Raw genomic sequence first — 121,791 nt, 5'->3', positions numbered from 1 at the left:
CCTTTAATCACAGCAGAGGTCCAGCAGTGTCACAGTAGGTCAGGGTAACACAATGTTGAGCCATATGGAATAAATTCAATGGCACAGGCTTCTGCTGCTCTGTTCAATTAGCAAACATTTTTTTTTTGGTCAAAGGAAGCTTCCTGCTGATGAAAAGATTATGGCCTTCAGAGCCATGTCAATAAAGTTTAGCTGTGCTGCACATTCTTTGCTTCGTGACTGTACCTCCAGCTCTTTTGTAGCATTTCGTGCCCATGCCAATGGAACTTGCCTTTTGTAGAAGTAACATGATGACAAGCAGGTGTCAATCAATGATGAGACAAACCCAACCAAAGGTACCACGAATAGGAGTTGAAGCTTCAAAAGGAAGCCCATTAACTTGAACTCTCGTCCTATGTGGCGCAGCACAGCCCAAAGTTGTCCTTTATGTCTACCACAGACTCAAGAGTTTGATTTGTGACAAGCAAAAAAGTCCAAAAAAGTTACAAAAGGTACTTATGGTAAAAATCCCCTTTGGCCAGTGGATGCAAGAAAGTGTACAGCTCGAAGTAAATTGGTGTTCAGTTTATTATGAGATTGAACATCCCGTTCAGACAATTGCATATCCTTGCAGTGCTGGCAATTGGCCAGTGAAGGACAAATGTTCACGGCTGCCATAACAACGCTGGCCATATTCAAGCTCTTTGTAAACCATGATAAACCATTCAAGACACTCTTTAGTTACTGTATGGTGCAAATCTATTGTTGGCTAATGAATGAATGTAATTAAGAAACAAAAATTTGGGCAATGTTGTATGTTCATCACAGCACTCATTTTTAAGATAAGAATGAAATTATTGTGTGTGTTGTATCTTTGCCTTGTTATTATTAATTTTATTAATATCAGTATTTTCTTTCTTATAAGTGCTGTCATTAAAGAGACACTCCAGGTTTATTATATCCGTCTTCGTTTTGCACAGTAGATCCTCCTGTTGTTCTCCAAATCTTCTTCATTCTGGATAATGAACACAATATAGCAATGATTGAAAGCTAACAAGACGTATTTAAAATGCACAATTGCTCATTTCTGAAAGAAAGACTCACACTGTTATTCTTTTTTAACTGGACGTGGTATTAAGTTGCGTGCATGTGCATGTATTTTCCACACGGTTTTGTGTCTTTTATGAAACGAGAGGTTACTTTGGTGGCTTCTGCATTGCAATGTAATGTCTGCCATTTGAGCTGCCATGAGGGCTATCTTTCAAATGACATGTCTGTCCTCTAGAGGGCACTGAAGCCTCTAAACTAACTGTGGGCTTGTACACAGGCAATTACATAGTTATGTTATGACGGGCTATGTGACATAGAAAACTGCGCAAAAATGACTTTGAAGAGTACAATCATAATCACTCTCACCATCCAAATTGGGGTTAAAAAAACTGATTTTTAGAAATATTTCAGTAAAGTACAGTGAGTAACATATACTGTACAACACATCTGTAAAAGCAGCTTTAATTCGAGTTGTATGTACGTGCGTTTGTGTGCGAGGGGGATGAGTCACGCAAAATGCTCGTGTCCTTACAGCCGGGGTTGGGGGGGAATACATCTGAATCCAAGGAGCCCACACACCCACCCGCTAGACTGATCGTCCATCGATTGTCTGAGGAGGAGAGCGCCCCGCCGCCCCCTCCCACCACAAACATTACATAGTGACACGCGCGGGCGCGCACACGAACCGCGCCCCCTTGGCAGGAGAGGATCGCGAGCCCCGCTGTGGTCAGGGGGAAAGTGCGTGCGTGGGCGGATGAGGAAGTTGAGCGCTTAGATTAATGGCCATACACCCATCGGAGTGACTACTTTTTTCCCCCTCCCTTTGGAGTGGCGCACCGGCGGGGATCTCCATTTAGCAGGAAACGAACAAAATAAAACTGGACTTGTTTTCGTGAAAATGACAATCAAGTTGGGGGTCATCCTTGTGTTACTTCTGTTGATCCACGGTGCCGGGTGAGTCAGATTCTTGATGTCATTTTAATACCTGCGCGACGCGTATGCCAACCTTAAAAAAAGTTGATTCATGTAAATTGGGATGAATGCACGCATTCACATTCACACTCACACACACACACACACACACACACACACACACACACACACACACAACACACACACACACACACACACACACCACACACACACACACACACAAATACACAACCCCCAAACAAACCCCAAATAAGACAGAAACTATGCACAGACGAGCATGGGGGCAATTGCATAGCGGTGAATAGAGAAGAGACAGAAGCAGAAAGCACTACTTGGCAATTGTGTTTACAGTCCTCCGGTGCTGTGTTGCAGTTCAAATCAGCTTCCACACGTTGAGGATGATGAAGATCTGCAAGATGCCACTGTCAATCAAATGCTAGTTCCCAGGTCGCACCAGGAGGACGCCACGCTGATCCTCAACAATCTACTCAAAGAATATGACAGGACCCTTCGGCCGGACATTGGGGGTAAGACACCGATTACAGTATTAGGAGTTACTATGTGTTGATGGTGCATAGCACTCCTCTGGGGTCTACATTCGTTCGCGTTTAATGTGTGGATCCAGGTCTTGCATGGAGCACTGCTGTCAATTAAGTTGGCAACAGTGTGCATGACCATTTCTGTAAAGAGGTTTTCATTCCACCTTAAATTGGATTTAATTAACAGACATGTATTATACAGGCGGGACTCTGGATCAGTTGGTAAAGCGTTGGCCACACAGTTCTGAGGTCCTGGGTTCAATCCCAGACCCACCTGTGTGGTGTTTGCATGTTCTCCCCATGCATGCCTGGGTTTTTTCCGGGCACTCTAGTTTCCTCCCAAATCCCAAAAACCTGCAATGTTAATTGGACACTCTAAATTGCCCCTAGGTGTGATTGTGAGAGCGGCTGTTTGTCCCTATGTGCCCTGCGATTGGCTGGCAATCAGTTCAGAGTGTACCCGGCCTCCTGCCCGTTGACAGCAGGGATAGGCTCCAGCAATCCCCGTGACCCTCGTGTGGATAAGCGGTCAACAAAATAGATGGATCGATGGATGGATTATATATTGGCTGTATCTTATGCCAGATATACTGAATTAGTGAAATTTTCCACACATTGTACAGTTAGCAGCACTCATAAAGGAGCTTCACATTGATGACTTGCATTCCTCATTACACATTTTGTTTTTAAATTTAAGGTACAAAAAAAGAAGAAGTGAGATTTTGGTATGTTGCGCTTTGAAAGAGTTGCAGACAGTGTTTGGTGTGTTGAATGCATTTTTTAAAAAAATACGGTATCATTAAAGAAGGATTGCTCATGCACTGTTTAACCTTGTCATGTTTTTAAAAATAGATTTTTATGGTTTTGGTCTTGTCCCTTCTTGTCATGGTCTTAGTTTTGAGGCAGCCTCGACTCCAAAAAGTCTTGGTCTCGGGTACTGTGGGTTTGGGCACAGCACTGTCGTCTGCTTTAAGGTCTTTGAGGTTGATGCCACTGTTACTGTGTTTATGATTTTTTTTGTCATCGTTATAGTTGTCTTATGTATGTATACCTGTATGTGGAACACTTACGTGCACAGACATTTTTGGTACCAGATCCTCAAGCCCCAAGAAAGGCACTCATCGCCAAAATTGTTAGCATTAACAAGAAAAAGCCCTAGTATATGTTCAACATATATGTATTTGTGTTAACAATGACCACAGTCAATAGAACAGTTATTAACAAAGGACTTGAAGGGAAGTTATAGCGGACATTAAAAGTCCACACACAACACAGTCCAAATGGCCTTTTTTTGTATATATGAAATGAGTCCAAGATAAATTATTTTAATACTTTTTTTTCTCTCCGATTAGTTAACCTATGGGGGTACTGTGGCGCAACTGGTTGGAGGGCTGCCCTCACAGTTCTGTGTGGAGTTTGCATGTTCTCCCTGTGGCTGTGTGGGGTTTCTCACAGCACTCAGTTTCCTCCCACATTCTAAAAATATGCATTCATTGGAGACTCTAAATTGCCCCAAGGTGTGATTGAGAGTGCAGCTGTTTGTCTCTATGAGCCCTGCAATTAGCTGGCAACCAGTTCAGCTTGTGCTCTACCTTCTACCTAATGACAGCTAGGATAGGATCCAGCACTCCCGTGACCCTTGTGAGGATAAGCAGCTCATAAAATGGATGGATGGATCGTTAACCTATAAGATGTACAAATTAAGTGAAAACATGAGGGGAGGTGTAAATAAACAACTCCAATAATGTGTTTGCACAAGTGTGTCTGTCTGTCTGTTCAAGATGAAGCAATCATATTCTGACTCATGTTAAATGAGAGTCACCACACAACTGCCACCATTTAAAGGGCTTCTGATTAACTCTAGATAGATTAAGGTGTGTGCATATGCACATTCCACTCAGGACTGAACAAAATGCCCCACAAATGTCATATCACTTTGGGCGGAATTAATGACTTGGAGGGATTTAAAAAAAATACATGAACGATAATGAAAAGGGCTGCAGCAGAGTGGGCGCTTTATTATGCAAGGCAAAAGGACAGGTGCTTGGGCACCATTTGGGAGCCTTATGTGCATGTGCCTGATGTCGAGTGATGTGGAGTGACACAAATATACCTGATATGACTTGTTACACTTGCCGACTTGGCCAAAATCAGCAGGGATCAGCTCCTGCTCACCCGTGACCCTTGTAAGTGCAATCGGTAAGAAAATGGAGAGAAGGCAGGGCTAAGGGGAGAAAATGTGTCACTGGAGGAAACCAATCCTCTCTTTTTTAAAAAGAGAATCTTGAGTGCATCAACTCGACTGGAATTGGAAGAAAACATCATATGTGATTTTAAATAAAAGATTGAATTACACCAGTGACAGATTCAAATTAATTTGTTCTCTGTTCACAGAATGTCAACACGCATAACTACCGTGTCACTTCCCTCTGTTGAATTTATCAACATGCGACACTCATTCATGGTGCGACGATGTCCCGCTATTCTATTTATGTACTTGACACAACTGGCACAGTTCTACATGCCATACATACCGTGGAAGCACAACTAGATAAGAATAAATTGTTCCAAACTGCTTCATGGTTGATAGAAATGTGAATTTTCACAACGTTGTGGAATTGGTGATAATACTGTAGTACCTTTCCGACGCCTCCATCTGCTTGTGCATTGTGATGACCAGCAAGAGTAAAACATTTTCTTTGATTGATTGCACCCACATGAAGAACTCCTTGGAGGGAAATGTTCCTCATTCGAGCGGTGGTAAAGATGATCGCTAATCACATAACTCCTTCCCTGGTGTCTTTTCTGAGGCGTGAAGGTGTGATTGTGAAGGGTGACATCACTGAATTCAGTCTCTCGGGTTAAGTGTGGGGGCGCAATCCTGCATGTGACATGGCGCTTAAAATGGGACACCTTTGTGCTGTATCCAAGTTATCATTGTGCTGTCTTATGTTCTTATTGTTGACTTTAGCGATTGAAGCAGACATACAATGGAGTACATGAGCAGCCAGGAGGCAGCATTTTGGAAGTGGAACATTATATACCTAGATGTAAATTGCTTCTAGGTTAGGATGAGCTTAAAACACTGATGGTACAAAGTGAGCGCAGGGATGTCATGTGACTGTGTTGTCGCTTCTATGCCTCTTAGTTTGGGGCCGGAGGACATCATAATGGACAACTTCAGAGCTTGTGATTATATATTTTAATATAACGTGTGACCAACCCAGTGGCTAATTTATTAGCCCTACAATTCTGTGGTGAGGGGTTCGAAACCGGGCTACCGCCTTCATCTGTGGAGTTTGCTTGTTCTGCAGTGCAACTCTATGTTGTATATTTATGTACTGACCCAGTAGGATATGTTTATTTCTATTTGGGCCAGCATTTCTTTTCTTACCAGTCCCAACTTGAATAATACGCAAATGTGTGGACATGGCTGGGGAATTGCTCCACTACGCATTTTTGGGGTAAACACGATGGTGGTTTTCGATGCTGTTTTGTTTACTACAATCCGTGGGAGCTCTGTTTTTCACCTAAATCCTGACACACATCTACACTTGTGCATGCTGATGAAGACCTTGGTTTAGCAGGCAAGACATTTAAGCAAAGGCCTAAAAATAATTAAAAAAAAATACACTCTCACTTTGATTAGCAATGAAGGAAATTTTGTTCAAAACAGCCATCAGAGACCACTGACAAAAATGTTTTGTACTTGGACTATATATGTAGCGTCACCATTATACCGACAGGAAGTGAAAATGGAAAGTCAAATGTAGAAGGGATCCAGCTTGGCAGCTGCAACACCTTTCACTCTTATGAGAAGGGTTTCTACATTCATGTAAACATGAGTGAACCTACCCCACAATATAGTGTTGACAAACGTGTGATGCCTCAGAGGTATGTGTGGTGAGGTTGTGGCCATATCACAAATATATGCCAGAAGTGAAAATGGAGGAAAAGTGTTGTCTGTGGGAATTTTTGACCAGTCATCTAAAACTCTGAGATTTGTGACTGTTGTTTCTGACAATATATATATAATTTTTGTTACAATCAAAAGACATCCTTAATTTTAATGGTATCATTTTGTCTACATATTAACATTTTAACAAAATGATTTCCTCTCAAGCATAAGACGTTAATGGTTCTAACGTGAATGTGCTACAAAAGCAATAAAACACAATTCAAACACTCTCTTAACTTAGATGACAAAGGCAGGTGGGTAATAAATGTTATGCTGTTGATGTATTTCACTTGCATCTCTCATTCTTCAACAGTAACTGGAACAAAATTAAATCAAGTACTGATGTATAGCAAACCAATAAAACAACATTTTTGATGTTAGTTGTGTATTGCAGATAGTATAAGAAGCTAACTACTTATGCCAGTTCAAGTTCCCAAGTGTGGACAAGATTTAAGGGATAAACTTTCAAGTTTGGTATCGAGTTGAGACTATCAGACATATTATAAACATGCAGCAAGTTTAAAATACTTAGTTGAAATACAGAAGTAGCATACTAGATAGATAGAAGTGTTGCCTAGGTTAAACCTGCAAGCCAAGATTTCAGAGGACGGAAATCTCCCTAAAGCTCTGCCTGCTTAATGAGGGATGAATGTTTGATAAGATCCAGTTGACAAACCCCTGTGTCGCCCATGAATTGTTAATTCCGAGGCTCCAAATTCCGTGCTGCAAGCGTCCAGTGACACATCTAGGCCAATTACTAAAAACCTACTGATTTTTAAAAGACCTTGTTTGTGATGAACCTCAAACAAGTCTTTCTCCTTGACATAGAGAAGCAATTGAGGCTTTTGTAAAGGTCAGGGTGTGCCCTTTTGTTAGATATGTTTGTGTTTTTGTGAAGGATTGCAACTGTATGCGTTCTGGCTGATTACCAAGATTTTCTACTACTGTTTTGTGTTTGTTTGGAGCGCATACTGTATGACACTCAATTTTATCTCGTTTTTCACCTAACTGTAACACCTGTCTTTCTGTAATGGGGTATTTGAGTTACATGCCTTTGACATATGACTGATTTTATGGCTCGTGAAATGAAAGACTCAACTTGACTTAGAATTGGCATTCATCCAGCTGGACTTAACTCACTTGAACTACATCACTTAACGAGTCATCCCATCAATACTGTGTGCCTTTTGTGTTTTTTGGAAAAAAACAAAAAACAAAAAAAACTTGTTTTTTTTGTGTCATATGGGCCAGCAGTCTGGCAACCCTGGCCACAGACTAGTGCTTTGGCTGGTTTGTTGAGGAAGGATAATTCCCTTTCCTTGAGCCGACACCTTATTGTGTTGGAGCGATTTGTGTGTCCAGATGATCCTTGGAGTTATGTTGTCTGGGGAGTCACACCACCTGCAGGCTCACCCATAATAAAGAGATCCTAGGTGAGAGACCAGACAAACCACGGCTTTAAGACCCCTATGACGAATCAAATAATTGGATATAAACTTACCTGGACGTTTGTCACCAGGGCTCCCTTCTGGAGTGAGGCATGGAGGTGAGTGCCTGGTGGCCGGGCCTATACCCATGTAGCCTGGCCCGGCACAGTCTGAAAGGGTAACGTGGGTCCTCCTTCACATGAGCTTGCCACCTGTGAGAGTGGCCATAGGCATCGGGTGCGCTGTGAGCTAGGCGGGGGCCGACGACAGGGATTTTGGTGATCTGATCTTTGGCTACAGAAACTGGCTCTCGGGATGTGGAATGTCACCTATCTGACAGGGAAAGAACCCAAGCTGATGTGTGAAGTTAAGAAGTTCTGACTAGATATTGTCGGTCTGACCTCTACACACAGCTTGGGCTTTGGTACCAGTCCTATTGTGAGGGGTTGGACTCTAGTCCACTCTGGATTTGCCCATGGTGAGAGGCACTGAGCAAGTGTTGCCTCCCAGCTTGGCGGCTGTACGATGACGAATGTTTTTTAACTTCTGTTGTCTCCATGGTTATCCACAGCAAAAACCATGTTTAAACATAAGATTGTCCACAAGTGTTTTAGGTGATGACAAGGGCAGGCACCTTGCTTGGCGACATGGATGCAAAGACAGAGGGAACACTTTGGGACAAGGAGAGAGATGGAGGTCAGAAAAGGACACAAAGAATTAAGTAAGCTTACACAGAGACTGAAGAGCCATGATACCACTCTGGTTGCAATACTCTGGCAAGAGTTTCTGGTTCTTGCAGTCTTTTATGCAAGTGGTAATGAGGGCTGATTGGTGACAGGTGCACAGGTGAGGAATTTGCTGGAAAGATATTGAGGAAAGGGAGAGAGCTGTCATGATCCTGCCGCTCCAGCCCATGCTGTGCGGGTGCCCGCACGGTCGTGCTAATTGGGAGGCACATACCTGCGCCTCATGCGGGCTGATTATTCCGTGTATATATAGGACCCCGATGACGACTGGTCCTCCTCCAGATCGTTGAGGTTCATGTCCTGTTCCAGCACTCTAGTATCCCTGATCGTCAACCCATGTGTACCGACCTTTGCCTGTTCTCTAACCGACCCCGTAAGCCTGACTCCCTTGATACTCCTGCCTGCTTTGCTCGTTCTCCCGTGTGCCGACTCCTGCCTGCCCTCTGACTTGCTCTCTACACCCGACGTCCCAACTACCGCTGGTGCACCAGACTGCCTGTCCCCGACCATTTAATAATAAACGTTTTTCCCCGAACTACCTTGCATCTCCCGAATCCTGCATTTGGATTCTACCTCTGTTCCGATGGGTCGTGACAGAATGATCTGGCCAAAACCGGACCCAGCGCCAGGACTGACGCAAGGTAGACCGACTGCCGGAGGACCAAGCCTGTCCTAGCCGGGTAGGCTCCATGACGTCCTCCGCTTCCGTGTCATACGCTCCGCCGGCAAGCTATGAATACGTCCCGATCATGACCCGTCCAGCACCGCATATTCTTTTGGACTCGGAGTGGGAACTGATCCGCCACCTCGCCATGCCCACGTTGCAGTTTCGACGGACTCGCTACTGTCTTGTGCTCATGCGGCAGTGGCAACGGATCTGGTACCAAGCAAGGATCATGTCGGTGTCGCAACGGATTTGCTGCCAAGACACGCCCACGTTGCAGTTTCGACGGACTCGTTACAGACTTTTGCTCACACGGCAGTGGCAACTGATCCGCTACCAAGCCAAGCGCACATTGCAGTGGGAATGGATCCGCCTCCTCGCCATTCCCACGTCGCAGTTTTGGCTGTTCCGAGCAGAGCTCAAGTGGCAGTGGAGACCGATCCGCCGCCACCTCACGTTGCTGTCCAGGAGGTGGCTGCGTCTCCGCAGCCGCTTCTCATCCGTACCCAGGAGTACCGGAGGCGACCGGTCCGCGGCCGCTCCACGCTCCTGCTTCGTCGGGGACCGGTCCGCGGTCGCCCCCCTTTCCTGCTCCGACGGCGACTGACGTGCCCATACATTCCTGTCCAGGAGGAGGTGGTGAGGACGCCGCCGCCGCCTTCTCACATTCCCATCCAAGAGGAGGTGGCGATGGTTGCGCCGCCGCCTTCTCACCTTGCTGTTCAGGAGGAGGTGGTGGTGCCACTGCCGCCGCCTTCTCATGTTGCTGTCTCGGAGGAGGTGGTGATGCCACTGCCGCCGCCTTCTCACGTTGCCGTCCAGGAGGAGGTGGCGATGGTTCCGCTGGCACCACCTTCTCACATTCCCGACCAGGAGGAGGTGGCGATGGCGATGCCGCCGCCTTCTCACGTTCCCGTCCAGGAGGAGGTGGTGAGGACGACGCCGCCGCCACCTTCTCACGTTCCCGTCCAGGAGGAGGTGGTGAGGACGACGCCACCGCCTTCTTACATTCCCGTCCAGGAGGAGGTGGTGGAGGTGGCGAGGACGCCGCCGCCGCCTTCTCACGTTGCTGTCCAGGAGGAGGTGGCGATGGTTGCGCCGCCGCCTTCTCACGTTGCTGTCCAGGAGGAGGTGGCGATGGTTGCGCCGCCGCCTTCTCACGTTGCTGTCCAGGAGGAGGTGGCGAGGACGCCGCTGCCTTCTCACGTTGCTGTCCAGGAGGTGGCGACGGTTCCCCAGCCGCCTCATGTTCCCGTCCAGGAGTACCAGCGGCGACTGATCCGCGGCCATCCCACGCCCCTGTCTCCACGGCGACAGGAGCTGGGGAGTTCTGATGAGCCACCCCGGAGCTGGAGGCTTCGGGATGGCTGTGATGGTGGCGGTCACGGCTTTGGCGCTTCTCTCCGTCATCCTCTTCGCTCCTGTTGGCTCCCAGCCGCTTCATGACCTGGCCTCGTTGGAGACCAGTCCACAGCTGCATTCTGGCCAAGCCTCGGAGGCGACCAATCCATGGTCGTCTCACAACCACAGCGTGGCAGACCCTCGTCCGGAGCAGTTGCCTGCCTTGGTCTGGTTCCTGCTTCGCCGTTTGGTTCCTCACCGAGGTCGTCCACCCGAATCGCCCCGTGGGGATCCTGGTGCTTGGCGTCCGGGTCGTCCTGCTGACCTGTCCACCCGGACGCCTCGCGTTCGGTGGCCTGGATGGCTCTGTTTCTTTCGTTTAGGCACGTCTGGGAGCCGTGCCTTAGAGGGTGGGTACTGTCATAATCCTGCCGCTCTAGCCCAGGCTGTGCGGGTGCCCGCGCGGTCGCAGTAATTGGGAGGCGCACACGTGCGCCTCATGCGGGCTGATTATCCCGTGTGTATATATAGGACCCCGATGACGACTGGTCCTCCTCCAGATCGTTGAGGTTCATGTCCCGTTCCAGCACTCTCAGACAAGAGCGAGAGCGAGCGAAGTACCACCCAGGCTTCACCACCAGAAATTCTGGAAGGGACCATTACAGTATCTGCCTTTTAATGAACCCTCCTCTGTGTCTTGCCAGGGTTCCCTGGGTGAGCCCCATAAAAGTCAAATAGCAGGTAGTCATTGAGGATAACATTCCGGGAAATCCAGGAACGCTCATTCGGACCATAACCCTCCCAGTCCGCCAGGTACTGTTACCTCTTCCCCCTGGACCAGACATTAAGGATACGTGACACCGTAAAGAGCAGCAGGAGGCTGAGAGGTTGTGATAAAACGTTTGTTTAAAAAAGGTGAATTGTAGATGGTACTTGAGGTGTATTGTCGTGTTGTTGAGGCAGGGAATGGGTGGCTGGCAGCCTAGATGCAAGGAAGATGGAGGGAACACCGATGACAAGTAGAGTCACAGAGGTCAGAAAACAACGTGAGGAATTGTGTAGGCTTACATGGAGACTCAGGAAGCGTACTGTGGCTCTGAAGGTTGCAATATTCGGGCAAGAGTTTCTTGGATCTGGGAGAATCTTATGGAGGTGGTAACGAGAGCTGGTAGGTGACAGGTGTACAAAGCGCAACCTAGGGTCCAACATGCGCGCATCACCGCGACTGCTGTAGAGAAAGTAAGAGAGAGACTGTAAATAGGAGGCCAGCTTGCTGGAACGTGCCTATATGTGCTTGGGATTGACGTATTGGCCACACTTGAATGAAGCGACGAGATGGATGATAGGCTGACGCTTTTTTTTTTTGGCACGTGATTGACTAAAACTGCCTCGACACATTGAGCACCCCTGCCCTTGAAACACTTAACTATTCCTAAAACTTGAAACAAAACATGTGGTGACAAAGAAGAGGCAAATATAGGTGATGGCGCTGACAGAGACCAACAATGACACAAACAATGAACTGACAAGAACTGAAAGACACCAGGGAGTTAAATACACACAGATTGGCATGACAACGAGGAACACTTAGACAAGACATGAGTGGCTGGAGGGAGCTGATTGTTCAAAAAAACTGGACACAATAGACTGAGCACAGAAGACATGAAAAACATGGAACATAGGAAAACATGAAACAAAATCAAACAAACCAAAACAGACCAGACGTTCCACAAAAAAAGTCACCATATTACCTGACAACCTGGCAACCTGAACTGGTTGCCAGCCAATTGCAGGGCAAATGGAGACAGACAACAGTCACACTCACAATCACACCTAGGGGCAATTTAGAGTCTCCAATGAATCCATGTTTTTGGGATGTGGGAGAAAACCAGAGTGCCCAGAGAAAATCCATGCAGCCATAGGGAGAACTTGCAATCTCCACACAAGTGGGGCCTGGATTTGAACCACAGTCCTCAGAACTGTGAGGCCAACGCTCTACAGCTGGGCCACCATGCCGTCTGATATGAAGCAATATCGACATATATCGTTTTTACGAGTGTAGTGTTGCATTTGAGGCTGAATATCAGTTGCAGTATGACACTGAGGCTATTATAGTCTTCTACATAAGTGTGCCCTTACGATTAACTCCTAATGTTTGACAGGAGGTTGGAGGTTACTTTCGGCTTGTCCCTTTCGGGGTCGCCACAGTGTGTCATCTCAGATGAACGCATATATATGTTTGGCACAATTTTTACGCCGGATGCCCTTCCTGACACAACCCTTCTCAGGGAGTGGAGGCCCCAGTAGGATAAGAACCCACAACCCCTGGTTTACCAAACCAGTGCTCTAACCACTGAGCTATGGGGGCCGGGGTTTGACAAATGTGTGGAAAAGCTGTCCAAAGTGCACACAGATGTGGTTATGTTCCATCTCTAAATTCAATCAAAATACATTTTTCCTATATCGAAGAGGATTTTGAGCTCTGGAAGTCTAAAGCTGTTCAGTGGTCATGGATGTGGCTAGTTTTTAAGAATGATTCCTCATATCCTTAAAAATAGTGCCTTGGAATTGGACCAAAGAGACGATAGCTCCATCTCTCCACACTGGCTTTCTCTCCGCACTCTCCCTGCTTGACTGTAGTCAAAGTCGCTAAGCCTTCTATCTCAATTGAGCAGCCCTGTGTGTGGAAAAAAAAGGAAGTGTCATGCAAAGCACAAGCGAAGTGTCTGAGCTTCAGTGTATGACCAGATGGGAAACAAGAGTGCGCTGTAAAAACTTCTAAGCTCAATTTAGAGGTCATGTTTGATCCAATCACTCCAGGGTGGATGTTAGAGCATCCGTCATAGCTCTTACTGAATTACTGCTATAATCCACATTACATAGTACTGCGTACCTTATGTTCACCTCATTTTGATTCGATTTCTCTTGCTTTGAAACTCAACCCTTGTGAGGATAAGCAGGTGAGAGAAAGGATGGATGGATATACTATTGGTCCGTCCCCACGTTGTCTGTTATTTTCACTCATTCTTAACCCTTTGAAAGTGTTGAAAATAGCTGAAGAGCAAATCTATGAATGTTCTTGAATACCCCACTGTTTGTAAATATTGTATAACTCTTCTTCCGATCTCACTCTACGAAGTCATGCAGTACAATTGTCGCCACAAGATTGAGAATTCCATTATATTTAGATAATGAGTGAATATAATTAAATTATATACATTTAAATCAGCTTCTTTTTGTTATGTTATGTATTGATGATCTGAACTGTGCCAGTCACAAAGGTAAATAAGTGTGCTCAGCTCCCAACTGGAATGTCACGAGTACATTATCTTACATTAACTAATTCCTGAAGTAATTAAATCATGATAATTACTGATAAATGAAATATAACAAAAAAATCAAGGCACACTGATATTTCCAATAATCCCCAAACATCTTGTGAAAACCTATTAAGAAAGTTTACTTCAATTTAAAATAATTATTATTGTTTTCATCTTAATTTACATGCTTACAAACATATTTAAATCCTTAATCTATCATGATCATTTCGTTGCGAACGGGGTTTCCCTTTTTATTACAATGGCCTGCTTATATTGCTGCATATGTCCAGACTTGATTCAGGCAGAAAGTAGCAGAATCAATTTGTAGGCGCGTTTGTGAGTATGAAGCAGTATTAAGTGGAGCAGAAAAGAGAAAGTGAAAGGAAGGTTAACAGTTTTTTTTTCTTTTTTTACATCAAAACTAGATTAGGTTTCAACCTTTTTCACTTTGACGAATGTGGGTGACTGACAGTGACAACGTTAAGAGCCAGATGTTATTATATACAGTAGAGCACTGGTGTTTGTCAGTCTCCGGGGTGAGGATGATCCAGTTGAGAAGAAGTGGAGAATGATAAAAGTGAGCCTTTTCGTCACAAAGATGTGAATAATGCTGTTGAAATTCTAAAATAACAGTAAATGTTGATTAACGTTCATCAGTTACAGTAAAAGAATTAAGATTATTCACTTGTTAGTTCATAGTCCTTAAAATGGATTTTGAAGACATTCAATGTTTGAACCTCAGGAAAAGAGAGAATTTTCTCAAATTCACATTTTTTATTAAGGTTTTGGTGATGAATATTTATTAGACGGGAGAGGGGAATATAAAAACTTTTACTGTAACAAGTAATAGAAGCTGTTAGATAAATTGTAACAAGTTCCAGTAGGTCTTGTGTTGGAGGTGAAAATAAAAGTAAAAGTCAGTGGAGTGCAGGAATGTGGAGGGCCAATAACTGCGTTTAACTTGGGCACCTAAATGACGAGCTCTGCCCCTGATGACAAGAGCTGTTTAGGTTGTAATAAGAGTCTCAGAAAGCCATCCAAGGATTAAGGCCCTGAGTTCTGTGCTTGGAGTAGTACAAGTACAGTACAGGACAGTAGTACTTGATGGTACAAACCCCAATTCAATTGAATGCACAACAAAAAAATATTCATTTTCAAACTAACTGATAAACTTCTTTTTTCAAAAGGTTCGCTCATTTTATATTTAATGTCTGCAACAGGTGTCAAAAAAGCGGGAACTGGGGCATGTTTACCACTATGTTACATCACCTTTCCTTTAACAACACTCAATAAGCTTTTGGGAACTGAGGACACTAGTCAAAGCTTTGCAGGTGGAGTTCATTCCCATTCTTGTTTGATTACTTCAGTTGTGAAACTGTCTTTCTCCATTGTCCAGGCCTGGACTGCTGTCAGCATCTCATGCAACCACACTCTTTTACGACAAAATCATGCTGTTGTAACGTGTACAGAATATGACCTGTCATTGTCTTCCCCAGATAAGCAGGAACATCCCTGAAAAAAACATTGCTTGGATGGCAGTATATGTTGCCCCAAAATTGTATGTAGTTTTCATCATTAATCGAGCTTTCCCAGATGTGCTACTTATTCATGCCATCGGCACTACCACCTTTCTGGGATCTCTGTTGCTTTAAAAGGAAGAGTTTTAACTTGTATTTGTAGATCTAGTGATGAACTGTGTTAACTGACGATGGTTTTTTTAAGTGTTTCTGATCCAAGTGGCAAAATCATTTACACAACGATTCAGTTTTTTTTAATGCCATACCGCCTGAGAGATTGAACATTACGGGCATTCGATGTTGTTTTTTGGCATTGCCGATTACATGCAGAGATTTCTCAAAATTCTTGAATATTTTGATAATAATATGAACCATAAATGATGAAATTCATAAATTCTTTGCATTTCTACATTGATAAACATTGTTCAACTGTTGGACCATTTGAAGTTCATAAAGTGAAAGGGAAAGTTTCGAGGATGGTCCTTTTATACACAATCATGATACTCACATGTTTCCAGTTAACCTGTTAACTCGTGGAATGTTGCAAACTGGTGTTTATTTTTAGCTTTCTCTAGGTTTCCCCATTCCTTTGCAGCGCCTGTCCAACCTTTTTGGGAATGTCCTGCAGGCATCAAAATAAAGAAGAAAGAATATTTACAAAAATAAAAATAAAAACATTTCAAGCATCAGTTTGAACATTAAATATCTTGTCCTTACAGTTTAATCAATTGACTATAAATTGAAAAAGATTTAGAAATGGTTGTATCCTGTTTTGATTTCTATTTTACACAATGTCCTAAATTTATTGGACTTGAATAATGAAGAAATACAGTTTTTACAGGGTGAAATAATATTCTGTACCTATGTGCATGTTCTAAAGACTGCCTAGACATAAAAAACAAACAAAATGTACACGTGTAATATCCAGTGATAACTATTAAAATTTGTTTTGTATGTTAAATTTACTTTCCTAATTAAAATAATTATATTTCAGAATTTTAAGTTTAAAAGTTTCATCATATTCACTTATGGAAATATGCAAGGAATAGTATGTTTATCTGAATAAAATATATCTAATGTTTGTGCAGTTGTGTATTTTTTTAACTTTCATCGATACATCACAGCTGATTTCTTAAATGGTATGTCATGACATAATTGTCGCCAAAATAGGGTGATGCCAAATTGCAAGCTATTCTGTGATTTTCATCTTAATTTTCCACGATTGTTGTGGTGTTGATAGTGTATTAAAATACCTTTAATTCTCCTGAGTATCAAAACGTCTGCTCAAACCAAATGTCCATTTTTGGATATACAATTTGATTTTAAATTTTGCAATGCATTTTCATCTTGTGCCATATTCTGTCATCTGATCATATTTGGGAAAATTATGTTACCATGGTGATGGCTTCCTCTCTCGAGCATCCATCTGAATGCTTTTTTTGACTCCAGTATTTTTGTTAAACCTATTTTTAGTGCTTCTTGAAAACCCGGCTTTAGTTTCATTATTTTATTTAGAATCAAAGGTTTGCATTCTGCACAATTCCTTAAAGGCTTATTCTCAATCAGTGAAACTAGACATACAGTTACAATTGCAAATAAATATATTTTGTATATACCAATCTGAGAAAGCAAGCTGTATCCTTCTTTTTAGCCTTTGGAGTTTGTTCAGTTTACTTCAGTCAAGAAGGTCATGAAGGTTCAGAAAATCTTTTCGGCTTTTAGCTCCTTTTGAATTCCTGCACTAATAAAAAAAAAAAAAAAAAAAAAAAGACTGACCCCATAACCATTTAGCGCCACGATGCTGAGGCTCCTACCAATCTGGAGTGCATAAAGTGTTGCTCAACCAGGAGGAGAGAATGGGGCTGAAAATTTTCTCCCAACCCTTTGTGAGGTATAACCACTTCCTTGATTTCAATCTGAACCCCCCCCCCCCACACACACACACAATCACACTCCTCCCCATGTGTCCGCTTTTACCAGAACAGTGGTAGTTCACTCACCTTACCCATTTTCACATACAACAGGCATACTGTGCTGCTTCTTCAGTCTCTCTCAAAGGTTTTATGGACTGTATCCACTAAAAGTAGGGGTAAACCTATTGAAAATAAAGTAAAATATTGATCCTCCCCCCTCCTTTTTTCCCAACTACCAGTCTTAAAATTGAAATAAGGGTAAATATACGAAACATCCTCTTCCTTGTGCATACTAGACACCAGCCCATATTTGGTTCTGAGATTGCGCCGTGCCGGCAGCACGTTTTTCAGCCAGTGATTAATAAGCAGCGAGACCTTTCTGCTGCCCTGTTCTCATTACACCTTCCCTTCTAAGATTTATTATATTTGTTTGAAAGGTGGGAGCTGAATACAGTACACTCTGGCATTGGTAAAACCCATTCATTCACCCACACAGCAAGCACTCAAGCATTACAAACACGGTCAATATAGAGTGTGTAATTTGTTTGAAAAAATGTTCAAATCTGAATATATGTTTTCATCACATCTATAACACACTATTATTCAGCCTTGAACAGTGCTAAACCCTGCCCTATTAGAGATGCTTCGGTTCAAATTGTTTTTTACATGATCAGGATTTTTGAGGCTTATCACCGAGTTTAAAAAAAATTATAAACAGTCACCGATCCGATCACAAGATGAAGCAATGAATCTATTTAAATGACTTTGTGATTTACTGTACATAATTGAGTACTGTATACTGAATATCTTCAAATGTATTATCTAGCCCAGTGATTCCCAACCAGTGTGCCGTTTCACATGATTGATCTTCATGTATGATTTGGGTAATTATCAAATTTGACTTAACTACAGTGGTACCTTGAAATACGAGTAACTTTACAGATGAGTTTTCAGAGATTTGACCTGGGGCTGAGACACACAGCTTCCACTCAGTTTTTCGTTCTTCACTTGGGCTTTCCACGTGTGCACCTCAGCTTGGTCGTATATCTGTGCTACTGTACTGTGCTCGTGTTTTGTACTTGTTTTGGATTTATTTAAGTGAGTTTCAAATTTGAACTCTGAACCCAAAGAAAGCAAATGCTAAAGAAAGCAGTGAGAAGAAAAGGATAATGTAGATGGAATTAATCTGCGAAATAATGGAAAAAAATTAAACAAGGTGTACGAGTGAGAGACTCGGCAAAGAAGTATGACCGTTCTACATCAACAATATCTACAGTTCAAGTAGAAGGAATCCATCAAGTCGATAACATCACCCAATGAAGTGAAAATTATTTCTAAGCTACAGACCTCCATCCATGAGAAGATGGAGATTCTGCTGCTGATGTGGCTGGGGGAAAAACAGCCTATCATTTGTGAGAAGGCCCACACCATCTACTCGGATTTGCAGTCCCAAAGCACAGCAGCAGACGAGGAATCCAGGGAACCTTTTAAAGCCAGCCGAGGCTTTTTTATATTATTTTATTTTATTATATTTAGGTTATGAGAAAAGGACCATGATGCACTCTGTCTCAAGACATAGTGAGGCTGCGAGTTCTAATGTGAAAACAGCTGAAGAATATGTGACAACTGTCACAGTCAGGGCTACTGAAGGGCAAGGAAGGCACGGCAAGGCATGGTGGACCCAAATGGATGGAACCAGGGAGCCAAGGGAAGAGTAGAGGAATATAAAAAAAAATGAACTCTAACAACAACTTAACAAAGTAAGAACAAAAACTTGTCAAATTAACTATGGCTTACACCTACAATAAACACATGACATGATTTTCAAAAACCCAATGATCAATGAAGCAACAAGCAATTTGTGAGGATAATGGACCAACAAAAACTGAAGGAAAACAAGGAGTTAAATCCACAAAGAAAAACGAGACGAGAAATACTTGGACACTGGCTGGAAGGAGCTGATTGGGCAACACAAGAGAGGAGGGAAAACAAAAAAAAAAGGTGGGCACAACCGACAAAAATCAGCACACAAGACATGGAACACAGGAAAAACCAACCCAACCCAATCAAAACTGAGAACATGACAATAACCCAATAATGACAATACACACCTCAAGGAACGAATTCCAGCCATTCCAAAACAAAAAGTCAACAACCCAGGGTGGCCGGAAAGGGGTCCAGAGGAGGGAACAGAGTCATCAGAGTGGCCTCCCCAGCCACCAAACGTGAGGTGCTTGGCTGCACAGATCAGGAGGTCGGTCAGGACGCCAAGCACCAGGGTCTCTTTGGGGCCATTCCGGTAAATGTCCATGGTGACGGAGCCCATGGCAAAGCAGGAGTCAGGCAACAGGGCCAGGTGTTAGTCAATGGTCGAGAACTGCTTCAGGAGGCGAAGGTATCAGCTGCTGGTTGAGCGCTGCTGGAGCTGAAGGTGGCAGCCGCTGGTCGATCGCCACCAGAACAGGAGCTGAAGGCTGCCAGGTTGAAACGACTGGGAGGCAGACTAGCGGTGTGAAAGGCAATCCTGTGTTCTTTCTGCTGGGTCTTGTCTTGGTAGGTCCATTCTGTTATGGTCAGGCTAGTGAGGGGCGAGGAAGGCACATCAGGGTGTGGAGGACCCAAATGCAGGAAGCAGGAAGGTAAGGCAGGAGTAGAGGAATCTCAGAATTCTTTACTTCTAAAAACAACTTAACACAATCTTATTTTCCTTTCGGCTTGTCCATCCAACTTTGGCTGTCCCTCTAATGAGCTCGTTTCTAATCCTTTCCAACCTGTTCCCTCCAAGCGGGATCCTCAGTATCTTAATTTCTGCTACCTCCAGTTCTGCTTCCTGTTGTTTCTTCAGTGCCACCGTTTCTAATCGGTACATCATGGGTGGCCTCACCACTGTTTTATAAACTTTGCCCTTTATCCTAGCAGGGACTGCCAACTGTTCCATCCCGCTTGGACCCGTTTCTTCTCTTCTTTATCTCACTCTCTATTGCTCTGTATTGTTGACCCCAAGTATTTCAAGTCAGCCACCCTTGCTATCTCTTCTCCCTGGAGCTTCACTCCTCCTCCTCTGCCCCTCACATTCATGCAAATATATTGTTTTTGGCTCATCTTCATTCCTCTCCTTCCCAGTGCGTGCCTCCATCTTTCTAATTGTTCCTCCGCATACTCCCTGCTTTCACTGCAGATCACAATATCATCTGCAAACATCATAGTCCAAGGGGATTCCAGTCTAACCTCATCTGTCAGTCTATCCATTAATACTGCAAAAGGAAGGGGCTCAGTGTGGATCCCTGATGTACAATAACAACCAAAAATACTTAAAGTAACAAAATTATATAACTTAAACCTAAACTAGAAACATGACTTTCAAAAATCGAATGAGCAACGAAGCAATAAGCAAACCTTGACAAGGACAATGCACGAGCAAATTCTTCTTTTCCTTTTGGCTTGTCCCGAGTAGGGGTCGCCACAGCGTGTCATCTTTTTCGATCTAAATCTATCTCCTGCATCTTCCTCTATAACACCCACTGCCCTCATCTCTTCCCTTACAACATCCATCAACCTTCTCTTTGGTCTTCCTCTCGCTCTTTTGCCTGGAAGCTCCATCCCCAGCACCCTTTTACCAATATACTCACTCTTTCGCCTCTGGACATGTCCAAACCATCGAAGTCTGCTCTCTCAAACCTTGTCTCTAAATATCTAACTTTGGCTGTCCCTCTAATGAGCTCATTTCTATTCCTATCCAACCTGCTCACTCCAAGCGAGAACCTCAACATCTTAATTTCTGCCATCTCCAGTTCTGCTTCCTGCTGTCTCTTCAGTGCCACCATCTCTAACCCGTACATCATGGCTGGCCTCACCACTGTTATAAACTTTGGTCTTCATCCTAGCAGAGACTCTTTTGTCATATAACACACCAGACACCTTCCGCAAGCTGTTCCAGTTCCTGTTTGGACCCGTTTCTTCACTTCCTTACCACACTCTCCATTGCTCTGTATTGCTGACCCCAAGTATTTGAATTCATCCACCCTTGCTATCTCTTCATCCTGGATCTTCACTCTTCCCCCCACAACCCCTCTCATTCATGCACATATACTCTGTTTATGGCTAATCTTCATTTCCAGTGCGTGCCTCGATCTTTCTAATTGTTCCTCCACCTGCTCCATGCTTTCACTGCAAATCACAATATCATCTGTGATCATCATGGTCCAAGGGGAATCCAGTCTCACCTCATTAGTCAGCCTATCTATTACTACCGCCAACAGGAAGGTGCTCAGAGCTGAACCCCAGTGCAGTCTCCCCTCCACCTTAAATTCTTCTGTCACACCTCACCACTTTTCTGCTGCCCACATACATGTCCTGTACTATTCTAACTTATTTCTCTGCCACACCAGACTTACGCATGCAGTACCACAGTTCCTCTCTTGGTACTCTATCATAGACTTTCTCTAGATCTATAAAAACAATGTAGCGCCTTCTGACCTTCTCTGCACTTTTCTATTAAGTTATCTGTGTTATTCTTTCTCGGCATGAAACCATACTGTTGCTCGCAGATACTTCCGTCCTGAGTCTAGCCTCCAATACTACTTCCCATAACTTAATTGTGTGGCTCAACTATATTACTCGATAGTTTCCACAGCTCTGCAAATCACTTTTATTGTTAAAAATGGGAACTAGAACACTTTTCCTCCATTCTTCAGGCATCTTTTCGCCCGCTAGTATTCTGTTGAATAAGTTGGTCAAAAACTCCACAGCCATCTCTCCAAATTGCTTCCATACCTCCACCTGTATGTCATCAAGACCAACTGCCTTTCCATTTTTCACCCTTTTTAGTGCCTTTCAAACTTCCCCCATACTAATCATTGCCAATTCCTGGTCATTCACACTTGCCTCTTCTACTCTTCCTTCTCTCTCATTTTCTTTATTCATCAACTTCTCAAAGTTTCCTTTGCTTCTATTTAGCACACTACTGCCACGAGTCAAGACATTCCCATCTCTATCCTTAATCACCCTTACATGCTGCACATCCTTCCCATCTCTATCCCTCTGTCTGGCCAACCTGGTGTACATGTCATATGCCTCTTGTTTAGACTTTGCCACCTCTAACTTTGCCCCACAGTGCATCTCCATGTATTCCTTTTTCCTCTCCTCAGTCCTCTCAGTGTCCCACTTCTTCTTCGTTAACCACTTTCCTTGTATGACTTCCTGTATTTTTGGGTTCCACCACCAAATCTCCTTCTCCTCTTTTTTATTTATTTATTTTTTTTTACCAGAAGACACACCAAGTACTCTCCTGCCTGTCTCTCTGAACACCTTGCTGTAGTAGTCCAGTCTTCCAGTAGCTCCTCCTGTCCATCAAGAGCCTGTCTCATCTCTTTTCGAAAGGCCACACAACATTCTTCCTTTCTCAGCTTCCACCACATGGTTCTTTGCTCTACCTTTGTCTTCTTAATTTTCCTACCCAACACCAGAGTCATCATACACACCACCTATGATGCTGTTGAGCTACACTCTTCCCTACCACTACCTCACAGTCAGTAACCTCCTTCAGATTACATCGTCAGCACAAAATGTAATCCACCTGCGTGCTTCTACCTCCACTCTTGTAGGTCACCCCATTTTCCTGTCTCTTCTGGAAAAAAGTGTTCACTACTCCCATTTCCACCCTTTTTCAAAGTACACCATCCTCTGTAACCTCAAAGTTCCTTTCCTGGATGGCGTAGTGACCAATCACTTCTTCATCGCCCCTTTTTCCTTCACCAGCATCTCCATTAGAATCTACACCAATCAAAACTCTGTCTGGGATGCTCAGAACTACTTCATCTAGTTTCTTCCAAAATTTCTCTTTCAACTCTAGGTCACATCCTACCTGTGGCGTATAGCCGTTAATCACATTATAACATAACATAACACCCTCAATTTCGAGCTTCAGCCTCATCACTTGATGTGATACTCTTTTCCCCTCCAAGACATTCTTAGCCAGCTTTTCCTTTAAAATTACCCCTACTCCATTGCTCTTCCCATCTACTCCATGATAAAGTAATTTAAACCCTGCCCCTAAACTTCTAGGCTTCTAAGCATCATGTCAACCAACTCCTGAGCATTTCCTGTCATAGTCCCAACATTCAAAGTCCCTACCCTGAGTTGTAGGCTCTGTGCATTCCTCTTCCTCTTTTGCCGATGAATGCCCTTCCTGACACAACCCTCTGCATTTTTCCGGGCTTGTGACCTGCCTACAGATTGCAATGCCTTGTGCCCCCCATAGGAAGGACACGAAACTAAATTGTTGTCAAAATCTCACATAGAACTCCTAGTACTTCTATTGCTCCTAAGTGCGTTGTCTTTTCAGCTTTTTTTTAAGACTCTCACTCAGTTTAGTCATGAATGGGTAGTGATTTGGTTTCTATTTCATTATATTATTCTTCACTCTATATTTACAGCTATGCTATTTTATTATTCAAAGTCTGGTGCAATATGTATGACTTGCAATAAGTGTAACATGTTTGTACTTGCATCTATTCCCTAATGATTTGCTGCATTGGACATGTTGTTGTAAAAATTAAATCCACTGGCAGAGAATAATTATTTGAATTGGAAGGTAACGCACTTTACTGCTGTTTTATTGCATTTAGAGGAATAGCAGAATGATGTAAGATGAATTGTGCCTTGGCATTTAGCTCAAATGTTAAGCAAATAAATCTATTAGCTTATAAATGCATGTGATCAATTTCAATTAAAATGTTGTGTTTTAGTGAGAAACAATCCAGATTAATTTAGATTTTATTGCTTTCTCTAGAGTTTTCCAAACATTTGATACCTACTTTCTACAATCAACTATTTGATTGAAATGGACACTAACATCCTTCAAGTGACACCAAAATGTGCACTGACACACCCAATCTCAAAAAAGCAGAACAAAAGGTGGAAAAAAACACTGTGTGGTTTTATTGTGATTACCAGCATGGGGGTGACATGAATGATTTGTTATGACAAACATGAGTGTGGATGTTGACTTCAAATGATGTTTAGAAAATGTATTCATGAAAGCAAAATCATTTGAAACCATAAATTTCTAAAAGATGCTTACTGGAACTAGATGACAAGAGTATTTTCTTTAGCAGTATCTTTGCACTTGTGATTCATCTGATGTAATCAAGATAACTTGGTCTTTGACTTTTCATGCTTGCTCCTTCACTGTCGACCTTCTAAAAATCAGCATTGCTAATTGACCATGCGAGTGCTCCCATAATGATTTCATTTAATCTCTGAGACCCATCCCAAAAAGGTTCTAACTTTCATAGTCTGAGAAAAGTCGGGTAGAATACTGTGACCAACCAAGTTAGAATAGCATGTGTTTTTTTTTCTTTGGGTTTATTCCTTGGTTTCGTAGGAAAAAAAGCTGTAAAGGATTGGGTCCCAGTGTCAAGGTTTGTTCTGGATGTGGTGAACTCAGCATGAGGCTTAGGGACCTAGCCAAGAATTACATATTCACAAATACAGGTAATCACACCCTTGTTATCTTCACGCTTTAAATTTACATAAAACAGAATGACTTTCTGTTGGCAGACAAGCAGCAGCAGCAGCAGTTTTTTTTTTTTTGTTTTGTTTTTAAATGCCAGGCCATTGCGAACTAATGTGGCTGGGAAGGGCTTCTTCACATACTACAAATGCAGTTGAGCGGTCGCGCACCATTTGAGTGGCTGTGCTTGTGGAAGGCAATGGATTATAGTGTGCACAAACAACTTTCCTACACTGTTAACTTGAACTCTATGAACCCTAAACGTGATCTTAATTGAGAGAGGGATTGAGGTTGAATGGATGTATTGATCCTATAGGATTAATTCAAATGGAAATGTTTACGAGACAAAAAAAAGCATGACTCTGCTGCAAAGACCAGAACATACTCAGATGGACAAAGATCTGGATTTCATGTAGTTCAGTTTAACAAGGTAGGTTACACTATGGCAGTCTTAACACATATAAATTAACTACAAATAAATGGGGAATTAGCAATAAAAAAAAAAAAAAACCACTTGGCAAATATCTATACAGAAATCCACTCTCTGCGGCTCCATTTTGTTCTTCTAATTTGATGTACAGTAAACCACTAATCCAGAGGAACAACAACCAATCTCTGGCAGGAGTGATCTATGAGATGGGATAACTAATTTGTCACACGCTCCCATCAGACTCACCCATGTGACCTTGGAACAATTAAAACTGAAAAAAGTTCATGTCATAGTCACACTCCATTATGAATAACGTGTTTTTCTGGGGTAACAAGATAAGTGAGCGTAAGGTCGACGATAAGGGCGCCCACAAATGTGGGACAAATGATGAAGACCTCGTAAATTACATCATGGCACCATGTTGGATGACTGGTTAGCACATCTGCCTCACAGTTCTGAGAATTGGGGTGATATTTCCCAGCCCCACATTTGTGGTGTTTGCATGTTTTACCCATGCATGAGTGGGTTTCTCTAGGTACTCCAGTTTCCACCTATATCCCAAAATCATGCATTCGTTGGGGATTCTAGATTGCCCATAGGTGCGATTGTGAGTGTGAGTGGTTTGTTAATATGTGCACTGTGATTTACTGGTAACCAGTTCAGGTTTATCCCACCTCCCAGCTATCCCAGCTGGGATAGGTTCCAGCACATTTGTGACCCTGGTGAAGATAGACCAGTAAAGAAAATGTATGGATGGATGGATGGATGGATGGATGGATGGATGGATGGATGGGTGGATGGATGGATGGATGGATGGATGGATGTTACTTCATGCCTTCTGTCTCTGACTTCTTGCTGTGATTTTTTTTTTCGCTATGGCCATCTTTTGTCAATCGGTTCCCAATCATGCAAATTCCTTTTCGTCATATCCCAATTCATTCAGCATTGAACCTGGTCATTTTAGCTAAAAACAAGTTACTCTTGGGCTGGATTTATAGGTGGAACTGCCCAATTTCTAATTTGCACTTTGTAGCATAAATCCAACCAAAGAGTCATCATGCAAAATTTGTCAGTTTGTTCATGAAAGAACATGGTGCTTACTTTTATTTTAATAAATGAGAGGTACCACACTTTACCACCCCAATACCAAATGCTAGGTCTCTGCAATTTGTTTCCTAGACCTCAACCTTGGTGACTTTTAGTTTCTTGCTCACCTCTCTCATCAAGCTCTTCTTAATTTCAGTTTGCCATGATTAAAGAAGAGTCCTTGTTGTCACGCATTTCTGCCATTTAAAAAATCCAGTGTGCTCTTGGCAATATTTAATGCAGCAAAATGTTTGGCTTAGCTTCTGAAAGACAAAGAAGCTTATGTCCTAGTTTCACTCCTTCTACAGAACCATACTGGATTCTGTGGCTCCATAAAACTGTCCAACCCAAAAGAAAACCTGAGCCCAGGTTCACTGAAAGTCCTAGCACTGCGAGACTAGATACCTGTAAAGCCGAATGCCTGTGGAAGAAGAACAAACTGTAGGTTTCCCACTGAATTTGAAAATACTCCTGGCAATACTACCAAACCACTCCTAGAGGTAAAAAAACAAAAAATACTTGTCAGACCTCATTCACTTAAATTGTTAGAACCAACGTTACTCAAAAACATTGACACCTTTCTTTACCCCATCTTAACATCTTTGCATGGAGTCATCCTCTCAAATGTGTAAAATCTTCCTGTACTTTTATTGCTCACAAACCTTTCCTCCACACTCAAACCCAGTCATTGGCAAAAAGATGCTTTGCAAATCACTGTTAACTCCAAAAAGAAGAAAGGCTACCAATGCCATAGTGAGTTGGGAGGTTCTGTAAAACGTAAATAAAATCAGAAGCAAATTCCTTCCAACCTATTGTATCTTCAGTTCAGGTGATCTTATACAGTTTGTGGCTATCTGGCAATCCTGTCTGCTCCATACTGTATGCATTTCAGATTGTAGTCCAATGACATTTAAACTCTGTCTTGAGTTCAGGAGTAAACGTTCATTTGCACTTCAGCCCCAAAGGAACATTTATTCAGTAGCATCCATGTTCAGTTAATGATGTCTAGCAGTGGGTTGATGAGTCCTGGCCTGCTCATCCTCACTCATGTGCGTATGAAAGCAGTCAGTCGTGGGTATGAAACCGTTTTACTAGTGTGAATGAAAGTGCTTCACTCGTGTGTACCGGCATTTACAAGGTACTGTAAATTTGGAAATATGCATTACAGCTACCTTTGAATGTAATGAATTATTTCAAAGGGTTACTAAAGATGTGAGACCAACCTGCAGGGGAGCAGCTTCATTTCTGATGTCAGCAGCTCTCAGTGGAGCTGCGTGGTCAGCCGGGATCCATGCTTACGTTTATGTTTGCCAGGGTGTAATGCATTTATCATAAGATTTCTTCTGAATGGAAGCACACAGGGTAATTCTGTAATACAGAAGAGGCCAGCTATTTTTTGTTCTTCAAAGCAAGATTAGGAGAAAGATGAGAAACATGAAGAGGAGGAGAAAGAATTCACCTGGTCTCTGAGGATCTGTTCCTCCCATTATTGGAGGTTGATCTATCCAGCACAGCTCACATTTCCACTTTTTTCTTCATCTTAAAATGAGCCTTTTTTATTCAGGTGAATGAGATGTCAAAGAAGCACTCCGAAGAGACAAGTTTCAGACCCAGTCTATAATCTCCTTACTGAATTACTATGTAATAGGATCTCACATGCTATTCAGGTGGCCTTGAGCTTCAGATTACTACAATTACTACAACACTGTATCCCATTGCTTAGAGTATTGAATATAATTTGTGTATGAATGTATCATGTAGAAATGTTGATGATGTATTGTCCTGTGCACCTTTGGGGTGCTAGTTTTGCACAAATGAACAATCAAATATTTGATTGTGAGCCTGAATCGAAACTTGATGCCCAGTAGTTGTGTTCAAAAGAAGGTTAAAGAGTGTGGGAGAGGTCAACAGGAGCCCAACTGAAAATTCTACCGTCATTTGAGAATATTCTGTAGTAAATACTCTTAAAGGGAGTGTTAAAATACAGACCTCGGAGTTCACACAACTTAAAGTGAAGTTGTCATTTTAAAACACATTTCTGCATGAAAGCGTCCCCCATTTTTAACAGCAGACTTATTAAATGTTACTCCAGATGAATTCAATGAGGTGAGGGAAACTGAAAGGTGGACATCTAGAAAAGTCCCTTTTGCAAAAACTGTTGTTCCTAATTGTACAGTTGGTGGAATGTGACACATTCCTGGAATCAAACCAAGCCTCCGAGCAGGCATCCACCAACGCAACTGTGCGCATGCTCAGAACAGCAAGTCCTGAGCGATTCAACACACTGATCTACACACATGAACAGTATTTGTCCTTGGATTCAGTCATGTTAAATGATATATGATTTGTGGATTCTTGCATAATTAAGTAAAATACAAAACTTGAATAATAAGGATAGTTGAAATCAATAGAACATGGGTCATGGATTAATTCATTTTTCAGAGGACAGCTCACTATTTGGATTACTGTCTTTGTAGACTGTTTGTTTTTCTTAATGGATTGGGCTGCAGTGTCAAAGTATCCTTGAGGTATTAATTGCTGTCGGCTCTTTTTAGCTTGCTTGCATTTTCATTTGGTCCTGCTCAGCATCACCAAGCTTAATTTCTTCTCTGATGCGAGCAGCAGTCACACCTGGAAGCTATTCTCTCATTGTTGGATGTGGCGTCACTCAAACTTGAATCTACGTGTATAGACATACACACACGCATACACGTGTGGTGGATATACAATAAAAGCCTACCCACTTCTGTTCAAATGCCAAGATTTTGTGATATGAAAAATCTAAGATGAAGATCAATTATTTCATAACATTTTTCACCAATGCAATTGAAAAAAAAACATTTTGTGGAGGGGAAGTAAATATAAGCAGCATCCGCTTACAGTATTATTGAGCACGTGGCTGTGTTTAGAGTTAACCATCCATCTATCCATTTTATGAGCCGCTTATCCTGACAAGGGTCGCGGGAGTGCTGGAGCCTATCCCAGCTATTATCAGGCAGGAGCCAGGGTACACCCCCGAAATGGTTGCCAGCCGATCGCAGGCCAGATGGAGACAGACAACAGTTGCACTCACAATCGCATTTAGGGGCAATTTAGAGTGTCGAATTAATTCAAGTTTTTGGGATCTGGGAGGAAACCAGAATGTCCAGAGAAAACCCACACAGGCACAAGGAGAACATGCAAACTCCTCACATGCGGGTCCAGGATTGAACGCGGTCTTCAGAATGGTGACGCCAATGCTTTACAGCTGTGCCACCGTGCTGTGCATTCAAAGTAATGTTAAATTGGAGTAGGCAGTGGCACACACCTGCCACCATTTAATCCACCTGTTAACCCATATTCATTTGTTCAAGTAGGCTTTTCCTGGCATTTTTCTGCTTTTGAGTGATAGCCTGAAGGTTTTTTGAAAACTCTGCTATTTGGAATTATTTATAATTCTCTCCACCTTGACTAAGGGCCCACAGCTTCCCCGATCAGTTTACGTCATGTCTTTTTTTGGGACACACAAATTTCGGTAATAATCTCGATTCTGCCATATTATCTCAATTTAATGATGACTGTCTTTACGGTGTTCTATACGTCCTGCCCTAATGCCTTGGAATTTTTTTTGCACACTTCTCCTGACCAAGGGCGTGTTATTTCATTTGGGGGCCCTAGGTAAACCTAGCTAGGGGACTGTCCACATTCGTGTGCTGCAAAGATTTTGAATGTTAATGTTTACTGTACCAACTGAAGAATACGACTTTGAGAAAATTACAATTTCTTCCGAAAGATTAAGTCTTTAAAATATTTCTTGACAATTATCTATGGAGTGACTTATCTCATCAATTTAACTTTAATTGATAAAAACGTCAATATTTAAAGTCGTGTACTATTTTGAGTGTATTAATACTTAATTGTAATTTTCAACTTTTTAACGTTCCATGCAACATTAGCTCAGTCATTTTTTTAAACTTATCCTTGTCATGATCCTGCCGCTCCAGCCCGGGCTGTGCGGGTGCCAGTCCGGTTGCGCTGATTGGGAGGCGCACACCTGCGCCTCATGCGGGCTGATTATGCGGTGTATTTATATGTCCCCGATGACGATTGTTCCCCGCTAGTTTGTTGAGCTTCATGTCCTGTTCGAGTACTCTGGTATCCCTGATCGTCAATCCGTGTGTACCGACCTTCGTCTGTTCTCCGACCAACCCCGTAAGCCTGACTCCTTTCACACTTCTGTCTGCTTTGATCGTTCTTCCGTGTACTGACTCCTGCCTGCCCCCTCACCTGCTCTCTTCACCCGACGTCCCAACTACCGCTGCTGCACCTGACTGCCTGCCCGATCCCCGACCACGAAATAATAAACGTTTCTCCCTGAAGTACCTTGCATCGTCCGAGTCCTGCATTTGGGTCCTACTCCCGTTCCGATGGGACGTGACAATCCTCTCTTAAAATATTTAATCAAAACAATTTTATTGTACAGACTAAAGGTCAAGTTCATCATGGAAAAGTGGAACTAAAGGGCCAATATTTACATTTATGGAAGCAGTTTGGGGAGGGACCCTTCCTATTCTAAAGTTGACTGGGCAGCAGTCCATAAAGCAAGGCCTATTAAAAACACAGAGTTAAGTATGGCTTAACTACATTGCCCTGCACAGAGTCCTATCCTCAACCTCTGAAAACATTTGGGATAAATTAGGGGGGTGGTGACAAGTGAGGTGGCACAGTGGTGCAGCTGGAGAGCGTTGATCTCATATATCTGAGGACCGGGGTTCAAATCCCAGGCCCACCTGTGTGGAGTTTACATGCTCTCCCCGTGCCTGCGTAGGTTTTCTCTTGGCACTCTGGTATCCTCCCACATCCCAAAGACATGCATTAATTGAAGCCTCTAAATTGCCCTAAGGTGTGATTTTGAGTGCGACTGTTGTTCGTCTCTATGTGGCCTGCACTTGTCTAGCAACCAGTTCAGGGTGTACCCCACATCCTGCCCGATGACAGCTTGACCACTCCCGACCCTTGTCAGGATAAGCAGCTCAGAAAATGGAAGGATGGCGACACAAGTGAATGTAGTAGGTAACTGTTAATACTCTGTGTGCTGGGAGCAGTGAGTGACAGATGTTCTGACTGTGCTTGCAATTTTACAGTAAGCGTTCCACATAATCACTCGGCTGGTAGTTCTGCAAATGAATAGAGTGCTGCTCATTTTTAAAGTGCTGACCTACCTTCCAGGTTGACTGGTAAATGGCATTGTTCCTTGCCACTTTGGAGACACCAGCACCTAACTGATGTTGAGAAGTCAGAGCATCGAGCGGCCGCCTCCATCACCCGGCTGGAGACATTGCGAACTGCAATGTACCCTGGCCGCGGAGCTCCGGGGGCCTTTGATTACGCACTTATGTCCCGCGCGGTAGCCTCCGAGTCGTCAGACTCCGCGTCATTCCCGTCCAAATATTCAACATTATTGACAGCCACAGGTTCAAATCTGTATGGACGTATTCCTCCGCCTTCTTGATCAACCAGTACTTCTATTTCTTCATCAGATGAGGATAAATCAGAGAAATCAGCGCTAACAATAACTGTGTAGGAACGTAACCGAGCCTCAGGTTGAGCACATGACACATCACATCTGCGCATGTAGGTCATGTGACTCGACAAATTGTTAGTGACCGAGAACATTCAAATTTGCCAGTGTAAACGACCTTAAATGATATCTGATGATAATCGTTATTTTAAAGTTACAGTACCAATGACATGACCTATCTGATACATTGTTATTTTCAATGAGTGGCTTCCCCCTTTAAACAGAACACCGAGACTATCAAAGAGCAAGTGCATTTACGCGGAGACTTGATTACACACAGGTGGATTCTATTCATCATCATCTGTCAACATTGGATCATTCAGATATCCTCACTGAACTTCTAGAGTGAGTTTGCTGAACTGAAAGTAAAGGGGTGTTATGAATATTGCACGCCCCACTTTTCAGTTCTTTTTTTTTTTTTCAAGTATAAAATATCCAATAAATTTCATTGCACTTCACGGTTGTGTCCCACTTGTTGATTCTTAACAAAAGATGAACATTTTATATCTTTATGTTTGAAGCCTGAAATGTGGCAAAAGGTTCTCTGGGAATCCCACATCCCCAAAAACATGCACTAATTTGAGACTCTAAATTGCCCTTAAGTGTGATTGTGAGTACAACTGTTGTCTGTCACCACATGCCCTGCAATTGGGTGGCAACCCGTTCAGGGTGTACCCTGCCTCTGGATTGAGCAACACAATTAATTTTAATTGTGATCATGATTTGGGGTGCCACGTTTAAATGAGCTCGATCATTGGCAATCTTTCAAATTTAAAATTCGGGCACACCTGCACGTGAAGAGTCCTTTATTTGTCGCAGTGCCAGCATCCCAGTCAGCCAGCCACCACGGGTCAAATGTATTGAATAAGGTTTCATACAGGGCTGGCCTCATGCTCCATGGCCAATTTAAAAAGTTAAAATAGCATTGATGCCCAATGCAGTAATAAATGAAGCTTTTATTTTAAAATTGGCCTTCTCAGGATTTATACGAAGAGCCAGTATATCACGGTAAGACACAATTAACAATTCTTGTAGCGGCTAACTTGATTTCAACTTTTTAGTCGGCCAGACCACTATGGTAAACCTCCTGGGAGTAATTAGAGAGGGAAATCACAACTGCAAGTTCTTTGCAGTTTCTGACCATGCAGAACTGACCAAGGGCCAAGCAGAACAATGGGGATGTACCGTCCTAAACATATCACGATACAGATCGAGGATTTTCGAATGAAAAATTGGTGCTCACAGACTAATTTTATTGTTTTGTGCATTAACCGATTTTATTTTTACCATTAAGTTGCAATTTATTCTGCTTTCAATTACTGTACCTTAACCCAATAGAGCAAGCATTTTAACTCCTGAAGAGGAGACTGCAGGGAGAAACCCCAGAAACAAACAAGAACTTAAAGAAGCTTCAGAAAAGGAGTCGAAAAGCATTTCATAGCAAGAACGCAACAGTCCTGTAAAGTTAATTGGTCATAGGCTTGATCTAGTTATTGCAAGTCAGAATTATGCGACCAAATATTAAATGTTTTTCACTTTAAGTTTATTATGTCTGTAACAATACTATTGCTCACTTGGAAAGTGGGTGGCTTCAAACAATTTGTGCTCTGTCCTGAGGTGTTTATCACATCGAAATAAATTCCATAAACTGAAATCTGGAATTCTTAAACTTTGTCTTATATTCATCTTTTGATCTGAGGCCCAAATGTCTACATTATACACCAACAAAAAAGGAGTCGAGATTGAAGTTACAGTGCTTTTTAGAGGAGACTGTTTTTAAGAAAATAACGGAACTTCAATTATGCTTTTCAATTCAAAATTATATTGGGAAGCAGTGGATCCGAAGAAAATTTGTATCTATATTTCCTCTTTATACAATAACACAGTGACTCGGCTATTAAACATAAAAATATTGTCTCAAAGCTGCTTAGCTTTATAACCTCATAAAATATACTGTAAGGCTTTTGTCACAAAGTATAGCCGTGAAAAACAGCACATAATTCTTTTTATTTCCCCTTTCTGACTTGCTGTTTAGAAACTGAATTGTGTCAGTGGAAAAGTTGAAAATGTACTTAGTCAAGCACATAGCTGTACGAGTCAAGTGTGTTGTCTACTTAGTAAAGAACAGGCTAATAGTTCTGCGAGATATGCCGTTTTAATGACGCATACAGTTTTCCTGTATTGAGTTAATTGATTTCTTCCATTACTAATACATTTACACTATTTACAAGGACATTGTTATGTGTGTGTGTATTTTTTTTCGTTATTTTCCTTTCATACTGTCATGTTATTATGATGCGGTTCTTTTGTGATGTGGAATTCTGGAATGTTCCGAGGAGTGGTTATATAAGGATGAGGACCGTCAACCGAGCGTCTTACCACTGCTCTTTGGAAACGTATACAAGTACACGCCATACTGCATTCTGCTTTTCGTCCGTTGACATTTCTGGAACATTTGTTGACTTGGAATATTTGCTGGAAAGAACATTTACCTGGTTGTTCAACGTTGGTGACTATTCGTAGCTTGGCTCGACTACTCAGTCTTTGAACTTCTATTTTGTATTAGCTGTTATATCGTTTTTGTGTTGTATTGTTGTGTGTGAGATCTTAAACTCAATACAACTGGTTTGTCATATTTTGCTGGTTTAAGCAAGGGGATTTTAGTCTAAACTCACACGTAACAACATCTTAATTAAATGTTTAAAGACTTTATTCAGCTCCGTGCTTTGGCCGTTATTCTCTACTTTGCTCAACTATGAACACTACGGACACTAGAGCGGGGGTGTCACCTCATTTTTGTTGCGGGCCACATTGTAATTACGGTTTGCCTCACAGGGCCGTTATGAGTGTGAAGCCATTAAAGTCTTATAAACAGGCTCATCATTTTTACACATGAAATTTAAGAACCAGTTTTGGAATCAGAACTCAAGGGCAACTGGTTTTTCACCTATTGTTAATGTTTGGTAAGAAGAAATGCTTGCAATATCTCAAGATTATCAGTTATGATATGACTGAAATTTTGATAGATTCTAACAAAAATCATGGAAGTTGATACACATGATTTGCCTTCGCAGGCCACATAAAATCTTGCAGCAGACGAGCTCTGGGCCCCGGGCGTTGAATTTTGACACCTGTGCTCGAGACCAAATGCAGCCAGTGGGGAACACATTTACTTGTAAAAAATAATTCACACACCTTTGACTTTAATTTGGAGGTGTCATTTCGATGAAGTATGTAGCCTAACCAGTCGATATTTTAATAAATGAGGATATCTGTCAGTAAGATATTTTCCCATATTGGATGTGTTCCCTTGTCTGCCATTTGTGGCTTTCTAGTGAGCTAAGCAGACGGGCTTTGTAGTATCTATTGGCTTGCTTTATCAGAGGTCGGGGTCATGGGTGTGATGTTAGAGCTTCGAGAGAATAACAAAAATTACCCGGCATGCTCAGTAGCTGGATCTAGAGTATATAGAGGATACGGAACTCGCTTGAAAAGAGTAAAGGAACGGTACATGTTTGACAACTTGTGAGTAAATATTGGAATCCTTGAAATACGTCTCGTCTAATTGTTATACAAGATAAGAAGACAACACATGGTGTCAGGAGAGGCTGTGAGCAGTTTCAGACGGAAAGTTTGCCACTGGGGGAGCCACAAGAAAGAGAGAGACAGCAAAAAGAGTCCAATGAAGTGACACGTATTAGCAAAGGAACATGGAAAATAAAAAGTTTGCTGCGGTGTGTGACGGCTGCAAACGGCTGAAAAGTGAAGCAGAGGATGGCGACTGATTGGTAAAAGGATCCCCTTCCTGAAGTGGAAATTATTCAACCAAAGAAAAAGCTGTGGCGTTCAGGGAACCTACCTCACCTATGAGCATTGATAAACGACCACCTAGCGCCATGCAGCTGACTGGTAATCTTGCTGACAACTGGAAACGTTTTAAGCAAAGATTTAATATAAACTTAGCAGCAAGGGGAGAAGATGAGAAACTGAAAGCTCACATGTCATAGGGAAGATGCCTTGGATATATACAATAGTTTTCATCTTGAGAAACTAATTTGACTCTGGCACAGCTAATGGCAAAGTTTGAGGAATACTTTGTACCAAGACAAAATGTGACCTTTGAGAGGTACAAGTTTTTCACACGTGAGCAAAATGAAGGAGTACGTTTTGACCAGCACTTGGTAGAGCTTCACACAATGAGCAAAACATGCGAATTTGACACTCTTGAGAGACTAGTGAAAGATAGAATTGTTTGTGGCACAAAAGACAATGCACTAAGAGAAAGACTACTGTGAGAAACTGGACTTACATGAGATACACGACGTGTGTCAGTATGTGTAGAGCAGCAGAAACTACCAAGAGCCCAAACAAAAGAGCTACAAAGAGGTGAAACCGCAGTGCATGTCATTAATAAAGAACAAAGGAAAAATAAAACATGGACCAAACAAAAAGAGAAACCAGCAGAGTTCAAATGCAGTAATTGTGGAGGGAGTCACAAGCAAAGATCCTGTCCTGCATTTGGAAAACTGTGTAACAACTATGGAAAAGCAATCACTATGCTAAATCCTGCAGAGCGGCTTCAAGACAAAGTTCACACAGTTGAGGAAGATGAGGATAATGAGTTCATTGTGAACGTGGTACAGGCTTGCACAACCGAAAAAGAGGAATGGATTGTCCCAACTGAATTGAACCAGACGATAATATCGTTCAACCTCGATACTGGTGCTCATGTAAATCTGATATCCATAGCAGATTACAAAGCATTGAAGGTTAAGAGCAAAATTCATCCTGTACAGACAAGAGTGGTTATACTAGAGAACGAGGAGGTTGTATTGCAAGTTTCAAACATGAAAATCGAAAGACAAGAGCACAACTATTGATCATGGATATGGGTGTACAGCCAATCCTGGATCTCAGCGCTTGCATAAAACTCAATCTTGTCAAAAGAGTGTTTGTAGTGACATGATCAAACAATGCAACTGTTCAGGATTCACTCATGGAACAATATAAAGACTGTTTCGAAGGACTTGGATGTCTACCTGGTCTACATAAAATACACAAGGATAAAAGTGTGCCTCCTGTTGTGCATCCTTGCAGAAAAATTCCATTTGCACTGCAAGAAAATATAAAAAAGGAACTGGTGCGCATGGATAAATTAGAAGTCATCAAGAAAGTTGATGAGCCAATGGGTCAGCTCACTTGTTGTTCTGTAGCTTTTGCAAGGACGCCCAGAAAACCCTTTCCCCAGCCACTTTATCAATCTCTTCCAGGGGGATCCCGAGGTCTTCCCAGCCCAGACTAGAGACATAGTCCCTCCAACGTGTCCTGAGTCATTCCCGGGGTCTCCTTCCAGTAAGATGTGCCCAGAACAGCTCAACCGGGGAGGCAACTGACAGGCAGGGGAGTGTGATGCCCCAGCCACCTCATCTGCCACCTCTCAATGCAGAGGTCCATTGGATGACAGAGCTTCTCACCCTATTTCTATTTCCCTGTGGAGGAAAGCCATTTTGGCCGCTTGTATCCAGGATCTTGTTCTTTCGGTCATGACCCACAGTTCATGATCGTAGGTGAGGGTAAGAATAGAGATCGATCATAAAATTGAGAGCTTCATCATTCGGCTTAGCGCTTTCTTTATTTGACTTCCTGATGGACCACCCTCTCCAGCATCCCTGAGGCAGAGGAGTGTGAACCCCTTGTAATTGTAGCACGTTATGGAACATGTGAAATGCCTTCTGCCTTCACCATTCAAAAACAGAAAGTACAACATGTCTTTCAACAATAGAAGACCAATAAATTGGTAGGGACAATGTGTGCCCCACCTACTTGAAAGTCTGCATGGACCACCTCGCTCCAGTTTTCACGCAGATCTTCAAAAGAGCTTTTGAGCTGTGTGAAGTCCTGTCCTGCATTAAATGAGCCACCATAATCCCAGTTCACAAGAAACCAGCAATTTCAGGTTTGAATGAATGACTGTCAGCATGATATCTGTGGTCACGAATTCCTTTGAACGACTTGCACTGGACCACCTCAAGAGCATAACAGGCTCCCTGCTGGATCCTCTGCACTTTACCTATCAAGAAAATAGGTTTACGGATGATGGAGTAAATCCGGAACTGCACTTCCATTCTGGAACACCCCGATGGAGCAGGGACTGATGTGAAGATCTTGGTAGTGGAATTCAGGTCGGCATTCAACACCGTTATCGTCAAATTCCTCTCCTCCAGCTCATCATCTCGCCTTGGCATCTGCCAGTGGATCTACAGCTTCCTGACAGGCAGGAGACATCAGGTGAGAGTAGTGGACACCACATCATCCACACACACAATCAATTCCAGGGAACCCCAATGATTTGTCATCTGCTGCTTTTCTCTCTCTGCTCAAAGGACTTCAACTCATCGCACCCCGGTGTCAGACTCATCAAGGAATGTGATGAGTATTGACTAGATGTGGAGCAGCCGGAACTTTGATGCGACCAAAACAACCTTGGACTGAACATGTGCAAGACTGTAGAGATGATTTGAACTTCATGAAGGATCCTTTGCCACAGCTCCCCCTCATGTCAGTCAGGTTTGGAGCTACCACAAAGAAGGACAAAAAAGGAGTGCAACAGACAGTGAAGGCTGCCAAAAATGTTATCAGTTCCAACCTACCAGGTGCCAGGATAAAGAGAAGCGCATGGAAAATCATTTACACCAGTGATTTCCAAACTTTTTGGGGCAAATGCACATATTTACAATAGAAACATTTCACGGCACCAACAAATAAAAATGTTACAAAAAGTGGCTACATTTTTTACTATATGTACTTCCTCCCATCTAATAGAAACACATTTGTTTGTTCTGTCTGTCATGATGCCTCACTGGCATAAATAAATGAACAAAGTACATTATTTCTTGTAAAGCAATAATTTTTGAGCAATTACGTAACACTTTATAATTTCCCACGGCACAGCTGAAGAGCGCTCATGGCACACTAATATGCCCTGACGCACTGGTTGAGAATCCACTGTCTTATACCATCCACATCCTGGTCACCACCTATTCCAACTCCCTCCCTCAGGTAGGTGCTATTGAACAATGTAAAGTAAAAGCAGCGAACGTTCCAACTTCAAATTTTATTGTAACAATTGCCATTTTGCACAGCTCTGTCAGGATAATTTTTCATTATTTTTACACTCGCTGTTTTATCACGCTGCACTATTTGGACATGTTAATTACTACTACCCTTATGTGTCTGAGAACGACCATTCGCACATTTGTCACTGTACCAGATCATTGCACAATGCAGCCCTATGGGGGCACAAACCAGTGCAATCTGTAGGCCGGTCCCAAGCCCGGATAAATGCAGAGGGTTGCGTCAGGAAGGGCATCCGGCGTAAAAACTGTGCCAAACAAATATGAGCGTTCATCTAAAGAATCCCATACCGGATCAGTCGTGGCCCGGGTTAACAACGCCCGCCCCCGGCACTGCTAACCTGCAGGGTGTCGGTGGAAATTCAGCTACTGTGGGTCGAAGACAAAGAAGAGGAGGAAACCGGATCCAGCGTCAGATGATTCTGGTGGTGGGTAGGAAGATTAAGAAGACAAAGGTAGAGCAGAGAACCATGTGGTGGAAGCTGAAAAAGGAAGAATGTTGTGCAGCCTTCCGGAAAGAGGTGAGACAGGCTCTCGATGGACAACCGAAGCTCCCGGAAGACTGGACGACGACAGCCAAGGTGATCAGAGAGACAGGCAGGAGAGTACTTGGTGTGTCATCTGGTAGGAAGGGGAGAAGGAGACTTGGTGGTGGAACCCCAAAATACAGGGAGTCATACAAGGAAAGAGATTAGCGAAGAAGAAGTGGGATACTGAGAGGACTGAGGAGAGGCCAAAGGAGTACATCGAGATGCGACGTAGGGCAAAGGTAGAGGTGGCAAAGGCTAAACAAGAGGCATATGAAGACATGTACACCAGGTTGGACACGAAAGAAGGAGAAAAGGATCTCTACAGGTTGGCCAGACAGAGGGATAGAGATGGGAAGGATGTGCAGCAAGTAGAGTGATGAAGGATCGAGATGGAAATGTGTTGACTGGTGCCAGTAGTGTGCTGAATAGATGGAAAGAATACTTTGAGAAGTTGATGAATGAAGAAAATGAGAGAGAAGGAAGAGTTGAAGAGGCAAGAGTGAAGGACCAGGAAGTGGAAATGATTACTAAGGGGGAAGTCAGAAAGGCACTACAAAGGATGAAAACTGGAAAGGCAGTTGGTCCTGATGACATACCGGTAGAGGTATGGAAGCAATTTGGAGAGATGGCTGTGGAGTTTTTGACCAACTTATTCAACAGAATACTAGCGGGCGAAAAGATGCCTGAAGAATGGAGGAAAAGTGTTCTAGTTCCCATTTTTAAGAACAAAGGTAATGTTCAGAGCTGTGGGAATTATAGAGGAATAAAGACGATGAGCCACACAATGAAGTTATGGGAAAGAGTAGTGGAGGCTAGACTCAGGACAGAAGTAAGTATCTGCGAGCAACAGTATGGTTTCATGCCTAGAAAGAGTACCACAGCTCAGAAGGAGCTACATTGTGTCTTTGTGGATCTAGAGAAAGCCTATGACAGAGTACCAAGAGAGGAACTGTGGTACTGCATGCGTAAGTCTGGTGTGGCAGAGAAGTATGTTAAAATAGTACAGGACATGTATGATGGCAGCAGAACAATGGTGAGGTGTACCTTAGGTGTGACAGAGGAATTTAAGGTGGACGTGGGACTCCATCAGGGATCAGCTCTGAGCCCCTTCCTGTTTGCAGTGGTAATGGATAGACTGACAGATGAGGTTAGACTGGAATCCCCTTGGACCATGATGTTCGCAGATGATATTGTCATATGCAGTGAAAGCAGGGAGCATGCAGAGGAACAATTGGAAAGATGGAGACATGCACTGGAAAGGAGAGGAATGAAGATTAGCCGAAGTAAAACAGAATATATGTGCGTGAATGAGAAAAGTGGAGGGGGAAGAGTGAGGCTACAGGGAGAAGAGATAGCGAGGGTCGACGACTTCAAATACTTGGGGTCAACAATACAGAGCAATGGAGAGTGTGGTCAGGAAGTGAAGAAACGGGTCCAAGCAGGTTGGAACAGCTGGCGAAAGGTGTCTGGTGTGTTATGTGACAGAAGAGTGTCTGCTAGGATGAAGGGCAAAGTTTACAAAACAGTGGTGAGGCCGGCCATGATGTACGGATTAGAGACAGTGGCACTGAAGAAACAACAGGAATCTGAACTGGAGGTGGCAGAAATGAGGAACCTGAGGTTCTCGCTCGGAGTGAATAGGTTGGATAGGATTAGAAATGAGCTCATTAGAGGGACAGCCAAAGTTGGATATTTTGCAGACAAGATTCGAGAGAGCAGACTTCGATGGTTTGGACATGTTCAGAGGCGAGAGAGTGAGTATATTGGTAGAAGGATGCTGAGGATGGAGCTCCCAGGCAAAAGAGCGAGAGGAAGACCAAAGAGAAGGTTTATGGATGTGGTGAGGGAAAACATGAGGGCAGTTGGGGTTAGAGAGGAAGATGCAGGAGATAGGCTAAGATGGCAAAAGATGACACGCTGTGGCGACCCCTAACGGGACAAGCCGAAAGGAAAAGAAGAAGAAGAAGAAGACCAGATCATTGCACCATTATTCACTTTAAATTCCTCAAACATAAATCATTTTACACTTGAGACTACTTGAGTCCCAGGATGCACATGTTTGGAAAAAATTATTCACAGCGCTGGACCAATGAATCCCTACAATTTAATGTATCATCATGGAGTACAGATATAGTAATCCACACTATATGATCAATGATGTACAATTTGCACAATATTTTTTACATCAATTGCTTGTGCGCTTTTTCAATATACAGCATAAGCCTGCCATGAAAGCAAAGCTTTTAAGAACGATTTACAGTATTTTTCCCAAAAGTGTCACAATGAAACATAGTATCCTTTATATTTTTTATGCTACTGATATCACACTATAGAGCATAATACTTCGAGTAGATCCTTTTTAAGAACAATTAACTATTGATTCTAAAGAACATTGAACATTTGTATTGTAACATAAAACAATAAATAAAATATCTTAAATGAATAAAACTGGAAAAAAATGTAACTCAGGCTCTGCAAAAATCACACTTAAATAAATATTAAAGATTTGGAACATAATTATACCGCCGGAACAAAATTATATTGCCATTGACGCATTAAAGAGGCCTTAAAAATGTCTTAAAGCTTGCCAAATTCAAATCCCGGCCCCGCCTGTGTGTTGTTTGTATGTTCTCACCGTGCTTGCGTGGGGCACTCTGGTTTCCTCCCACATCACCAAAACATGCATTGATTGAAGACTCAACATTTTAGGTGTGATTGTGAGTGCGACTGTTGTCCATCTCCATGTGCCCTGGGATTGGCTGGCAACCAGTTCAGGGTGTACCCTGTCTTCTGGTCAATGACCGCAACCCTCCTGAGGATAAGTGGCTCAGAAAATGGATGGATCAATGGATAAATTATCATCCTTCAGATGATGCCGATATGTGCAAAATGGCTCATATCGGCCCTGATAATCTATCACTAGCGTGTGTGCGCGTTATGTGGGGAACGCGTACACAACTCTGAGTGCTGACATTTTAATTTTATTTTTTAAGGCTGTTGCCTTGGTCAAGTCAGCTTTTTAGTTCCAGCGCTTAGTTTACTAGGTGGCAGGTTAGTAAATGTAACAATTAACTTTCTTTTTGTCTCAGTTGGTTGCATCTATCGAGCAAATGTCATCCTACCAGTGGCTTGCTGTGTATTGAGAAGCACACTGGGTGTAACCATAATCGTGAAAATTTAATGAAAAAAATTCCCATATTATCCATATGAAACTATAACTCTGCCTCTCATTGGCTCACACCAAGACAGGATTCATATTTTTAACTTGCTATGAGTGGAATCTCTTCATCACAACTATACACACACACACCACACACACACACACACACAGACTTACATACAAAGAAATTATGTATCACTGTTAAATGCAACAATAATAAGAGAACATTTTTTTTATTTTTGGTCTAAATGTGCAACTATACGTGAACCCAAGGAAAAATGAAAAAAGACCCTGTCAAGATGCTGGCAAAAGCTGGTCAGAATGTGGCATTATCCAGAGTGAAATAAATACTGTACCGACGTGGGCTGAAAAGCTACTTTACCAAGAAGAAGCAGTATTAATTTATTTTGACAGAAAATTTTGATTTAGTTTTACCCAATCTTTTGATTGAAAACGAGGTTTAGTTTTACTCAGAATTTTTGTCAGCCTAATTGTTATAGTTTTAGCCTGTGGAAAGAAGAGTGTGTAAAGACCAAACATCTATGCTTTACCTTAAATTTGTGAAATTAATTGTATTCACCTAGATCAGTGGTTCTTTAAGTGTGATACAAGTCCATCCATCCATTCATTTTATTCTGCTTATCCAAGGTCGAGTCGCAGGGGCAGTAGCTTTAGCAAGGAAACTCAGACTTTCCTCTCTCCACCCACTTCCTCCAGCTCCTCCGAGGGGAACCCAAGGCATTACCAGGCCAGCTGAGAGACATCGTCTCTCCTGTGTTGGACATGCATGGAAAATCCAGGGAGATGTCTAGGAGATATCCTAACCAGTCAATCATTTCTGAGCCACCTCATCTACCGCTTCTCAATGCAGAGGACCAGCAGTACTATTCTGAGCCCTTCCCGGAAGACTGAGGTACTCACCCTATCACTAAGGGAGAGACCAGACATCCTGGAAAGAAACTCACATTGGCCACTTCAATCATGTTCTTTCGGTCATGACGCACAGCTCGTGACCATAGGTGAGGATAGGAGCGTGGATCAACTGGCAAATAGAGAGATTTGCCTTTTGCCTTAGCCTCTTCTTCACCACAACAGACCAATCTAAAGCACATTACTGGAGATGGTGAGGTGAGCTTTGGTAGGCTGGACCTACAAGGGTCCTTGTCATTGCCCACGTGAGCATTGAACTCCCCTTCCAGAACTATGGAGTGATGAGTGCTCTCCAGCACCCCATCCAAGGACTCCAAAAAGATTGAGTACCTTGAACTACATCTGAATATCTGTTTGTTGCATATGCACAGGCAAGAGTCAGGACTCATCCCCCCAGCTGAACGTGGAGAGTGGCTATCCGCCACTGTGCTTTCCCCAATATACAGGCACTGAGCCAGGCCGCATAAATAAATCCACACCTGCCTGGCGCGTTTCACCATGGGTAACTTAAGAGACTCCAACCGTTCTCAAGAGGACTGGTACCAGAGCTTATGCCTTGTGTGGAGGCGAGCCCAACTATATCTAGTTGAAAATTCTCAACCTCATTCACCAGCTTGTGTTACTTCCATGCCACAGGCCACATTATGAGTCCCTAAAGCCCTCTTCTATAGCCGAGTATTTGGTCCCAAGGTCCCCGCTTTCAGCCAACGCCCATATTACACTGCACCCAACCCCTATGGACGATTTCACATCTTTCAAATCCCACATCCAGATCTCACTCCAGAGAGGTTCTCCGGTTACCAGCATCCAGGCAACGGAAAGTTAAATCCATTTCTATTTTTCACTTTAGGGTTATTTTTGCCATGCTTTATCTGGGTCCTCACCTAGGACCTGTTAGCCATGGGTGACCCTAGCATGATCAGAACACGAGGCTGAACCCAAGATGCTCGACTCACGAGACCAGGTACAGTTCGGGAGGGGTCTTTATTCAGTCCAAACTCGGTACACGGGGAGACAATCCAACGAGGCAGCAGTAACAGAATCCCTGGGCGTAAGGGGAAGGTCAAGCACGAGGCGGGGTTTGGTACACGGAATAGGAAGGACATAGATGAAGGGTTGTGGGAACTTGACATGAAGTCCAACGATCTGGCAAAGACCAGACCGCACGCGTATACACGTGAGCCGTAATCACTAAAATGAGATGCAGGTGCGCGCTGCATCGGGGACAGACGTACCCTTGACAATACTTTTGTTTTAGGGAAAATATAGCATTCTAAGAAGTTAGTATCATGGCAGGCTGAGAGAGAGAGAGTGATAGCAATGGATAACACAAAAATATTGTCCAAATTGTACAAAAAAATAATCTGAAATATAGTGGAACTGCGACACAATTGTTATGGAGTGATGGATTATTAAATTGCAGGGACTTGTTATTCTAGGACTGGGACTCATTGTTTCCAGACCTCAGTCATGCTGTGACTCATCCATAGTCTCAATTGTGATGAGCCATGAAGTTTTCACTCACGCTAAAAATACCTTTTAGGATTTTTACTCAAGCGAGACACCGAATGCCCGCCTAAACTGCCCCAAGCAGCAAATCTTCAATGTGCGGGGTCGCGTCAGCAACACTTACTTTTATGCGGTGGTCCGGTCAAATCGGGTTTGACTGCATCATCCAATGTGCAGGAAGCTTCAGATGACCTCTTTGCAATTTGGATATTCGCATACATTGCAAATGAAGGGAGGCGCTAAAAAAAAATTCACCTAGGGCCTGACATTAGGTTGGCCCGACTCCGGTTTTGTACGTATGTGTCTATGTGTGATCGTGTATGTTTGTGTGTAGACATTTTAAGCAAAGTCACTTATGGGGGTAGCCCGTCTGTCTCCCAGTCCAAAGGTTTCCTGTGCTTCGCTTGGGTCTTCGACAGGCACAGCGGCTTTCTCCCCATTCCAAAGAGATAAGATTGTGTCATATTATATGAGTATATTTATTGTCCTTTTCACTCACTTTTCAATACTTTTGACTCTTTCAGTGAAGCCAACAGTCATTGATGTGGGCATATATGTCAACAGCATCGGGCCTGTGTCATCCATCGATATGGTGAGTTGAATTCTTTTCCGATTCTTTCTTTCTGTTGCTTTCATTGCCACTGGACTTTCTGTTTCTCTCATCACATTGTAACATGTAAACATTGCAAACAATCCTGCAATTTTGCTTTGTATATTTTCCCAGATATTTCTCGTTGATTTGCTTTAATGTTTCGAGGTCTTTAACGTTTTCTCATGAAGTGCATTTAGTCTATATGTAACTTAAATGGCCTTGGTTCGACTCCACAGTCTATAGAAAAAAAAAGAAAACTCACAAGAGGCGCACACTCACATTTTCAAATAGATATTGCAAAGTCTACAATATAATCTGTAGAGAGAGGTCATCGGTTCATTTGCTTGAATGATAAATACTTTGTCTTTTTAAAATAAATGGCCAGTAAATGTAACAAGGTTGCAAAATGAGCATAGTGTTTACATACTGCCCAGAAAGCTGTAATTTGCACAGCACAGCAAAAGAAAAATGGCTAGCCAACGGGTCATTATTCCAAGCGGAACCCTGCAGGGTGGTTTAGCAATTAAACGGACAACTCACTGAGGCCCTTGAAAGCGAAGAGAAACTGAAATCGTAGGCGAGCAGCTTCACATACATATTAGGCTAAACATTTTTTGAAGGTGACATACTTATTAATGACAAGACCTGAGTGACTACTTTTACACAAATATTGACTAGCAACAAAATGAACGACAATGTGATTATTGAAGACTTCTGGAGACTCTGAGACTCGCTTGAAAGCAGTTGTTCATCACACTATGTCCAGAGTGCAAACAAGCGGTGTTTATGAAGTCACCACTGACTAATTTAACCTTTGTCAGACACATTTTCAGTCACAGGTAGATAACACGGGATTTACCCCTCTGATGTTATAGTTCATCTACTGCATCGTGTCTCCACCATATCGCCAATTTCCAACCAATCCTTTTTGACGGGATTTTACGGAATACAAGCAAATCCATATTTAGAACAATTTAATACCACATTGTGCTGCAACATGCTGTGCAGCACTGAGGTCTAATGGAAGAGGTGTGTTGAAGAAAAAGAGGCAGAGAAGGTCCCCAACTGTTTAGAGTGACAAAGCAGCAGCTTGGAACAATCATGTTTTACTTCTAATCGTGGTAAATGGGCGAACAAGAGTGTGAGAACAGTATCTAAGGAATACTTTAAAAAGTGTGATTTGACAAGTTTTTAATGCGTTTAAAGCATGTGGGAGGTTTAAAACTATGACAACTAATAAAGACAAGTATTTGGTCTCTAGACTGTATTTAGGTTTTCGTCTTTAGGTTCCTATATGTCTTGAACATATCTGTGATAAAATGGGGGTTCTCTGTTCTTGGTTGTTTAGTTTTATTTTTTTACTTCTTTTACCTCCATTTTCTTATTGTATACAAACAATGTTAAAAAAGCCAATTTTTCGTAATGCAGTACAGTACATACAACATACAGTAATGATTGGGAAAAGATGGAGTTGTGTTGTTTTTTTTAGGCTGTATCATTTGCTGAGATTATTACAGTGATTTATTGTGTTTATGTATTTTCACTGTACATGCTGTTTTTTTATGTCCAAGAAGACTTGTTTCAAGACAATTTCCCCTCCCAGTTCAGTTAAGTGACCATATTTTTCCTATTGTATGATCAACGCATAATTGCTGTATTCAGATATTATTGTTATCATTAACAAATTATTGTATATATCATCATGAGTTACTTTGCCATTCGCAAGAAGAATCAGTAGGCCAGTGGGTCAGTTTACACTTGGTGAGCCCAAACTTTCTTTCAATCATGCACAGTGTTCACCATTTGACCAATTTTGTTCCTCGATGTTGCACTGATTGGCAGCCACTGTCAGGGTTAGTGGACAGCGGAGACCACAATGCAAATCCTTTGCTGTCCTGGGAATTTGCTGGAGTGGTTTTATCGCCACTGCTCCCACTCTCAATTTGCCTCGCATGTCTTCCAGTATTATCCATCCCAAAGCCTGTGTTTCTTTTTCTCTTTTCTTTTCTTTTCTTTTCCTTTTTTAGCTCTCTTTTCTCACTTGCACATGTCAGCATGATATTCGTCACCCTGATTTGAGTCCAATTTGTCATCCGTCACAAGACCTCAGTTTCTCTGGTCTCTCTGGTTCTTCCTATATATATATGTATATATATATATATATATATATATATATATATATATATATATATATATAATATATATATATATATATATATTATATATATATATATATATAGAGAGAGAGAGAGAGAGAGAGAGAGAGAGAGAGAGAGATCTTATAATTATATATTATAAGTTATATATATCTATATATACTATCATTACCCCTACCTTCATTCTCGCGCTTAATGGCTAACTCTATCAGCATACTGCACAATGAAGCTGGTACAAAGTAGCAGGAATAAATCTAACTCGATCCACTGATTTTTGCTGATGATGAGACACCTAAAAGGTGCTATTGACGCTTCACTTGAGCGCCCATATTTTTGGGTACTTAGTGCAAATAAAAATCAAGTTTTCATCATTGTGTTAAGATTTTTTTGTCGGGGGTGGTAAAAAAAAAAAGAAAAAATGAGGATTTATTTAGTTCACTAAATTATATAGGACTGGAAAAATCTATAAAAATAATAATTGTCTTTTGTTTGTGTTGTAAACCATATATAAAATGTCAAAATATGTATAAAACTATATAGACATCCATTTTCTGACCTGCTTATCCTCACAAGGGTCGCAGGAGTGTTGGAGCCATTCCCAGCTGTCATCAGGCAGGAGGCAGTGTACAACCTAGGATTTATGTGTCCCGATGATCCTAGGAGCTAAGTTGTCTGGGGTTTCATGTCCCTGGTAGGGTAATTCATTGCAAACAGGTCCTAGGTGAGGGACCAGACAAAGTACGACTCCACAACCTCTATGATGAGTACAAAAATTGGATCTTGGTTTCCCTTGCCCTCTGGAGCCAGACCTGGAGGTGGCGCTCGAAGGTGAGCATCTGGTGGCCTGGCCAGCACCCACGGGGCTTCACCGGGCACACCCCGAAAGCGTAACATGGGTCCCCTTTCCAATGGGCTCACCATCTGTGAGAGGGGCCATAGGGGTCAGGTGTGAAGTGAGTTGGGCGGTGGCCAAAGTCGGGGACTTTGGCGAGACGATCCCCGGCTACAGAAACTAACTCTAGGGACATGGAATGTCACCTCTTTGCCAGGGAAGGAGCCCAAGTTGGTGCGTGAGGTCGAGAAGTTCCGACTAGATATTGTCGGAGTCGCTTCTACGCACCGCTTGGGCTCTGGCACCACTCCTGTTGGTGTTTGTGCTCATGCACCAAAGACCAGTTCAGACTACCCACCCTTTTTGGAGTCCTTAGAGGGAGTGCTGAAGTACCCACGTGGGCAATGACAGTGAGACCTGGAAGGGCATGATAGGGAAGAATGCCCCCCCCCCCCCCCCCCCCGTTGAGAACCCGAGTGGTGTTCTGTTACTAAACTTCTGTGCTCATCACAGATTGTCCATAACGAACACAATGTTCAGGCATAAAAGTGTTCACATGTCCACCTCGCACCAGGACACTCAGGTGGCAGTTCGATGATCGACTTTCTGGTCATGCCATCGGATGTGCGACCTCATGTCTTGGACACTCGGACACTGCATTGTCGTTGCTCGCAGTTCTCGCACCAGGACACTCAGGTGGCAGTTCGATGATCGACTTTCTGGTCATGCCATCGGATGTGCGACCTCATGTCTTGGACACTCGGACACTGCATTGTCGTTGCTCGCAGTTCTGTCCTTTCGTCCTCAGTCAGGCTGTGCCAAGGTGGAATATTAACATTATGCATGATTTCATCCTGTACTTTCTACTTTGGCTTCAGACCAGACCTTTTTTCACTCAAAAAAGAGAAAATCTCATCCAGTTTCACCACTTTTGCTTCTATTATTCACATCCCCCAGTGTTTGTAATTATGAGTGTACCCCTTTAAAGGTCCACTGTGATGAAATGCATGATTTTTAGTATGTTATTAATGAGGAAAAACGGCAGTCGGTATGGACTCATCCGTTTTTTCATGACAAAACGAGATTTTGACGTATATGGCTTTTTGTAACTCCCACCATAAAAATCCTCATGAGGGATTTGTTTTAGAGAAGAAGCAGGAAGTGACGTACAGGGCAGTAGCGCACTCAAGCAGTCTCGTCTGTTTATACTAGTTTTACCTCCGGGAAGGTAGCTGGTTGTTCCTTCGTGTTAAGCAAAATGCCGGCTCGTTGTATTGCTGGATATTGCTCGAACACTCGGGAGGATGGATTCGCTCTTCATACTTTTCCAAAAGACCCGGTTCATCATGAAACATGGATTGCACAGGTGCAAAAGAAGAGAGCTTCGTGGGTTCTAAATGACAGGTAGGTGTTTTTAGAGCTACTAAAAAAATAATAGTTGGGGGGGGACATTATCCCTAAGTGAGGGGTGCTAAATGTGTCGATGTGCCACCTGCCAAAGCCGTAATCGGCAGAGGCGGCACCGCCGGGGTGGCTCGTCAGAGCACCGGGCCACGGGCGGCATTGTTTTTATCACCACGGCGGAGTTGGATTGGACGGAGAGGCGTTTTGGCTGCAGCGTCGTGGTCGCTCGCGGGCAGCATTGTTTTTACCAAGTCCGCAGAGGTAGATTGGACGGAGATGTAGTTTGGCCGCGGCGTCATCGACGCTCGTGTGCGGCATTGTTCTTATCACCACCTTGGAGGTAAATTGGACGGAGATGGTTTGGCCATGGCATTGTCGTTGCTCGCAGGGGGCGTTATTTTAATCACCACCGCGGAGGTGGATAGGACTAGAGGCGGTTTGGCAGTGTGAAAAAAAAAAAGACACCAGGCTGTAGTTTGCTGCACTGGAACATTGCCAAGAAGTATTTATAATGCCAAGTTGGCTCATTTGAGAACAATGCATTAAAAAAAAGATGTACACGGAAGGGTGTTGCAGCCACACATTAGTAGTCAGTAAATCTCTCCCTGAGTGATGTTTTTTTTTTTAAAATATGCATTTTCTCAAATGATCTAATGCATATTTTGAAAAAAGAAAATCAACCGTTGGTCACACGGAGGTAAGTCAGGGGTGCTAAAGTGTCAAAGTAGGTGGCTCTTCTCTGCCGCGGAGGTGGAACGGATGAGTAGGCGGTTTGGCCGCACCGTCATCGTCGCTCGGGGGCGGCGTTGTTTTTATCACCGCCACAGCGGTGGATTGAGCGGGGAAGTGGTTTGGCTGCATGCGATTTGGCCCTGATCTGCATCCATCCATTATCTACCACTTTTCCGGGTCGGGTTGCGGGGGAAGTAGCTTCAGCAGGGATACCCAGACTTCCCTTTCCCCAGCCACTTCTTCCAGCTCTTCCGGAGGGATCCCGAGGCATTCCCGAGCCAGCCGAGAGACATAGTCTCTCCAGCGTGTCCTGGGTTGTCCTTGGTGCCTCTTTCCAGTGGGACATGCCCGCACACCTCACCACGGAGGCGTCCAGAAGGCATCCAAATCAGATGCCTCAGCCACCTCATCTGGCTCCTCTCAATGCGGAGGAGAAGCGACTCAACACTGAGCCCCTCCCGGATGACCGCGCTTCCTACCCTATCTCTAAGGTAGAGCCCAGGCACTCTGGGGAGGAAACTCATTTCGGCCACTTGTGTCCAGGATCTTGTTCTTTCGGTCACAACCCAGGCCCCATGCCCAAATTGACTGGTAGATTGACAGCTTTGCCTTTAAATTTAGCTCCCTCTTTACCACAATGGACCGATACAAAGTCCGCATCATTTCAGATGCTGCACCAATCCGTCTGTCGATCTCCCGCTCCATTCCTCCCTCACTCGTGAACAAGACCCCAAGATACTTGAACTCCTCCACTTGGGGAAGGATCTCGTCCCCGACCTGGAGAGGGCACGCCACCCTTTTCTGACTGAGGACCATAGTCTTGGATTTGGAGGTGCTGATTCTCATCCCAGCCGCTTCACACTCAGCTGCGAATCGCTCCAGTGAGACCTGGAGATCACGGCTTGATGAAGTCAACAGAACCACATCATCTGCAAAAAACAGAGATGCGATGCTGAGGCCACCAAACTGGACACCCTCTATGCTTCGGCTGCGCCAAGAAATTCTGTCCGAATCAGTGACAAAGGCCGGAGTCCAACTCACACCGGAAATGAGTCCGACTTATTGCCGGCAATGCGGACCAAACTCTGACAGCTGACGGCTCGTATCAGGGGGTTTGGTACCCCATACTCCCGAAGAACCCCCCACAGGACTCCCCGAGGGACACGCTCGAATGCCTTCTCCAAGTCCACAAAACACATGTAGACTGGTTGGACGAACTCCCATGCACTCTCGAGGATCCAGCTGAGGGTGTAGAGCTGGTCCACTGTTCCACGGCCAGGACGAAAACCACATTGCTCCTCCTGAATCCGAGACTCGACTTCCCGACGGACCCTCCTCTGAGGAGTATGATCCCTCTATAGTTGGAACTCACCCTCCAGTCACCCTTTTTGAAAAGGGAGACCACCACTCCAGTCTGCCAATCCAGAGGCACTGTCCCCGATGTCCATGCGATGTTGCAGAGGCGTGTCAACCAGGACAGCCCCACAACATCCAGAGCCTTTAGGGACTTCGGGCAAATCTCATCCAACCCCTGGGCCCTGCCACCAAAGAGCTTTTTAACCACCTCAGTGACCTCAACCCCAGAGATAGAAGAGCCCGCTTCAGAACACCGAGACTCAGCTTCTTTGTGGGAATGCGTATTGGCGGAATCAAGGAGGTCTTCGAAGTATTCTCCTCATGACTCACACCATCCTGAGTTGAGGTCAGCAGCACCCGGTCCCCACTGTACACAGTGTTGACGGTGCATTGCTTCCCACTCCTGATCCTCGTGATGTGCATATCATCTAAATATGGCTTGAAGCAAGAGGGTAATATTGCTCCGGTCACTTCACTCGGTTGTGAGGTGTTCTCTTCTTCGAAAAGAGCTTCCATGTCAGAAAGGGCGTGTTCGTCTCCCGTAGTAGGTGGCACAGTGTGTTTTCAATGGTGAATGTCCCAGTGTGATGTCACGGACAGAAGATGCAGCCAATATGGCTGCCATTTGAATGTCAAATGAGACTTCCGCAACTTTGCGCATGGATGACGCGGTTTCCGCTCATATTTATTTTTTCGTATAGACACTGAAGTGAATAATGTTATTTTTCATTACAATATCTATTTTAGAATGTTTATAGCCATGACACTTGGGCTTTAAAATGGAGGGGGGCGGTGTCAGGTAAACTAGGAAGTAGAGTCTGTGCCCCGGTGTTACCGAGCAGCAGCTCTTCGTGAGAGGCAGTGTGAAAAAAAAAAAAAAGACGTCAGGCTGTAGTTCACTGCGGTGGATGTGTTTTCCTCTGCGCTAATGCGCAGTTGTCCAGCTTAAAGGGAACATTGCCAAGCAGTATTTATAATGTCAAGTTGGCTCATTTGAGAACAATGTGTTAAAAAAAAAAAGAGAGTCTTCTCCAATGTACACGGAAGGTTGTTGCAGCTACACGTTAAACTTCAGTAAAACTCTACCCGACAGATGTTTTTTTTTTTTTTCCAAATATGAGAAGGGTTGCGTCAGGAAGGGCATCCGGCGTAAAAATTGTGCCAAACATATATGTGCGTTCATCTGAGATGACACGCTGAGGCGACCCCGAAAGGGACAAGCCGAAAGATACTTACTTTATGCATTGTTCTCAAATGAGTCTAATGCATACTTAAAAAAAAGAAAATAAACTGTTGGTCGCACAAAGGTTTACGTAGGTTAACGTGTGGCCGCAACACACTTCCGTCTATGTGTGCTGAAGCCTATCCCAGCGTTTTGTTTTGTTTTTTAAATACGCATTGGACTCATTTTTGAGAACGATGCATATTCTGTCAATCTCGACAACTTAGTCACCAGATACAAGTGTAGATCCAGTTGTCCAAGAAAAACGGAAATGGGTTAACAGTTTCTTATCGGCGAAGACATCGAATTCGGCATCAAATATGTGTCCTCTATGCCAAGTGTCCCTCTATCCGATGTACCTTTGTTTATTATCACCTTCTACATGTTTAACGGCATCGGACAAAACTCTGGGCGTCATGCTATTAAACGTATTTTCGTGTCGTCTCCAACTGACTTAGCATTGAACAATGCTCTGTTCGACCGGCAATATGGCCAATCACGTGACTGGAATGTTAAAGTCTCATGTTATGACAAAGTTGTAGTCTGTCCAATAAAGGACAGCAGTTCTGAAAAATCTTCCAGATATTATTAAAACAATAACCTTTGGGTCAACTTTCACCAAAAAACAGGGAACCATAATTTTTACTAATTAGGGTCTTTAAATGACTATCTCAGAAAGAAATAAGTTCAAAATCAAAACTAGCACAGCTAGTTACATCAATGTGCCAAGTTTTGTCGAGATGTTAGCAAGTATTAAGCAAGTATCTCTCGAACGAGTAATCTGATTTTCTGATTTCCAAAATTCTTGTTTGAAGTGGCCCGCCAAACCTGACACTGCCTTTTGTATATTGACAGCTTGTCATTTTTTGTGAAATTGGAGCATACTGTCCAATGAAGCTGGAACTCAGATTGTTTTACAATTAGGTTTTTGGCAAGGGAATATACACCCATCAAGCTACAATGTAGCAGGAGCAAATCTGGCTCAACCAACTGATTATCACTGATGATGAGACACGTAAAAGGTGCTATTCACACTTCATTGGATTGCCCAGTTACATAGTGCAAATACAAATTAAGTCTTTGTCATTGTGCACACAAGATACAGATCTAATTGGGCATGATATCAATCAATCGGTTTCACCCATAGTGAGGTGTTGGGCTCCTTTTTTGGACATTTTGTTTGTATTTGAAGTGTAAATAGTTAAATAATTTAATGTTAATAAATGGTGTCACCTTTTCACGAAAGTACACTCATCATCATCATTATTATTATTATTATTATTACATACCCAGCCATCCCTATGGAATGGTCTTGGCTTAGTTCATTACACAATTCTTTTTTTTTTTTTTTTTTGGTTGGAGGTGAGAAAAGAACATATTTAAAACTATTAATATAAAATATAAAAATGGAATATACCTAACCAGGATAAGCGGTGTTGAAAATCGATAGATGGACCTGCACTTCCGGTAATTGAAAGCTCATGAAAGGTGAAGGTGCAATCTACATAAACTATGCTCCTATTTCCTCATAAAAAGATGTTGGTCTGATGCATCTCAGCCTGTTGGCGGAGGTTGAAGTTACAGAAGAGATGGCAGATCCAGAGCTTTAATGACTTTATTACTCATTTTCTTATTTTTAAAACATTGGTATCATTGGAAAGCTTGCTGAACTCAGAAAGTGACTTGCATAATATTCATGGTAAACTAATTTTAATCAGTGATGAAGTTAAATTGCAGAATCTGGCAAAAAAAAAAACCAGACATACAGATACCAGGAAATTAAGAGCTAACAATGAGCAATGTGTATGTTGTGAAAAATACATAGTAAGGGATAAATGTAGCACAGGAAAGAAACATTTTTTGCTGATAAAGATTCATGAAATTACAGAAAATGGAAAACATACAGAATACAGAAAATATGAGCCATATATGTGAACCAGAGTATGTCAGTATACTGTATACCAGTAATTCTCAAAAGGTGGCTTGGGACCCAAAAGTGGGTCATGAACAGCTCCTAAAAAAAAGAAATAAATTATTTCTATTCTATTTTTTTCTTAACTGTAAAGAAACAGAAAGTGATGAGAAATTTTACTTCTTACTTGTTACTAATGCTCAAACCACTTGTTACTCTGTAAACAAATACAGTGCAAGATATGCTTTTGGGAGTCCAGCAAATTAATTAGAAATTGAAAGGAAAATAATACATGTTTTTAGAGTGTATTTTTACACAAAAACATCTTTATTGTTCTTAACTTTTATATATATTCTTGGGCCTTTTTTAAAAATTGGAAAATGTGCATCCCGTGCTGGCAACACATGAGAACTTCTATGCTATATGTGTCACGATATGTAGAGTAATTGTATAGGACTGACTAATCCCAAAAGCAGACTGAGGTAGAGAGAGTAGGAGAGAATGGATTAATGAGAAGTAGCTCCAGATTAGTATTTCTAATGTGTGGGGGTGGTTCAAAGGTTTAATGCGTGAGGATGGTCCAAAGGAGCAAGGAACTGGCAAGAGATGAAAGCATGAGCAGCTCGACGGGCTCGACACTTTGGTTGAAGTGGGCAGTGAAGTGGAAGACACAGAGGAGGAAAGAAGAACACAAGAGGATAAGTATAAGTGCCGATAGCCAGGTAATCAATTTACAAGCACAAAGAGTTGTCTTGACAGTAAGCCTGTGTACAATGAACAGTTTGATTTTTGTGTGACTTTGTAATAGGACTGAGGCTTGTAAGCTATTTACTCTGTATGCTGGCTAAACAACCAATAAAATATAATTTATTACCTTGATTTTTTTTACATTTGCATATTCTGTTTCTGCGATTGGCTGACAACCAGTTCAATGTTAAACCTGCCTGTTTCCCGAAGATTGCTGGGATGGGCTTCTGTGACCCAAGTGGGGATAAGTGGTACGGAAAATAAATGAATGAATGAATATTCTGTTACTCGCCGCTCCATTCATTTTGTATTGATGGAGAGCAAAGAAGAATGGAGCTTCTTCACTTTGGTTCAGTAAAACAAGTATAGACAGACGATCATCATTGTGTTTTTAATCTGTGTAATTGTTTATGTAAACAACAGTTTCTAATGTTTATAGGTATCAATGTTATTTAGATATTTATTGGTGGTGAACTATAGTCTATCAAATTTACTCCCTCCTCTGCCTTAATATTTACAAAAGTCTTTAATTTGGTGCTGATCTAAATCAGTACTGTTAAGCCCTGGAGGTCGGTATTCTAATTTGTTTAAGTTGCAATGAGTCAGGGGAGCGTATTCATCTGAACCCTTAGTTTCAAAATGTCTTCAGGCCAAATCTTTTATGCTGCCCATTGGTCAAGGTTAAAGTTCAAATCAGATTGGAGACAAGGCTTTCACATGAGGAACAACAAAAAAATCAAGCATAAACATAGTAGAGCCTGGCAGCAAAATCGCCATTTACTGCAGGATTGTGGTTATCAGTCGCAATCATAAATTACATGATTGTGAGAATGGATGTGAAGAAACACTTACACTGTTAAGAGTTGGGAGGATTAAATCACTTTGTAGACCTGGGACGAGGGCAGGAGGTGCAGCATGTGGAGGGACGGTAACAATAATGAAGTGCACACAAAATGTGGACAGACACAGACTAGTCTTTCGTCCTATCGATATGTTAGCATGCGACTCGAGAGCCGTGAAGAGTTGAGCGATGCTGTGAACGAACATTGTGAGACGAGGCCTCACACACAGACAAATAGACACAAATGCACGGAAACATTTTCTGTTCAAGAGGGAGCAACTTGACTGGCAGTTGAGCAACAGGTGACTGTTATTGAAATATGATAGTACTGCTGTGCTGTCGCTCAGGGGATGAGTTGCTGCAAAGGGGGGCTTGAGACCAGCACATTTTCAGTTTCAAACAAAAAACATCATCATCGAGTAGGCTTTGGTAGTTCACTGCTCACCTGTTCATTATCATTTCCACAACAATGCTCATCGTCTAAACCTATTTTGGGGTGCAGGGGTTAATCCGCAAATAATAGATTTGGCCAACCTGAATGATTTCCTTGGGAAATTGGGTTTGTCGTCTTCACCGTTGTTGTTTTTATCAATAATGCTCTGCAACTCTCATAACACAGTCTTTCCAGCATGGTCTGAGAAAGACTGCCTGTCAAGCTCTGCTGCAAATAGGTGGAATACAAAAAATGGTTTTGCACAGTAAATTCGAAAACAGTGACTGAGCAATAATTTGTAATTGGAGGGCTTGAGCCAGATATCTCCTTGCAAACACTAAGATTTTGGATAAGGAGGAGACTGTTTTTTTTCCCTTGCAGTTGAAGTCATATTAATTAATTCCAGTCACACACACACATTGTTGTCAACATAATTTTCATTATCACTCTGTAATTCACATCCCCAAAGAGGGCTTTCACTTATCTTAGCACAAGCAAGTCTATTATCATTGTTTGCTAGAAGGAATTACAATTTTAGATGTTTCAAAATTGACTAATGAAGATTTTGTTTCCTACAAAAACAAAAGATTTTACCGTACTAGATGGTGTCAGAAAATATAATATATTGTCAAAGGTGGCCTTTGTTATCAGACATTGCTGTTCATAAAGTGTAAATATTATTATAATTATTATTATTCTATGAGCAGCACGGTGGGTGCAAATGGTTAGTGCATTGGCCTCACAATTCTGAGGACTGGGGTTCAAATCCCGGCCCCACCTGTGGGGAGTTTGCATGTTCTCTCATGTTTTCTCTGTTCACTCTGGTTTCCTTCCAGATCCCCAAAACATGCACTAATTGGAAACTCTAAATTGCCCTTCGGTATCATGGTGAGTGCAGCTGTTGTCTGTCTCTATGTGCCCTGCGATTGGCTGGCAACTAGTTCAGGGTGTACCATACATCCTGGTACACAGGTTCGTTAAGCCTGAATTGCAAATCATTGCACTGTATTCTGTTTTTATTGATGTTTAACACGGCATCCCAATTTCATTGCAATTGGGGTGGTATAACTACTTACACATATTTGTCCTATAGACTTATAATTTATGTAGTCAATCCCACCACACTTCAGTCATACAGCCAGTTTCACGGCCCTTGTCCTGCATGCTTCTTCTCCTGACCTTGTCTTGTTCTACCTTGGCCTGTCCTTCCCTCACAGGGTGCAGCACTACAGCCCCATGCAACACTCACTTAATGTTTCATTGTTGTAGCATTGTCATGCTTTTCTTTTCTCACCCTGTTCACAATTCGTGCTTTGTCATTTCTCTTTGTTTCATTCTGTCTAGAAACCATGTTCTGATCGACTAACTGACTCTGGTTCTCAATAAACATCAATTATAATACAAAGAAACGCTGACCCAGTAAAACTGATCCGGCATAAAAGGGACACAGATCCTCCATTCTACTTGACCTAACAGCTAAACAGGACCCCCCAAAAAAAAAAAAAAAAAAAAAAAAATCACAGTGGTGAGATGATGGGGGTGGGGTCTGACCTGGCCGACCCAAACATATTGTGAGGGTCTGCTGGGAATGGGTCTTCTGGTATCCATGTCAGAAGATGTTTCAATGCCCACCTCTGGAATAACTTCACCTACGTGTCGGGGAAGGTGGGGAACATTGATTCTGAGTGGACCATGTTACACGTTTTTATTGCCAAGTTGGTCGACCGGAGCAGTTGCCGTAATGTGTCGGTGCCTATCGTGGCAGCAATCCCAAACTTGTTGGTCGACACCACCAGTAAGGGATTCCACCAAGCTGAAGAAGGAATCATATCGGTACGTTTTGGCCTGTGGGAGACTGGGCCAGTGGAACGTAATTTTGTTGGTCACTGAGGCAAAAACTCGGGCATGGGAATTTGGTGAGGCCATGGAGAATGACTTGAAGAGGGCTTCAAAGAAATTCTGGTCCACTATCCAGCGTCTCAGGAGGGGGAAGCATCAGTACTAATGCTGTGAGGATGAAACACTGCTGACCTCAACTCTGGACATTGTGAGTCATTGGGGACTTCGAAGACCTCTTCAATTCCACCACCATGCCTTCCCATGAGAAAACAGAGTCTGGGGTCTCTGAGGCAGGCCAACATTGGATGATATTCACAAGAAATTCCAAAAAGGCTCTGGATGTTGTTGGGATGTTCCGGTTGACACGCCTCTGCAACAGCGCTTGGACATTGGGCACAATCTATCTGTATTGGCAGACTGGGGTGGTGGTCCCCCTTTTTAAGGTGTTACCAGAGGGTGTGTTCCAACTACAGGGGATCACACTTTGCAGCCTCCCTGCTAAGGTCTATTTTTTATTTACTCTCAGATTCAGGTGGAGCAGTGTGGTTTTCTTCATGGACATGGAACAGTGGACTAGTTCTTAGCCCTTGGCAGAGTCCTCAAGGGTGCATGGGAGTTTGCCCAACCAGTTTACATGTGTTTTGTGGACTTGGAGAAGGCGTTCGACAGTGTCCCCTGGGGAGTCCTGTGGTGGACGCTTCGGCAGTGTTGGGTATTGAACCACCTGATTTGGGTTGTTCAGTCCCTGTATAACCGGTGTCAGACTTTAGTTTGAATTTCAGTAAGTCGGACTACTTTCCGGTGAGGGATGAACTCCGCCAAGGCTGGCCTTTGTAACCGATTTTGTTCATAACTTACATGGACAAAATTTTGAGGAGTTTCTGGTTTAATGCCCTTGGAATTGCACCTTTTCCTTTTGCAGATGATGCAGTTCTGTGGGCTTCATCAAGCCGTGATCCCCAAGTCAAGTCAAGTCTAAGTAGTTTTGAGCCGAATGTGAATCGGCTGTGATGAAAATTAGCACCTCCATTTCTGAGACCGTGGTCCTCAGTCGGTAAAGGGTTGCATGCCCTCTTCGTGCTGGGTATAAGATGCTGCCCCCAGTGGAGGAGTTCATGTAACTTTGAGCTTTGTTCACAAATGAGAGAAAAATGAAAACGGAGATCGACAAGTGGATTGATGCAATATCAGCCATCATGCAGACTTTGTATCAGTCCATTGTTGTGAAGAAGGAGCTACACCTAAAGGCAAAACTCTCTATTTGCTGGTCAATCATTGTTGCTACCCTCAACTATGGTCACGAGCTGTGGGTTGTGACAGATAGAGCATTATCCCAGATACAAGTGGACCAAATGAGTTTCCTCCACAGGGTGTCTGGCCTCTCCCTTGAAGAGATGGTGAGAGACTCGTTCGTCCAAGAGGGGTTTAGAGTGGAACCGCTGCTCGTCTAAATTGAGATGTGCCAGATGAGATGGCTCAGGCTACTGTTTAGGGTGCTTCCTGTTTTCATGCGGCTCTCATGAAGTCATGAAACCATATGGAATTTCTGTTTTTTCTTATATGTGTGCATGCACTCTTACCTTGAGTTCATTATGGTAGTTGTGAGTGTGCTATGCTTGCGTTTATTACAGTATTTGTGTGAGCGCTTTTCTTGAATCTGTGACGGTTGTTACGGCTATTGTGACAACAACGTCTCTGTGTGGGCGTGTGCTTCAATTTGTGAGTGAGATGGGACTGCGCAGGCGTGTGCAGCAAGAGGATGAGAAGGGAAAAAACAAGAGCGCAGCGGCGACTGTGGTAGACTAGCTTTGTTGTTCTCTCCACCCAGCTGAGCTGTGTAACGAGAGAAGGGAGTTAACTTTGAGGAGGACAACCTTGGCCCTGGAAAAGACGTCTCCCCCACGTCTCCCGACCACAGTCAGGTGACCCTAGGAGGAAAGATTAACATGCTATTTTCGCAAAACTGACATGTGTACTGAATGAAAAAAGCTCAGAGGTTCTCAGTCAGATCGTGATCTTTGGAGTATATTTTTTGTCAATTTTGATTTCAAAATGGAAGGAAAAAATGCACAGTTAAACGGAAATATGTGGCTGAACACAGAACGTTTTTGCCAGTGACAGAGAACTCGTCTTTGTTTTTTTTTCTTTTGCAGTGTAATGGCATGTCACTCTGCCTTTTGTGTCAGACATCTATCGCATTTTACAGCTTCAAATTTTCACATTCGATCAATCACTCTGGACTAACATTGACCTATAATTTCCAAAAGGGACCTGAACTTCACAGTTAGTTATTCACTTTGAAAAATAAAACAACAAAAGCAGATGCAGCTTTTTTTTTTTTTTTTAATTGAAACATCCAGATGAACGCTTTCATCATATCAACTGGCTTGGAACATTACAAGGGCCAAAATCCATACAATGAAGGGGAATTTATTAAAAAATGCCTTGGTGATGTCACTGAAATTTTGCGTCCGGAAAAAAAATCAGACCTTCAACATTCCCACCACACTGAACAAAGAATATCAGACAGGGCTACTGATGTGCAGTTGCACCCAGACCTCCAATATGAGATACAAGACGAGACTTGGTTGATCTTGTAATTTCTGTGAGAGCACACAGTATATTTTTTTTTAAAAAAATGACTGGCCTGTCATTTTTCGTGTGTGACATTTACAATAAACCTGGGTGAGCAAAGGTATGTGTGCGAGGAGGGAATTACATTCATGTGCATGATGTGGCTCTTTGGCTCTTTCATGTGTATGATGAAAGACTGTAACACAGTAAAGAATGTGGCTCTTGATCTCTCACTGGTTGGCCACCCACTAGAGAAAGTGGCTGGGGAAAGGGGAGTCTGGGCATCTCTGCTATAGCTATTTTCCCTGTGTGTGCGTGGGTGTGTGTGTGTGTGTATCCCTGCATATTGTGTCGCAATATACAAACTGTATAAAATATATATTTTACAATCCAGATGGGTAAAACTATCAGGAACAGAACAGGATTATTTACTTGATCAAACTATACTTATTTTGCCCTAAAATAAACTATTCATGTCCCAAATATTAATCTTGCTACTTTCTGTTTAATATCCCAGCAGAGAATACACATAACCTTTTGACATCTACCTACCAAATCGGTCTTTGTCTCATTGTCTTTCAGCCATGAATAATGGACTCCCTTGAACACTTTAGTTTTCTTGACCTGTGTTTTCCTGGTTGATTTAGAATGCGTCCTCGGGGGAATTAAGCCACTCTCCCCACCTGATTTCACTTCGATAAGGCTAAGCAGTGAGCTTCATTGTTTTGTATAATTGCCTTGAATAATTCACTTGCTGCACTACCTTGTCTTTTTAAAATTTCCTCTGCAAGTATAGTACTTCAGTGTATGCAGAAATTCCCATCTTGTCAATCAGAAATAGAAAGCACCAGACTAGTTGTTGCAGTATTGATGGCGACATGGTTATGTCACAGCAATAAGGACGGTCTGAAGGTCAGACAGTGATTGTCATTTGCCAGTCATTGTGTGATACCATCTGAGAAAATCAGTATATAGTTATTATACTGTATACTGTATACAGTATATATTTTAGACCATTACAACAGGAGATTGTCAAACACAGATTGGACCTCTAACCAAAATTTGTTATCTTCAGCCTATGGAGGGCTTCCAGCTAATGTAATGACCTACTCCAGGTGTCCTCTGACTGAGTGAAAGCTACAACAAAGCCTAAATTGTATGGTTCCAATCACACATTTGTGTGAAGTGCATTCACAATTAGCTAGCTATTATTATGCAATCAAGACTCCATTGAGAATGATTATCGGTGAAGTACACTGGGGCTGCTGCTGAAATACAGGTATTAATGATAACGTAACCCAAACAAGCCTGGACTTTATAAGGGGAAAAAATAAATGTGAACATGACACAAAAGAATACCACATGCTAACATTATCTCAATGTAAGAAACATAAATGGCTTTGTGGTACTCACTATATTTTTCTGTCAAAACGTTCGTGTTCCTCTGATTCCATTTAGAATGTTGCATAGAAGTGATGGATTAACAGACTGCAGTTTATATATGTCCACCCTTAAAGGGGATGTCTGATGAAAAATGTACTTTAACTTTTGCAGATAAATAGGTGGTGCTCTGCAGTGCTTGCCCACCCATCACGTGTGAAATTAAAACAAGGATGTAAATGTTTTGCTATTGTCCTATTTTTTAAAAAAAGTGTCTGTGAATGAGCTGTGCTGCATTTTTAGACCTTTGTTAACAAACAATTGTGCCAATTAGCAAAGCAAAGCAAAGAAAATTTATTTCTATAGAGCATTTTATACACGAGGCAACTCGATGTGCTTTATTTACATGATTAAAATGATTTGAACACAAAGAGATAAAACCTTTAAAACAGGTAAAAACAATTAAAATGACAAAAAATAAGAAAAAGTACAATTAAAAACAGTGTTTAGTGGAAGAAATATCATTAAAATTTAAATACTCTAAAAAGCATGTGAAAAAACCTGGATTTAGAAACATTCACACTTTGAGCTGTCATGGCCAGAACTTGGGGCTGAACCTAAATGCATGACTCACGAGTCTTGGGAGCAGTTTGGGAAGCATCTTTATTCAGTCCAAGGTCAAAACACAGGCTGGTAGTCCACGGAGGCAGCAGTAGCAGAATCGGTAGGCCTAAGAGACTTGTCAGGAAATAGGCAGGTTTCAGTACATGGGGTAGCAAGAGCATGGACAAGGAGTTGCGGGACTGTGACATAAGTACAGCGATCTGGCAAAAGCCAGACTGCATGGGTGACCATATATCTGTGAGCCGTAATTACTGGTATGAGGCACAGGGATGCGCATCTGCTTATTGAGACACTTATTAACTGCCACCCCTCTCAGTCTGATTGAGTTTGATACTTCAGATGGAATTATGTGAGTACGCCTTCGAGAAGGGGTTTATTAGTTTAAAGTTGGAGTAAGGAAAAATCACTGCGGTAAAACGCTGTTTGTGTGGTATGCCTTTTTAAGTGAGTTGTTTTTAATACAAAAAATCCAAAGAATTCTATGAAGAAAAAAATAGCTGAATTTAAACGGAAATATATTTCATGTGTTTTCTTGCCTCACTGAAAATAATTTCTACACAAAAAAACATTGAGCATTCATTTTAAGTGAAATGGCTTATTTTTTCTTGTATATTCATTATTGGTCTTTGACCAAGCAAAAATATCTATACTGTATATATCTTTTAGTAGGATACTCAAATCCTAAAATACAGGTGAAACGATAGTTTGAACATATTTTACCTTAACCATTTAGGCAGTGGTGCTGCTTATGATCATTTATGCTTCTGTTTTTTTTATTTGAGCGAGTCATCATCACCTCATTTCCACTTTGCTCTACCACAGGAGTACCAGATTGATATCATTTTTGCCCAGAGTTGGGTGGACACACGCCTACGTTATAACAGCAGCAGCATGCGGATTCTCACTCTCAACAGGTACTCTAACACACCACTTAAAATCTTGTAACGCCTCCAAATATCACATACTTTTCATAAGAATTCAGTCGTGGAGCAAATTGGATGCTATGCTGTGTTTTTATGATGTGGTGGTGGGAAGGATAATTTGAGAAGTGATGTTGTTAAAAACTTTACAGAGGAATTTGAGGATCTAAAGACATGTCCTTTCCCAATCTGTCAGTAACATGGTGGGCTTGATATGGCTGCCAGACACCATCTTTCGGAATTCCAAGACCGCAGACTCTCACTGGATTACAACACCCAATCAGCTGCTCCGCATCCGCAGCAATGGAAAAATTCTCTACACGCTGAGGTAAGAGCTGCTCTGGAAGTGATTCAGTACATGTGTTGTGTGCATGCATTGAACCCACAACATTTGCAACATTTGTCATTCGACGGGCATAAAAATGATGAATGTCTATGTTTACCTTGGAGGTGTTGATTTTAGTCAATATGTCGTGAATTTCAAAGCAGATGTCCAAATAGCAAAAGAAAAAAAAAAGTGAATGGCCTTTTGTTGAGGTGTGTTCGACTCCATTTCGTGGAGACAACAGTCAATCCTGCACACATTCTCCTCGGACACTTTGCTCAGAGTGTTTGCTTTCGGGCTGGCAAATATCGTAAATTGTGTGGAGCTGGTCTCTGAGCCAGACCAGATGCCTTCTTTCTCTTGGTTGGTTTGTTTGATTGTAGCGATTTAAGCATGCACTTTTTCATACAGAGAAGCATTACGAAAGTTTTGCTTTTCTTTTGTAGCTCTCCAAATGGATGCAGTGCAGTTAAACATAGCTTTCAGGTGATAGGTGGGCCAAATGCGCTGAACTTGCCAATCAGTGAATTGATTACCGTGAAATGAGCCTGGGCCTGCTACTGTATATGAACCACGAGACTACCCATAACCCCTCATAACATTGTTAAATCAACACCTCCCCGAAGTTATCAATCAAAACCGATTATTTTCATCTTTGTAAAGTCGTGATTTTCATTTACTTTGTAGCAAATCATTAGGCAACAATAATATGGGCATTGTGGCTTCAGAAGCTGCCACAAAATCAGGAAAAAAAATACACCTTTAATATACTGTACTCTAATTATACCAAAATGAGTCCTTAAATTAACTTTTAAAATGGGAACGCTAACAGAGCCAAATATATGTTTCATTGAGACTATGACAAATGGTAGAGCAGCAATTTTAATGAGAGTAACTTGTTTTTTTTTTTTTTTTTTTGAAGTATTTATATAGCTGTTGATCACAAAATAGTCTCAAAGGGCTTCATAGGTCCACAATTGACAAAGATTGATGAAAGACTGGATTAAAGAGGTAAAGTAGTTTGGACACCATAAATCTAAGCACCAGTAAATGCACAGTGCAATTATTGAGGCCACCTTTTGAAGCAAGTGTCATGGATGGAGATCCAAAAAATGATTCCATTTGGATTCAAGGATTGCATTCTTAAACTGGACCAAAAGGTAACGTCAAAATTTCCATTTTATTTTATTGTAAACCTGCATAATCTTCTTTATTTGATGACATTAACTTAAATCTACAAAGTATTTCATCTTTTAAAATGAAAAAAGACTTAAAATGCTGCCTCTGCTCACTAAGGTGGACTGCAGTTTTATGCATTATCACATGTCCAAACATTGTGAGAATGCTACGTGTATCCGGCCCTCCTCCCGGTGAAAGGGAGGGAGTGACATCACAATTAATGTAGCTTCTAGCTCCATGCCTTACATTGCTGCAATGCTGTTTTTGTTTTTTTTTTAAATAGATCAGTACGGACTGCAACTCTGTATGGCTGTCATCATAAATGTATGTATGTATGCATTCATCAAGGATCTTGAACACATTAAGTGAGCTAAGTCTGCGTTTTAGGATGAAGAGCTATGGTTTACTATTCCGTGGTGGTGCTAGAAATCCGGACTATGACTATTATTTTAACTTTTTTTTTTTTTTAAACTAATGAAGACCTATTGGGGCACAAGCCAGTGAAATCTGCCCAGATAAATGCAGAGGGTTGCGTCAGGAAGGGCATCCGGCATAAAAACTGTGCCAAACAAATATGAGCGCTCATCTAAAGAATCCCAAACCGGATTGGTCATGGCCTGGGTTAACAACGACACCCCCGGCACCGCTAACCTGCAGGGCATCGGTGGAAATTCAGCTTGTGTGGGTCGAAGACAAAGAAGAGGAGGAAAACGGATTTGTCAGAAGAAGAAGAGGAATGCACAGAGCCTACATCTGAGTGTAGGGACTTTGAATATTGGGACTATGAGAGGAGAAGCTCAGGAGTTGTTTGACATGATGATTGGGAGAAAGGTTGATATATTGTACATCCAAGAGACCAGGTGGAAAGGCAGTAAGGCAAGAAGTTTAGGAGCAGGGTTTAAATTATTCTACCACTGAGTAGATGGGAAGACAAATGGAGTAGGGATTATTTTAAAGGAAGAGCTGGCCAAGAATGTCTTGGTGAAAAGAGTATCAGATTGAGTGATGAGATTGAAATTTGAAATTGAGGGTGTTATGTATAATGTGGTTGGTGGCTATGCCCCACAGGTAGGATGTGACCTAGAGTTGAAAGGGAAATTCTGGAATGAACTACATTAAATTTTTGGAAAGAGGTAAGACAGGCTCTCAATGTAAAGGAGAAGCTCCCGGAAGACTGGACTACTCCAGCCAAGGTGAACAGAGAGACAGGCAGAAGAGTTCTTGGTGTGTCTTCTGGTAGGAAAGGGGAGAAGGAGACTTGGTGGTGGAACCCCTAAATACGGGGAGTCATACAAGAAAAGAGATTAGCGAAGAAGAAGTGGGACAATGAGAGGACTGAGGAGAGGAGAAAAGAGTACATCGAGATGCGACGTAGGGCAAAGGTAGAGGTGGCAAAGGCTAAACAAGAGGCATATGAAGACATGTACACCAGGTTGGACACGAAAGAAGGAGAAAAGGATCTCTACAGGTTGGCCAGACAGAGGGATAGAGATGGGAAGGATGTGCAGCAGGTAAGGGTGATTAAGGACAGAGATGGAAATGTGTTGTCGTGCCAGTAGTGTGCTAAATAGATGGAAAGAATACTTTGAGAAGTTGATGAATGAAGAAAATGAGAGAGAAGGAAGAGTTGAAGAGGGAAGTGTGAAGGACCAGGAAGTGGCAATGATTAGTAAGGGGAAGTTAGAAAGGCACTACAAAGGATGAAAAATAGAAAGGCAGTTGATCCTGATGACATACCCGTGGAGGTATGGGAGCAATTTGGAGAGATGGCTGTGGAGTTTTTGACCAACTTATTCAACAGAATACTATCGGGCGAAAAGATGCCTGAAGAATGGAGGAAAAGTGTACGAGTTCCTATTTTCAAGAACAAAGGCAATGTTCAGAGCTGTGGAAACTATAGAGGAATAAAGACGATGAGCCACACAATGAAGTTATGGGAAAGAGTAGTGGAGGCTAAACTCAGGACAGAAGTAAGTATCTGCGAGCAACAGTATGGTTTCATGCCTAGAAAGAGTACCACAGATGCATTATTTGCCTTGAGGATGCTCGTGGAAAAGTACAGAGAAGGTCAGAAGGAGCTACATTGCGTCTTTGTGGATCTAGAGAAAGCCTATGACAGAGTACCGAGAGAGGAACTGTGGTACTGCATGCGTAAGTCTGATGTGGCGGAGATATATGTTAGAATAGTACAGGACATGTATGATGGCAGCAGAACTATGGTGAGGTGTGCCATAGGTGTGACAGAAGAATTTAAGGTGGAGGTGGAACTGCATCAGGGATCAGCTCGAAATAATTTTTGGCCCATGGGAGGCTGGGCCAGTAGAATGCAGCTTTGTTGGTTGCTGAGGCAAAAACCCGGGCATGGGAGCTCAGTGAAGCCATGCAGAATGACATGAAGAGGGTTTCAAAGAAATTCTGGTCCACTATCCAGCATCTCAGGAGGGAGAAGCATTACACCATCACCTTGTCCCTTGGGGAGTCCTGTGGTGCATGCTTCGGGAGTATTGGGTATCAAACTGCCTGGTTTGGGTTGTTGGGCCCCTGTATAACCGGTGTCAGAGTTTGGTTTGGATTTGTGGCAGTAAGTCGAACTAGTTTCCAGTGAGGGATGGACTCATGAATGCTGCAGCTTTGGTTGTGACCAAATCAAACTAGTCTGAGCATATAGCTCCAATTCTAAAATCTTTACACTGGCTTCCGGTCAGTTTTAAAATAGATTTTGAAGTTCTGCTACTATTCAATAAATCACTAAATGATTTTGGTCCTGAATGTCTGAGAGAAATGCTATTGGGATACAAACCCAGTCAGGCTCTGAGATCGACTGACTCAGGTCAAATGATGGAGTGCAGAGTCCAAAGCAAACATGTTGAAGTAGCATTTAGCTATTATGCTGCAAAAATAAATTGTCAACAGCCATCAACCCTAAATCTGTGTTTTCAAATCCACATTAAAATTTCCTTTTTAACTCGTGTTTTAGAGTACTTCCAATTTACAGTGATATTTCTTGGACTTTGCACTTGTACAATTGTACTTTTTGAAATGTTTTTATTATGTATATGAATGCTTTTAGTCATGTAATGTGCATTGAGTTACCTTGTGTATGAAATGCACGATACAAATAAATTTGCTTTGCATTGCTATGCCCTTGCAAAACTGGGAGAACTGTAGTTCTCGCACATGCCTTTTCTGGACAGCCCATAAATTTTCAGTCAGCTTTGCAATGGACTCCCAAAACATTTACTTGGTTATCCTTAGCCCTTTGATCACCAGTTTGGCAGTCTGCTTTGGGTCATTGGCCATTCGGAAGGCACATTTGTGCCATGGCTTTAACTTCCTGGCTGATGTCTTGCGATGTTGATGTCATCTATTTTGGGAAGTGCACGAGTCCCTCCCTAACCCAGCAAAACAATCAACCCAACAACAAGATCCTGCTGCTGCCGTATTTCAAAGTTGGGATGGCGTTCTCAGGATTGCAAGTGTCCCTGTTTTTCCTCCAAATGTAATAATGTTCATTTTGTCCTGACAGTTAAATTGTAATTTCGTTGTATCACAAGGCGTCTCTCAAAAATTTCAGGTCTTTGTCCCAAAGTGCATTCACAATGTGTAATTTGTGTTTTTTTGTTTGTTTTTTCCTTTTGGAGTAATGGCTTCTTCCTGGCAGAGTCGCCTTTCAACCCATTTCAACACAGTGTAGCGTGTACAGGTTAGATGAAAATGTAATTATTTAGGATAGAAATGGAAGATGGTAGAGACACCTGCAGCACTTCCAGTTCAGCATAATTTTAAATTACAGCATATTAAATCTAATTTTATTTTTTTAATTTTTTTCAACAGGGGCACCACAGCACTTTTTATATGAATAGCATTTAGGGAAAATTTTGAGAAATCTTTTTATTAATCAATCTCAAAAATTGTGAAGGCTGTTACACTTTATGAATTAATTACTAGTTCTTAGCAACCAGAGGTTTCTGTTCCCTGAAACATAAAGCAACGCACATGGTGATTTACTTTTAGTAGAATACAAAATTGGACTTATGGGTGTTCAACAAGATCGAGGCAGGTGGGTTGAGCTCCTGGGGTTCAGCAGGAGGACAGGTGCTCACCATTAATTGGGAGGTGTTCGCGTCCCTCTTTATTCAGGGTGCTGGGACCCCACGGAGAGTAGGTTTGTGCTTGTGCAGGATGCTGTCCAATCGAGGCTGCGCTACGTCAGGTCCATGTCACCTCGGGGTGAGGGGGGGGGGGGACCTTTTGGTTGTGCCGGTTGGTCAGAGGTGACAGCTGTACGAGTGAATCCAGGGCGAGCGAGCACAGCTGGGCTTCCAGAAGAGAAGTCACAGACAAGCCACCACGAAGCATGACCCCTGCCTTTTTATGTCTGACAAGAGACAAAAATAGGGCTTTTACACCTTTTTTGCCCTTTTCCCATAACCTTACAAAACCAAATAGGACGCGAGGCCTTGCCTCCCTCACCATTACTTTTCATTTTAGGATCAATTTGTGGTTTAAACCGGTGGATATATACAAAGAGTATCAATTATTGGATTGGATGAGATAATGAGATTATTTCCCCATATCATAGTCTACTCCCATGCTCATTTCTAATTCCCATGAAAAATGTTTCAAGTGTTATAATTGCGCAATGACACAGTTACTACCATTACTATTTGTAATGACATTCATGTGGTGGTGTGTGTTTTTCCCATCTGGTGCAGTTGATAACAGATCCAACCTCAGACATCAGGTTTGCAACAATCCAGTCACTAGTGGTGTTCATGTAGTGTTTTGAGAGTATTAAATATTAGTCAAGTCCATCAGATATTATGGTTCACGACGCTTGCGTGAAGTGCATTCCGTCGCCAGTCACTCATCCATTGTTCAGGTTTGACTAACTAAATGTCATTCCTCTGGGTGGGCATGAGAAACCTTTGTTGATGAGTGTGTGGAGCTGGCTAGTGGTGGCCACTAAATTATATAGCATTCCAATGCCACCCTTGCCCGTCTAGTTTTTCCCGAGATATTCTGGGTGGTAATCCAAGCCGAAACAAATGTTCAGGTCTCACCTTCACCTTCACAGGTTCACCTTCAGGTATCTTGAAATTGCACCCAAAGATGAACCAAAGTTTTGAAAGTCCATCATTCTCTTTTAGGAATCTTATCTGATTTATTTTGAATGGATAGATGCATATACTAAAAACTTGAAAATAATGCTATTCAATTTATTCTGTCAGCATATGTAAACCGCAAATGAAGGTGGGTGACAGTTAAAATCTCACCTAGGGCGTCACATTGAGTAGAGCCCTGGATTTTCTATCTGATCACATTCAATACAAGTGTACCTAATTAGTGGCACTGCCATTTGTTCCACTAATGTCTTACAGTGCGGTTTACTGATGATGCTTATTAGCACATTGGGCAAAATGTCAACAGCTTTCAGATGTTGAGGCCAATTTACCTGCTATTTACACCTCATCTCCACACTTTCTTTCTGGCACATTTGGTGATGGCAGAAAGTAAATCTGAAAGTTGGAAGGTCAGCAATGTGAAGCTACCACAAAGAAAAGTGAAAAGAAGCTGTCTATGCTCTGACTGAGGCGCCACTCTTGTGCGGATTTTACCTTGCACAAAGCTCCCAGTGATATGTTATTTTATCATTTGAGCGACTTATCAAGTGTTTTTCTATTTTTCTCTGTCTGTCTCTCCAGGATGACCATCAATGCTGAATGTCAGCTGCAGCTCCATAATTTCCCAATGGACGAGCACTCGTGTCCTCTCATCTTTTCCAGTTGTGAGTGCTGACAGTTGCAAGCTCACATGTACATGAGCAGGCTGACACTTATGTATGCAGGAATGCATCAAGGCTTCTGTGACTTAATATTCCATCCACCCATTAAGAGTTATTTCAGTCATTTATAAGTGTTCGATCGGAATATTAAGACAAGAGAACTTTGCACACAGTTCTGCCTCCCTTTGCCTCACTGTAGTCATGAGAGGGATCCAAAAATGCAGATGATTTACCAAGTCAGTACAAGGACCGCAGCTGCTGCATTTCCAAATCCTTAACTGATTAATAATGGGCCTGATGCTGGAGTCACACACAACTGTTTATTTAGGTGTGTGGCTAAGGAGGCAGTTGGACACCACTGACTCAAATATGATTGAATTAATTTCAAGCAACCACTTGAAGTGACACCAGCTGTGCTGTGTGTATCTGAATTTATGCAGCAGGTGCTTCCATGAAAAAAGGATAAATTAATATGAATTTAGAACACTGACCTGGAAAAAATCAAGCAAATTGATAAATTAATTTACAATATTTACATTTATGTCATCAAGGCATAATTCCAATGTTTGCATTTAAGATGAATAGATGATTATATTTTTTGTTTTTTTTAACAACCAAGTCATTTTGTATCTTTAGTTTTTTTCCAAAACTCATAACTCATAACTTTGCTTAATACAGGCTGATTAAACAGAGTGCAGGTATCATCTTCTTGTAATTCAAGTTCAACGAAATTGCATTTCAAGAAGCTGGTCGAGAACTGCCACAGAGATTCTGTTCATATCACATTAGAGCCTCTTTTTTTTTTTTTAAATAACCACACACACACACACACACACACACACAATATTAGGTTTTGCTTGAAACAGTAATAGCGAGGTTGTTGAGCTGCCCAGTACAACTTTTCGAATCACAGGCATGGCTGCAGTCACACTGAAGACCTCTTACCTTGTCGCATGACTCGCCGTATACAGTATTTACATGCATTCTCAGCAGCTTAATGTATGACAAGCGACTTCACCCTAATTGAGGGCCCCATTCATAATTTGCCTGCAGAAAAGAGAAAATATGACATTCTGTCAGCTTTCAGCACTTCCCTGCCTGTCCTTCTGCCTTGGGTAATGATGGTTTTCAACAGTATTTTTTTTCAATGAAATTGACTGACATCTTGCACACTCGTGCCAACAGGTCTGTGAAGTTAATTTTGAGAATTGATGTCTGCACAACAACAGAGCACATGTATTGATTAGACTACTGTTTCCTCACTTCCATCGTATTTTAGATAAGAATAACTAAAAGGGCATGAATAGAAAGAATTATGTTGCTGTCTCAATTTACTCACAAAGGTTTTATTTGATAATTTTGCATGTTATGTAATGCTCAGTAGTGTGTTCACAGCCACGTATGAGATAATATGAATTTGTCAAGCAAAGAGATCAGAATTCAATGAAAATGCACAGCTGGGTTGTGTCACCCGCGTCTGGAGACTCATCCAGCTGCAGTGAAAGGCATTCGCAGTCTGCGATGTCCTTCCAAAGTTGCTTGGTCAAATCTACGGCCGGACATATAGTGAAGAAAATAAGTATCTGAACGCCCTGCTATATTGCAAGTTCTCCCACTTAGAAATCATGGAGGGGTCTGCAATTTTCATCGTCTGGGGGCACAAACCAGTCTGTAGGCCGGTCCCAAGCGCCCGGATAAATGCAGAGGGTTACGTCAAGAAGCGCATCCGGCGTAAAAACTGTGCCAAACAAATATGAGCGTTCATCTAAAGAAACCCATACCGGATCGGTCGTGGCCCAGGTTAACAACGCCCGCCCCCGGCACTGCTAACCTGCAGGGCGTTGGTGGAAATTCAGCTACTGTGGGTCGAAGACAAGGAAGAGGAGGAAACCGGATCCTTCGTCAGAAGAAAAAGAGGAACGCACAGAGCCTACAACTGATTGTAGGGACTTTGAATGTTGTGACTATGACAGGAAAAGCTCAGGAGTTGGTTAACGTGATGATTAGGAGATAGCTTGTTTTGTCTTTGTGGATCTAGAGAAAGCCTATGACAGAGTACCAAGAGAGGAACTGTGGTACTGCATGCGTAAGTCTGGTGTGGCAGAGAAGTATGTTAAAATAGTACAGGACATGTATGATGGCAGCAGAACAATGGTGAGGTGTGCCTTAGGTGTGACAGAAGAATTTAAGGTGGAGGTGGGACTGCATCAGGGATCAGCTCTGAGCCCCTTCCTGTTTGCAGTGGTAATGGATAGGCTGACAGATGAGGTTAGGCTGGAATCCCCTTGGACCATAATGTTTGCAGATGATATTGTGATATGCAGTGAAAGCAGGGAGCATGCAGAGGAATAATTAGAAAGATGGAGACATGCACTGGAAAGGAGAGGAATGAAGATTAGCCGAAGTAAAACAGAATATATGTGCGTGAATGAGAAAGGTGGAGGGGGAAGAGTGAGGCTACAGGGAGAAGAGATAGCGAGGGTGGAGGACTTCAAATATTTAGGGTCAACAATCCAGAGCAACGGGGAGTGTGGTAAGGAAGTGAAGAAACAGGTCCAAGCAGATTGGAACAGCTGGCGGAAGGTGACGAGTGTGTTATGTGACAGAAGAGTCTCTGCTCGGATGAAGGGCAAAGTTTACAAAACAGTGGTGAGGCCGGCCATGATGTACAGATTAGAGACGGTGGCACTGAAGAAACAACAGGAAGTAGAACTGGAGGTAGCAGAAATGAAGATGTTGAGGTTCTCGCTCGGAGTGAGCAGGTTGGCTAGGATTAGAAATGAGCTCATTAGAGGGACAGCCAAAGTTGGATGTTTTGGAGACAAGATTCAAGAGAGCAGACTTCAATGGTTTGGACATATTCAGAGGCGAAAGAGTGAGTATATTGGTGGAAGGGTGCTGAGGATGGAGCTCCCAGGCAAAAGAGCGAGAGGAAGACCAAAGGGAAGGTTTATGGATGTGGTGAGGGAAGACATGAGGGCAGTTGGGGTTAGAGAGGAAGATGGAGAAGATAGGCTAAGATGGAAAAAGATGACACGCTGTGGCGACCCCTAACAGGACAAGCCAAAAGGAAAAGAAGACGATGTGCATGTCCCTTGTGAGAGAGATAATCTAAAAAGAAAAATCCAGAAATCACAATGTATGAATTTTTAATGATTTATTTGTGTGATACAGCTGCAAATAAATATTTGAACACCTGAGAAAAATAATGTTTATATTTGGTACAATCACCTTTGTTTGCAATTACAGAGGTCAAACGTTTCCTGTGGCCCACTCCTCCACACAGATATTCTCTAGGTCAGACAGGTTTCTGGGCTGTCACTGAGAAACACAGAGTTTCAGCTCCCTTCAAAGATTTTCTATTAGGAAATTAGAACCTTGATATGCTTCTTATGGAGCCATTCCTTGTTTTTCCTGGTTGTGTGCTTCGGGTCATTGTCATGTTGAATGACCCAGCCACGACCCATCTTCAATCCGCTGACTGAGGGAAAGAGGTTGTTCCCCAAAATCTCACAATACATGGCTGCGGTCATACTCTCCTTAATACGGTGCAGTTGTCCCATGTGCAGAAAAACACCCCCAAATGATGATGCTACCACCCTCATGCTTCACAGTAGGGATGGTGTGCTTGTGATAGAGCTCATCATTCGTCGTCCTCCAAACACAGTTTGTATGACCAAAGAGTTCCATTTTGGTCTCATCTGACAACAAAACTTTCTCCCATGATTCCTCTGTATCATCCAAATGGTCATTGGCAAACTTGAGACGGGCCTTGACATCTACTGGTTTAAGCAGGGGAACCTTCCGTGCCATGCATGATTTCAAACCATGACGTTTTAGTGTATTACCAACAGTAACCTTGGAAACGGTGGTTCAAGCTCTTTTCAGGTCATTGACCAAGTCCTGTCGTGTAGTCCTGGGCTGATTCCTCACCTTTCTAAGGATCATTAAGACCCCACGAAGTGATATCTTACATGGGGTTCCACTCCGATTGATATTGACCATCATGTTTAGCTTCTTCCATTTTCTAATATTTGCTCCAACAGTGGACCTTTTTTTCACCAAGCTGCTTGGCAGTTTCTCCGTATCCCTTTCCAGCCGTGTGGAGTTGTACAATTTTGGACAGCTCTTTGGTCTTGGCCATGTTACAAGTTTGAGTCTTACTGATTGTATGGGGTGGACAGGTGTCTTTATGCAGCTAACAACCTCACACAGGTGCATCTGATTCAGGATAATACATGGAGTGGAGGTGGACTTTTAAAGGTGGACTAACAGGTCTTTGAGGGTCAGAATTCTAGCTGATAGACAGGTGTTCAAATACTTATTTGCAGCTGTATCACGCAAATAAATCATTTAAAAAATCATTCATTGTGATTTCTGGATTTTTCTCTTTAGATTATCTCCCTCACAGTGGACATGCACCTACGATTAAAATTTTAGACCCCTCAATGATTTCTAAGTGGGAGAACTTGCAATAAAGCAGAGTGTTCAAATACTTATTTTCTTCACTGTAAATTCGAGGCCAACTCGCTAGCTTGGTAGCGCATGCTGTCATGTGCACATGTGCAGTGACATCTGTCAGAAGAGGCCAGGATTGGTCAGACCGTCCGCTCCTCAATCGACGCAATGTGATCGACGTATTGGGCACAACTGAATCAAGCGATGGGACTGGATGATACTCTGACATCTTTCTTTTGTTTTATCACTCTGTCATGGGATGACCAACACTTACCTTCGCGATCGACCCATGAGCGCCCTTTTACTATGAGTAGTCGCTGTGTTGGTTCTGGGGAGGCAACAAGGCCAGTGTCCCTCTAGTACTAAGTCTGGATCCCCCTTTAGGCCCCTCTCAAGCAAAATGATATTAAATATTAAAACTGTGATTATAACGCTGATGCAAAAAGCACAAATAATGCACGTTACTCAACATTTTTAGTCGCATCTGTCGTGTTTCATGTAACAGATTCAACAAACCCCAAGGCGTTTATATTAATGACTCGAGATGATAACTTTGTCCATGTGGCAACACTGAGGCAAATTTGGCAACATCAGCATAACACATCGTGTGGGTATTAAAGTTTGGCCTTCAAAATAAAAGCTTGCCAGTAAAATAACAGTGGTATCAAAGTATCATAGCACGTTGCACCACTAAAAACAGCATGAGCTCGAGCTTAACTATCCAGCCAACAGAGAAACAATCAGAGGCAAGAAACAATTACCACAATATTGTATTGTTGCAAGGTCAGACATCTGATCGAGAAATGTTGTGAACTAACTTTATTTATTATGATAGCAGTCAGATAAACCAGGCATTCATGTCAACTTGAGTTGAAAGAAAGATTCTAGATAATGTTAAGTAACCTTAACACAACACAATACCAAGGAAGCAGTAGTAGTTATTATAGACTGGGTAACGGAAATATATCTATTTTTTTTGTCTCCATTGCTTTTAGCCTATAGTTCAAAATTATGATGTACTCATACATTGTTGTCTAAATTGCTTCACTGTATTTATTAATGCTACATATTAATTGTATTAGTTCTATTTGATTCTAGGTGATGCAACTGGTTGGACCGTTGGCCTCACAGTTGTGAGGACCAGGGTTCAAATCCCAGCCCCCCACTTTGTGGAGTTTGCATGTTCTCCCCGTGCCTGTGTGGGTTTTCTATTAATTATTAATAAATGAAGTATTAATTGGAGCCTATCCCAGCTGTCATCTCGCAGGAGGCAGGGTACACCCTGAACCTTATGCCAGCCAATCCCAGGGTACATTGAGACAGACAACAGTTGCACTCACAATCACACCCACAATCACACCTTGGGCAATTTAGCGTCTCAAATAAATGCATGTTTTTAATATGTGGAAGGAAACCAGAGTTCCTGGAAAAAAACAAGGCAGACACGGAGGAGAATCACAATCAGATTTAATGGCCAAGTATGTAACTACACACGAGGAATTTGTCTCTGACAGTCGGTACCGCCCTGGTACAACATTCGCATGTAAACTCCAGACAGGCGGGTCCGGGATTTGAACCCCGATCCTCAGAACTGTGAAGCCAATGCTCTACAGCTGTTCCACCATAATAAATGTGTATTTTTAAAATTTAATACATACATGTTAAGCAGGCTAATGTTTTTTTGTATTTTCAGTGAAGGTGAAGAGGCATACCTGTATATTCTCTGTCTGTGTGTCTTACTCTCATCATATCCCTCTCACCCTCCTCCTCTCAGGATCTTCATTTTACTCTCTTTCCTATTGTGTGTCCTCTCTCTAAAAGCCAGTGTCTCACAAGTCCGCTGGCTCTTTGTGGCACTCTCAATTTACATCTCTTCAGCTCTCTCAACACCATCATCTGGATCTGACTCAATGTCTTACTCTTACTCTTATTCGTCTATCCTTTGCAGAAATATGATGTAATATCCATTTTCTCTTCAAACAAAAAGCAATCAGGAGGAATACACAACATTTGAGTAAAGCATCCATCCATTTTCCAAAACACTTATCCTCACAAGGGTTGGGGGAGTGCTGGAGCCTATCCCAGCTAACTACGAACCAAAGGCAGACTACACTCTGGAGGGATCGCTAGTCATTTGCAGGGCACACATCAACACCATCAAAAGAAAATAATTGAAAAATAATTAGGTGGCACGGTGGAACAGCTGTAATGCGTTGGCCTCACAGTTCTGAGGACCTGGGTCCAATCCTGGCCCTGCTTGTCTGGAGTTTGCATCTTCTCCCTGTGCCTGTGTGGGTTTTACCCGGGCACCCTGCCTTCCTCCCACATCCCAAAAACATGCATTAATTGAAGACTAAATTGTTCCGAGGTGTGATCGTGAGTGCGACTGTTGTCCATCTCCATATGCCCCGCAATTGGCTGGCAACCAGTTCAGGGTGTACCCTGCCTCCTGCCCGATGAAAGCTTGGATTGGCTGCAGCACTCCCGCAACCCTCGTGAGGATAAGCGGCTCAGAAAATGGATGGATGCATGGATGGATGAAAAATAATTTCAATGTATTAATTACATTAGACTTTGTGGACGATTGATAGGCACATCTTCGTCACAGTTCTGATGACAAGGGTTCAAATCAGGCCTCATTGGTGTGGAGTTTGCATGTTCTTCATGTACCTTTCTTGGCTTTTCCCCAAGTACTCTGGTTTCATCTCACATCCCAAACACATGCATGGTAGGTTAATTAAAGACTTCCCCATAAGTGTGAATATGAATGCAAGTGGATGGAGACAAGGTTAAGGTCTCTCACCCAGACTCATCTAGAATTAGCTCCAGCATGGTCGGGTAACATGACCGGGAACCTAGTGAGGATAAAGCGGTACAGAAAATGAATGGATAATTGAATAAATCTACAATTGTCAAGAACAGATCACGGGGTTGGATTCAGAATTCACGACTCTCGAGACCAGGTACAGTTCAGGGAGAGTTTTTAATCGATCTAAGGTCACACCCGTGGCAGTGGCATGGCCACACCCCGTGCATGGTCTTTGGGAGTCTCAGCTTCATCGTCACCGTGTTAACAGTCCTAGCAATAGGAAATGGCCCCACAAACCTGGGAACTTACTTATGGGATTCCTCCTGAGGGGATGGTGTTTCTTTGAGAGCCAGACCCGCTCACCTACGATGTAAGCTGGGGCCAGAGCCAGGGCTCTCCTACAGTAACCTGGGACCTTATAGGAGCTCACTCTGTGCAATAGCATAAGACAGGCCCACCCTCAGGTCCTCTTACAACGTTTCACCAGGGCCAACAAGGATTGAACTTCAGATTCAGAGCAGGAAACAAATAAAGCAGGTAACCATGCACAACATGTAACGGGGATAAATTGGTGGATGTTGAAGGAAGAGAGTTATGGGAATACTCGGCCCAAACTAATTTATCACTCCAGCTATCCGGATCCTGGTAGGAGAGTCACCTGATTCATGACTCCAGGTCCTGGTTTAAATGTTTGGGCTGACCTTTGGTCTTCAAATGGAACTCTGAAGACATATTGACCGAGGCCCCAACTAAGGAACAAAACTCCCTCCAGAATCACAAGAGAACATAGTCATTAACATCCTTTCTGATGTTGGGCCACCAGAAATGTTCCTTTGTAACAAATTGGGTCTTTGCTGTGCCCGGATGACATATAGTCTTGTTTGTGTGGGTCCAGTGAATGACTTAATGGAGGCACAACGAAAAGACGATCGTCCAGACACCCTTCGGCACTGGTAATATCTTGAAAGGCATTGCGGGTTCCCACGTTTCCACGTGAATGCAGATACAAAACATGATTCAGGTAGTATGGGTGCGGGTTGGGAATGGTCTTTCTTAGGTGAATATAATCGAGACAATGCATCGTGCTTGTCATTTTTGGACCCCGGCCGATAGGATAAGATGTAGTCAAAACGAGCAAAAAGAAAAAAATTGCTTTCACCTAGCTTGTCTCGGCTAAAGTCGTTTTGATAATATAATATATTCTCGGTTCTTTTTTTCAGTCAGAAAAAGAAAGTCAAGCCAATGTCTCCATTCCGTCAGAGCTATCTCGACTGCTAACAGCTCGCGGTCTCCAATGTCATGATTTCACTCTGGCGGGGTGAGGTTTTTTGGGGTTTTTTTTGACCCGCAAGGATGTAATTTGCCCTCAGCTTGACTTCTCTACGAGAGAACCGCCCCAACCCCACAATCAGACGTGTCAACCTCGACCACAAACAGTCGTGGTAGTTTACTATTAAATCAAGGTGCTTACATTGGAAAAATCTCATGCTACATCACGAGACCTGAATACCCTAAATAATGATGATCTTGTCTCAATATACAGTACTCCCAAATGAAAGTAGGGAATCTGGACCTGTGCACTAGGACATAAAGCTGATAAAGTCGCAAGAAGCAATGACATCTGTTGTAGGTATGGCAATAGGTGGATACACTGACTGATCCTGCCTCATTTACCATACGAAGCGAAGACAGAAAGCTAGACCCCAGTTGGATATTGTCTAGTTGAAGGCCATCATCTTAATGAGAGCATTCTCTTGATTAGTGTGCTTTCCAACAAGGGCTCACCTCTAGTTCATTATTGCTGTCACTCATTCCCCCGTGTAGATCTCACCAATTCAAGCTCAGCCTCGCTGTGGCTTTTAGACAGTTTTGATTTACTCCTGCAGCATGGTTTTTGTGATGTATTATTTTTTATGAGATTGTTTGACTCAATGACACGCCGTCTGCCTCACAGTCAAGATGTTATGGATTCAAATTTTTGGGTCAGGTAGTTTGCTTCTTGTCCCCGTGCTTGTCTGAGTATTTTATGGGTTCCTCCAACATCCCAGCATGCATGTTAGATTAATTCAAATTTCTTAGTTGTAAATAAGTGTGCTGTGAGGACTGATTGGTGACCAGTCCAGGGTCTACCACGCCACTCACCTAAAGGCAGCTGCGATTGGCTCCGGGACACCTCAGACCCTAATGAATATAAGTGGTATAGAAAATCGATGGATGGATGGATGGATGGATGGATGGATGGATGGATGGATGGATGGAGGATGGATGGATGGATGGATGGATGGATGGATGGATGATGGATGGATGGATGGATGTTGAAATGAACCATACAGAAGAAGAAACGACTGAAGCTCTAAAGGAGCATTCAGGGGTAAACAGGGTTTCCGCTCCTGTGGACGTCCTCCTACAGTTGCAAAGTCTCTACGGAAGCATAAATTAAAAAAAAAAAAGTACAGTGGCAGTACAAGTGACAAAGATGCTGTGTTGTCTAAGAATGTACTGGCTAATTGGTGATAGAATTGGTTTGTTGTGACAAAAATATAATTAACATTGCCTGATCGTTTTAGTGAGTTTAAACAATTCAAAAACCACTGTGTACCACACTAAATACTCTATATGTTAGCATCAGGTCGAGCATTAAGATAACACAAGCTGTGTTCTTGCTGACCCACCCCAATTGCAGCTCATTAAAAAAGACCACTGGGTGTCCCCATGGCAACAAAAAAGCTACTACCATCTCAAAATGTGTCAAAGGTTCTTATTCTAAAGTCACATTAGAATGTATTGTTTCATCTTTTCTATAAAAGCTCGCTCTTCCTACCCTACGTCTCTGTCTGTCTGTCTGTCTCTCTCTTTCTCTCAGCAAGCTAAATGAACGTGTTTTGTTTTTAGATGGCTACCCACGAGATGAAATTGTTTACAAGTGGAGGCGAAACTCGGTGGAGACATCGGACCAGAAGTATTGGAGGCTCTACCAGTTTGACTTCATGGGGCTCCGAAACACTACCGATATATTGACCACGACTGCAGGTACAAAAAGGCCAGAGAGAAGGCCAAGAGCGTGTTTACCCCTTGTAATACTACTGAAGTCCAAATATGGCTTCATTGTTGTGTTTGGTCGCAGCTTAGCACATGTGCACTCTGAATGTTATCTAACAAGATGGAGACTCATGTCGTGGCTTCAGGCTTGAGGGGGGGTGGAGGATATTAATCTTTATTAAAGATTAAAACGAAAGTTGATTTATTCATCATTTTTCACTTTGCATGCTCTGGGTGATCATTTCATTTGTGCTTGTTGTTTGGGGGGAGCTGTCGTAATTTTGTCACTTCAATAGGTGCCACTAATTACACCCACGACTGACTTCACGTGGGCCAGTTTCGAATTCATTTTTAAGTTTGGTTTTAATGGCTGATTATGGTGAGCATTGTGAATGAGGGGGGTCGGGCCAATAATATGACACCGTTATTGTAAACCTCTTTTTGCCTTGATGGTGAGCAGGGATGTGTTAAATAGCCTTTTAAAGGTTAAAGTTAAATCATATCCAGATGGAACTCATATTGACATTACTGTATCTTTCCTTTTTTCTATTAATATCCCAAATTTAAAAAAACAAAGTTTAATAAGAACAAGCTTGGAAAAATACTTGGGGTAGTAGTTTATTTAAAACATTATCAAATTATTAGAGGCGTTTTAATTCATTAATCTGAATAGCGTAAAAGGTTGATGCATGTTGTGAGGGAAGACATGAGGACAGTGGGTGTTAGAGAGGAAGATGCACGAGATAACCTTAGATGGAAAAAGATGACACGCGGTGGTGACCCCTAACGGGACAAGCCGAAAGGAAAAGAAGAATCTGAATAACGTAGTACAGCAATGTTTCTTCTGAAAAGCAACATGGTTAAAGTTAAATGGCTTTTAGTGGACAACTGTGTCTAATGAATATTATTCTATTCTATTTCATTGGTTTTCAATACAACACAGTAGACCGTAGGTATCAAACTCAAGGCCCGGGGGCCAGATCCGGCCTGCCGCATGATTTTATGTGGCACACGAAGGCAAATCGTGTAATTGAAATTCCATGATGTTTGTGATAACCTGTAACAAAATTTCAAATTGTCATATCATAAATGATAAACTTGAGATATTGCAAAGCATTTTTGTTTTACCAAACATGAAGTATAGTTGAAAAACCCATTATGCTTGATTTCTGATAACAAACTAGTTAATACATTTAGTGTGGAAATATGATGAGGTGAAAGATTTTCATGGCTTCAACGTCATAATGGCACCTGAGGGAAAAAGTAACTACAATGTGGGCCATGACAAAAAGGAGTTTGACACCCCTGCAGCAGACAACGTAATGAAAAATATTCTTGTCCAAAATTAATGAGTATATAGAGGCCTTTAATAGAAGTGGAATCACGCTGGAGGGTTGGAGCATTTTGGTGGCATGAAAGCTCCTTTTTGCACGAATTCCACAAAACCGCCCATCAGTTCTAGCAACACTGCCTCCATTTTGGTAGTCTAAGGTCTGACGTGTCAGTGTAATCCTTGCACTAGGAAATCATTCACTGACAATATTGTTTGGTACACAAAATGAATTTATGGGTACGTTCAGCAGTTCAATCTGACACTCTCTCTGTGTTCTGAGAATACAGTGTTCACAGAGGAAGAGCACCTCCCCATTTTTAAGAGTTTTACATGTATAAAATACATGGGATGTGTCAGTTCGTCACCCATATTGAATGTGTCAATTCTACCTGGAAACATCTCATCATGCCTCACTTTCCGCTGTCTCCTCAATCAAAGCACCATGACTGCACACCGGCACTCCCGATAGCATGGCGATCTGAATAACCGAACGGCCTACAACCATGCTCTTAGCTTCCGAACATTCCAGAGTGTAACATGCACGCTTTGAGTGAAGTTCCAAAAGTACCGTAAAATGCATTATTAATTTTTTTGAACAATCTGTTTGTTAGTTGGCGGCACCGTGTGCGACTGGTTAGAATATTTGGCTCACGGTGCTGAGGACCGGGGTTCAAATCCCGGCTCCACCTGTGTAGAGTTTGCACGTTCTACCCGTACCTATGTGGGTATTCTCTGAGCACTCCAGTGAGTGTGAGTGCAGCTGTTTGTTTCTATATGTCCTGCGATTGGCTGGCAACTGGTTCAGGGTGCACCCCGCCTCCTGCTCGAAGATTGCTGAGATAGGCTCCAGCACTCCCGCGAGCCTCGTGAGGATAAGTAGCTCAGATAATGGATAGATGGATTTTTGTAATTAATTAATTCCGATTAATGTATGTAATGCATAGTATAAAATATATAACAACGACCAAAAAAAAGTTTTGCTTTATAGCCGTTTGAAATGTGGACAAGACGTTGCACACAAGCAGGACATTCCACCCCATTGTACAGATGACCTCAGTGGTGAGGGTAACTAAATGATGACAGATGAGTGCTGTCATCCTGGACTCCCACTGTAGCGTTACAACCTTTGGAGATGGAGACAAATCCCTAAACATCCTCAAGGAAATGAGCTACTTTCTCATTTATTGCTTCGTTTCTGTATCCCTGTCACTCGCCGGAGTTCTGTCTTTTCACGCATGATAATTAGATCATGCGGCTGAAAATACATGTTATTAATTTACATCATGAAAAACATGCCAAGTGTTGGGTTTCTCTTTCACTTGCCTTCTTGCTCTAGTTCACATCTTGCTCTTTGTTCTTTATTATGCATCAGTGTGGTAGGTTGGATGAGTAGTGTGGGTTTTAGTTAATGTAAAATTTGTTGTCCAAGCTGAAGCTAGGCCAACATGCAGTATGAATGACACAGAAATGGGCTTGCACGTTAGGTTGAAATGAAATCTATAGTTAGAAATGAAGAATTGATTGCGTGAATAGTGCTCTGAGAAAAAAAAAAAATCCTTCACACATCTGCGTTTCTGGGTGATATTTGATCTATTTCAGTGTTGGAGAGATGTTTCATGAATTCAATTTCTTTCAAGTAACCTTGAAGAATACAGTACGTTTTTTTTCAGGAATACTTGAGGCAAACCTCAAGGTTATTGGTTTTCATCGGCTGACAGTTACAATATGGCACTTTAGGAACAGCTTTTCTCAGGTACTAGAGCTGAATGTCAGTCGGTTGGGAACTGGTTTGGACCGGGAAACAGCACTGACACCTGAACCTCCGACCCCCTATTATCCCCCAAGAAACTCTCATCATGTGTATGTGTCCAGATGTGAGAAACTATTTACAGTGAGTGGTGTAAAACTGTGGCGAGTGACTGATTAAGAGTCGTGGCCCCTGCAAGTTGGGCCCATCAGGCAGGACAAAGAGAGGGTTGTCTTATCCAGACCAGGACCACCGACCCAGCGCCCACTAAGCGCCCTCAAGTGTGCAAGGTGGACCCCACCTCTGCCCCCAGACCAGGCAGGGACAAAAACCCAAAAGCAGGCCCCACAGCCCGGAGGGGACTTACACCCCCCCAGCCTCAACCCCACTCCCTAGGTGAAGAGTAGGAGGGGACTGTAGTGTGATGCATGAAAGGGAAAGAAGAGGAGGAAGCAATCTTAATTTTTGTCCGACTATGACTGGAGGGGTCATGTCACGCCATTGAAAACACATGATCAAGTTTGTAGCACAATTGACATACTCAGTGAGTACTCAAACATGGAAACAACAAACCACCAAGATGGCACCTACCCGTGTGGACGTCTCGGTTATGTGCTCTCTATTATTGTCTATGTTTTTGTGTTTTTCGTGTTTTTGGAGACATTACGAGATTCACTTACATTAGAGAAGACTTGCTACCCCAGGCTTTCTTTCACAAACTTTCGCAAATTCGCTCAGTTTTAATTTGATATAAACACAGCTTCAGTATGATTACCATATTTAAGTGACAAATGTATTGTAATTTCCTTCCAACAGGAGACTATGTGTTGATGACGGTTTACTTTGACCTCAGTAGAAGGATGGGCTACTTCACCATCCAGACTTATATCCCCTGTATCCTGACTGTGGTCTTGTCCTGGGTCTCTTTCTGGATCAAGAGTGATGCCACACCAGCGAGGACAGCCTTGGGTAAGCGGCCTTTGTGGTGCAGATGTGCATTATGATGGTGTACCGTAATTTCTCGTTTATAATGCATCCTGAAGTATAATGCGCACCCCCAAAGTTGACCTAAGAAAAAAAAAAAAAAAATCAGGAAAACCCTTCTACCAATGTACAATGCGCACCACCAATTTGCTGCTATCCATATGCTCAAAAGATTGGGAATTATCTGTATTTGATTTTGCTAGGTTTCTACTTTTTTTTTGTTTGTACTTGTTTTTTTTTTAAAAAAAAAGTCTGTACAACAATTATTAATAATAATAATCTTTGTGCGTGTGCTAATGTAGCGGTAATATATATCTTAGGACAGGCCACAGGACATGCTTGTCCTGGTCCCTGTAATTGTCAGAACAGAATCTCTCAACCAACTAAAATAAATGCTCAATGATGGCACAACATTTTATTAATACTGTTGATGACACATATTACAGTCTTGAATGAATAATCTAATTAACACTGTTTAACTTGAACTTTGTGCAGAAACATTTTTTTGCATTAACTATTAGTGCATAAAACACTTGTGCATAGTGCTGTTTATCCACTACATTACACATCCCTGGCCAAGCCTTCAAAAGAAGCATCTGACTCCTCTCCAATCTGAAAAAGATCCATGGTAGCTACCTTTGGTGCATCACTGTCAAACTCATCATTGATGAATTGGTTCAGTTCTGGTGCTTCCTGCATTGCATCATGGACATCCCATCTTGCTCCCACTGCGTGTCATCCTCTGTGCCATCCATGGCGTTTTTTGAGGAAACATTTTTTGAAGCCAGTGCTAACACTGCAGACTCTTACCCTCTGTTTGGCTACAATTTGTAGCAGCTCTTCTATTGCTCGTGAAAAAAGCAACCATTTTAATTCTGTGCGCCCTCCGTTTTTTTTTTTTTTGTTTGTTTTTATGTGCCCATTACATCATTTCTACATAGTTTGAGCTCTCGTTTTGATAGCAACCTGGCGCCATACTCTTCTTCCATCTCTAGGAATTGTGCAACTCTCCCACATCCCAAAACTCTTGCATGTGGTTTTTGATGCATTATTTTCTCCCTTGTCTTCCTCCACAATCTCACATTTGATTCAGCCATTGTGAACTGCCGCGCTCCTTCGCAGTTGCCCACTTTTTCGGCAGGAGTGATGATACTTTTCTTTTAAAGGCAGCTGCTTAACTAGGCCTTGTAGTTGAAATTTTGTCTTTGTTTAAGTTAAAACAAACTCACAGGCAGCTGTTTCTAATGTTTAGTACAGTAGCAAAAATATGGTACGTTAACAATCGGAAAAGGGTAAACTTCCGTGAGCAGGTCAGCAGCAGCTCAAGTTGGTGGCACACATGACTGTAACACATATAACTGTGTAACATAAGACATCGAATATCATATTGAAATGTAAATGTATACCTTTTTTTCCCTATTCTATGTACCTGTGTACGACTATACAATGTGGTTTTCTTTTTTATTTTTAATCCATACCTAAATATAATGCACGCTATAGACTTTTTGAAAAAAAGTTTTGGAAAATTTTGCGCATTATATACGACAAAGTACGGTATCTATTCTAACTGTCCGACTCACTGCATGTGTGTCAACTTTTGTAGGTTTTAATTTACAAAACATACAATCCATCAGTGACACTTGCTACTTCACAAATGCTAATAATTTGTTTTATTGCATGCTGAAGTCCCCTGCATGTCGACAATTTGTCTGCTTGCTTTCTTGTGGGTGATGATGATTTTCTGCTCATCTTATTGAGGTGAGTTCATTTCAAGCATGTTACGATGTTTGTGTGTCTCCATAATGTGTTGTTAAATACTATCTTGAGCCACTGCAAAAAATTTTGAGCACAAATGTACAACCAATACTAATTAAGAGCATGATATTGTTAATGTATACACATTACAAAAAGCAATGTTTTTCTTCAGTGAGCCACATTTTGGATATAGGGATTAACAACAGGGGCGCCCACAGGAATATTTTGTGGGATAGTTAGACAATTTTATGCAATTTTGTGGGGTGGCTACGAAACTCTGGGCTCCGAGGTTGGGTGGGTTGCCAATTGAACTTTTCTTCCCCTTGATAACTGATCATCAACAGAGGGAAATAACTTGAAATTACACAGGTAACTAACATGGGGGTTGGCTGTCGGTCCCCTGGCCCCCTGCCTCCCACATGGATTTCCCCTTGATACATCTACTATATGAGTATATGGGATCTACAACTAAAAAGCAAAGACTGCCTTTAAAAAAAAGTGAATTGCATAGAAATCTACCCATCCTTTATAGGAGCTGGTTATCCTCACAAGGATCACGGGAGTGCTGGAGCCTATCCCACCTGTCATCGGACAGGAGGCAGGGGACACCCTGAACTGTTTGCCAGCCAATCAAAGGAATTACATTACATTAGTTTAGAATTAGGCAAGACACTAACTACATGAACCGGTTAGAATATGTTTACAAATTTAAGTTTGAACATATTTGTCAATTAATAAATGAGCTGAATTTACTGGTATGAATCAACATTTAACACATGAAGATGACGAACTATGTTTATAGATAATCTGCACAGGATTCGACATGACGATGAATCAGCATAGTGGGCGACTGGTTTTAGCATCTGTCTCACAGTTCGGAGACTGGGGTTCGAATCACCTGTGTGGTGTTAGCATGTTCTCCCCGTGCCTGCGTGGGGTTTCTTCAGGGACTCCGGTTTCCTCCCACAGCCCAAAAACATGCATGATAGGTTAAGTGAAGAACCTAAATAGCCCATAGGTGTGAATAGTTGTGTGTTTCTATATGCCCAGCGTTTGGCTAGTAACCAATTCTGGGTGTTCCCCACCTCCTGCTCGAAGATAGCCGGGATAGGCTCGAGTACTCCTATGACGCTTGTGAGAAGAAGCTGCACAGACAATGGATGCATGGTTGGATGGATGGATGAAAAGATGCACCAGATTTTTGCTGTCTTTAAATCCACCATTTTTTTTCTTCATACATACTCCATACAATTCCCAATTCATGACACTTTGGCCAATAACAATTGGAAAAATTTTCCAGTGCTCTTTTGACCTGGAAACTGCCACCTCCAGAGAAAGTTCGGGGAGCCTCTCTTGAGACACATCTGAGAGAGGTGACCATTTGAGAGGCCTCACCAGCATTGAAAAGATCAATGACATAACTGATTAACTCACTTCAGCTACATTTTCCTCACATTATAGTCAACAACAACAAAAAATCTTTAGTTGTTCAATCCTCACCACAACGACACACAAAATGTCAAACCAATCGTTGTACCTCTCCCGCTATGCTCCATTTGTCATTTTCTGTGATCCTATTAGACCGTTATATTAGATTCACTGCGGTCCATTTGGCATTTAATTGAATCAATTAATTGACAGAATGTGCAGCAAATGTAAGCAAGCGACAATGTTTTTGTTTTTCAAACAATAGAATATAATGTAAGTTTGTTGATTGAAATGGAAACTCAAATGTATTTATCCACCTCCTGTCATGACCAGAACATGGGTTTGGAACCCAAATGCACGACTCAGGAGACATAGAGGCAGTTTTGGAAACGTATTTATTCAGTGCAGTGTCGGGGATCAGGCAGGCAGTCAACGGGAGCAGCAGTAACAAAAACGTCAAAGATAGGAGGCAGGTCGGTGGGCAGGCAGGGGTCGGTACACGGGAGATCAGGAACGGGATTACGAGAGTGCACGAACGAGGCACGAAGCAACGATCTGGCAAAGGCCAGACCGTACATGCGGTTCAATATAACTTGGACGTAACTACTACAGACGAGGCGCAGGTGTGCGTCTCCGCTGACTGCGGTAGGTGCGTGCCGCATCAGGGACCGATACGGCCAGGACAGGGACTGCCAGGGCATTGATACCTCCATGAGGCATTAAGTAGTGTAATCATTCAGGAAAGAATCTTCAGTTGACTCAGCCCCACACTGCCCCTCATCGGGCATTCATTTCGAACCTCCCTGTGGCATAAATAAAGTACATTGGATTTAAGTCTGTCTAGATTATAAAACTTCTTAGATGTCAGGGACTGGCTGCTGTTAGCGCATTCAATGAGGCATCCCTGTTATGATTTTTTTTTTCCTCTCCAAAGTTTCTGTAATAGAAATAATTTTTTTTATTTGGGAAATTTGCTCAGGTAATACTGCTCATAACACAACACAACACAACACAACACAAGATGGCAAATCATTTGAGCTGTAACAGTTAAAATGTTAATGTTCATGTGCCTGCCACTCAGGCCACTCCAACAATGGTATTTTGAAAGCTGTTGATGTGTTTTGAACTGCAGTTCAAATGCAAATGCAAAAAAAAAGCAATTTAAAAAAAAAAGCTTTTGGAAACCAGCTAGGGCTTTCCACAACTATCTTCTATGTTTTTATGTTTACTTTTACATGAAGACATATTTATTTGTTGAAAACAATGACAAAATCTGTTAAGAGCAACGAAACATCTCTCTATTACCACCTGCTGATTTCATTTCATGTCATGAATATAAATCAGCAGGAGTACTACATGTGGACGTAGATCCATTCAAACTATCTTTTATATACAGTGAATACTCGGTTCTTGAACATCACCATTCTCGAATAAATCGGTTTTTGAATGAAAATTTTGAGATTATTTTGCTTCTGTTTTTGAACGAAAACCGGTACTCGAATGCCCACAACAAAACACGAAAATAACATAATGCAGGCGGCCCAACCAGCTGACCCAGTTATTGTGTGTAACGCAGCGTCTGTACGTGTTACATTTACTGACTGGTTTTTCTTCCAATTGAGGACTATTAACACCCAATTATTGCGCCAAAGAAGTGACACTAGATAAGTTCTTTGGGAAAAGAAAATAACTTTCAGGGTCGAGTCACCCCCACCGAAGAGATTTGATACAATAGTTGATGGTTTTGCATTGTTTTTTTCTTGTGAAATTTAATAATGCTCTGTTCCATTAGCATTTCTGTATTTTTGTTTTGTTTCAAATATTTCGTTAACTCGAGTTACAAGTTAATGTTTTTGTATGTTACATTTTGTAAAAATGAAAAAAAAATTTTTTTTTGCTTTAATTCCCCCTAAGTATTGCTTGTTCAAAGGTATTCTACACTTTTGTTAATAATAATAAAAAAAAGGTTTACAAGGCTGGGGGCCAAGTCACTACAGATAGGGCAATGCACTCCCAGGCTAGCCAACTCTACTACTAAAACATATATTTTAATCAAAAAATAAATATATATTATATATTATATATTAAATTATTTCATTATATAAAGTATTTAAACTACACATAAATTTCTACTATGCCGGTAATTATCAGGAAAAGCTAAAAAAAATGCTTTAAAAAGCCTAGTTTTTAATGCTTGGAACGCATTATTTCTTATTCCATTAATTGTAAGGGGAAATATCAATTTGGTTTTCAAACAAGTCACTTCTCGAACCGCCTTCTGGAACGGATTGTGGTCGAGAACCAAGGTTGTTCTGTGTATATACCGGAGGTGGTGTGTGATACACAACCACTAACTGAGAAAAGCTTGTGATCTCTTCCAGAGAACACAAAAAACAGGCAACACTGGGAAGCAAGAGTCACACCCCTGATAAACATCCCTATTCAACACAATGACACAAGTCATTTACCCTGTCTTCCCTGGTTCACCGCCTCCATTTTCAAGTAATGTCTGAGAGCTGATCTTGAGGCTGGAGGGCAGCTGGAGAGATAAGAGGAATAAAAAGGCAGGCATAAAACAAGGATGCCAAATAAAGTGCGACCCAAAATCTCAGCAAGAAGGAAGAGGCTCACTCAAATAGGGAAGGCGATGCTACAGAATCCCCGCAACCCCACCTCCAAACAACAGCACACGACAGGCTGCTACCGCCAGGCGGCATTTGCAAAGAGCTGTCACTCAGCCACGACTCCTCCAGGCAGGACATTTAGGGATCAGCAGACTGGGAGTAGGAGAGCCGAGCTCGGGTTGATTCCCATTAGACCTCAATCTGTGCAGCTCAGATGGAGCTTAGAGATACAAGGCTGGGGATGGCAAACAGAACCAGCTCGTGACACGAGTGGAGAAAGAAGAGCTTAAAGTACTGTGCAAAAGAATTAAATGAAGTAGATGTCATGCATCGTCCAAGAGAGACTAGTAAAAATGCTAGCAGGACAACTCGAGTGAGTTTTACTAAGAGGTGAGTTTCACATCCTATTATTAATGCACCTAAAACTGGAATGAGCAGAATACCATTGTACAGCTCTGTCGCAAACCTTAAAATGTTTGGGCTAAGTTTGTTTCAAGACAAACAACAATTTTCAATAAATGTAATGCAATGTATTTGTTTTTTACCACACTGGCTTAAAAGACATGTACTTAAATCATGACTACAGGAGCATAAAAAACAGCTTCTTTAAAAGGCAAGATTTCCCAAAAAAGAGCCATCATTCACACAACACTTGTCAGAGGCAACACGTCAAGTAGAGCTGAAGAACTGGCAGTGTTCCTCAAGGGAGTAGATAAACTTTGGTGCTATTACTCCATTAATATGTACTGCAAAGAGTTGTGGGATTTTTTTTTTCCTTCCTGCACAAGCAATCACGTCTCACAGCTAAAAACTGCTATAGTCAACACATAAATGTACAGCTGAGTTAAACTGCTTTTAAAAGACGTGAAGAGTCAGTGCTGGTTAAAAGCAAGGAATAAGTGGCTTTAAGTCACCTCTGGTCATATTAAACTGGTCAACATGGTGGTCAGTTACATGTTGTAAACACAACATAAACAAGGACATGATGTAGGATTCAGTATCCATAAAACTGTCCATTTTGTTTGGATGTTTATTTTGAGGTTTTGGTCAGGTAAATATAGGTGGCTTGGCTCAACAGAGGGTGTAAAACACAAATCTAATCATTACTTTCCTAAATAAAAGCTCAAGTTATTAAAGGAGGTATATTTTGTCAGACCAACTTTTTCTAGTTTTTGGGATGTAATATTGTCTCTGTGGTACCTCAACATACCTGTGAAATATGAATTTAAATCAACCATGTATTCCTGAGTTGCGGAGTTCTGAATTTCTTGATCTTATCTATGACACTAACCAAGATCTAAACCAACCTCTGCGCTTCAGATTCAGCGCTGTCAACAGTGGTTGGTGCTGGTGCAAATCGCTCATCTCAAAGTCCTGGTGGGTGCACTGGTAAAAATGTGTGTGTAATTGGTGTCATGATTGGCTACCTAACAGTGATTGGATTTCTTTTCAAACCATTTGACAAAAAACGAAAAAATACCATGTTCAGTCGTCACCACTCAAAACAAATATAGTGGAACCTTGGTGTTCAAACATCTCAGTGGTTGTCCAAATTGTTTTTTCACCCAAAAATCTGGATAAAAAATGCCTTGGTTTTTAAAAAAATGCCACAGTTTTCGACCCAATTTTCAGTGTCCGAACACCTTGGCAGAGGTAAACCAGTCAACCAGGTAGCTGACTCAAGCCGAGCAATGGCGAACGCACACAGGGCAGTGCAAAGATGAGCCGCTGTCCAAATCGGGTCAAGCAGTCACTCATACTCAAGCCAGCGTGACCACAGACATTCATTTATTGAACAATGAATCGTTAAGTTTTTCAGGAAACAACAGAGGATGTTTAAAAAAATGTGTGTAGAGCTGAATTTTAAAATGCTGAGCCATGAATATACGATGGTACACTGTAAATTGTGCTCAGAATAATTCATCTGATGTCTAGCTATCTCTTCCAATTCTTTTACGGTCTTGGTGTTTTATAAATGATGCGCTAAGATATGTGTCAGCTCCAGATCTAAATACCTGAAACACAAGCGTTAACTTCTTGTTTCATATATATCTTGTGATGCCAAAATCAAACATCTATGAGAAAAATGAAGGAATCTGCCTCACTGTTCCAATACATTTGGAGGGTAGCATGTGTTCTGTCACACCACTGCTGCTTTTGTTACACCACAGGTTGTTCGTGGTGGTCTGTGCAGACAAGGCATCACCTTGGTTGCCATGGCATCGTGCAGAGACAATTCCCAAAGAGTGAGTGAAACCATGACAATAAGATTAGTTGACTTAATTTGATGGCCCAAAGCAAGACTGTGAGACACAGCGGATGACACTCCTTGAGTGCGCAACTGTTTGAGTAAGACAACGCCGAGAGTTGTTCATATATCTTAAATGTAATGGGTTAGGGGGGAGAGCCTAAGACAAGCACTCGACCAGTAGGTAGCTCGAAATAGAAGGGAGCAACTCGTCTCTATGGAAACGGTGGGTGAAAACGGCACCATGAAAAACATGTAGAGAGGGAGATGAGAATGAAAAAGGTTGAGGGTAGAAGAAGAGAAAAGGATGAGAGTACAGAAAGCCGGAGGAGCTGAAATGGGCCAAATGTGCATGTATCACTGTGTGCAGCTCTGCCAAATGTTCGGCTTTTTGTTTGTAATTGGTTTAACTTTTGCAAGAAATCCCACAACCCCATTTTATCAATGGCATATCGCAAGATTCGTTCAGCATCTTTAATTAAAGCAGCTTTGATCTGTCAATGAATGACAACAGTATTGATTTTCTGATGGCAGCATGGTTGATGTCAAAATGTACTGATGTGAAACCTTTAAAAGTAAAAAAATAAATAAATGTGTAACCTGACAAACCAAGCCACGCCGTAATAAAACGTAGATGCTGTCAGAGGTACAACAATGTTGCAATTTGATCAGACAGGAAATAAGTTTTATGATCTTGATGCAATTCAGTGGCAGTATAATAACTTCCATACATCCAAATCAGTTGCCCTTTGGAAAAATTCAAAATGGGCCATTCCCAGGCATGGGTATTAACAGTAGATAAGCTAGCTCATCGGGGTTTTTTTTATTATTGTTTGTGCAAATTACTCAGTACCTGAGTAATTATTTCACTGTGTACTTTTTACTCTAACGGCAGTATTATTTGGGATGATGTTTTATTTTAACATAAGTCACATTGTTATCAAGTAACACTTCTATTACTTCAGTAGAATATCCATCTACTCTATCCGCCTCTGCAGCGGATGTACTCTATTGGTATGCTTACGTTTAGGCAACATTTTTTGGTCTTCAAATCAGCCAATGTCGTATTCATTGCAATTGTCTTTTGTAATTTCTCGTTGACGTGCTGAAGATCGCGGCCCTGTTTGTGGTCCCAGTGAAGCATAAACAACATCGACAACAACAGTTGATTTGCTCGTAGATCCTGTAGGGATTTGCAAGTTTGAACCCTACGCTTGTTCTTCGAGGAAGTTATGACCAATGATTAGAAAAAGTTAACAGCAAATGGATTTATCAAAAAGGAATGTGCAGTACAGACGTTCAGGGTCTTATCTAGGTAGAAGTGTCTTCTGGCAGGATAGCCAAAGAAGAGGACAAAAGCTGCCCAGTAACACAAGGTTTTTATATGTATGGGTCCATGGTAGAAGTGGCTGCCCCCCCCCCTTCCGCTCCTTATCTGGTGTCGTTTGTCTCCACGGCAACGCCTGGGAGAGGAGTATGGCGCCAGCCGGTTTTCTGCGTACAAAGATCAAGGACAACCACCGGCTCCACAACATATCCTTGTCTGATTAGATTGAAGACAGCCAGAGAGATGAAGATGGATGAAATGACACCCTTCCATTTACCAAACACATTCATCCAGTTATCCCACATCGACGTGTCAACACCAGAGTGTTCCTTCATTTTCTTAGCAAGGGTTCTAAGTCCATCTACAGCCTTAGTGAGGCGTCTGCCAGGTTGTGTGTTATTCGGCAAACACCTCCTTTCTCGACCAACAGTGCATCTAATCCGATTCTATTTTGGAAAGTCATAATAGATGTAGTCTTAAGTTGCTCATGTACAGTTTCAAGTTCTTCAAGGCTGGAATTGCCCAAACCTTGCACATTATAACATATGTAATTGATACGGTCGACATTGTCGTTAGGAGTAACGGGGAAAATAGTGGAAATTACATATATATTTTCAAAACCGGCAACTACTTGATCAGTCAGTTTATACTCATCTGGGACACCACGGGGGACGCCAATAGCGTCAATGTAGGTGGGGTCGTCAGCACCGAGCCAGGTAGACTTGGACCTATGTGAACGGTGTAATAGGCTAAGAGCTTCCTTGAAGTGTTCAGGAGCAACCGCCAGATCATCTAGGGTGACAGGAACAACGAAAATAGGCATAAGTAAAGTTACTAATGCACATCTGCCCGTACTGTTGCGCGGGAGGTGGTCGAAGAGACGGTTCCCTCCGCACCACCACCACACATCATTATGGCTGACAGGTTGGAAGAAAGGTGTTTCCTGGGTCTCTGCACACTGATCATCAGAGATATTGTCAATTGGGGTACCATTATCTTTAAGGAAAATACAGGTGAAGTTTTGGCGCGCCACAGCACGATTAAACACAGGTTTGGTCTTTTGGGCTGGTGTTACCAGTTGGGCAGTATCCCAAATTTGGCATTCATTCTTAGTCGGCACATAATTTTTCATAAGATCTGGAACACAGGTGGAGTTGACAGAAGAGAAAACAACATGGAACAAAGGTCTAGGTCCCATGCATACAACACAGTCACTCAGGGTTTTATTAGCCGCTTGTTCTGCCATTAGTAACCAATTATTGTTTACTGAACTAATGCCTGTCAAAACGCTAAACCACTCATCAACAAATGGGCCTTTGTTTATAATACAACTCTTCTATGTGATAAATATTTTCCAGGTGGGTTGTGCTAACAGTTGGCACTGATGTGGCTGTGGCTATGGGGTATTTCTGAGCGATTCTCAAATAAAAATATCCAAGAACAATAACACCAATAATAAGAATGCCATAGATTCCTGCTCTCCCTCTCTTGGTCCGACAAGCAATCGGACCGTCTGTAGGAATCATGGCTAATAAAACAACAACAAACAATAAAATACAAGTGCAATTAAGAGTCTGTAGGAAGGCGAAGTATAGAATAATGAAACCACTTAGTTCCTTTTTCCTCCAAGTGGACGGCTTTGGAGATACGAGCAGTCACCTTGTGGGGGCCAGACCAACAGGTTCTGACCACTTACGAGAGTCGTTTAAGGTAGACAGATGACCACTCAGGAAATTCAAGTGCAGGAGGTGGTGTTGGAAGAGTGTTCTAGATCTATGAAGGGAAATTAGAAGCAAAAGAATGCAGTTGTGTCTAAAACAGTTTATAAGAAAACTTGGGAGACACAGCGCCTTCCTCCAGCGGTTGGAGTGAGGAGGAAGGGCCAGGTGTCAGATGACCTGTAAGAAGTTCATAAGGAGAGAAACCAGTAGGGCGAGACACAGTTTGTCTCACAGATATTAGAGCAAGGGGAAGAGCCTGAACCCAATTCATGCTGGAAGAGGTACATATTTTAGCCAGTTTTTCCTTCAACGTGTGATTCATATGGTCAACTGAGCCTTGACTGGCAGGGTGATAAACACAACCAAACTTGTGAGTTAACCCTAACCACTTTTCTAGCTAGGCGTGTAGATGTGAAATGTGCACCGTTGTCCGAGCGGATGAGAGCAGGGAAACCGAATGTTGGAATCCAGTGGTTCACCAAAGCTTTCATTACCGACATGGCGCCTTCGCGAGCGCAGGTGTAGGCTTCAGGCCATCCGGAAAAGGTGTCAACAAAAACAAGAAGGTAGCACTTATCTTGAACAGGAGTGATCATGTCTGTGAAATCCATGGCCAGGGACCTTGACGATTGCCACCTCCGTTTCCAGGCAGACAGGTCCAACACAGCAGCAGAGACAGCGTAAGCTGAGTCAGAATAGACAGTGAGAGATTGTCCGACCGCCAGTTCCAGTGCGAGGCAGAGTGCGAGGCAGAGTGTGAGGCAGAGTGCGAGCAGTTCCACTGCCTGGGGTGAGGGAGCAGATGTTAGTACGGAAGAGGAAACAGTTAAAAATTCACCTGAGGGCTGCTGCTCCACTACAGCAGCCACCGCAGCCAAAGAGCCATTCGGCTTTCAGTAACAGCAACCATCAATGAACAGAACCCTGCCGTTAGTCAAAGGTTGGACAGAGAGATCAGCACATGGACAGAGAATCTGTAGAATAGAAGAACAATGCTCCGGGAACATAGTGGATCCTTCAGATCACACCACTCTGCCCAAGAAGGTCACCGATTTGCGACAACACTGAAGCTGCTTTCTGGAAGCTTTGAATCCCAGCTCATGCAAACGAAGCAAAACAAGTTTAGTTAGAGAAAAACACAACTCTGCTGTTGGAGCTGCCAACAGGACATCAACATACATCAGGAAATTACATCCGTCTGGGAGATCTAGATCCTTCAGCAATGATTTCAAACATTGATTAAAAATTCCAGGTGTATTTTGGAAGCCTTGTGGCAACCTGGTGTATTGCAAATTGTGTCCCTGATATCTGAATGCAAACAAGTGTCTACACTAGAGTGCGAGTGGGACACAGAAGAATGCATTTGCCAAATGAATCGCTATGAAGTATTTCAAACCAGGTGTGATGGTAGACAACATTCTGTGGGGGTGTGGTAGAGGGAACAATGGTGTGCTCGTTAACATCATTAACAGCTCTCAAATCATATGCCATACGCTAAGTGTTACCATCTGCTTTTAAAACTGGCCTGAGTGGTGTACACCACGAGGAGGTGGATGTTTCCAAGACTCCAGAATTCAACAAGCCAGTGAGAGTGTCCTCCATCCCCTGGTTAGCAGCTGCAGGTCAAGGATATTGAGGTTTGTAAAAATGAGATCCTAGAAAAACTGTGATTTTAATGTCTGGTGTGTTAGTACAATGTCTAACACCAAAGAATCCAGAGGACCAAACTAATTTAGGCAGTTTGTTTAACATTGACTTGGCATCGTCATGGTCAGAGTAGTCACGTCCGTGTTCTCTAGTTAGGGTCTCGTGTTCTAATCTGGTGATATTAGTTGTCGGAGGTGGGTCAGGAACATTGATGCAGTATGCATCTGTAGATTTGGAGATCTGTACGTTAGGGAGTGATGTGTCCTCCCAGTGAGTCATTTGAGTCAGTCGTTTCGCCATAGGTCCCAGCTGCCGGGCCTCGTGTCCTGGAGACAGAGCGAGTGAAATGTGGGGTACTGACTCTTGCATTTTGAACCATGTCATTTGATCTGGTGTAAGAGAGCAGGATGCTGCTACACCCTCTCTTGCTGTGTATGTATGTGCGGATGTAATGTCCCAAGCATCACCTTGTACGCATGCAAAGTTTTCCATGTGTACTAGATCATGGTTGAGGTCGTAATATAGTGTGCAATGGTATGGATCTAGTGGAGGCAGGTAAGCCCTAAGAGTGTTTAACCAGAGCTTCCATAACAGAAATTGATGTATGAGACCAGGTCTGAGCGGTGTTTCCAGTTCAAGTCGGGCCCAATGAATGTCCACAGTTGGAGTGGTTCACTCACAGGTGTCATAAGCCATTGTCCAGAGTGGCAGACGGTGTCAGCTGCCAGCATTATAAACAAATGGTGGAAGGTCTGTCCAGCCAAGATTGTCGGAAGGGGTTGAGTCCATTGCAAGGCCTGTTGAGTCCATGAGAACCCCTTATCCTCATAAGGTTTGCGGGCATGCTGGACCCTACCCCAGCTATCCTCGGCCGAGAGAAGATACACCATTAACTGGTCCCCAGCCAATTGCCGGGCTAGTACTTTTTATATTAATTGGGAAACGCTTACAATTATCTAATTAGTTTGCAGATGTTACTGTTTAATGTATTAAGCAAAGTAGTGATGACAGGGTTTATGTCACAACAGAATTAACTACTTCAAATTCAAGAATAGCCAATAAAACCTGAAAAATACTGTACCTCATATTTTCCTGGAGGAGGAATTTGTGAAGAGCCTTTGAAGTTGGTCATAGCAAAAAGAGAAAATGATTTTAGAGTGGGTGGCACGGTGGGTCAGCTGGTAAAGCGTTGGCCTCACAGTTCTGAGGATCCGGGTTCGATCCTGGCCCCGCCTGCGTGAAGTTTGCATGTTTTCCCCGTGCCTGCCTGGATTTTCTCCGGGGACTCCAGTTTCCTCTCACATCCCAAAAAACATGCAACATTAATTGGACACTTTAAATTGCCCCTAGGTGTGATTGTAAGCGCGGCTGTTTGTCTCGATGGGCCCTGCGATTGGCTGGCAACCAGTTCAGAGTGTGCCCTCCCCCCTGCCCGATGACAGCTGGGATAGCCTCCAGCACTTCCAATGACCCTTGTGAGGATAAGCAGCAAAGAAAATGGATGGATGTATTTTACAGTGCTTACATGAGGAGGATGATATTCTGGTGGCACAGCCTGAAGCAGGCATCAATTGCATGTAGAGATGCACCTGGCTCAAGTTGGAGGACAGCACAGAAAAGCAAAGAAATTAGGCAAATTTCATTTCAATCTTAAATTTAGCCATCAACAGGTGAGTGAGTGGTGTAAAGAAATGTTTTTCTGGATGAAGAAAATCCGTCCATCCATCCATCCACTTTCTTAACCACTTATCCTCACGAGGGTCACGGGGAGTGCTGGAGCCTATCCCAGCTGTCAATAGGCAGGAGGCAGGGTACGCCCTGAACTGGTTGCCAGCCAATTGCAGGGCACATGGAGACAGACAACAGTCACACTCACAATCACACCTAGAAGCAATTTAGAGTGTCCAATTAATGTTGCATGTATTTTGGGATATGGGAGGAAACCAGATTGCCTGGAGAAAACCCACGCAGGCACGGGAGAACATGCAAATTCCACACAGGCGGGGCCGGGATCGAACCCGGTCCTCAGAACTGTGAGGCCGACGCTACCAGCTTTACCAGCTTATCTATCATGCTGCCTTAGAGAAAATCTGGTGATTTTTTTTTTGCATTATTGTACTCTCCAGAGTCTTCCAGATTGTTTCATTTATTTATTTTTTTTTCGTTTGTTTGTTTTTTATCTCTGCGGGGGCCCAGGAGTTACCCCCAGACTCCACTACCATGTTTTATTTTTGTTATTTTTTTCATCACCTTTTTAATGTCATTATTGTTCGCATGTGTGTTTCATACACCATAAAGTTTATGTGATTTCTAAACAAGACTGACTTAAGCCACACATGCCTTGTACTTATTTTGACCTTTTCAGGCATTACCACCGTGCTGACCATGACTACACTGAGCACGGTGGCTCGGAATTCCCTGCCAAGAGTCTCGTATGTGACTGCAATGGATCTTTTTGTCACTGTCTGCTTCCTATTCGTCTTCGCTGCCATGATCGAGTACGCCATGCTCAACTACTGCTCTTATATACGCAGACCCCCAGCAAAAATGCAAAAACTGGTGAGCCACTTTATTTCTCTCAAAAGCCAAGGTTCCACTTTTTCTTCATACACTATTCATAAGAACAAATGTGCTTGGTCAAGTACATAGTCATTCTTTCTATGAAGACAAATGATCCTCCAAAGAGTTCTGAATTCAGTTCTGGAGTGTACACTGAGGAACTGTACCCATTTGTCTGATCTCAAGAGGTCAAGTGAATGAATATGTATTTATGTTCATCTGATTGAACATTCCAGATTCACATGTGAGTGTATGTGATTCACCGAGACTTATTTAGTTTCATTTGAATCTCCAGCACTCAGAAACTATTACACAGGTACCAAATTCAAGGCCCTGGGGCCAGATCCAGTGCTCCACAACATTTTACGCAGCCCCCAAATTAAAATCATCTGCATCAACTTCCATAATTGTTGCTCAAATCTGTAGCAAAATGTGTAATTGTCATTTGTAATAACAACATATCACTTGCTGTTGCCAATGCTCCTAACAACCAATTATCCTTGAATTCTCATTTCTAAATTGGTAATCCATCAATTTGTCATGTATATGGAATAATGTTAGGCAATTAAACATTTAGTTTTAGAATCATAATTGTAAATGCAATGTGACCCGCAGCAAAAGTGAGTTTACTCCCTTGCTGTTATGGTTTGTGACAAGTTGGAGCCTAAAGCAGAAACTGTGTGATTTTATTTTTATTAAAAAAAAAAAAGATGTCAGTAGAAAATAAAACTGTTTTAAATTCACACTGCTAATCGGGTAGGAAAAGACTAAGTGATAAACAATGGTGCAAGGCTTGCTTGAGCAAGACAAGATGCAGATGGCTATAGACAGAATAAGGAGGAAAGTTCGAGCGCCTTCCTTGGTGAGCTTGCAACGTTAAAGAGTGGGAGTCGATGGCCAATCACTCTCAGGCGCCCCCCCACAACCTGTTGCTCACTCCACCCAGCTCAGTTCGCGCCCTCTGAAAGTAACAAGAAAAACACAGGTGAGAGTCTACAGACAGGAGGAAGTAAAACACAACTCAGACAGAATATAACACCTGGTCCATTGAGTGCTCAATGAGGGTGTCTTTTTGTATGTATATAAAGTGCACCATGTCTTTAAAGGTGCATGTCGTTATGAGCAAAAGTGTGCCGCATGAGAACCTTTCTCGCCGTTACCCAGAGAGCGCTAGAAGCTTTGCGTGGGAGTTCTCAAGGCTGCTGCACCTGTCACCACTGATTCAGTGGCAGCAGCACACATGTTCTTGTCAAGCTGCCGCCCTGCTTGGATGGGGGGGATCATGTCGAGTCAAGACTTTCTTTTTTGATTGAACAAGTCACATAAAGTTGATATTCGATAAACCTGTAGTTCTATTTGCTCTTGGTGCTTTGATGAGGAGAGGACCACAATCAGTGTCTGCATTGTCCTATTGTCATCAAGGACAGGTCATAAGTCTCTTGTTTTCTCCATCTATCTTCTGAGCTGCTTATCCTCAGAAGCGATGTGGGTGTGCTGGAGCCTATCCCAGCTGCCATCGGGTAGGAGGCGGGGTACATCATGAATTGGTTGCCAGCCAATCACAGCACTTGTTTCCTCATTTTGGTCAATCTCCATCCAATTCCTGTTTGAATGGTGAAAGTAAATGCTTGTTTGTTTCTATATGCCCTGCGATTGGCTGGCAACCGGTTCAGGGTGCACCCCGCCTCCTGCCCGAAGATTGCCGAGATAGGCTCCAGCACTCCCGCGAGCCTCATGAGGATAAGCAGCTCGGATAATGGATGGATGCAGAGAGTAAAGCCATGCAATTGAATGAAATGTCCCCTCTGAGAGAATTTAATCTTGTGGCAATCAGGTGATCGCATAGTAACAAAGCACACAAACGACATCCTGCCTGATTACATTGGAGCTTCCAAGGTTGAACACAATCTGTTCCAAGATGCTTTTTTTTACCATCTGATTAATTTTATGCTGTTAAGTAACTAATTTTACGGGCAATGTATTACATAACATTTTAACATCTGTCATTAAAGTGATTAACTGCAAAACTGCAACTAGTTTAATAATTAGGTCATAATAGTGATATGTAGAAAAAAGAAATTGCTCGGTATAACTTGAGGTACAGCAATTAATTGGTTATTCAACAACTAATCGATTATCAAATTAATCGACAACTATTGTGATCCTCGAATTAGCATTTGAATGCATCGTTCACATTAAAATTGTCCAAATCTTTGTAATTTCAAACTCTTAATACAACCTCAAACATAGTCACAATAAGAGGGTGTGCACACTTGCAGTTAAATTTTGTCTTCCCCTAAGTATGTCCGTGAGCGCTTCAGCAATACTGCATGCCATGTCACGCAGTAAATCGCCAGATCAGTATACTTCTAGTCAATTTAGACATTTCTCTCTCCCTCTCCAGGCATATTCGTCCTTAACCATGGGTCAGGCCCCTCATCGGCACATGGTGCCCACAGGCAACGCTCTCTTCTGGCAGGACTATGATGATGACTGCCTGGACCAGTGCCTGGACGGGAAAGATTGCAAGAGCTTCTTCTGCTGTTACGAGGAATGTAAAGAAGGCGGCTGGAAGAAAGGACGTATCCACGTCAACATTCGTGAGCTGGATTCCTACTCTCGGGTATTCTTCCCGACTTCCTTCTTGCTCTTCAACATTGTATACTGGGTCAGCTACCTCTACCTCTAGTCACACTGCCGACATGGAGCCAGCATTGGATTTTGGGGGAGGTTGTCGTGTTGCCTCTGGAGTAGAGAATGGGCCATTGTTCTTTTGCTTTTGAAGTTGAGGAAGGGGCATCGTTCTTATGAGAGCTGGGGTGGAGGAGGGACAAGAACTGGAATTGACCAGTCCATTCAGAACTCAAAGCTGACCGGCAATGCAGTATTTGACCCATAAGGTGGCAGAGCACCCATAGTGCCTTCCTTAGAAAGGGTGCACAAGGCCACCTCCGCATTTTTCTCTTTAGTAAATTGTTCATCACACAGCACCATGCTAAATTGTTTTATTCCTCAAAGAAACCAGCAAGGTTCTCACTACAGGAATCGCTAGGACACTCACCATGCATTTTGTGGTGTTTTTCAAGTACAGTAGTTTTTAATAACAATAAAATGCTACCAGAATTATTGGTATTGTTACAGAAAACCCTAGCAGACAGCAGTTTCCATTAAATGAACGCACAAGAGCTGTGGAACAACAAAGGGTTATTTAACCACACAGGTAGAAGTACTAGAACAAAGCCCATCCATTCACTTCCGGCAAGTCAAGTATATATACAGTACATGTTTATTTTTCCTTCTAATGAAAAATAAAAAGAATTTATGATGCCCTGGGATTAGTGGGACCCAAGGCTTCCTCTCATGCTGGACTGGCAACAACGGAGGTGCTGTAGAATACATACACATTGTGGTCCAATGGCCATTAAAGAGAGTGAGCAAAGTGTTGAAAAATGGATGAGGCTGGATGGTTGGGAATGGAAATGCTCAAACAGTGACCACAATGTAAAATTGATGCCACATATGGAGACATATGGACACACATGAAACCTAGGCTTAACTTTCATGTTCTGTTTTTTGAAGTTTTTGGGCTTTGTAGAACACACACGCACACACTAGGTTCTCTCAGTGTGTGCATTGTGGAAGAATGGAGTTGCTGTATGTGTCTTACGTTTCCTTTTTCATTCTTATGGAATGTATGTAGGCTGCTAGTTCCAGTTTGTGAGCTTACTACATATTCATCAGGCCTTTGAACAAGTCCAGAGGTAGTGTGCGTGGTTAGTAGAAAGGCCTATTTAATGGCAGGTGTTGACTTTGTGTGCTGACTTTTGTCTTTTAATGAAAAAAAATTCCCCCATCTCTGATATTTCTACTACACTTTATAAGTGTCTATCGAGATATTCTACTCTAAAATAAAATCACTATTTTTAACCTGATCAGTGTTTACAAAGCCACTTTGACACGTGAGTACTGAGCTATGGTCCGCATTGGCAACCTCCTCACTCTTGTTAGAAAATTAGACGACATTGCGATTATTACAATAAATGTATTGTCCTCACGTTATCCTCTCACTTTAAGGAATCACTCAACAGTAATTTCTCCTAAATCGCTGGCAAAAGAAAAGGCCAACCTGATCATGGGTCAGTACTCCCAGAGGAAATCTTATACCTTTTAACTGGCTAACAAATGTTTTTCTAGTGTGCGCTAAGTTGCTTGTATTAATAAATAACGTTTTGGTCAAGCACTGCTGTGAAGTGTCTATGTGAAAACAAGCTAATTCACTTCATAAACACCACTCGGTGAGGGAATCTGCTCTTGCATTGGATTGAGATAAATCCAAACAAACCAGAGGAGATATGAATGGGAATGGATTGTAAGTGAAATGCTTGAAAGGAATAGGAAACACTTAGATTGATAGAGATTTGGCAAATGTTCCATTAAAACGCCTCACTTTGGAAAATACTTCTTGCCGTCTGGGAAACCTGTTTTTATTTAAAAAAAAAAAAAAAAAAAAAAAAAGACATGCCAATTTGTTTTAATTTTGTCTTGAGTCAGGTGCTTCTTGATTGGCAATATTCCGATTGCAAAATACAGGACGTGACCCTCGTGAATATTACAACTTTGAGCAAAGGTGAAATTGAGCAAATTGAAACAAAGCTAAGAGTAACTCATGGTGTGGTGGTCCACACGCCTGACTTTGGTGTGAGTAGCATGGGCTCAATTCTCGCTCAGTGACTGTCCTGCGACTGACTGGTGACCAGTTGAGGGAGTAGTCCACCTATCAACCAAAGTTAGCTGGGATAGGCTCCAGCTCTCCTATGACCCTTGTGAGGTGTGAGGATAATTGGCTTAGATAATGGATTGATGGAAGAAATGAAGGTGAGAATGGAGTACATATGGACTGTATAAGAATATTTGGATCGACAAATGTACAATTTTCATGCTCTGACTAAAGTCTTACATGTAAGCATTGCAGCTACTTTGGCTTGTTTCATTTTTTCAAGGATATTTTACTGTAACTTTTTTGTCTTGTATTTTTCAGCCTATTGTATAACGTTTGGTTTGACTTTGGAATTTCCACTAAATTCATTGTGCACAGTTTCACTGTTGCCCTCCCACTGATCATATAGACGAATGACTGTATAGATTGTTTTTGACTTTGGTACCTTCAAAGTGATTGATTGGCTGCTTCCTCACAAAAGGCAACCACACATCACCACGCCATCCTTCCTGTACTACTTCTTTTTTTACTGACAAGAGAAAAGAAGAAATAAATATAAAAATATATACATTATTTAGATTAAATCCAATAGAAAATCACCTTTATTGCATAGAAAAAAGTTATTCTCCCTGTACTGTGGAAGCGAGATCCTGTCAACACAGCACACTGTTTAAAAGATTTCAAACCTTCTTTATAGAGACACATGAAATATTTAGGCATCATACCCGATCTCTGAAGCCACTCCAGATGATTTTTTTCCTGAATGCACACGCTCTTTCTCTGTCTCTTCTTCTTTTTGTCACAAGCGTTTGCCACAAACATGCACTACTTGTCTGCGTACGCTGCATTGCAGCTAATCCGTCAGCGCCAGACACCCCGCAGACTGTATTTATATCCCAATCAGATGGCTATTCAGCTTTTTCCTCTTCCCACTGTTTCTGCCCTTGTTTCCGTGGGAGTGCTACATAAATCATTGTGAGCTATGCATTGTAGTGCAAGCAAGCAGGTAATGAATCTCTTAAAAACCTCCCCCAAAAAAGTCACTACTGCCCTCACCTGAATTGAATTATTTACTTAATAACCCACTGTGCAACCAATGAAGCAAACGTCTTTGTTCCAAACCCAATCACATTTTCACATATTAGTAACTTACATTAATAAGTCAGAATTTATATTTTGTCACAACTTTTAAGAAAAACTGAAATATCGGCTCAAGGCTCTGGATGCTGGAGGTTGTGGCTGAGGATAGGGAAGTCTGGGTTTACTGTACTGTTTAAGATAATAGCAGTCCAATGTGGCTGACCTGATTAATCCTCTGTTGACCCATGTTGCATTTTTGCACATGGTACATTAGGGCCCCTTTTCCAGTTTACCGACTTGGCATTTGCCATTATTGACCAGTGTTGTGCAATTTCAGATAACCTGGAATCCTGCTTGGTTAACAGAGGGTTAATCCAAATTTTTAGAATATTTTTTATGGCTACATGTCAAACACATTATCAGTAGGTGCAGTAGATTCTCAGGAAATGAAAAAGACCCAACATTCATGATATACAGACTCTTAAGTGTGTTGTCCAATTTTTTGAAAGGGGTGTTTGTTGACTTTACAAACTCAAAACTATTTTGTACATTTTTTTTTGTTTCTAGGATTTACCAATCATTTGAATTACTAAACTAATATTTATCCATCCATCCATTTTCTTTTGCTGCTTATCCTCATTAGGGGCTGGAGCCTATCCCAGGTGTAGACGGGCATAGTAGGAGAAACATGCCCATATCAAGATGCTTCACTGTCTTCACAGTGTACTGTGGCTTGAATCTAGATGTCGGGGGTCATCTCACAAATTGTCTGCGGCCCCTGGACCCTAAAAGAACAATTTTACTCGCAGCAGTCCACAAAATGTACCCCCATTTCTTTCTAGGCCAGTTAATGTGTTTCTTAGGCAAATTGTAGCCTCTTCTGGACATGCCTTTCTTTTTTTAACAGAGGGGCTTGGAGGGATTCTTGTAAATACAGCTTCACACTGTCACAGTACTTAGGGGTAACGCCAGACTGTCTTTGATCATCCTGGAGCTGATCATTGGCCGAGCCTTTGCCATTCTGGTTATTCTGCATTCCATTTTGATGACCGTCTTCCATTTTCTGCCACGTATGTCTGGTTTTGCTCTCCATTTTAAGTCATTATAGATCATTTTATCTGAACAACATATCATTTTTTCCCACCTCTTTATAAGGTTTCCCCTCTACAATCAAATTTTTAATCAAAGTACACTGTGTTGAACGACCCATTTTCCTCAGGCTTTCAAGGAGAAATGCATGTTCCACAGGTGCTGGCTTCATCATTAAATAGGGGCCACCTGATTTACACCAGTTTTTCACAAATTGATGACCTCACTGATTGACACCCCTTTTGACAAATTGCCCAATCCCACAGCCTTAACAGTGTGTATATCATGAATGTTGTTGTTTTTTTGAGAATCTACCACACCTTCTGGTAACTTGTTTGACATGTAGCAATTAAAAATATACTGAAAGCGTGGATTAATATAGTTTGTCACATTGGACTGCTATTATTTTAAGCACGACTGTAACAACAAATGAAAGGCAGCAGGTGCGATGGATGTTCCTCTGTTAGTCAGAATTTTAACCTTTAAAGCACACATGGAAGCGCCCTTCAAGCCACTTGTTGTTCAATGGTAAGTTAGACACACAGTCATAGGTCACATGAATTATGCATAGTGGAGTTAAATGGAAAATGGGTCGTTTGTTGTTCTAGATGTTTTTTTTTTTCTGACTAAAGTCTGTTAGAAGTAGCAGTGGTGAACTTCTCATAGCTGGAGTCCCACATCGCAGCTATGAGTTGCACTTGACCGTTTCGCCACAGTTTCATCCATACCCAGGAACTCAACAATGGCAACTTAATTTTTCATAACTGGTAGAATGTTTACTTGTTTGTCATTTAAAATGTCATTCTCAAAATAAATGTGGTTCACTACACAAACCATATACAGTATGTACATGCTTTACGTTGGATTTGATCAAGTACAATATAATATTGTAGATCCATTCCTCTCTCATTTTGTTCTCATGACTGTTCTTTGGCGCACGACTGTAGAGCATTGGCCTTACAGTTCTGAGGACTGGTTTTAAAATCCCAGCCCAACCTGTGTGGCATTTGCATGTTCTCCCCGTACCTGTGTGGGTTTTTTTTCAGGGCTTCCTCCCAAATCCCCAAAACATGCATTCATTGGAGACTCTAAATTGCCCCCAGGTGTGATTATGAATGCGACTGTTGTCTGTCTCCATGTGCCCTGCGATTGGCTGGCAACCAGTTCTGGTTGTACCCTGCCACCTGCCTGTTGACAGCTGGGATAGGCTCCAGCACTTCCACGACCCTTGTGAGGATAAGTGGCTCAGAAAATGGATGGATGGCCTGTACCTTGGAATGAAGCTCAGGTAGGTTGTTGTACTGGTTAGAATATACCATACAATGCAACATTCCTTCACGTCAAGTTTGATAATTGATCTACCAGAAATGTAATCTACGGATGCAGCACAAGAATTATCCAAGATTTGTAATTGATGAGATTACACATGCCACCTTTTTTCGTGGAAGGTAAAGTTGTCCAGCACTGAAGGTGAAACCTGGCATGTTGACAACAGTCGTTAACCTAAATTGATGTATTTTAGTCCTGCGTCTTTGGCATGCATTGTGGCCTTTTTTTAAAATGACACGTCACACTTGTGTAAATCTTGTATGACAAAATTCTACACTTCAAAACCTTCCCTGTGCATTGAGGGTACTGTGCCACACGCCACTATTATTAATAATGTGTGTGTTTAAAGTCCACTCTCATGCTGCCTGCTGAGTTTTCTTTTGTAATGTCTGTGATGAATTGGCTAATAGTAATAATAAATTGCCTCAGTGCATATCAATTTTAAATCTCGGACAATCATCCATTCATCTATTTTCTACCACTTGTCTTGTTCATGGTCACTGGTAAACTGAGGCTAACATGTTGGATTGGTATCTCGTCAATCAGGACACACAGAGAACCAACCATTTGTATCCTCTTATCTTGGTTATTAGTCATATTGTTGATGATACAACATGTATGTCAATTTCATTTTCGAGGGCATTAATTTCTTGGCTGTGTTTGTTTGCCATGACATCTCTCAGTGATATAATACAAATGAAGCACTAATTCTGACGCTCCATTTTGTCATTTATATTTTCTACATAAAATCAGGTATTAGCTGGAGCAGATGAACCATTTGTCATTTTCCCCGATTCCACTGCCCTTAGGTCTTTCACTCTTATTCTATTCTTATCTTCTTATTAGGTCATTAGAGTGCAGCAGTAAAATAAATTAAAATACCTGGAGGTAGAGGTTTAACCTGCATTTTATTTGCTAACTCAAATTACTTGTCGTATTTGGGTGGGTGTTTTTGATAGATCTCAAACCTGTTTAAAGAGATCCTTTTTCTCTTACTGTCACTTCAGTAGATATGCAGGGGAAGTGGACTGGAGGTGGTGTTCCTGATTTTTTTTTTCTAGTATTCTCAAAATAACAGTGTACACAATTTCCTTGTATTATATTGCTACAATTTTGCTTAATAAAGAGTTTAAGATGCAGGGAGCATGTATTGCATAATATATTGCATAGAGAGAGTGAAGAAAACCAACATTGGACTGTCAGAATTGTACATTAATGTAATGTGATATCATTGCGCATTAATGTAATATAAGCCATCCGTTTTTCAAACTGATTATCCTCGCAACGTACGCCCTGAACTGGTTGCCAGCCAATCGCAGGGCACATCGAGACAAACAGCTGCACTCACAATCACACCTTTTTGGGATGTGGGAGGAAACCACGCAGGCACAGGAATAACATGCAAACTCCACACAGGCGGGTCCAGGATCGAACCAAGAACCTCAGAACTGTGAGGCCAACGCTTTCCAGCTGATCCACCATGGCACCTGCCTGTCATTCCAATACAGAAAATATAAAATTCTTCTTGGGCAGCACCATGAACAACCGTGAGCACATCTGCCTCACAGTTCTGAGGACCTGGGTTCAAACCCCAGCCTGTCACGGTCCATCGGAACGGGAGTAGGACCCAAATGTAGGGCTCGGACGATGCAAGGTAGTTCGGGGAGAAACATTTATTATTCCGTGGTCGGGGATCGAGCAGGCAGTCAGGTGCAGCAGCGGTAGTTGGGACGTCGGACGAAGAGAGCAGGTCAGCGGGCAGGCAGGAGTCGGTACACGGAAGAACGATCAAAGCAGGCAGAAGTGTCAAAGGAGTCAGGCTTACAGGGTCGGTCGGAGAACAGGCGGAGGTCGGTACACACGGGTTGACGATCAGGGATACCGGAGCACTCGAACGGGGCATGAAGCTCAACGATCTGGCGCTGACCAGTCGTCATCGGGGACATATAAATACACAGGCTAATCAGCCCGCATGAGGCGCAGGTGTGCGCCTCCCAATCAGCGCAACCGCGCGGGCACCCGCACAGCCCGGGCTGGAGCGGCAGGATCATGACACAGCCCTACCTGTGTGGAGTTTGCATGATCTCTTTGTGCCTGTGTGGGTTTTCTCCAAGCACTCTGGTTTCTCCCACATCCTAAAAACATACATGATAGGTTAACTGAAGACTCTGAATTGTCCGTAGCTGTGAACGTGAGTGTGAATGGCTGTTTGTTATTATGTGCCCTCCCTGTGACATGTCCAAACCATTGAAGTCTGCTCTCTTGAACCGTGTCTCCAAAACATCCAACTTTGGCTGTCCCTCTAATGAGTTCATTTCTAATCCTATCCAATCTGCTCACTCCTAGCGAGAACCTCAACTTTTTCATTTCTGCCACCTCCAGTTCTGCTTCCTGTTGTCTTTTCAGTGCCACCATCTCTAATCCGTACATCATGGCCGGCCTCACCATGGTTTTATAAACTTTGCCCTTCATCCTAGCAGAGACTCTTCTGTCACATAACACACCAGCCACCCACCGCCAGCTGTTCCAACCTGCTTAGACCTGTTTCTTCACTTCCTTACCACACTCACCATCACTGTAGATGTTTAAACCCAAATAATTAACCCTCGCTATGTCCTCTTCTTCCCCCCTACCCGTCTCATTTATGCGCATATACACTGTCTTGCTTCGACCCTACTTTGAACTCCTCAATCGCTGCTTAGTATAAAATGAATACACCAATGAAAAGTAGACAATTCTGGATATGTGGTACGTAAGTAATGTAGAGAACCGGTTGTATCAGTTTACCCTCCATGTACAAGCTAAGTGTTTTCACATCAAAAGCCAACCACTCCCTTTGAAACTAGCACCTCCCATTGATTCCTTCATATCCTGCCCCTCCTTTGAAGATGCATGCCTCTAATGGATGTCTCCCTCTTGTGGGTCATCTAACCAAGATATTAGAACAGAGTTCTAAAATTTGAGAAACCATGTTCTGTGATAGGTGGCACAGTGGCTTAGCTGGAAAGCGTTGGCCTCACAGTTCTGACGTCCCGGTTCAATCCTGGACACGCCCTTTGTGGAGTTTTCATGTTCTTCCTGTGCCTGCATGGGTTTTCTCTGGGCACTCTGGTTTTCGCCCACATCCCAAAAACATGCAATATTAATTGGACACTCTAAAAAGAACCTGATACATAAGCAACACATCCAACACTGTATAGTCTTGGACATAATTAAGGGAACTATCGCGTCATACATTTCCAGCATCTCGGTGATTGTGAGTGTGGCTGTTTGTCTCCATGTGCCCTGCGGTTGGCTGGCAACTGGATCAGGGTGTACGCTGCCTCTTGCCCATTGACAGCTGGGATAGGCTCCATAAATGGATGTTCTGGGATGTCAAGATTTTATCATTGGATGCTCTACAACTCGGTTCGAACACATCACTAATTCAATGTTCAAATACATCATAGAATGTGCGCCACACACCGGTCTTAAATAACTCTCCTAGAGGTGAATTGTTGTGGTCAAAAAAGTCAGCATTTTTCAGCCCAGTTTGTAAAATTGGGAAACAGTACTTTTCCATTCAGAAACCAACACACCGCAGTATCATACACCGTCCATGCATGCTTATTACAAAGATCTTGGTAGTTTTATTCAGAGCTTTTCAAATATCGTGTGTGCGTACATTGTGGATTGTTTTGCGCCCCACTGAAAACCTGGAAACAGAGGACTCCAATGCGTCTGATTGGGTTGGACGAATCACATTTTGCATTCATGTGTCGTGCTTGTCCTGTTTGTTATATTCCACAGAGGAAAAAATGTTGCAAATGCAGACTGAAACAGCCCGTTGTACACATTTCGTGAGTTTTTGGAGGCAAAAATCTCAGCATTTTCAGCAGATAGGAATGACAGTGTATGGCAGGGGGGTGTCAAACTCATTCTTGTCAGGGGCCAGATTGCAGCTATAAATTCCCCCCGGAGGGTCGCTACGACTCCAAACCCATTTAAATGAAAGATTCCCTCATGTACTGTAAGTGCATACAGTACAAACAACACATTGTATAACAAATGTTGAAAACGTGTTTTGCAACTATTACGTTACTTTTCAAAGAGGGCTTAGTATCTCAAGGATATTACACTCAAACACAATTCATTTTGATTTCCTTTTGTGGCCACATGAAAAATATGGCGGGCTGGATCTGGCCCTCGGGCATGTGTGCTGTATGGCATAACATTTTTTTTGTACTCCATGGATTTTCTTTCCCGCTTATCTTGACTCGAGTTGGGAGGCTACTGTGTACAGACATGTGACTGCTATGCTTGATTGTTCAAATTGAGTCAAATGTCAGTCAGTCAGGTGACATGAATCTGTCTGACATACTAAAATAGATGGGGACAGCGATAATAAACACGAGTGGAAAAAAATACAACTAGCAGTGGAATGAAGCTCACTAATGTATAGTAAACGTAATATATCTTGCTAACAAAAACACTCCAGTAAAAATATAAATGTCATACCAGAAGGTTGGACCCAAATGCATGACTCAGGAGACGCAGAGACAGTTCGGGAAACGTTTTTATTCAGTCCAGTGTAGGAGATCAGGCAGGCAGTCAACGGGAGCAGCGTTAACAAGGTCGTCAGGCGTAGGAGGCAGGTCAGTGGGTAGGTAGGGGTCAGTACACGGGAGATCAGGAACGGAATCACAAGAGTGCGGGAACGAGGCAACTATCTGGCAAAGGCCGGACCATACAGGAATTCTATTTGTATCTGTCCTAATTACGGGGAACAAGGTGCAGGTGTGCGCCTCACTGATTGGTGCAGGTGTGTGCGCTGTGTCGGAGACCGGCACAGCCAGGACAGGGACCGGCAGGACAATGACAATAAAGACTGTTGCATTACAATACTCTGACAAGTCCATTTTATTGAAAAAAAAAAACAAGTGAACATAATGGCTTCAATATAACTTGTCACTTACCCCGCAACAAATTCCATCTGTAAGCAAAAGCAACTAGTAATGCAAAATGGAGCACTCACCTTTATGTGGGCTGCGGTCTGTTTTTAATTAGACATATATTCAGACTGTGTGTACATTCAATGTGCCAACTAATTCTGTAAATTGACAGGCATAACTTTCAGCTGCAGACTGATTAAAAACACCTGTAGTCTTTACTTGGTTGCACCCGTGTCGTACCTGCGTTTAGCCATAGAGACTATGTCAAGTGTCTTAACTGCAAAGTTCCCATGTCCTCACTCCTCGAAAAACAGAAACTTACCCCTAAATTGCTCTTGCGTCATATTAAGGAGCATTCCGCGTTTCTTAGAAATGCATAAAAGTGCGACGGTTGAACTGTAGGCACTTCCACAGGCTATCTTAAATCGCAGGATGCCTAACGTATCATCGGATTAAGTCTTATTTTGCCTCAGTGGTGACGTGTGAAAATGGGCCCGCAACAGCTGGATCATAAATGGAGCGGAATTTTTAAATAATGAGATAATGAATCTTCTGTTTTTATCATTCTTTGTTTCTTTTGGTTTCAATATTCCCACTTTGATTTCGGTCCTATTCGGGGCTGTATTATCTGTCCCCGTTCTCTGCTGTTTTTTTTTTTTTTTTCAGTCCTCAGTTTCCTGGCTGACTGCTGGTGTACGGAGTATCCTGTTGCACACCTGGTGTCAATGACGATCAATTGTTTATTTAGGTGCTACCGAAGCAGAAGGAAGGTGCTGGATTGTTGTATTGCATTCCTCACTTCCATCGGTCCTTCCTATCCTGTGTTTATTTCACTATCACTTCAAGTACCGTAGTACTTCTATCCGTACCTTTTGTGTCTGACCCAATACCTGAGTCTCTCCAAATCGTGTGTAAATTAGATTTGCTTTAATTTTTAGGATTGGATTACTAAATTCACTCAAGTTTTTCTTCTTATGCTGTGGCTCTGTCCAGCTAGGTGATTTAGAACAGGATTGTAGGTATGTGTTTCGGACTGACCTTTTCGTCAGGTTCTCCTATGGTTTGTGCTTTTACTGCTTCTACTTGCGTGTAAGGTGCACTTTTGGTTCCCCTTTCTCCTCATGTTATGTAGAACTTTTGTTATTTATCGACTGTATGGTATACAAGCATGTTTCTGCTGTTGGCGTCCTTATTCTTTTGACCTTGCATAGCAAGTATTTGAAATCAAAACGATTTCATTATTCTGGCTCTTGCTTAGCACATACACGCAAGGCATATTTTTGTTTGTCAAATGCATTTGGCCACACACAGAAAATACAATCTGCTGGTTCTAAGGTATTTTTGCATCTAAACTGATACATAAGCAACACATCCAACACTATATAAAGTTTAATTCTCTTCCATCTGTGCAATGGCTTGAGTTCATTAGTTTGACGGAGCTACATTACCACCTCCTTTTTTTTAGGTGTAAATAGTCGGTATTCTGAGCATTTCAAAATCAAAGCACAATAATTTTTCAGATTTTTTTTTTTTTTTTTTTTTTTACGTAGTCCATTAATTCATTGACAATATGGGTCCCGTCCTACCATTTGAGAATGAGTGACTGGAGACACACTTTTGTTCCCAAACAGACCCACACACACTCCTACAAGGTGTTTTTCATCCAAGCTATTATGTGAGCTCCCAGGGCAAGAAACACAAAAACCTCATGCTGTAGCCACACAAAAACACAACGATGCAGCAAAGACCAAGAAAGGAATGACTTCTTGCTGAGTTTTTAACATCTAAGATGGCTGAAGACAATGTTTTGCTTGTTTGGAAAAAGAGAAAAAGCCCCCCAGGGTTGCTGTTGTCAGCACCAACAACAACAAAATAGAAATGGAGTGATAAGGGATTGCCAAGAGAAGTCGATAGGGGGAAACACAACCTAAAACTAGGATGTATTGCTTCTGGTAAACAAAACTATCCCTTAAAAGATGAACAAAAAACCTGTCCACACCAGATGACTGTGCTCGTGATACCATGTGCTAAAAAAAAACCTTATCAGTGCTCAGAATATGGCCAGACTAACCACAAACCCTTTAGTGGGGAAATTCTTCAGCATCTTGAAGATAAATAAATCAATTCTTTGTTGAAGTTACTTGATTGAGTGTGACAGCTGCGGTGGCAGGGACCGTTGAGATAAGAGCACTTTTGAAAGGGACATTTATCACGCGGCACTGCAATCGCACGTGGGTTCTATTTCCACGTCAATGTATTAAGGACATCTAAGAAGCAAGCGACCAGATGACCAGTGGACGGTAATCTATCTATCTTAACACAACTGGTTAATATATTTTGCATTTTGCCCCGCCCCCATTTGTTTTCAGTGTCTTCCTTCAGGTAAGCCAATGTAATTGAATCATGCTTGACTGCTGAAACGGAAGAAATTTCCTCCCTAGTAGAGTGCTGCTACAGCATGCAGCGGAGGGATGATATAAAAAGCGTGTGCATCTTATTTTTAGGGGAGTATCTGGACTTTTAAAAGAAGGCGTACCCTTCTGGAGGGTGTTGCTCCCTCATGTAAAGTTGTATAAATAAATCATGTCCCCTCTTAAAGGCCTGGTGCTGTTAACCGTAACCAGTGGAAAATGAAAAAGAATCCTCAAATGGAGCAAACATGTCCCCCAAGTCACTACAGACAAGAAGTGACTACAGTGAGCAGCGTTGTGATTTGGATTCGGGTTTCCAAATGTGACTTTTTCTCTTTAACTGAGGAAAGCAAATGTCAAAACTTGTTTGAGAGAGTGATTGAATGCATTAACCAGGCCACAGATTACCATGTTGATTAAAAAAAATAAAAAAGACAGCTGATGATTTACTTTATGACAGCAGGGTGGTTTGAATCCTATCGTACATAAATACATTAATACATGAATCTTAATAAGTCTGTAATTTAGTGTTGATCTTTATTAGTAATGCCTTATTAGGGCAGCATGGTGTTCTCATGATTTGCACATCATCTTTGAGGTCCATGTTTCAAATCTCTGCTCCAGACCCGGCTTGCTCTCAAATTCCCAAAACATCTGTGTTAGGTTCAATGAAAACTAAAAAAAATGTCCATGGTTCTCAATGTAAGTGTATTGTTTGTTTGTTTGTTTGTTTGTTCCCAGGAGTGTGTCAATACAACAATTTAAAACTACTGAGGTTGCAGCCAAATGTAGGGAAATAAAGTAGTATTATTGAATTATTATGAATGTTATTATTATCAATTTGAAGTGAGAATTGTATGGTGAGGTAGTTATTTTGTATATCCAAAATAGCTCCGGCAATGACGTAGTAGTAAGAATTTGACAGTACGGTTACTCATCAAAGTGTGCAAGACTGACGTAACGCAACATGGGGTGATGACCGCTTCTCGTATTACGTAAGAAACGACGTCTTCGAGGCGGACGTCTATCGCCGCTGCACGCGTTTGGGACTACGTGACCGCTTCCGGTGACATCTTGCCCAGATCGCGTCACTCGTCGCCACGCAACTAGCGGCTCTAGCCAAACGTGTTTTGACGTCCGGTGTGTATGAAGGCTTCCACCTCCCCTCTGACACAGGACCGCTTGTTTTGCGATCCCTCAGTGGGCGAACGTCCTTGTTGGAACTTCTCTATGTTAAACAGTAACTTGTTCAGTTACAAAGAAGTAAAGATCACTTTTTTGCAAAGTATCTCTCCTCGACGGGACACTTCTTTGCTCACATTCAAAGTAAGTATGTTTTTTTTGTTTTTTGTTTTGTTTTTGGGTGGGATGAGTCTTCTTATTAATGGCCAATGTCTTGACAATGCACACCCAACCTGGATATCAATTTCAGTTAAGAGTTTATTTAGGATTTAATTGTAACGTGTAGGATGGAACCAATGTTACAATTTTGTCACAAAAATAAACGATGACAATATAAACCCAAGTTAAAATAATCTTATTGGTTATAAATGATTTCAAAAGGAGGGTGGAGTCCTGCTCACCTGCCTTTCCAGCAAAAGTAGTGGGTTATATATTAAATAGGCTACATTAAATATTTTAATCATATATATTGTATCATAAATGCAGTTTGAACACTAAAACAGTGGGTTGTATATTAAATAGGCTACATTAAATATTCTTAAATACAGAAAAGGATATAGTACCCAACAGCTTAAAGACTGCGTCTGTGCCAGCATTTATCGTTTGCTCAATTATTGTTTTACTGTAGAAGTGTCCTTCACCAATTGAGCAAATGTTTTGTACCACCTGCAGGTCAAAATTATGGTAAATTCCATTGAAAAAGAGCATATGATAAATCCTTCAGCGTGATAATTCATGTGAAACTGGTGGAAAGTAATAGAAGATAGCGACAAACAATGTTCAAAATACCCAATCACCTTTGCCACAATACTAAGCTCAGATGTCTCCATTGCTTTGGTTTCTTCAAAAAGATGTTTAAAAAGAAAGCAGTACAAAATAGACAAATCAGATATGTTAATGGCTTGAGTGTTGTAATTCAAATTGTGTCTTCCTTACAAATGTTAATATGCATATTTCATTATACAGGTAAATTAGAGATTTGTATGACGGAAAAGTATTTGAGACCTACTGTATTAACGAGTCACAAAAAAATAGAGAACAAGAGGTAGGATGAGTTGTTTGTATCTTCCTACTCCTTTTTAAATGTAAACTGTGCCCAAGGTATCTTACATTTTGTATTGTTTATAAGCTTATGTGTTGAGATAGTTAGGGTTAAAGTATTACTTTCACAGATCCATCTGTGAGGCTTAACGTTGCTACTTGCGACTTCCCCGTTTTCGTCATATATCTCAAAGACCTCTCAAACTTAAGGAATCATGGTGAGTAGCTAAATCAACTTACACTGTGGGATGCCTGTTCTGCTATCATTTATCGATGCTTTCCATGCCACCCCCAATCCCGAACAGCGTGAGTGTATCTCCGTGCACGTGGGTCAGGCCGGTGTTCAGATTGGCAATGCCTGCTGGGAGCTTTACTGCCTGGAACACGGAATCCAACCTGACGGCCAGATGCCCAGCGATAAGACCATTGGCGGTGGCGATGATTCTTTCAACACCTTCTTCAGTGAGACAGGAGCTGGAAAACATGTGCCCAGAGCTGTGTTTGTTGACTTGGAGCCCACAGTCATTGGTAAAGTTGACCAATAATTTGTCTCCTATTACTGAGGTAAGTTAATGCTGACTGTAGAAAGTGATGCAATATTTTGACCTTGTAGATGAGGTGCGCACTGGAACCTATCGCCAGCTGTTCCACCCTGAGCAGCTGATCACTGGCAAGGAAGACGCTGCCAACAACTACGCCCGCGGCCATTATACTATCGGCAAGGAGATCATTGACCTAGTGCTGGACAGGATCCGCAAACTGGTGAGAAGCCTCAAATGAAGTTACAAATACTGCAGTTAGCTACTCTGATTTGAACTCCCTCCTCTTCTTTTCAACAGGCTGACCAATGCACCGGCCTGCAGGGCTTCCTGGTGTTCCACAGCTTTGGTGGGGGCACAGGTTCTGGATTTACTTCCCTCCTGATGGAGCGTCTCTCTGTAGACTATGGAAAGAAGTCCAAACTGGAGTTTGCTGTCTACCCAGCTCCCCAAGTATCCACTGCTGTGGTAGAACCCTACAACTCCATCCTGACTACCCACACAACCTTGGAGCACTCGGACTGTGCCTTCATGGTAGATAACGAGGCCATCTACGACATCTGCCGCAGGAACCTCGACATCGAGCGCCCTACTTACACTAATCTAAACAGACTGATAGGTCAAATTGTGTCCTCCATTACTGCTTCCCTTCGTTTCGACGGTGCCCTCAATGTTGATCTGTCAGAGTTCCAGACCAACCTAGTGCCATATCCCCGCATCCACTTTCCTCTGGCCACCTACGCTCCCATAATCTCTGCTGAGAAGGCCTACCATGAGCAATTAACCGTTGCCGAAATCACCAATGCTTGTTTCGAGCCAGCCAATCAGATGGTAAAATGTGACCCCCGTCATGGAAAGTACATGGCGTGTTGCCTGTTGTACCGTGGTGACGTGGTACCCAAAGATGTGAATGCCGCTATTGGCACCATCAAAAACAAACGCACCATCCAGTTTGTGGACTGGTGCCCCACTGGATTCAAGGTGGGCATCAACTACCAGCCTCCCACTGTGGTTCCAGGTGGAGACTTGGCTAAGGTTCAGAGGGCAGTGTGCATGCTGAGCAACACCACTGCTGTTGCAGAGGCCTGGGCTCGCCTTGACCATAAGTTTGACTTGATGTACGCCAAGCGAGCGTTTGTTCACTGGTATGTGGGTGAGGGCATGGAAGAGGGAGAGTTCTCCGAAGCCAGAGAGGACATGGCGGCCCTGGAGAAAGATTATGAGGAGGTTGGTGCTGACTCCATTGATGACCAGGGAGAAGAAGGGGAAGAATATTAAGAAGCATCACGCAAAGGAGCACTGCAGTTCAGTTATTATGGATGTAATTGTTGATCTGTTTAATTATAAACAATGTTTTAGAAAATGTCATTGTGGCGTACAATCCAGTACTACTGCTTTGACATGTGTAATGCAGTTGCAGAAAATGTAATAAAACAACACAATTTTGTTCACTATTTTTATTTGATTTATCCATCCATCCATTTTCTTAGCCACTTATCCTCACAAGGGTCGTGGGAGTGCTGGAGCCTATCCCAGCTGCAATGGGCATAGGGGCAATTTAGTGTCCAATTAAATCTCCACTGAGTATCCCTATATACATTGTAAAATAGGTATTGTAATGAAAAATACAATGTCTATATGAAAAATTAAATGAGCGGAGAACGTGTCATCCCAGCACAAAGTTGCGCAAGTCTCACTCGGC

At 42.3% G+C, this 121,791-nt stretch overlaps 2 protein-coding genes and 1 long non-coding RNA gene across 5 annotated transcripts; 2 read left to right on the top strand and 1 right to left on the bottom strand.

Moving 5' to 3' along the window:
- The first annotated feature begins 1,652 nt into the window (after positions 1-1,652).
- LOC133491501 (gamma-aminobutyric acid receptor subunit gamma-3-like) lies at positions 1,653-106,055 on the top strand. Of its 3 annotated transcripts, XR_009792421.1 has the most exons (11): positions 1,653-1,983; positions 2,335-2,489; positions 45,763-45,830; positions 64,705-64,796; positions 64,999-65,130; positions 72,012-72,094; positions 82,251-82,388; positions 86,294-86,446; positions 88,148-88,219; positions 94,440-94,514; positions 101,577-101,705. XR_009792421.1 is itself a non-coding variant. In XM_061802721.1 (10 exons), exons 1-10 carry the CDS (start codon positions 1,928-1,930, stop codon positions 104,457-104,459), a joined length of 1,356 nt encoding a protein of 451 aa, XP_061658705.1. In that variant the 5' UTR covers positions 1,653-1,927; the 3' UTR covers positions 104,460-106,055. The 3 variants fall into 3 exon arrangements, 2 of the variants coding, with proteins under 2 accessions (XP_061658705.1, XP_061658715.1); XM_061802721.1 differs by lacking the exons at positions 88,148-88,219; positions 94,440-94,514 and adding an exon at positions 104,175-106,055 and having other exon boundaries at positions 101,577-101,770; XM_061802731.1 differs by lacking the exon at positions 94,440-94,514 and having other exon boundaries at positions 101,577-101,715.
- On the bottom strand, positions 101,781-107,531 carry LOC133491527 (uncharacterized). Its single transcript, XR_009792424.1, has 4 exons — positions 107,213-107,531; positions 107,088-107,137; positions 106,933-107,016; positions 101,781-102,731 (listed from the first exon to the last, which is right to left on the bottom strand). It is a non-coding gene; the product is annotated as an uncharacterized LOC133491527 (long non-coding RNA).
- A 10,811-nt stretch (positions 107,532-118,342) lies between these two features.
- On the top strand, positions 118,343-121,543 carry tuba8l2 (tubulin, alpha 8 like 2). Its single transcript, XM_061802705.1, has 5 exons — positions 118,343-118,653; positions 119,682-119,768; positions 119,856-120,078; positions 120,164-120,312; positions 120,390-121,543. Exons 2-5 carry the CDS (start codon positions 119,766-119,768, stop codon positions 121,365-121,367), a joined length of 1,353 nt encoding a protein of 450 aa, XP_061658689.1. The 5' UTR covers positions 118,343-118,653; positions 119,682-119,765; the 3' UTR covers positions 121,368-121,543.
- Positions 121,544-121,791: the final 248 nt, after the last annotated feature.

This window comes from Syngnathoides biaculeatus, chromosome 2 (genome assembly GCF_019802595.1).
Source record: "Syngnathoides biaculeatus isolate LvHL_M chromosome 2, ASM1980259v1, whole genome shotgun sequence".
Classification (NCBI taxonomy): domain Eukaryota; kingdom Metazoa; phylum Chordata; class Actinopteri; order Syngnathiformes; family Syngnathidae; genus Syngnathoides; species Syngnathoides biaculeatus.
Note: the sequence above shows the minus strand (reverse complement) of the source record. Positions and strands in the feature narration are given on the sequence as shown.

What these genes read in the sequence shown, in the direction of transcription:
- tuba8l2 (XM_061802705.1), top strand. An exon ending in CTTGGAGCCCACAGTCATTG is followed by an intron (nt 120,079 to 120,163) that starts GTAAAGTTGACC and finishes TTGACCTTGTAG; the next exon opens with ATGAGGTGCGCACTGGAACC. An exon ending in TGGACAGGATCCGCAAACTG is followed by an intron (nt 120,313 to 120,389) that starts GTGAGAAGCCTC and finishes TCTTTTCAACAG; the next exon opens with GCTGACCAATGCACCGGCCT.
- LOC133491501 (XM_061802721.1), top strand. Translation starts at nt 1,928, where the DNA reads ATGACAATCAAGTTGGGGGTCATCCTTGTGTTACTTCTGTTGATCCAC. An exon ending in CTGTGTCATCCATCGATATG is followed by an intron (nt 45,831 to 64,704) that starts GTGAGTTGAATT and finishes GCTCTACCACAG; the next exon opens with GAGTACCAGATTGATATCAT. An exon ending in AAAATTCTCTACACGCTGAG is followed by an intron (nt 65,131 to 72,011) that starts GTAAGAGCTGCT and finishes CTGTCTCTCCAG; the next exon opens with GATGACCATCAATGCTGAAT.